This window comes from Haliotis rubra, unplaced genomic scaffold, assembly GCF_003918875.1.
Source record: "Haliotis rubra isolate DU_JTF1 unplaced genomic scaffold, ASM391887v1 Scf621, whole genome shotgun sequence".
NCBI lineage: Eukaryota > Metazoa > Mollusca > Gastropoda > Lepetellida > Haliotidae > Haliotis > Haliotis rubra.
The window spans coordinates 251,596-395,774 of NW_025767326.1; the positions used below are offsets into that span (position 1 = coordinate 251,596).

Below are 144,179 nucleotides of genomic sequence, written 5' to 3' on the forward strand. Positions count from 1 at the left end.
CTAGATATTCCACATGGCAATAAGTCTCAAATTCCACATATTCTAGTATCAGTACAATTCCATATGACAATTAGCTTGAAATTATAAGCATCTGATGGACTTTTGGCCTACTAGATACCATGTGAATAAGTCTCAAATATAGCTGCTTTTAGACATTCTAGTGTCAGTATATATACCACATGACATCAAGTCTGAAATAATTAGCATCTGTGGGAATCATTTTTGTCCTACTAGACATACCACATGACATCTAGTCACAGACCATGACTGCTTGCAGGGCCCATGCTAGTGTCAATAGATACTCCTCATGACGTTGAGTTTGAAATTATAAGCATCTCTTGGACTCATTCTTGTCCCACTAGATGTACCACATAACATCTAGTCCCAGAGAGTCACAAAGACACTTTGTGTGCTGGCGATTAGGTGCCTGACTCTGAGGGTGTGGGTTCGAATCCCGGATGGGACTCAACCCCCAAAAGTACTAGAATCTGTACTTTACTGAGAAAGTTTAATCCCAAATATAACATATGTTACATTTGACCACTTTCTAAAATGGCATTGTGTATTTCATGACGTGAAGGTGTGTGAGTTATTTCTGACGGCTTTACTGATCACCGACATTGAAGTTAATTTCAAGCATATTTCTTCCAAAAAAGGCAGATGTGTTTGTGTATATAAGTGTGATTATGAATATGAAGTTACAATCTATATTTTATCGTAATTTTAATCAACATCAGAGAAAGTGGAACATATTTTGAAAGATAAAACATTGAAAGAAGTCTCTTGTCAAATCTTCAGCTGTGATTGTTTTATTCATACATCACTTTTACACAACCTACCTCTTTTTATTGTTGAGTTTAGATAATGCGGAAAATTCATGCCATCAACATATAATTATTCCACTCATCAGAATTAGATACTGATCATATCACAGCTCATGTACTTCAGAGTGTATCTAACTTGTTAACCCCCGCCGCGCTTTTAGCGCGAAGTGGGGGATATAGTATTAGGCTCCGTCCGTCCGTCTGTACATATGAATTGGAATATCTTAAGAACCGTTGACTAGATTCTTTTCATATTTGGTACCTAGGTTCATCAAAGTATAAGAAAGGTCCAAATCAGGTTTGGTGACCTTGAGCTTCTTTTCAAGGTCACAAGGGGACTTTAACGTTTTACCTGCATGTTAAGCTATCTCAAGATCCGTTCACTGGATTTTATTCATATTCAATACCGAGCTTTATCTAGGGAAGGCGCAGGGCCCAGTCAATTGTGGTGACCTTCACTTAATTTTCAAGGTCACAGGGACACTTTGAAGAGTTCAGCATGTTAACCTGCATGTTATCTTTGTCAGCTCAAGATTCATTGAATTTTCTTCATATTCAATACCGAGCTTTATCTAGGGAAGGCGCAGGGCCCAGTCAATTGTGGTGACCTTCACTTAATTTTCAAGGTCACAGGGACACTTTGAAGAGTTCAGCATGTTAAATTGCATGTTAAGATAGTCATCAAGATATCGCAAAAAAATATTCACTGGATTTTCCAGGGTCACGAGAACACTTTGAAGATTTCAGCTTGTTAACCTGAATTGTCAGCAAGATATTTCAAAAACGGTTCACTGGATTTTCTTCATAGACTTTCAAGACTTCCCTTGAATGTTTTTCAATAAGCAATTTCTTTAGTACTATTTGTGCATATTTCATACACTATGACATTCATGTCAAGGTCAAAGTCAGTCTTGAAAATATGTGTGTGTTTGAACAACTAAAGAGCAAGATATCAAGAGAGGTTGACTGGTCATGTTTTTGTTGACATTTAACTTCATCTTAAACTTTCATTACTTTGTAAGTTTGATTTGATAATTTGCGGCGGGTGGCGGGGGATTATGTCACCTTAGTGACAATGCTTGTTTTGTTTGTTAGATACATTTTAAATTCTTGATTTTTAAGATCAAGTACATTTGTGTTTTGTGAAATGTATGAAATTCTGAAAAAGAATTGTCAGAGCAAATATATTTTGATGGAAATATTGGATATTCAATATATATTTTGAAGACCAAGTAGACTTGAACCCTGCTTATCCAGACACCAGATATCCAAACCTTGTCTACTGGATGATATTTATGTGAAACCAAATATATATGATATATAATGCTCTATCAGGAAATTCAGATCCGGATTGTGAATTTCAGTCACCAACTGTGCAAAATAATACCACAATGTCCCATTTACAATACGACCATGTTTGATATCGATGATGTTGTTTGGCAATTTATCGTCCCACATCCAAAAGTTGAGGTGCGATGTGTTAATATAATCATGTTATTACACATCAAAACATTCCTTACATAAAACGATATCCACTATCCAGGAATTCCAGTCAATGTAAGTACTATGCTTATGGTTTCCATGTTATATTTAGAAAGTAAATGTAACTGAAACAACAGTATTGGGATATATTATTTTGGATGTGATAGTGGTTTCTGTTACAATTTACTTCTATCGCGTTTCCTACAGGAAGTCAAAAGGGCAAGGTGAGAGAATTTCAAAGGGGGAACTCTTATTCCAAAAAGGGCATGCAGTGATAGATTTCCAAGTTTTATGTCAAATTATTCATGCATATGATTCTTAAAGGCCCAAAGAGCTATTATTTCATTTAACTTCAACATGAAATAGAAACTATAAACCACCAAGTGTTAATATCGTCAATTATTGTATTAAAAGAAGGGCAGGGCATCCAATAAAAAGGGCTGCGCCTTGCTAATACTGCCTAAGGGAACACTACTTCTACCATTGTCTAAATAGTCTATATGTTATATTATTGGGTATTGTTTAACTGAATCCCTGGTAGATCGGAGAAAAGCCATGCACAGCCAACTCCTATTTCAGGCTTAGTTTACAAGAAAATGCATCTGTTAAAAATTCTTGCATATAAGAGTGCCAAGATGGCAGGAAATAAAATTTAAATGATAAATCTTCATGTTTAGTGATGCTTTATATTTAGTTCCGAATGTTATCAATATCACCCGTTCTTTTCACCTAAATTCAATAGAGGAATACAATTTAGATTTTCAGTTTAGGCCAGACCAATTTTATTTCTTGTTTTACGGATTTTTTTCCTCAGAAAACCTAAAGGCAGGAGGGAAAAAAAATGAAAATAAAATCACGAGTCAAAGTAATACCAGTATTCCTTCTAATTATTAAAAGTATTTTACTTCTGGCAGTTTATGATGTGTACATGTATATGGGGCAAAACACAATCAAAAAATCTTTTTCTTGTAAGTTTACATTTTTGGCCAATAAAAACATTAGGATTTATTTTTTGAGCAGGGAAAATTATTTTTTAAATTTTTTTCTTATTCTTGAAAAAATATGACCGGCAGATCCGTAAAACAAGAACTAAACTTGGTCTGGCCTTACTTTACTTTGTATTTTATAACATAGGACTTTTGTTTATTGGTTTTAGTTTATTTTACCCTATGTAAAATTTGGGTTGAGAAGAAACTGATAAAAGATTCAGATCTTCGGAAAATGGTTTGTGGACAATATTCGAGAAAACGCATAGTCTGGATAAGCAAGGTTCAACTATATATAAGTTTTTAGGGATTTGAGAAATTCTATATATTGGCAAGTTCAAGTATATTATGGCTTGAAATTTTTAAGCATATTTGCTGTGAAATTCAAACTTGTTTGCATGATTGTGTGTATGTTAGCTGTTCAATCCATTGTGTGTTGGTCAGGCGGGTAAGGGATCAAAGATCTCAGATGTTCGGTGTATTTTATTGCATTTTTCATTTTGTTAATTTTCTTGCTTAAAACTCCACATCACAAGTGAAAAATAATTTAGTAAAAATAATTAAGGGAGGTAATCATGGTAACCCCATATTCTGTATTTGCCTGTTAGCCTCAAATATCCTCTTATATGAACTTCATAAAATCACAGTCTTGGATGTTGGTTAGTTGCCTTTTTGTTTTACGCAGCACTCAGCAATATTCCAGCTTTATGGTGGTGGTATGTAAATAATCGAGTCTGGATCAGACAATCCAGTGATCAAAAGCATGAGCATGAAACTACTCAACGGGGATACAACGAAACACATGTGATACATGTGATCTCACCTAGTCACATGAGTTTGTTCAATATTGTCTCTGTTCACCCAGCAGAAAAATGGGTACCCAGTGGATAATAAGTTATAAGTCATAATAAGTTGTATGCTTCTCTCGAGGGTAATACGGTCTGATGTACGCCTCTTTGTAGCAGTGTCACCCGAGCCGGCATTATTTTCATATGTCGTGTATATTGAGGTACAAAGACGTATCAGATAACCAGTATCAACGGTTGAAGAGTACGTTTCTGTTTGTCAGTACCATGATCATGTTTGTGTGTTTATTTTAAAGTAGTATGTCCAAGGCAAACATCACTTGTCTTGCTCCACATTATGCTGTCAGACTTTTTTATGACTTCAAATTGGTGTTGGGGACCGTTCATAATTTATGGCTGGTGCGTGCATGCGTGCGTGCGATATGATGATGATTTTAAGGGGCTGATGGTGGTCACCCATTTTGTTCTGGGGAGGTAGGGGGTCATCAATTTTGTACACATGTACTATGGGGGTGTCATTGATTTTATACATCACATGGGGAGGTGGGGGTGTCATTTACTTTGTACATACATTTTAGAGAGGGTCATGGACACATTGTACATGCTTCTCCTTAAAAATCATCATCACCCCTCTAGCCATTAATTATGTACAGTCCCTTATCTAGCAGTTTTAATCAAACACACTAGCACATTTTGAATTTGACCCTTGGTTGAAAGAACTGTCATTTATATCAAAGTTGGCTTAGAGTGCTGTTAGGTCTTTGAAGGCATTTAGAAGGGGTAAGGATAGACTCCGAAACGTGTCCTCATAACAAGTTGACATCCATAAAACTCTCTTCCTTACAGTGCTGTGGTTCTGTTTTTTATGTTCATAAGCATGTGCTTGTTTGCAATAACTAGGTTCTTTTAACCTCATGTCAAAGTGGTCATATTTTAATGATGAAATAAATACTGTAATTGAACAAGTGGTGTTTGTTTGTGTTATCCACACCAAGTACTTTCAGCAACCTTTTCACAGGCTTTATGGATGATCAACTTCTTTATTGCACAATAAAGAAGTTTATTACAACTGAGAAAAGTAACACACTTTTCTGGACAAAATATATGATATTTTACTTCATTTTGCAGGCTTCATATGACTTGTATTTATCAAAGGCCACACTTTGTTAATAAAATTTGCAGAATCAAGAAGCTTGTCACAATATTAAGTTGTGTTTTTTTTTTATTCCTTTCAACAAAACATATTTGTTGAGTACATGCAGTGTAAAATGAACACAAGGTCTATTTGAATTGCACGAGTGAGTGTGGTTTTACGCCACTTTCAGCAATATTCCAGTAATATTATGTAGGCGGCACCAGACATGGGCTTCATACATTGTAACCATCTGGAATGACAAGCGAACGCTTTAACCACTAGTCTACTCCACTGCCTCCGTGGTGTAGTGGTTAGAGTGTCCGCCCGGAGAGCGGAAGGTCGCGGGTTTGATCCCCGACCGCATCAACCAAAAGACGTTAAAATATGGTATGAGCCTGACCACCCGATCCCGTTAAACGCCTCTTATGACAAGCCTTTTGTGGAAAGCATGTGTTGCTGAAGACCTATTCTACCCCGGATCTTCACGGGTCTCGGGTGTGGATACTGATAAGCTAGGAGGATGTTACGTGTCTTGTCATCGCCTGGCTCTCCTGGCCTGTGGGCAGCTGTTATGAGTGAGTGCATGACTGACGAAGCAGGTGGGCGGGAGGTTGGAGTGAGTGAGTGAGTGATTTGTATGAATGGGTTGATCTGAGGGTGGGTGGTTTGGAGTGTCAGTAACTTTGTTGGTACAGTTCAATGAAAGACAGTTTTAGCCCAGTCATTTACTTCCTTAAAACTTTCAATTTCACTTCTTGAATATGATCAGCAAAATGCCCAAAAGACAATCTTTATTCTTGTAAAACACAAATACATGTCATTGAACTCAAAGTATTTAATCTTTGAATATTACGTCCTGGATCATTTTATTTCAACACACATAATTCTGGAAATTTCTTATCATAAACATTGTAAACAATTAATTGCTAGAAATAAACTAACTACTGTCAGTTAATGTTTAATTCCAACAATCAACAGAGTCCCACAAACTGTCTGATAGTCTGATGTCTTTAAAATCAGTCATCCAGAAAGTACTATCAATTTCTGGACAGTGTATAATCTCTGCATCATCGATCAGCTTTATGGTACATTTGCGCAAAACCCTCATCAACTCAGATGGCCCAGATGGACTGGTGTCCTTGTTACCCTTAGCAACCAAATCTCTAGCGGCAGCAGAGTTCCTATTTGGTGGAACTGGAAAAGGGATGCCAGTTTGCCTGGAGGAAGTCTTTGTGGGAGCTGCTCCTGTTCCTTCGGAAAGAGACTTTGTAACTGAGTAAGTGAGTGACTTGGTTCGAACCTTGTTGGCTGCAGTGGTTGTTGAAGAAATGCCAGAGACTGTCTTGGTAGACTTGTTGATTTGTTTACTGTCTTCAGTGATCTGAAAGTTGAGCTAGACATCAAACTTTGCTAAGGGTTAACACAGTCATCTTTTGTCAAAATGATGGTCCTTACCAAATATTGAGTGGCATGAATGGTTTATTTATTTAGGTAATATCAGTAAGATGGAGAGTGGGACAAATTCTCATTTATGCATGTAGAGTCCTTCCATTTTCCCATTAGAGGATACTCCTGTCAAAATGATATCTTATGTAGACGATATGACCATCTAAGATGGAAAGTGGGAAATGAATAGTAGAGTCCAGTACCGAAATTAAACAGGCAGAAGCTTCATGTTTAAATGCCACACAGTTTCCATGCAGATACAAAATTTTTTTATTTTTTTATAAAAATATGAAAAAGCAAAAGTTGATTAAGAATAAGCTTGTGCTTATAAGACAAGTATAGTGTAAGCAAAACTATTTATAAGTTTGAGAATTATGGCTGTTTGAGATTGAGTCCAAACTGTTTCCATGGAAAAAAGACAAAATACAATCTAGAAAGCTTTCAAAGCAGCAAAAGACACAAGTTGAACTGACAAGGTACACAACTGCATTTACAAAAACTGAATGGTTTTCAAGCTTTTGCTTGGAGTGAGTGAGTGAGTGTGTGAGTTTAGTTTTACACTGCTTTTAGCAATATTCCAGCAATATCACGGCGGGGTACACCAGAAATGGGCTTCACATATTGTACTTGTGTGGGGAATTGAATCGCCATGACGAGCAAATGCTTTAACCACTAGGCTATCCCACCACCCCATTTTGTTTGGAACAGGCAAGGGAAAACAAATGCCTATACATATGGCACATATGGTTAGTTTTGCTGAAATATGTAGCACATTTTATAAGTTATAACCTGGAAATGTACCTTACCCTCATTTCAGGCTAAATTAAAATTGTTTCAATGGCAACCAAATTTCAAAAGCAACATGCTTGATAAGTTCTTGAAAAATGCTTGTACAAAGTTTCATTGAAAAACATTTTACATTTTTGTGATATGTCTTAGGAGTACTATTTGAAAGGCAATGCTGATGCTCACACAATTGTCAATGGGGACTGACACCCAAACAATAAAACCAAATGTCTCCCCTCTTCTTTGGGAGACCGCCTCCGTGGTGTAGTGGTTAGAGCGTCCGCCCGGAGAGCGGAAGGTCGCGGGTTCGATCCCCGACCGCGTCATACCAAAAGACGTTAAAATATGGTACTTGTTGGTCCCTGTCTGGCGCTCGGCATTAATGGGTACAACAAGGACTGGTCGGCTCGGAGTCAGTATAATGTGTCTGAGTGGGGTATTCATGCTTCACTGCGGCATGGTATCTCAGTGGGCTAGCACTATAAAACCAGCTAGTCTGGGCTAGTACAAGCAGCCGCACATACACATACACACGCATGCACGTCGTCATATGAGCGAAATATTCTCAAGCACGACATAAAACCCAATTTCACCTCACCTCACCTCCTTTGGGGATAGGCATAATTCTGAATATATTGTACCTGGTAATGGATGAGCTTACAAGTTTTCCTTGAGACTTTGTTTGAGCTCTTACATCTTTCTGGCCTGTAACAAAAATATTAGAATTAATATCAATGAGAAAAGGTTAATTGGATATTAATTACTGTCTTCAAGTTTTATTCCAACTCATTTGCTGTATGTGGGATGTTGTACCTGACAGTTGTTCAGGATGCATCTTGTCCACTTAAAACACTTGGGTGCATCGTGCCCAGCTGGTGAGTGAGTTGGTGGGCGAGTTAGTGAGTTGGGTTTTATGCCCCTTTAGCAATCTTCTGCAATATCACAGCAGTGGACACCGGAAATGGGCTGCACACATTGTACCTATGTGGGGAATCAAACCTGGGTCTTGATGAGTGAATGCTTTAACCACTAGGCTAACCAAATGCCCCAAATGCAACAGGCCTTGATTTGAGAGAAATTGAAGAATTACCTGAAGATTCTGTGCTTTCTCTGACTACAAATGATGACAATGGCCGCCCCTTGTAAAGAACCTGAAAATGTATCAGTAGAGCTAAGTTCTTCAAGGTGATTCTTTGAAAGGAATGTCTACCATGCCTTTGATTTATTTATTCCAAGAATTCAAATCACATTATCAACCACTAATTTTAATATTGGCAGCCTGATTTTGCTGCTGCATCACTCATAACAAAGGCATAAATGTATTTAATTGTAAAGTCCCTGTTTTAAGTCTACTGCCTACTGACACACCATGTTATAACACTGCAGCCTTGTGTCTCACCCTATAATAACATTGCAGCCTTGTGTCTCACCCTGTTACATAATAACATTGCAAACCAAGTGACTCACCATGTTACAATACTGCAGTCTCGTGACTCACCCTGTTATTGGGTTACTCTACTGACTCACCCTGTTATAACATTGCAACCAAGTGACTCACCATGTTATTACACTGCAGCCTATTGACTCACCATATTGAAAGATTGCAGCCAAGTGACTCACCATGTTATAAGATTACAGCCAAGTGATTCACCATGTTGTAAGACTGTACCTAAGTGACACACCATGTTGTAAGGCTGCAGCCTAGTGATGCACCATGTTGTAAGACTGTACCTAAGTGACTCACATGTTGTGACTCACCATGTTGTAAAGACTGCAGCCTAGTGATTCACCATGTTGTAAGACTGTACCTAAGTGACTCACATGTTGTAAGGCTGCAGCCTAGTGATGCACCATGTTGTAAGACTGTACCTAAGTGACTCACATGTTGTAAGGCTGCAGCCTAGTGATGCACCATGTTGTAAGACTGTACCTAAGTGACTCACATGTTGTAAGGCTGCAGCCTAGTGATGCACCATGTGTAAGACTGCACCTAGTGACTCACCATGTTGTAAGACTGTACCTAAGTGACTCACCATGTTGTAAGACTGCAGCCTTAGTGACTACACCATGTTGTAAGACTGCAGCTAGTGACTCACCATGTTGTAAGACTGTACCTAAGTGACTCACCATGTTGTAAGGCTGCAGCCTAGTGATGCACCATGTTGTAAGACTATACCTAAGTGACTCACCATGTTGTAAGGCTGCAGCCTTGTGATGCACCATGTTGTAAGACTGTACCTAAGTGACTCACCATGTTGTAAGACTGCAGCCTAGTGATGCACCATGTTGTAAGACTATACCTAAGTGACTCACCATGTTGTAAGACTGCAGCCTAGTGATGCACCATGTTGTAAGACTGTACCTAAGTGACTCACCATGTTGTAAGGCTGCAGCCCAAGTGATGCACCATGTTGTAAGACTGCAAGGTAGTGACTCACCATGTTGTAAGACGACACCTAAGTGACTCACCATGTTGTAAGACTGCAGCTTGTTGACTGTGCCAGCTCCACTGACTGCCTGACACCAGGATGTGGGTGTACGGAACATCTCCCCTTCAGAACCAATGATGTGACCCTTCCTACTCAAAGTGGCTCGAAACACTTTGCCCTGAGGAGAATAATATATATATCACTGTGGAGAGAATCTGAAAGAGCTGAATTATACACACAATTCAGTTTCTGCAGACTCTTGACAACTTCAGGTTTCCTTGGGCTTGTTTTGGGTCTTGTTAACACCTCATTCAGCAATTTTTAAGCTATATGACAGCAGTCTGAAAATAATGGAGTCCAGGCCAGCCAATTCAATACCTTATAGCATGACATAGCTGGAAAATTGCTGAGTGTGATGTTAAGTCAAAATAGGAAACCAAACTGGATACATAGAGAATACTACACGAGGTCTCATTACATACGAATTATACGAAACGAGTGTCCTTCCTATGGTATCTGACCGAGCGAAAGCGAGGTCAGATAACATAGGAAGGTCACGAGTTTCGTATAATTCGTATGTAATGAGACCGAGTGTGGTATTTTATTTATTACCCACGTCTTACATGCATTTAAATTGACAAAATAGCGTATTTTTGTTATGTTTTTGGTTTCAAACCGAAACCGGTTTCATAAAGAGGTTGCGGAAGAGTTTTGTACTGTAGTACAATATTTGCATGACGTCACACTAATGACGTCACTGCCATGGTAACCGACGTCACGATGCATGTCAGTTGTAATCGCCTCGTACAGCCTCCTACAGTAAACTACTCCGTTGCACCTCGTTTCTTGGTTTCCAGTTGCTTCATTCGGCTAACATCACTGGTGGAAACATTGCGTTTATGTTTTTCGACGGATATAATGTCTCAGTTCAGCTCACAATTAAACAGCGACTCGGCAACGTTCGCAATGTTTACATTCCCACAATGCATTTAAGTTGTAGAATGAATGAATTCACGTGTTTGTTATGAATGAAAAAATAGTTACGTCAGAATGTGACCTAATTGAGAGGTCATCGGTTATCCAATCAAATCGTTAGAATTTCAGGTCAAGTCGTTACGACACAGGTCAACGCGATACGACACTCGTGTGACGTACGAGATTAATATGCAACTACCCATACGTTGACCACGTGGGTAATAAAGTCAATTACCACATCCTTACCTCTGCTCTGACTGACAAGACATCCTTGCCAGGAGTCAGCACCCCTTTCTCAACCAGGGTAGGGAGGTCAGCCATCTTGGATGTGGCAACAGGTTTTGGTGCAGAGGGGACTTGGGGCTGAAGCAGAATTATGTTTGACAGAAAAAGATTAGTAGAGTATATTATTTAAACTGAAATAATGGGAAATATAGAAAACATGATCAAGAATACTGATGTGGCAGTGGCATACAAAGAAAGGATTTGATTAATTTTTATTTACAAAGTATATAATTTCTTTAGTTTAATAGATTTATCATTTAAATAATGAGTGGTTGTGAAAAAAACATGAATTTAATTGTTTGTATTTCTGATTGTGGATTAGGTCCTGGTCAGTTGAATATGTTAAAACTAATAAATTGGAGTGAATACATCACACGTTTTATGAATAACGTCTTTTTATTCTTTATACATAAAACATGCCATGTATTCATGTTTGTCCAACGTCTAAATGCCTTTCAATATTCCATCAATATTCCATCAATATCATGGCAGGGGGACATCAACATTGCCTTCACAGATATTACCCATGAGGTGAATCGAACCCGGGCCATTTGGCATGACAAGAATTGCTTTAATAACTAGGCTATCTCACAGCCCCTCAAAAACATTTAACATACAGCAACGTACCTGCACAAACATAGGAGTCTGGGTGTCATCGTCCACATCCTTGACTTGAAGGTTTTCACTGAAGTCTTCTATCCTTCCAATTGGTATAGCAATGTAATTACTGGGAGCCTCTTCCTGAAGCAAGACTTTGTCCTTCCTTGATTGTTTCTCCCTGGCATCTCTCTCCGCCATCCTCCGCACCAGTTCCCGACAGGACACAGGGAACACGTCGCTACTGGCAACAGTTGACCCAGGTGAGAGGAACGTGGATGCTGGCAAGTTTTCAGACTGCAGTTTCTGAGGAGGAGTTGCGATATTCTTCAATGGACGAGGAGGAGGAGACATCAAAGACACATTTTTAACCTTTTTTGTGCCTTGTTCTGGAAGTGACAGACAAGTCACTTCCATCCGAGCGGAACAAACAGACCTGACATTTGAAGGGGACATCAAATTGGGTGTACTCCCTTCAGCTCCTACAGCTGATGAAAGTGTGCCACTGTTGCCATGGCTACTCAAAGATGGACCATTTACTTGTCCTGTTGTATTGTCATTGTTGATATTTCTATATTCTGGAATGATATCACGTGATTTATTCAAACTACCATCCTTGCTCTTCAGACTGATGGGAACTAGAGACCCATCTACTTCCTTGCTACAAGTCTGTTTCACAGATAGCACAAAGCCTTCCTTCTTGTCAGATGCAATCTTTGATTGGATAGATTCTCCCTCCGAGTTTCTGTTGCCTGCTTTCTGATGATAAGTCTCTCTCTCCTTCACTTCAGACTTTGTTGCATCAGATTCGGACTGACTGATACCTGGTTTGCATGGAGCCTGGCCACCTTCAACTGACTTTACAAACTGTTCTGCAGTACATGTCTTGATCTTCTTTGTTTCACATTCACTTCGACCTTCAAAACTAGGTGCGGATGAGTCCTCAGCTTTTCTCTTCATTTGGCTAACAGGACCAGATGAAGTGGCACTATTCCAGTTCATTTCACTAAGATCAGCACCTTTTTTCTTGTCCAATTTGTCATCCTCCTGCATGTTAACTGACACACCACCTTGCCAAGCAGTGTTGTCGTCAATGTGTATGGCAACCCTTCCATCATTTTGTGTGTTGATTCGTCCAGAAACTCTTCTGTCCATCCTTCTGTCAGTTTGTGCACCTATCCTCTCATCAACCTCACTGTCTGTCCTATCAGCATGTCTGTCTGTCTTTCTATCTGCCTGTGTGTCCATCCTTCCCTCAACCCCTCTGTTCCTCCTACCGCCACGTCCACTGTCCATTCGTTCCTCAACCTCACCGTCTATTCGTCCCTCAACCCTGCTGTCCATTTGTCCGTCAACTTCACTACCCATACTTCCATCAACCCGTCTAACCACCAGTCCCTCAACCTCACTGCCCATCCTTCCCTCAACCTCACTGTCCATCCTTCCCTCAACTCCTCTATCCATCGCATCCTCTTCCATCTCTATAGCTACCTTCTTCAGTCCCTTCTGGTCAGTTCCCCCTTCTGTCCACACCCATTCTTTCTTACCCTGCCTTACCCTGCCACCTATATGTCTGATGTCATGGTCAGGGCAGTCAGACTCATGGCTCAGTGCCTGTGTTGCAATAATCTCTTCAACCATCCTCCTGTCCCCCTCCAGTTCAGAGGAGCCCTGACTGAACAGGTCTTGTTGACTGTCTTCTATCTCACTTATCTGCGAAGCAGTCCTATCCACAGCCCCAGAACTATGAACACTTTTCACAAAAGCTTCTGTCTCCTTGATCTGTGAACATGGAGCAGGACAAAGGTCTGCTTTAGCCAGCAACTCATTATTGGTGGCAGTGATAACACTGTTATCTACAATACAAGTTGGATTTGATTTAGAAATAAGAATGCTATCACTAAAGTCAGTCTTTTGAGTCTGTTCCATATCATCTCTGTAGTACTGACTTAGAACATCCACATCATTATCCAAACATTCCTTCTTTCTGTCATGATAGCCTGTCACATTGCTTGTTCGGGCCTCAATAGCGCCGTATGTTCTGGAAACACCATTTTGATCCCTCTGGAACACCTTTGATGCATTATCTTTTCGAAAACTAGACTCAAACAAGGCAGATCCTCCATTTTCAGCTGCAGTGATGTCATGAAATCTGTCGACAATGTCAGTTTTGTAAATCGTAGGGACTGAAGAAGGCTTTTCTATAAATGGTCTTCTGCCATTGCCATCAGTTATGTCTGCGTGTACTGTTGACGCTTCTGCTGCTGGTCTTGAAGGAGGAAATGTGTTCACATTTCCATGTTTGTCTTTACTGGATTCTCCACCAGAACAGGAAGTTCCAGTTGCATCGATACCAGCAAGCACCTGCTTCAGTCTGAAGTTGAGCTGCTTATGTCTGTGCACCACCTGCAGCAGGTGCTTCTGTCTGTCTCCCAGCTCCTGCAGCTCCTTCTTCAGCTGCTTCTTGCTGGACTTGGACAGGCCCTTCACACCCACCCTCACAGACAGCCTTCCCCTCTCAGTCTTGTGCTGCTCATTTAGCTGTGCTACTGCTCCTTGTATTTGTTTCAGTTCTGTTGATATCTCCACTGCGAATACATAAATGTTTAGTTTTATTCTTTGATTCAGTAGTGTGACAGGTGCTCTCTACAATAAGCCAGGTTATTAAAAGTATTTAGAAAGAGTAGACTTGATGAGGATTTAAAGAGATTTTTGACGGCTAGAAATACATTTTCTTCTGTCGTGAGAAAAACCCCCGTTTGTATCAGGACAAGATAGTGACAATTCTGGACTCGTCCATTACAGTAGAGGAGGTTACCAAAGCAATAAATACCCTCAAGTGCTCTAAATCTGAGGGTGAGGATAAGTTAATTGCGGAATTTTTCAAGTTTTCTTCTGATATTCTTGTTCCGTATTTAACAGTTCTATTCAACATGATCTTTGATAATGGTGTGTTTCCTGCTCAGTGGTCGGTTGGTCTTATTGTTCCTATTCATAAAAAGGGAGATCGAGATTCAGTTTCAAATTATAGAGGAATTACTATTCTCAGTGTATTTAGCAAACTTTATATTGCAGTGATTAACGACAGACTTAAATTTTGGAGTGAAGCTTATGCTAAAATATCCGAGGCACAGGCAGGGTTTAGAACAGGATACTCAACCGTCGACAACATCTTTATTCTTCATTCTATTACACAGAGAATTCTATCGAAAAAGGGTAAGTTGTATGCTTTCTTCATCGACTTTTCGAAAGCATTTGATTTGGTAAATAGCGGCGACTCAGGTGGTGCAACAACGTAAGGATCACGGACTTTACAAAACTGGAGGCGAATCTGGTTTTCTGATGAATCACGTTTTTTGCAACGCCACGCGACGGAAGACAGCGCCTGTATAGGAGACGTCATAACGTTTTTTCGCCCATCTGCGTCCGACAGGTGGACAGATTTGGCGGAGAAAGCGTCATGGTTTGGGGAACCATCTCATACAACCAGAAATCAGACTTGGTGATCGTTCCAGGGAACCTGACAGCCCAACGTTACATCAACCACGTGTTAGAACTTCACCTTCTCCTGATTATTGACCAACAGACACAGATTTTTCAAGCGGGACAACGCCTCGCCTCATACTGCACACGTGCAACAATGAACTTTCTGCAGAATTCCAACGTCAATGTCTTGCCATGACCCTCTAAATCACCAGACCTCAACCCTATTGAACACCTGTAGGATACTCTGGATCGACGCCAGACGCCAACGTCAGCCGCGCGCCACAGACGCTGCAACAGCTCGCCGTTGCACTGCAGGAGGAGTGGAGAGCCATTCCCCAGGAAAGAATCCGGCGTCTTATCCGTTCTTGTCCAAGGAGATGCCGTGCAGTGATTGCAGCAGCGTGGTGCTCATCGACGATGATACTGAGAAAGACGCCCTGGTGACAAACTGGTGTCTGTGAGATGACTTTTGAAATGACAATTTTAAACATGCCCATCTGGGTTATTATTCTGCCAAATTTCAGACTTCTGTCTTAAATAATAAAATGCCGCGGTCGTCCTAAAACTTCAGGATCAAAATCTCTAAAATACAGGGGGTTGCGTTTCTTTTTGACAGAGTTTAGATCGAAATTATGGTTAGTTTTGCAACAGAAAGGATTAACACCCAAGATGTTAGGTTGCATCAAATCCATCTATAGTTGTGTTAAATCTTGCGTTAAAGTCAATAATTCTTTTGTACAGTTGTTCGACTGTAATATTGGAGTTCGTCAAGGATGTGTCTTGAGTCCCTTCTTGTTCTCCATTTTTATAAACGATTTAGCTGATAGTATTGAATCCTGTGTTATCTGGGCATACAGTTACATCCAGAATTAACTCAGTTGTTTCTCCTTCTATTTGCTGATGATGTCACTCTATTCTCTGACACCATCTATGGGCTACAAAAACGTATTAATGCCCTTGAACAGCATTGCAAGGAATACAAGCTATATGTCAATTTAGATAAATCTAAAATTGTTGTGTTTAGAAATGGTAGCATCCTTACTAAGCACGAAAAATGGTATCTAGGAGGTAAATTAATTGAGTGTGTTTCTTCATATAGATATTTGGGAATAGTATTTTCACAAACATTGTCATGGCATAAACATTTTGAGAGCTCTATTTTGCAATCTAAAAAGGCTTTGTTCAGTATTTTGAAAAGTTTATTAAAATTCGAGCACATGAAATGTGATGTCTTCTTCAGAATTTTTGACACTAAAGTAATGCCTATTTTGCTTTATGGTGCGGAAGTATGGGGTCTAGACTGTGATTGTAATTCATCCATTGAAACAGTGCATACCCTAGCTTGTAAATACTTACTCTGTGTTAAACTATGTACCCCTAACCACGTTGTACATGGCGAATTCGGGAGATACCCTATGTATATTTTTGCGTACAAACGCTGTATTATGTATTGGTACAAACTGTTAAATATGCCTTCTATACGTTTCCCTCATTCTCTTCCCACAGAGGTTACTCCTGTCATATCTTCCTACGTAGGAAGAGTGGGAAGAGAATGCTTTTCCCTAAGAAATGTTACAATTTATTACTGTTAGATGCTTCAAATGGTAAAATTAACTGGACATCAAAATTAAAAAATCTATTGTATACAATGGGTTTTGGATACGTATGGGAAAATCAATTTATTCCTAATATAAACCTTTTTTATTTCTGAATTCATATCTAGAGCCCAAAACACATATTTACAGGAATGGCATTCCTCGTTGTCTAGTGGCTCAAAAACTTACCTATATTTTCAATTTAAATTTATTTTTGGTGTTGAGCCATATCTCCATTGCATAACTATCAAGAAATTTCATATTGCCTTAGCGAGGTTCAGGTGTAGTTCACACCAACTGAATATAGAAACTGGTAGATATATAAAGAAACCAAAAAACTCAAGATTGTGTGAAATGTGTTCCTGCAATTATGTAGAAAATGAGTACCACTTTTTACTGATTTGTACTGTCTATGATGATCTACGTAAACGTTTTATCCCTGTCGATGTTTTCACCCATCCAACCTTGTGCAAATTTAATCGACTGATGAGTAATGCTACTCCTCTGGTTTTAAGAAATCTTGCCATGTTCATCTTCTATGCTAACAATCGTCATCGCTACAGCTTGAAGGCTGCCAATGTATAATGTTGTACCATGGGCCGATTGCCTACATTTACACGAATAAAGACTATATATATCATTGCTGAAAAAAACCCCATCAAGTCTGGGTGACAGAAATCAGTGATTCATATTCATTCGTATTTCTTTCAGTTCTATACCTCCACTGTGAATACATAAATGTTTAGTTTTATTTTTTAATTGAGTAGTGTGACAGGTGCTCTCTACAATAAGCCAGGAATATCATTTATAGGGGTGGGCGATAATACCGGTTAACCAGTATATTGCAATGCGAACTTCACAATACAATATATTGTGGTACACTTTTCGCGAAACCGGTTGACCCGATATGATCGGCAATTTCCGTGACCAAGATCAGTAATTTTCGTGATGTAGTTCAAAATACGATTAGCATTTTCCTTTATATTATTATGCATTAATCGTTTTGAGAATTTAAGAATAGTTTATTGGTCATGTAATTGCATTTGCGTGACTTTTAAACCACATAAATGAATAAAAAATAGATTGGTACTGGCACTTGTTGTAGGGATAAACAATTTGGAAACAATTTCAATTTATCTCTTGTACAATCACAGCTGAGTCCTGACAGTGGCCAGTGGCATTATTTCAAAAGAAAGGAAACAGTAATTTCATTACCTTAAACCATGTGTTACACTTTCACAATATATTGCAATACATATTGCAATATGGCAACACATATCACGATATATCGCAATATGAATATTTTGGCAATACCCAACCCTTGTCATTTTGTAAACATATCAGTCTCTCCGGGTTAAGTTATAATACACCTTTATATCATGCAAGATTATGACCTGATAAAAATGTTCATCATATTAGCAGCTTAATGATGAAGCCCATGCCGACAATATCTTATTCTCATCTATTTTGTAATCTTTTGCTTAGTTTCTACATTCAAATTTCCTTTCCAAATTTGTGGGCTAGGAACTTTCAGGCATAGCTAGCCTGACCTGCCAACAAAATTTGGAAACTATATTGCACACTGCTTATGACAAGCACAGGTTTCCCAGTTTGTAATCTGTAGAGCGATATGTGTGCATGGGGCTGAACGCATACTAGTTGCAGGATATCGAGATAAGTGAAAGACTATGTCATGAAGATATATACTTTGCATTGGCTTCTGATGTATTTTTTCTTCCAAATGAATTATTTCTGAACATTTATTTTCATGGGTGAGGTGAGGTGAGGTGAAATTGGGTTTAACGTCGTGCTGGAGAATATTTCGCTCATATGACGATGTGCATGCGTGTGTATGTGTATGTGCGGCTGCTTGTACTAGCCCAGACTTAAGCTGGTTTTATACTGCTAGCCCACTTAGATACCATGCCGCAGTGAAGCATGAATAGCCCACTCAGACACATTATACTGACTTCGAGCCGAACAGTCCTTGTTTTACCCATTAATGCTAAGCGCCAGGCAGGGACCAACAAGTACCATATTTTAACGTCTTTTGGTATGACGCGGCCGGAAAGTAAAACACAAAATAAACACATAAACTACCAAATTAGGCTTCAGATATTATATATTTGAGGATGATCCAAGTATTCAAGACCCCAATTCAATGGAGTAGTGATTGAGTAAAAATCGAGTCGGCCACATGCAGGCTCATTATGCTCTTATGCTTACAAGTAGTAACTTGGAAGAAAGGATGGGTAACAAACAAAACATAGTCACGATGAATCTTGGATTCAAACTCCCAACAATAGCATCCTGTCACGCTAAAGGGACACAACTATGCAGGGTGAACAGATTATCTTAGAAAATTGTTGTTAAAGATCTAGTGGATAACCATGGTAAGTTATGTTTTACCCATCAGTGAGCAATGATCTTGCCGTATCTGTAGGACTGAGAATTTTGGATGAAGTAAACCAGTGGTTTGAATCCATGATCAATGGCAACACACAATGACACATCACCAAGGTTACACAGTGTAACATCTGATCCAAATGTCAGTCATCTTTTATGACAAGGATGGGTATTTAGATAAATACTGATTGAAGTCAAAGGATATTTCAACTTACAGGCGCTAGATTTACTTGGTCTGTCTTGAAGAACTCTTTCCATGGCTTGATATCTTGCCATTAAGTTGAGTAACGTTTCCTTTTCATTGGTTTCCTGAAATTTTCATTGTCTTAAAGTCTTTTGAGTGGCATTTAGAAGTTGGTGTGATGACCCAGTCAACTGAAATTAGGTCAAAATATCAAGGTCATTGTCCTTAAAGTCAAGATAATATGTCAGATAAAAAAATAAGACAATTACAGTTAGAATGTATCGCTGCCTGTCTTGAAATTTAAAGCTGTGAAATGTTTTTGAACAAGTTTGGAAAAAATCATTTATAATGTCCTTATTAAAATAATTGTTTTGTTTCTTTAGAAATTGTAAGAACAATTTATGTCTAGGGGCCAAATATTACTCAATTAGGTAAGTGTTAGTTTTGTGACAACTTGGCCTCATACCTCTAGATCTGGAACTTATACATTACCCTCTTGTCTCCCACTGTTCCTGAAGAAGACTGTTTGTGATGATCCATGGATACATTTGCTGGAAACTGTGATTTATCAGATTTCTTGGTCTGCAGTCCTTGGGTTGACTTTGAGGATGACCAAGGACCAGATTCCATTTTTGCAGGGTCACAAGGATGAGGGGCAAGATGTACACTCTCACTTGGTCCTCCCATCACATCCTTCTGACTCAACATAGGAGGGCAAAATTTAGTTAGCTTTTGCTTTCCATTTTTGGATCTTGCAAGTAATTGTTTGTCTTGTGAGCGTTTTCCTATTTCTGGACCATTATTTGGACTATTTGCTACTTGTACGGACATGCTTGAAGTTTCCTGATTTGGGTAAAGTATTTTCTCTGAAGTTTCATTTTTATGTAATAGTTCATCGGGAGAAGAGATATTTTGGTGTTCTGGGAGGGATTCCAGCAACCTTTCTGGACCGGATCCTGATGGACCTATTCCAGATGATGTACTGGACATTTGGGTGAACTCCACAATGAAGTCTAGCAGTTGGGTAGATAGCTCTTCCTGAGTCAGTGGAGATACTGGCTGTTGATGGGTAGACAGGTCGACCTGTGACAGCTGGGATAAGGGCTGTTGATGGGTAGACAGGTCGACCTGTGACAGCTGGGATAAGGGCTGTTGATGGGTAGACAGGTCGAACTCTGGTAGCTGGGATATTGGATGTTGATAGGTGGACAGATCCTCAATAGTCATCTTTGGCATTGGTTCTAGGTGAGTAGAGAGGTCATCCTCATTCTTTGTGTGTTGTTGGAAAGACAGTTCCTCCTGTGTCAGCTGAGATGCTGAGTGTTCATTGGTGTACATCTTCTCCTGAGTTGGCGGAGACACAAGCTGTTCGTGGGCAGGCAGATCCTTCAAAGTCATCTGAGACACTGGGAGTTGATGGATTGATGGAGGCTGCTTCCAAACAGCAGTTTCAGTTAGTATTTGACCCTGCAAGTTTTCATCAATTTGAGTCTTGTCAATTCCATGTTGGTGTCCCAGTGTGATCTGCTGCAAGTCTTCTGAGTCAGATTACTGAGAGGGATCGCTTCACCTGTTGATGGTGTTATTACTTTGGGAGGAACAAACATGACTCGTGTTTCTCTATTAATAACAGAATAATTGGATTCTGGATCATCAACATCACTCTCAATTCGTCGAGGTGATGGTTTCACACATTTCTCACTCAATAGTAAATCAGAAAGCTGAGAACTTGAAGCAGACGCAGAATCCATTTTTTCAGACACACTGATTTCCAAGCACTCATTTGAACTATGCTGTGTTGGTACAGAGTCACCTTTTCTATGAAAATCTCCTACAGGTGGAATTTTTGGTCCACGCTGTGGCAGAGTTACTTTGCTTCGAAAGATCTCATCCAATATCTGTGTGTAATTAACTTCTGGGGCTTTTCTTTGATGCTTTCTGTCAGTTCGTTCTTCCAGCTTTGAGAGTCCAGGAGATTTTGTTGGAACACTGAAGGAATGAACCTGTTCATCGGCATATGTAACATTTTCTGTATTGTCCTGACTGAATGGGTGATTTGACTTATCAGAAGTCAACAGAGCAAGGGAATTAACTCTGTGGTTATTATCTTCAGAGTGTGTGATTTGGAGTTGTGTCCCTTGGTTTTGAGAGCCTCCCCTTGACGGTGAGCAGTGATGTGGACATCACAGACTCATTATCAGACATCCAGTCATCTTGCTGAGCATCCCCACTCTGAAAAACATTAGCAGTGAGTAAGCATCTTACAATAGTGCATTTGGCTCAAAAGCGGACAGATGAATTGCAATCTAACTCAAAAACTAATAAACATATAATACTCAATGAAACACTGATCATAATCAAAACATCAGACCAACTCTGTGATTTGTTTGCAGAATTTATGTCCTAAAATTAAAAAAGTTGTTTAACAAACTATCATTAAAATATTGACACAGTTCACTATTTGTTACGAGGGAGGAGTGCCGAGAAAGGGACAGCCAGGTGTTAGAGAAGCACGTGCACAAGTACCGACAAAGTTATTGATTCATTAATCTGTGCTGTGCTGTCTCCAGCCTTTCTTGCACACCCGGCTGTCCCTTTCTCTGCACTCCTCCCTCGTAACAAATAGTGAACTGTGTCAATATCTGAATGATAGTTTGTTTAACAACTTTTTTATTTTTAGGACATAAATTCTGCAAAAACCTCACAGAGTTGGTCTGATGTTTTCATTATGATCAGTGTTTCATTGAGTATTTTATGTTTATTATATTAGTTTTCGAGTTACATTGCAATTCATCGGTCAGCTTTTGAGCCAAACGGACCATAGATACATGTTGGAAGAAGATACCTTGCAGGCACATGGCACTGTTTCAATATGAACATTTGGTCAGGTTACTAATTTGTTGGCAAATTATTGTTTCAACACTGACTTTGGACTTTTGAAAATAGGTCCAAATATAACAATTTTCAACCATTAAAAGTAATCTGTAATTCAACATTTCATATTATCATAAATTCACTATAACTTTTAAATAACATATGCATTGTTTCAAACAGATATATTATGCTGATATTTTAACATCACTTCAAATTAAAAACTAAAAAAAAACACAACACTTTTTCATGGTTGGAGCATGACACTGATTCAACATTGTTTTGGCTTCTGGGTATCAATTTAAAGGCCAAATTTAAAGATATTTTAAAATAAATCTAGAAAACAAAAACAATACAAGATTTGAACTTATATTTTGTAAAATATATGTGGAGGTTCAAAACACTGTATGAATTCCAACCCTAAGGGGGTGGTGGGGTAGCCTAGTGGTTAAAGCATTTGCTCGTCACCCGGGTTCGATTCCCCACATGGGTACAATATGTGAACCGCATTTCTGGTGTCCCTCGCCATGGTATTGCTGGAATATTGCTAAAAGCGGCGTAAAACCATACTCACTCCAACCCTGAGGCAAACAAATTTCTTAACTATATTGTGAGAGTATTGAAGAGTGGCAGTTTGCGGCAATTTTTACGAAGCAGTGAAAGACAATAGATACTTGTACACTTATTTGTTCCTTGCACTGACTGCATCAGAAAGTATTAATACACTAAACAAGCTTGTCATGTAACTGAGTAATATTTTGAAGTGCCACATCAAATTAAGCCTGAACAATACTGTCTTCCATCTATAAAGAACATCTGTTTCATGGATCACAGGAAGCGAATTCCTGCATCCTGTACTCATAAAAATTGACAATGGATGCAAATGAAATTTATTAGCGCATCCACAGGGACGAAGAAAAGTCTAAATACTTTTGTAAAAATTCCAACCAAGTAACAATACGTTATCACTGAGTTTGCTACTTGCTGGGTTATGGTATCATTTGCAATTTAATTACTGTAACAAATAATGTGTTGATCATGATACACAATACAATAATGGTATCAAAAATAATATTTAAGTTTCTGGGACCCCCATTTTGTTGTCCAGGACCCCTGAAAATTCTAATCATGAGTCCCAGGGACCCTCAAATGCAGGACTCAAGGTAAATCCCTGCATGCATGTAACATATAGTAATAACTTACCAAGTTTTGAGTTCTGTTTTGACTGGGAATAATTGGTGAGCAATCTCCTGCAGAGTAGGACATAACAGCATATCACATGAAGCATAGATGATGATGATGATGATGATGATGATGATAATGATGATTATTTGACATATTTGACTCAAGAATTGTGTACATGATTTTGTAATTTTTTATTCACATGGGAATAAAATTATTTTCAGTACTGTGCAAGAGGCCTGAAGAGTTTGTGCTGACTTCATTAAAGACAGGGTACAGGCTGTGCTGATCATTGAAAGGAGTGGTCAAAATGATTTTGTCTTGCTTTGATATAACAAAACTCTTTGTTTCATGATTTTAGAGATTTTGATGGACCATGGCAGGTGGTGAGTGTTGGAATTATCTACATTATCTTTTTCAACCACTTCATTGAAGTTAAGGTCAATTTGGTTTTGTACACAGATCAAGAAAATAGAACGCTTAATACTACATGGTGAAGATTTAATGATACACCTGGAATCAACTGGTACAGCAGTAAGCCTTAGGTTTCCCCTGGTCATGTAGGGCACTGATTAGATGAGAATAAATAGCCCCTCTCATTTATGTCTTTGACAATGTTTCTTCATGTAATGAAGTTAATAATAGTAAATGTTTTGTCAAATTTTTAAATTGTGCATTGTACCTTTAATTCAACATCAACTGTCTTCAAACACAAACAAGGAATCATTTTAGAATCTGCAAATATCAAATTAATTATACGACAAATTACCTGATAGTTTATTATTTGTCCCTTTTTTATGGATTATGCCCTACAGCTGTGATGGAATAACATACCCACTTTCTGTGACAGCTTGGAGTTTGGTTCATTCTGGTTTATACATATAATCAATGAATCTTACAACAATTATGGGAGGTAACCCAGTACAGGGCTGTGCTACCTATACTCTTTGCCTATCACAGCCACACTGTCACACATATACATACTGAGAACCAACTGGAAACCTGATAAGTAAAATTCCAAGGGACTCGCCAAAATTGTTTACTTATCAGGTATTATTTTTATCCAAACCTATATAAAATCTGCAAAAATGACAACCATATGCATGTATATGTATGTATATGTATCAATGAACCACTTATCAGGGCTGGCTTCCTAACTGGAGACTGACACGCGCCCCTCATGTCGGATTATGTGGTGATCGCTAATTTAGTTATCCAGTCTCTTTTGTTAAGTAATTTAATTCCAGGGACTGTGAGAATACGTTTAGTTAAGCGGTATTGTTTACTTATCCAAGTTTAGTTAACAGGACTCTAATAGTCATAATTAATGAAGAAATTTGCGGGACCAAGGAAAAGTGTTTACTTATCAGGTCTGTTTAGTTAAAGCCGGTCTTTACTTAGGCGGTTTCCACTGTAATAGTATTTGTTCAGCCTTCAGAACCTGCTTTCTCTGACTGAGCATGTCATAGGTCATACCTTGGTTGGTGGGGCTGTGGAAGCACTCTCTTTTCCTTGGTAGAGATTTCATCAATCTTAAAGATAAAAACAACACAAAGTAAGGTCACTTGTCTTTGGGAAACTATTGCCGGGACTCCCAAATAGCCCATCAGGAATATCAGAGGTAACAATCCACATCCTATATTTTTCTTTATTGGTTGTTTGAGGTCTCACTCTTTAATATTCCAGCCATATATAAGGGTGGTTGTTAATAATTGAGTCTGGACCACACAAACCTGTGACTGACATCATGAGCATTGATCAACACAAATGGGTCATCCTCACGTCTTCACTAGGATGGTCCAAGACAAGTATAGTAGAAATTAGCAATAGTAGAAATTAGCAATTTTAAAGGGTTTTGCTATGTTGTAAAACTGAGGCTAGTGGACCAGAAATAACAGTTAACTTTCAGAATATGTTTTTACCTTTCACCCAAATGGAATCCAGCATTACTTAAAGTCACCCCCCAGACAGAAGAGCCACCAATATTCATTAAGTCAATATGTGCAATAAGTTTACTTAAGGTATAATATATAAACTGTATTTTTTAAAGTTCTGATAAATGGGTGGCAAACATTTTCTGTGATGCTCCCTGCATGCTGACCCGGGCTATTCCATCAACTGATTTTGCATTTTCTTGCCACTGATTCTATCTCACACAAAGGGACCTGTTCATAATTTATAGCTAGGGGTGTGATGATGATTTTTATGGAGAGGCATGTACAATAGTAAGTGATCCCCCTCCCAGAATGTCATGTACAATACCAATGACCACCCCCTAGTACAAAATTGTATGTGTACAAAATTGATGATCCCCAAACCTCCCCAGAATATAATGGGTGACACCCCACCCACCTCAAATCACCATCAACCCCACTAGCCATACATTATGCACGGTCCCGAACAGCTTACCCTTTCAGACCTGCCCACGCTGACGGCGATGTGACATCATCTGTTCCATGCGTTGTGTCACTGATGACAGAGACGTCGTCGGCCATGTAGTCGTCGCACGGGTCCCTTGTAGTTTCAGAGTCCGTCATAGTCTATCACTAGAGAATCAGTGCTTAACGAATAATGATCTTCAGTTTCAGTTGCCCAGTTGTTAACTCCTGAGAGACAAACATCAAGATAAAGAACGTTCGTTCAACTTGAAAGTGTGGCAAGTGTGATCCGGGAATATGTTGTGTTGTTGTCTTGATTCCCTTCCAGACCTACGTCCTGTCTTCTGTAAAGGGACATAACTCTAAATTCTACACAGAACAGCATTACTCGGACCGTAAATGTTTCTCTCGGTATACTGAAGATATGGTTGATCGGTTCAGATCTGTACAGACTACTTGGTTAATTTACTCAATTGTTCACTATTGTAAATGGGAAACGGGTGGCCCAGTTGTCTGGGGCTCGCTGTTCGCGGTGCAGAGTTGCCTCCCTTGTGGCGAAGTCGCCTGAGGCTCGCTGTTCGCGGTGCAGAGTTGCCTCCCTTTGTAGTCCAGTCGTCTGGGGCTGTTCGCGGTGCAGAGTTGCCTCCCTTGGGTATGATCATCCCGGTGGTCCGTGGGTTTTAAAAAGTGGGATGGATCTAACCACGTACTTGGCTTGATTGTCCTTCTCCAAGTTTTGAGCAACCGGCCTCATTTGTATATCAAGATCTAGACTGATATGACCTATTAATAATTTGCCCGCTAAATCTCTTGCATTAGATTCAATATTATATTCGTGGATTTTTGCCATGGGCAAGTTCACAATATATGCATGTTACAGTTAGCGCAACAGGCCATTGTTACCCGTTGGAAAATGTAACTATATGGGCAAGCCTGTTAAACAGGATGCATTTTTAATCAGGATGCATTTTTAATCGTGTCGAATTGACAACTGTCTGTGTGTCCGTCTGTCCGTCCGTTCTTGTAGCTTTTGCATTTTCTTTTTAAGGCCAATGGGGCTTTACACGAACGATCCCAGCTACTGAGAAGAATTGCTATTGATCATAGTTCGAATTGAAGTGATATGTACTGGAATATTTTGACGTTTGATCCAGCTACTGCTTTTTCGACACCACCCACGACACGACATGGCCCACGAACTAAAACATCGCATGAATCATCTTAGCTATGATTTCTGTAAAGTTTAACATGACTACCACGACCTTTCTTCAGAAAGTTATGAAATTTTCACTGTAATTGGGCTTAACATTGCAATGTTATGAATTTTATAATCAACCGTCAAAGGTTATAGTTTCACCAAAGTGAAAATGCAGCCCCAGAGATTAAGGTAGGCGGAAAACCTATGTTATGCCATACCGCACAGTACTTAGTATAGCCTGCCACCACGTTTCGTATACGGTCGCCTTGTAAAACAATTTCGAGCAAGATATTGATAGGCCACGGTAGGATTGTCCAAGTAACGTTTCTCCAACATGTATGTTATGACACTGAAAAAACACGCGTACCCATGTATGTATGTATGTATGTGTGTGTGTGTGTGTGTGTGCGTGCGTGCATGCATGCGTGCGCGCGTTTTAAAGCAAACAGCAGGCGCAGTGGGGTAGCCTAGTGGTTAAGGCGTTCGCTCGTCACGCCGAAAACCATGGATAGATAGATAGCGAGACAGATAGATAATTTATTAGAGTCGCACCTCGTACATACAAAATATATAATAGAAAGTAATGAAAATGCGATAAAATATGTACAAGCCATTCCATAGGAATTACGAGAGACTAAAAGGCAAAATAGAACCACTTTTAAAAGAATACAAACGTGTAAAATAAATTACACTGACACCTCATGTTTGTACTTCCACTCTTCCAGAGACATCCTCGATAATCTCCAGGGTATACGTTACGATCACTCTCCACTATACCCTGGATGTATCCACGGCTTGGGGCGATGATTTAATAACCTCCCTTGACTGGCTCCGCATTATCACAGTAGCCAATCAGCTAAGCCGCCGTTACAACCGAGCTTGCCAGTGTCAACAAGGATAGCGGTCGCAGTCGCGAAGGTTTGTTCGCAGCGCCACTCAGATTTTTTTGGAAATAATAAAGACAAATTGACAGATCTGAAACTTTAAAAGAATATATAACAGAACTCCTTCTGGTTCTTTCAGAGTACCTCTGCATCAATTGTGTTCCCAACATTAAACGGTTAGATAATTTAAGAAGCGAAAGTGAGTTGTGATTGGTACGCTCAACTTCCCAGCGTAGGCACCTGACTGGATTAAAAGCCAGCCAAGGGAGGTAATAAAATCATCACCCCAAGCCGTGGATGCATCCAGGGTATAGTGGAGAGTGATCGTAACGTATATCCTGGAGATTATCGAGGATGTTCCAGAGATAAAAAATGTAAAAACTATTAAAACAAACACCATCTACGTCTGCGGAAAATATTATAACATGTTTTGGCACATGAAAGAAAACAACTCTGTAAGGTTAAAAAGCACTGAGAACGTCCCTGCACCTGGTAAAAGATTAAAACCGTTCTACAAAAAGGGTTCTTCTAAGATCATCATGAAAAGGGCAGTGTAAATATACATGATGCTCACTTTCCACAGTGACTCCATTCTGACAAATGGAACATGTTCGCTCATCTACTGGTAGTCCTTCGTATCGGCCAGTCTCAAGTCGTATTGGCTTTACCCCACGTCTAAACTTTGCCACAACACTTCTGAATATTCCGGGTATACTGTCTCTGACACAATGTATAATTTCGAGGTTTTTCTTGATGGTCTTGTATGTCCCCAGCTTTCCCGTATTCTTGTTTATTCTTTCAGTCCACTCCGACTTGTGTTTTCTAAACAGGGTGTCCTCAATAGTCCGTATAGCTGTCACTGAAAGGGGGTCCGATTCGTAATCGCATGAACATTCATTAAGTAATTTATACACTTTAAAATTCCAGTGTTTACAACTTGGAGATGCACGTTTCTCTGACCAATTAAAAGTCTTTTTGTTGAGGCGTGATTCGTCAATAGTCATATATCTACGCCACTGTCTAACACAATCTTCTCTGTTACACTGACGGGTACCCATCCCAGTTCACCGAGCACCGCGTCAGTTGGTGTGTATCTGCCCTCTCCCAGGTAGAACCTGCACGCCCTGTTCTGTACTGCAATAACACATGAGTACTCTTGAAGTCCCAAGACAGCTGCTCCGTAAGTGATAACAGGTGACACTAAGTGAGGTGAGGTGAAATTGGGTTTAACGTCGTACTTGAGAATATTTCGCTCATATGACGACGTGCATGCGTGTGTATGTGTATGTGCTGCTGCTTGTACTAGCCCAGACTTAAGCTGGTTTTATAGTGCTAGCCCACTGAGATACCACGCCGCAGTGAAGCATGAATACCCCACTCAGACACATTATACTGACTCCGAGCCAACCAGTCCTTGTTGTACCCATTAATGCCGAGCGCCAGACAGGGACCAACAAGTACCATATTTTAACGTCTTTTGGTATGACGCGGTCGGGGATCGAACCCGCGACCTTCCGCTCTCCGGGCGGACGCTCTAACCACTACACCACGGAGGCGGTCAACACTAAGTTATCGTAGAGTTTATGGAACACTGTGAATCTTACATCACCAAGGGACTTGCATTTAGCTATGACTATTTGTGGACTGTGCAACCTACTTCGCGGTAACACTTAAACCTCAGAACTCGTTCAGCGTAGGTCCGAGGTAACGGTACTGTCTTGTCCACGGTTTCTAACTGCATATCACCACATTTAAAACATTCCGTGTGAAGCTCATTTCTGGTGTCCCCCGCCATGATATTGCTGGAATATTGCTAAAAGCGGCGTGATACTAAACTCACAACTCACACAGCAAACAGTAACAAATGATATAAATAGACTCTGTAACAACTCTGTAATAGACTCTGTAACAACTGACAAGAGCATATGCATCAGCAATACTGATTTACATTTCAATTACATTTCAAAGAAAACTTGACAAACTTAAGAAATACGTTAAGGTGTCCACAAAAATATTCTTTAATAATTCCCCATCGCGATTATAATAATGTTGGTAGTTCCTAAATAACTATTTTAAAATCCCTTAACTGAATTTATCAGACTGTAAAATAACAAAGAATCTCTCATTTGATGTAAAATGATCAAATCACAGACAATTCACCCTTTACTCAATAGCTCTATTGATACCAAACTTGAATAATTTATTTGAAAATGGCGTCACAATTCTATAAAAGGTAATCCGTTAGAATGTTATTGATTAAAACGAGCATGGGTTAAATTCTATTACAAGTTTTAAAGATAACTTAGTACTACAAATTATTAATAAATGTGAAACGATTACAAAATTGTCCATAAAAAGCAATTATTGCACCACTCAGGGACTGTGACAGCCAGAAACGAAATGAGCTTTCGTCTTCTTTTTTTTTTATCTCAAACAGGGCAAGTGCGGCTTTCGGCGTAGTTTTATCCCTGGCATTTGGTGTGAGGTGAAGTGAGTTGAGAATATTTCGCTCATATGTAAGGATGCAGTCAAATGTAGTTATGTTTTTAGGTTTGGTTACGACTCTCCCAGTAGTTTTAAGTTCATATTTTGATTGTAATGGTGAAGAAATGACAATTGCAAAGTTTGAATTGTCTCAAAATTTCGACTTGACTGCAATACGAAAACATGTTGTGTGCTCGACGATTTGCATTAGTAAATGTAAACATCATGGTGTCATCAATACAATTGTCACCTGCAACGACACCAACCTAGGACACAACAGCAGCCAGGCATCACGAAAAACGCAAAAACAGGAAACAGCGGCAGCCACGCCTCACAAAAATACGGAGAAACAGGACAGAGCGGCAGCCACGCATCACGGAAAGATGCAGAAACAGGACAGAGCGACAGCCACGCTTCACGGAAAGATGCAGAAACAGGACACAGCGGCAGCCACGCATCACGGAAATACGGAGAAACAGGACAGAGCGGCAGCCACGCTTCACGGAAAGATGCAGAAACAGGACACAGCGGCAGCCACGCATCACGGAAATACGGAGAAACAGGACAGAGCGGCAGCCACGCTTCACGGAAAGATGCAGAAACAGGACAGAGCGGCAGCCACGCATCACGGAAAGATGCAGAAACAGAAAACAGCGGCAGCCATGCCTCACTGAAAGACAAAGATGTATTACGCAGCGATGGCCACGCATCACGGAGAGACGCACTGGCAGGTCGCCAGCACGCAGACCGCAAGGACGCGCACGTAGGACGCACTGGTTCTAATGCAGGATCATCAAACATTCGGGAGAAGAAGAAGCGAAAAGGTAAGGCTATAACATATTTATCATGTTTTGGGGGCATCTCTTCGAAGCTTAATCTGATACGCCAATTTAATCTTGATCTTAGTGTACTGTGCATTTTTCATACCTCGTTTTTATCATGTACATCCCTCTGAAAAAAAGTTAGCCCTACTGTTTTGTTCTCAAAATAATATTTGTTATAAACAACCTTGCTAAATATATCCTTCTATAGCTAGCTAAGAAGAAACGTACGAAATATTTTGCTTCATGCTGTTCTTGTGTCCACATCTCTGTCTACAATTACCCGTCGTCATATGAGCGAAATATTCTCTAACACGACGTTAATTACTCAATTTCACGTCACCTCACCTCTGTTTACAATTACACCTCTGTTTCCCTTTCGTCACTTTTATGGCGCTTCATGTTATATCCTAACCCTTCTGATATGTTTGTGTATAATGGGCCGGTGGCCCCCTTACTGAATAAACACACACACACACACATCGACATCGTTAAAGGTTTATGTTTTTTCACGGGGTGGGGTGGGGTGGTGTGTGGTGTGGTGTGGTGTGGTGTGGTGTGGTGTGGTGTGGTGTGGTGTGTGTCCCACAAAGAATCATGTGGAATAATAATTGTAAGGAGGGGTTACAATAGTGCTGGGGAAGCTTGCTTTCTGCCAACAAGTCATACCCCAACATGTTACAATGATGCCATCTATGAAGAGGTCAGGCATTTAATATTTCAGATGACATTTGCTTTAATTTTTCACTTACTTTCTGATCTTTTTTAGACAGAGGTATATCAATGTATATTGTCACCAAATTTAGTGAGAGGAATACTGCGTATATTTACTTCTGTAATATGGGGGAGAGGGACGCCAGAAAATAGGTTTCACACATTGTACCCATGTGAGGAATCGAACCCGGGCCTTCGGCGTGACGAGCGAACGCTTTAGCCACTGGGCGTGACGAAGTGTTGTGGTGTACGGAAATGATAGACTAGCCGTTATTACTTTTGTTTCAGGCTGTTCAAGGTACAAAAAGAAGATGAAACTGAAGAAAGGAAAGAGAATCATTGGCTACAACGACAAAGAAATTCTGCATATAACATTAGAAGATTGTGAGCGATCATGTCTAAGCTTGAAAGAGTTTTTCTGTAAATCATTCGATTTTTGGAATGTATTTAACACCTGCATCCTTTCCAAACGCGCATTTCTGGATGTTCCGAAAGCTAACCGTGAACGTGGCCAAGGTCACTTATGGACACATGGCAAGAGAGTGTGTGTACGATAACACCCGGGCCATCTGTTGTATGGAAGAAATCGGCCGCTGGAACAGCTGTAGTGAGTGAGTGAGTTTAGTTTTACGCCGCTTTTAGCAATATTCCAATAATATCACAGTCTAAGTAAACTTAGGCTTAGTACTATTCGTTACACTGCTATACTGAGTCTAACAATACCTTGTAGACGGTCGCGTCAGCTAACCTTTTGGACTGACCAATCAGAACACAACTTACCAAATCGCGAAAGTTAACATTCGCACATACCGTTGAAGCTTTACCTAAAACACTCGAACGATTCCGAATGCTATTTGCCGCACGATCGCTTCCGAGTGATACACGCAATGAGTAAACAGTCGCTGAAAATAGCGTTTCTGTCAATATTAAAGGATGTCATCTTGCGAAAATATAAGCAAATAGTAACCATGTTATTAGAAACCCATAAGCGTATATACTGCAGGTCACATATCTGTGTTTTATGCGGATTTTCGTTTGGTGATAGATCAGTGTCAGCGACCAGGGAAGAGAAAATTCAAAAACCGTTTTGTAAGTCCCGCCGAACCCTAACAAGTAGTCGTTGTCTGATTGGTTAAATCCGTTCGGCCGTTTCGCGTTTGATTGGACGGTCACAGGTCGCTCAAAGGTTAGCTGACGCGACCTTCTACAAGGTTTTGTTAGACTCAGTATAGCAGTGTAACGAAAAATACTGAGCCTAAGTTTACTTAGACTGGATAATATCACGGCGGGGGACACCAGAAATGGGCCCACGTTGTACCCATGTGGGGAATCGAACCCGTGTCTTCGGATGGACGAGCAAACGCTTTAACCACTAGGCTACCCCACCGCCCCGGAACAGCTGTAAATGCATGGAGAGTTAAACATAATGTGTCACTGGGTTCTAGGAGTTTATGCCCAAATGTAGCATTTGGAAGGGATGTCGCGAACTGGATGCTTGACGTGTTAACATATTCCCAGGTGACCTAACAACAAAAAATTAATGTATGCTATTGTTTTGAAATTCGGATAAAGAAAAAACGGATTTAATCCCATTTCTCAACCAATCAAATTGTTACACACTCTCCTCCAATTCATTTTACCATGCAAAATATAATTTTTGTAATACATAATATATCATGTTAGAGGTAAAGAAACGAATGGGGAATTTTGTGGTATCGTTTCTTAATAAAGGATAATTCTGTCAAGCACCATTTTGTATGTGATATGTTACAAATGAACCAAGGATCCTCATTAAACCGTAAGACTCTTACATGTTAACTTCTTTTGTTATTTGCAAAAAACAACAACAATTGGTGCTCAAATCTTTGAAGGGCATTTAGAAGTGGAATGCATTAGACAGGCAAGATTTATGGATGTCAGCTTCTCTATTGTGAATAACACGACGTTTCATCAGGTGATACACTCCGAAACGTATTATGCACAATAGAGAAATTGACATCCATAAATCTTGCTTTTCTTAAACAATCGGTAGTGCTGTGTTAGTCACCTTTGTGACTGACTTATACACCTGATATCATTATTTAATATCTATTTTAATTGCTGTCTTGGGAATGGGAAACCAACACGAGGTCTGTAATAAGCATACTTGAACAGCACAAAAATGTTGAAACTCTCTAAAAAAATCAGAGGTGAGGTGAAAATGGGTTTAACGGCGTGCTTGAGAATATTTCGCTCATATGACGACGTGCATGCGTGTGTATGTGTATGTGCGGCTGCTTGTACTAGCCCAGACTAGTTTTATAGTGCTAGCCCACTGAGATACCATGCCGCAGGGAAGCATGAATACCCCACTCAGACACATTATACTGACTCCGAGCCGACCAGTCCTTGTTGTACCCATTGATGCCGAGAGCCAGGCAGGGACCAACAAGTACCATATTTTAACGCCTTTTGGTATGAGGCGGTCGGGGATCGAACCCGCAACCTTCCGCTCTCCGGGCGCACGCTCTAACCACTACACCACAGAGGCGGTCTTAAAAAAATCAGAAGAAACCCTCGTCAAATTGTGCGATTCCATCGACATCGCATACTTACAGACCGCCGCCATAGAGCAGGAATATTGCTGAGTGCGGCGAAAAACTAAACTCACTCACGCTCACTCATGAGGACGTGTTTTTGAATCACTAACAAAGTCAGGATACTACCTGTTTACGAAAGGTGATGGTATCCTGCCCCACTGTCCCCACAAATCATAAACACATGCAAAGGCTAGTCAGTGGTTCACCTGACACAATTCAGGTACGTATGGTAAGGGTGAAATAGGGTATTACTTCGGACATTATTTCTGTCACAAAAAGAGGGGCATTTACACCAAACACAGATGTGAATTATGTCACTTGTTTTCAGACTTGGCGGATGTTAAACCATTTAGATTGTTGGAATGGTGTAAATAAACACTTGAAAGAGTCAGTAACTCGGTAACATCAAATGTAAGTATTAATGTGTGTGTGTGTGTGTGTGTGTGTGTGTGTGTGTGTGTGTGTGTGTGTGTGTGTGTGATTTATATATATTGTGCACCTTGTGGTGCAAGCGTTCGCACGTCACCCCGAATACCCGGATTCGATTCCCCACATGGGCACAATGTGTGAATCCCATTTTCTTGTGTACCCCGCCGTGATACTGCTGGAATATTGGCGGCCAAAAACCATACTCACTGAAGTGAAAATTTAGGAATGTTTTTGCATCCTTTGTATCCAGTACGTGAATATTTCACATTTTCTAAATATTTTTGGTAAATAAGAGACATTACAAATTCATATCAGAATAAAAAAACCCAAATGTTTATGAAGATCTTAAATTGTTTTCTGTTAAAATATAATATCTGCAATTTTTTACCAAATCGATTGAGATAAAATTATGCTAGTACTTTAAAGTGTAAATCCGGTCGGTAGAATGTTCTCACATGGAATTTTAGATCATCTCTTTGTTTGAATTTTCTTTACTCTGAATAACAACGCAAATGTTCATTTTCTGATATTTGCATCTCGCCTTCAAAATTGCAGATTCGTGTCATAGAAGAGAGTTTTCGTGATGGTTATGTTATGTTACATGAAAAACATTTAGAGACAGGTTTTCATATCACGCTTCCTATGATCAGCGGCAATGAGAAATATTTAAGGAGTAGATAGGATTTCAACTTTGTTGTATACTTGTAGCATTTAGGTAAGAGAGTGAGTATGGTTTTACACTGCTTTAAGAAAAAAATTTCAGCAATAACACGGCGGGGACGCCTAAAATAGGCTTCACACATTGTAGCCATGTGGAGTCTTTGACGTGACATCCGTGAAGGTCCGGGTTAGAATGAACCTTCAGTAACCCATGCTTGTCGTAAGAGGCGACTAACGGGATCGGGTGGTCAGGCTCGCTGATTTGGTTGACACATGTCATCGGTTCCCAATTGCGCAGATCGATGCTCATGCTGTTGATCACTGGATTGTCTGGTCCACACTCGATTATTTACAGACCGCCGCTATATAGCTGGAATATTGCTGAGTGCGGCGTAAAACTAAACTCACTCACTTACTTTGACGTGACACACAAATGCTTTACCCGCTTTCCCTATAGCATTTAGGTCAGGAGACATATGACCTTTCAAGCGACTTAATGTTGCTGAATACCTTTAACACTTATGATTTGATTATGTTGAAGAATGGACATTTCTGGTCAAAAAGTGCCTACATATACTTTCTTCATAGTGGCTTATAATTATACTTAATTGCAACTCCTCAATGAAATGATTTTTGAAGTTTGGGATCATTGTCGGCACACTGTTGGTGGAAAGGAACAGTGTCCCCCATTTGCCATGAGAGGTATATATACTGAAAGGCAAAAGAAACGTCGTAATATTTAAGTATCAATGGAGTATTTGAACCTATTTTGTTAAATATACTCCGGAAGTCCAGCCGGTGGATAGTAATAGTCCCCTAATATGGCGCTTATATCCAGGCACATTGCCTCCTCACGGCGCTACCTACATTACTATCCCCGGTCATAACACTATTGTACTTTCGGATACTTTTCAACTCCCTGGGGACCAAACAGCCATGCAGCCTGTTTGTTGTATACCTGGGTATTGAGACAGAAAGTTTTTTAAATCATGTACCTGGGTGACCTAATTAAACACCTGCGTCACCTCATTATGCAGAGTATTAGACTCTTCTGGAACCTATGACCCCATAATGAAGGTCAGCCCCTGATCACGATGACGTAGAACGTTCTGGAACCTATGACTCATGACACAGGTGTGTGACCTCATCACGATGACGGAGAAAGTTCTGGAACCTATGACTCATGACACAGGTGTGTGACCTCATCACGATGACGGAGAAAGTTCTGGAACCTATGACTCATGACACAGGTGTGTGACCTCATCACGATGACGTAGAACGTTCTGGAACCTATGAACCACGGAGAATACGCGACACAGGTGTGACCTCATCACGATGACGGAGACTCATGACACAGGTGTGTGACCTCATCACGATGACGGAGAAAGTTCTGGAACCTATGACTCATGACACAGGTGTGTGACCTCATCACGATGACGGAGAACGTTCTGGAACCTATGACTCATGACACAGGTGTGTGACCTCATCACGATGACGGAGAAACGTTCTGGAACCTATGACTCATGACACAGGTGTGTGACCTCATCACGATGACGGAGAACGTTCTGGAACCTATGACTCATGACACAGGTGTGTGACCTCATTACGATGACGGAGAAAGTTCTGGAACCTATGACTCATGACACAGACCTCATCACGATGACGATGAGAGAAGTTCTGTGTGTGGACCTCATCACGATGACGGAGAACGTTCTGGAATCTATGACTCATGACACAGGTAGTTGACCTCATTATACAGAAACGTCTGGAATCTATGACCTCAGGTCACAGACCCTCATTACGCAGAATATTCTGGAAGGTATGATCCGGTTTAATCCGGTTTTATATAAGACTATAAAAGGATGCTTCAACTTTGAATACCATCACAACGCCATCTGACATTACCGAGTTCACATCGCATAATATGACGACACGAATTGGTTCAGACTGTGTCAAACTCTCTCCTACAAGGTACAATTTCACTGGAAATCCAACGTGTAAAGGAGAGTTGTTTTACATTTTAGCCTATTTACACCAATTGTTTTCATTCTCAAGGGCCTTCACAGTGCGTGCCTAAGTCTGAATTGAAATTCAGGTTGAATGAATTATCATAGCCATCGTTTCCAGTAACGACTCGCGACTGTAAAACCACTTAAAACCACGCATGTCCCATCACTGAACCGAATAGTCTTAGGCAGGGTGTAAGGGTTATCAATGGCCGTGCCCCATGAAAACGACGCGGGCCGGAACAGCGAATAGCCTCTAGCATTTAAATGTACCCGTAAATGGCCATATCACATAAACGGCGCATGCCTAAACGTTGAACTGAATAGCCCCCACAGGTTGTAAGATATCTATAAAGGAAAAACTAATTCTAAAATAACAAATGAATACTCAACAACTCTGTAACTTGTAAACATTCTGTTACACTCGTCTTGGTTGATCAAATAGGTAGGTAGTCAATGTATATGAATGGATCCCAGATTAAATGTAAGGAATCACATATCACATACAATGTTACCCCACCCTCTTTTATTTCCTTTTTTCCCACAAAACATGTCACAATTAAACATTTAAAATGTACAAAAAATATTCACATGTTTAACAAAAATATAACTAACAACGTTATTCACAAAACACAAATGTACTAAAGAAATTATTGATACTAATGATCTATACTGATAAACTAAACTAATAAACACAACACACACACACACACACACACACACACACACACACACAGGACCATGGCTCCTCAAACAAAGAAATTAAAAATTAAAAAAAGTTCACATGGTAAACATCATCTAAGCATTATTCCATTATTTCTTAACTGGTACTGAACATACAATATCAAAATATATGGGTTGTTTCAAAATTGATTTAAATCAGAATTTACAGGAATCAACATTTACTCAATAGGGCAACAAATTTAGGATGGGACATCAGCACAGAAGACAAGGACATCAACATAGAAGGTAAAAACAAAAACACAGACGGCAAAGACACCAAAACAGAGCGCAAGGACATCAGCACAGAACGCAAGGATACCAACACAGAAAGCAAGGACACCAAAAAAACAAAACGCAAGGACACCAACACGCAAAGACACCAACACAGAACTTGAGGACACAAACAGAGCAAACAATAATCCCATGCAAGATGTTAGGGCTCTGAGAAAGGACGCCTTTTAGAACTCAATGGTATCCACGATTACAGTGGAAGATATAAACGAAAAAGTAACAAATTCATCTTTGCATGTGTATATTGTTCTATAAAACAGATTAAAATAGTACACAGCAGAGAGGGTTCGGGTGATCCTGGCACAGTCAGGCTGGTAAGGCTCACCATCAGCTCAGGGCCTTTGCCCCTTCTTCACGCAACCCAGGCAGCGAATGGGATTTCGTTTAGGAAACGCTGCCTAGTCGAACCAACCAAGAACGGTAAACCCTACAGAAGGGTTATGCTCCCGGTAGATCAGGAGGTACCAAACCAAGAGCACCGAGAACAATGGGGAGCCTGACGACAGTGTACATGGGATGCAAGCAAGACATTTCAAAGGAGAGGTCCACATATTTAGCATGCTTTTCCTGAATTTTGCCAATCACGTTGCTGTCAAAACTTCAATGATAAGTAAATTCACCGGCTTTATTTATGGCGACTGGACAACCTACGAGTGCCAACACTTCCGATATGACGGCGGTCTGTAAATAATCGAGTCTGGACTACAGAACTCATTGATCAACAGCATGAACATCGATCTGCGCAATTGGGATACGATGACATGTGTCAACCAAGTCAGCGAGCCTGACCACCCGATCCCGTTAGTCGCCTCTTACGACAAGCATGGGTTGCTGCTGAAAACCAATTGTAACCCGGATGTTCCATACATATTGGTTCTGCAATACTAAAGCATTATAAATGCTCTAGCCGGTTTCTGATAATGCAGTAGATTATCCTGACACACACTAAGGACCATTTTGTTATTTCTATTAGTGCTGAGGCTTAATTATCTTAGCGGAGTCTGTAGAAGCTTTTTTTTATAATTTGATTTTCTTATCTCGGTGATAAGGCTAGTTGCTCAATAACCCACTTGAACTTCCCTTAACTGAATATTATCAGGCTGTAAAATTCAAATCTCTACTTTCATGTAAAAAACCCCAAACATTTCAATCTGTATTCAAGCTTCTTAATGATGCCAGGCTTGAAACATTTATGAAAAAATGACGTGAGAATTCCATAAACGGTACTACATGTGATTTTTAAAAATAGAAGTGCATGTCTAAAATTCTATTACACAATTTACAGATCAATTTGATTTGCCAAATTATTCATAAATTTAAAACTGTCATGGAACACCTTTGATAAGAAGCAGTCATCTCACAGTGTGCTTCACACAGTGCATATGCGTGGTTCTTGGATGACTTAAAACCCTGGGTTTTGTTGAGACCAGGCCATTAACGATGAAGGTAGCCATGTTATGTCTTGTCTCGACAGTCTCTATCGTATTGAGCGCAAACATTGATTGTAATGGCATTGCAATGTCCACTGAAAAACTCGACATGGCACGTAATTTTGACTTGACCTCAATACGTGAAGATGTTGTTTGCTCAACGATTTGCATTGGCGGATGTAAACCTCTCAGTGGCATCAATACTATTGTCACATGCAACGACAACAATGCAAGGCGTACTGGCACCAATAAAGAACTGAAGAAAACCCAAACAGAACGCAAGAGCTCCAAGACAGTAGGGAAGAACATCTACGCAGGACGAGAAGAAACCAAGACAGTAGGGAAGAAAATCCACGCAGGACGAGAGGGCAGCAGGACAGTTGGCAAGAACATCCATGCAGGACGAGAGGACGCCAGGACAGAAGGCAAGAACATCCATGCAGGACGAGAGGGCACCAGGACAGAAGGGAAGAACATCCACGCAGGACGAGAGGACACCAAGGCAGTTGGAAAGAACATCTACGCAGGACGAGGGGACACCAAGGCAGAAAGCAAGAACATCCACGCAGGACGAGAGGGCACCAGGACAGTTGGCAAGAACATCCACGTAGGACGAGAGGGCAGCAGGGCAGAAGGCAAGAACATCCATGCAGGACGACAGGACGCCAGGACAGAAGGCAAGAACATCCACGCAGGACGAGATGGCACCAAGGCAGAAGGTAAGAAAATCTACGCAGGACGAGAGGACACCAGGACAGAAGGCAAAAACATCCATGCAGGACGAGAGGGCAGCAGGACAGAAGGCAAGAACATCTACGCAGGACGAGAGGGCACCAAGGCAGAAGGCAAGAACATCCATGCAGGACGAGAGGGCAGCAGGACAGAAGGCAAGAACATCCGAGCAGGACGAGAGGGCACCAGGACAGTTGGCAAGAACATCCAGGCAGGGAGAGAGGGCAGAAGGACAGAAGGCAAGAACATCCATGCAGGACGAGAGGGCAGCAGGACAGAAGGCAAGAACATCCACGCAGGACGAGAGGGCAGCAGGACAGAGGGCAAGAACATCCACGCAGGACGAGAGGGCAGCAGGACAGAAGGCAAGAACATCCACGCAGGACGAGAGGGCAGCAGGACAGAAGGCAAGAACATCCACGTAGGACGAGAGGGCAGCAGGACAGAAGGCAAGAACATCCATGCAGGACGCAAAGACATTCAAATAAAGAAGAAACGAAAACGTAAGGCTGTAACAAACTATAAATGTATCTTTGCATCTTGAAAACAATGTCAAAATATGAAATATGTTGATATGCATGTAATAGATTGCTTTGATTGACGGTAAATATTTTCCCATTGCATGAGTCTCGATTCCCAACCCACCGCAAATGCTGCGTAATAATTGCTGCGATTTAATTATTTAACAAATTCGTAAAATACATAAATATAACTACTATATGATAATTTATGATACGATATCTGATAATCATTGATTTCTGTGAGAGAAAGTCTGAATGTAATTTTGGTATTGCTCGTTTAGAAAAACTCATGGAAGGGAATTAAAACGTGATGTACGATGATGCTTGGTCTTACATCTATGGCTGCTCTCTGAATAAGTTTTCTTCCTACTTGAAACTGTTTCACAGCTATATTGAACATGAAAATAACCTGATGGTTCACCGTAGTTATTAAGCAAAGATTTAATGAAAGATGCATTTGAAAAGATGTGATAATATGTATAAACTTAGATCTAAAAAATGGAATCACTCGAAGCTTCAGTCTTCCAAGGAAGTAGAATTTTCAGTAGTGTTCTAAATGAGATCTACTAAAACCCTCTCCACATTTATAAGAAATCCCTGCATAAGCACAGTCAGTTTATGATTCCGACTTAATCATGAGGATGTGTTTATGAACACTAACAAATAGGGATGATACAAGATTTTCGCGAAAATGTGATTGTTTCTTGTCCCACCATTGGGTCCCGTCACAAACACATGCAAAGGCAATTCAATGTTAATTTAAATGAAAATATGGAACATATGGTGCTTTCGATTTCTTTAATAGTCTTGGATGTCATACTTGTGATTAAACGCCACACCTGGAAATACCATTCCCATGTCTACCACAAAAGGCTTTGAAAGTTTCACTGAGGCTTTGGATGTTGTAATCTGATCAAACGACTTTGTCTTTGGCAAGAGGCGCTCTTAAAACATTTGACACAAAGACCATACCTGATTGTATTTCGTGAAATGCAACTCCAAAGACTTAAGCTGTTGGAATATTCCTCGACATCAAGGGGCAAATGACAGCTCAAACCGAAACATGAGTCTCATTAATCTATTCAGACAATGACCTACTTTTCAGCCGATCAGAATTTTCTCGTGTGAAAGTGAAAATAGACATTACAAATGAATTTTAGTTTTAAACTTTAATAACATCGTATTTCTATATTTTATGGCGAGGGGTAGGCAGCATGACCTTAACTAAGACGTCACAGACTGCCCCTGTTTGATGAGGTCGTAAAATGATTCACAATGCATCTGGCTCAATGGTTACACCAAACTTTCTTGCGGCAGAGCCTCGTTTTGAGATTTCCACGATTTCCAGGTTTCCGTTTGTCAGAGATCGCTGTACGACAGAGCAAGCTGCACCACGTGTTTGTAAGGATTAGAAGGAGCGTAGTGTTGCAATATACAAGTGCTTAGATGTTTCAAATAATACTGATTAACCTTTATGTATCCATTCAAATGAATTAGTCTCACAATTCTGGACTGGTTATTGTACTAAGTTGAGCAATAGGACTTAACCCAGTCAAAAGAAACGAGACTGTTGTATAATCAATGTTTTGACTTAGAAAGTTGAAGTCAGCTCTATAGACACAGTCATGTTTAGAGTGTTTTGTAAGAGATGTAACGAACGGCCAATCATCTGTATAATGCGTATAATGAACTATGGTTATTACAAACTAAAATCTGTGGTCCCTTTGAGTCCGTTACTGCCGCAGTTGCATGGGTGGATCCAGGAATTTTAAAGGGGGGTTGGGGGTTAAAACCCCCTTTGGCTCTGCCCACGCCCAAAAAAATTGTTCAATGTGGTCTTAAGTCACTTTCAAAAGGGGGGGGTTCGAAACCCCTGAAACCACGCGCCTGGACTAGACTCGATTATTCAGTGATCACCAGCACGAGCATCAATCTACGCAATTGGGTTACGATGACGTGTGTCAACCAAGTCAGCGAGCCTGACAACCCGGTCCCGTTAGTCGCCTCTTACGACAAGCATGGGTTGGTGAAGACCAATTCTAACCCTGATCTTCACGGGTACACTTGCTTTATTGGTTACGGTCAATTAATCCTTCAGTTAAAAGAATAGTTCACTTCAAAATTCAGTTTACGTTATGGATATATTCAAGTCTGAAACAAGTAAGATAATTCACGTCTTTTTGCTATTAATGCTTCTTTTCGTGGCAAACATAATGTCCGATGCAATTCCCTATTTTAACCTCTACCATACGAACCCTAATCTTGTCACAACTGCCGAGCCGTTGCGCGTGTTTGTGACGTTTGATAGTGATTTATAAACACATGCTCGTGATATATATAGTTGGAGTGAGTGAGCGAGTGAGTGAGTGAGTTAAGATTTACAGTCACAACGGCAATATTTCAGCCATATCGTGACGACAAAAAGTTTCAAATTCATCATAAATACATGAAAATTATAAAAACATATCAACGAAGGACAGTAAAACCAACTAGAATATCACAGTATCAAGAATTAAAACCAACATCTCTCCTTAAAACTGGATTTCAAATTAGGATAATACAATATAAAATCGGGCTATAGATCACCAACAACTGAAGGTAGATCACCATACTAGGGACCTTTGCATATATATTTGGAATTGCACTCTGGTCTTTACTTTTAGCAGAGATTTCCTATAGATGATGGACTGGTTTTGTCGGTTTTATTTACAAATATTGTAATGTAGGCGGCTTGATCGTAAGTTAAACACGTTCACAACATTCTGTGCTTTTGTTTCAGGCTGTTTGAAGTACGGCAAGAAGATAAAATTGATGAAAGGAAGAAAAATCAGCGGACACAACCACAAAGACATTTTGCACACAACCATTGAAGAATGTGAACGAATGTGTCTGAATCTGAAAGAGTTTTTCTGTAAATCCTTCGATTTTCGATATGTATTTAACACGTGTTCACTCTCCAAATACGGGTACTTTGATGTTCCGAAGTCCCGCAGAAAACATGGACAACCGCAGAGATGGACTCATGGCTTGAGAGTTTGTGTAGTGAGATAAATCTCGCGTCCTCTCTTCTGTGATGAAATGGAAATAATTGGTCTCCGCAATCCAAGGTACTGTAGTATTAAAAATATAAATACTGCCATATTTGCAGGCGTATTTGATAATTGGAAATGTCATTTGGCAGCGGTGGCGTCAGAGAGAAAATGGTACAAAATCTTTATAGTCAGCGTCCTGAATTGTGTCGTGATCCAACCCAATTTGATTTTTCCAACCAGTCACATGTTCCTTACTACTTTAGGTGTAACATGTTATCATGTATCGAAATAACATGGAAATCATTAATTTTTTGTCAAGATAGATCCAAGATAAATGTCACTGCATCATATACTATACTTGTATGTACGTGTGTATACGAGTATTATATTTTATTTTATTTTATTTTATTTTATTTTATTTTATTTTATTTTATTTTATTTTTATTTTATTTTATTTTATTTTATTTTATTTTATTTTATTTTATTTTATTTTATTTTATTTTATTTTATTTTATTTTATTTTATTTTATTTTATTTTATTTTATATATTTGACAATAACACGACTATTTAACCACATTGAGATCATCAATAAACCTTGTCTTCGGGTGAACTTCCTTTCCTTTTCTTGTCTTACTTTGACTTTGGATGCCTGAGTAGCAGAGACATTTCGATTTATATGCATCAAGAATCAGATCAGCGAGACGCGGGGCACAATTACCGAAATTTCATAACACGTAGCTTTAATTTTTTAGTGCAGATTTTTGTGGAGCTTCGGAGTATCAGGTTTTACGTTGTTAGGGCTGATGAGTGATTTGAGCGCATTCCTTCCCCCATTTACTGTGTTACTGTGATTCCAAAGATGAAACAATAACTGAATTTGGAATAAGTCCATAAATAAGTCGATGTGAAACCAGGCGCGTAGCAAACCATTTTATTCGTGTAAGCCCGATAGGTTGCAAAGGCTTATATTTAGATAGTATTGAGGGCTTGTCCAACTTTCATTTTCAAAATCATGTGTAAGCCCGGGCCTTTTTCTATTATGGTAGCTACGCCCCTGGAAACAAACAATAGAGATATATGATGTAATACAAAACTGTAGTCTAACGTACTACATTTACAAATCACTACATTGGATTAAACTGCAGTACCAAAGAGTGTGGTAGTAAAATTCAATGACAGTATAATAGATAGTAATAATTATGGTATTAAAGATAGTGATGTCAATATTCACATCGCAGCAACAGTGGTTAAGTTTCCAAAACAGCCCAAGGCTGAGTATTCAGGGTGAAACCGATCTCCACACAGCTGCTGGTGTTCTTGTAATGTGGGATGACAATGACAAGAGCACACCTCTTTTCTATATACACTGAGGGGCAAAAGAAACGATACCAAACTTTAATGGGGGACAAATTGGATTTGAACTCAGACTTTTTAGGTGGTTTGGAACAGAAAACCTTCGCACGAACGCAACTTAAACGGACCTGTGCCAAAATACATGCATTTGGAAATGGAAAGTCATGAAAAATGCATTTGACTGGCAATTTTTCATGCACGTGCAAAATGACGTGCATGGGTCGTATTGAGTATAAAAGCACATGGAAATGTTCGCCAGTATCAGATTGCAACGTTAACATCATCGACCATGCCAAGATTAACAGCAGAGCAAAGAGAACGGGCACTTGGTATGATCCAGCTTGGTGCGACCCACGACCATTTTGCCCGAATCTTCAACTGTATCCGTTTGACGATCACCAGGCTTATGGCACGTTACAGGCAAACAGGCAGAACGTCGGACAGACCCAGGAGTGGTAGGCCGCCCGTCACGACCGCCGCTGAAGACCGCTACCTACGTGTGTTACACTTACAGGTAACAGGTTCCTCACGGTGACGTCATCGGCAGAGACAGCGCTCGGCCATCGTGTCAGCAGACGAACGGTGTCTAGGAGGCTACGTTTGCACGACCTTCGCGCCTACCGACCCTTCCGTGGCATAGCACTGAGCCGTCAACATCGACGTGAACGTCTGAGATGGGCACGCCAAGTTGCAGGCTGGCAGAACAGGCAATGGGCTCGAGTACTCTTTACAGATGAGAGCAGGTTCCACCTTAACAGACCAGACGGCAGGATACGGGTACATCGACGCAGAGGTGAACGTACTGCACGTTGCTGCGTACAAGAAGTGGAGCCCTACGGCGGTGGCAGCGTCATGGTTTGGGGAGGCATAATTGGAGACAGAAAGACAGACTTGGTGATCGTAGACGGTAACTTGAATGGTCAAAGGTACATCGACCAGGTTCTCCGACCAGTCGTCTTGCCATTCCTGCAGCAGAACCCCCGAACTGTCTTCCAACACGACAATGCTCCATGCCATACAGCACAGCGCGTTAGGGGTTTCCTTAACGCTAACAACGTTCACGTCTTACCATGGCCAGCACGTTCCCCTGACCTCTCCCCCATTGAGCACCTTTGGGACCATCTTGGGAGGCAAATTCGCGCCAGACCACATCCGCCTGCCAACAGGAGAGCTCTTGCCAGAGCACTGCAAGACGAGTGGAACAGGATCCAACGTCCGGTGATCAGACGTCTGACGTCATCTGCCCGACGTCGAGTTCGAGCCTGTATCGATGCTGGAGGAGCACACACTCGATACTGACTCTAACTTGTGGTCAAATGTGCTCAAATGACTGTTTCAGTGGGACTGTGTAAACTTGTACGTGATCGAATACTGGACAATCGACCCCACCCTCTTTAATTGTTGAATATCTGTACCTTCTTTGGTTATGACTGTATGAATTTACGATATGTTGTAGTTGTTTGATTGTTCTGCAAATATAAATTGTCACCTTATGCTTATGACGTCTTGTTTTTTCTCACGTTGTGAAATTTACTTGGTATCGTTTCTTTTGCCCCTCAGTGTATATGTTCTAGACATTTCTCTAATTCTCTGGCTCAGAGTACACTTGAAAGTTCGGCAATATTCCTCCACTGCGTTTTAAGACAAACATTGTAATGTCTGAACGTCTCTACTGATCAAAGAGAGAGGGGTTATTTGTTCCACAAAGCTGGGCCGACAAACTGAAAAGACCTTTCACCAAATGTCTTGGTCCGGCTGACCACTGTCCGGCACATGTGTTGTTGTGGTGACCACAGATGACGTGTTGGTTGATATTCTTGCACAAGGTCTGAGAGATAAACTGGTGCCGTGTTGTGCAAGGCTTTGAACATCAGTACCAATATCTTGTACTGGATACGTTGTCGGATGGGTAACCCGTGGCATGTCATCAGAACAGGTGTTACATGCTCTGTCTTCTTTGTGCGTGTCACAGCTCGGGCAGCTGAGTTCTGGACACTCTGTAACTTGCTCAGAAGATATTCTGGAAGCCCCTGAAGAAGAGTATTGCAATAGTATGTCCTGCCTAGCCGATGGCACCCGACACAAACACATTAAAGAGCAAGTCATCTGTTCACCTGAAACATCACGGAAACACATGGTGCAGGTGAAGGTCGGGAGATGCATCGGACAAAATCTTTGTCACTAATGAGTCAGATTTGCAAAGGCCCTCCACATAAAGAAACTGATCAACAAGAAGAGGGATTGGGGATTGGCGGTGGAACTGTCGGTGGCCATTGGATGCCTACGTGATACCTACATGTCGCATACCCGGATGCTATTGATGAAGTCAAATTCAGTTGACATTAATTTTGCTGTAAATATTGACACATAAATTGTCATTAACCTTTAGAGATGTAACCATATCAAGGGTCATCACAAACACACCCAAAGGCAAGCAAATGCTCCAGGTATCATGCCCCAATGGACACTTGGCATTTGTTGCAAATTTCCTGAAGTAATTTCGTTTCTCAAACACCGCTTGTTTAAATTCAAGTTGCTGACTCTGCTTGATTCCTATGCGCATCTTACCCGTGAAGACCCGGGCGCATCTTACCCGTGAAGACCCGGAAAAATGTACAATACAGTCCAGATGCTTTAGGTTTGGGTTAGTTGGTTGGTCGGTCGGTTGTTCAACGCGGCACTCAACAATATTCCAGCTATATGGCGGCGGTCTGGACCAGACAATCCAGTGATCAACAGCATGAACATCGATCTACTCATTGGGATATTATGGCATGTGTCAACCAGGTCAGCGAGCCTGACCACCTGATCCCGTTAGTCGGCTCTTACGACAAGCATGGGTTACGGAAGACAAATTCTAACCGGGATCTTCACTTACGTGCGTGCGTGCGTGCGTGCGTGCGTGCGTGCGTGCGTGCGTGCGTGCGTGCGTGCGTGTATGTGTCTAGGTTTCAGTGAGTATTCGGTCGGTAAGATCTCCGAGTACATACTACTATTGCGTTATGGTGCGTCATCTGATCTTGCATGAGCAACAATCCACACAATCAAGGAGGATGACACACACTCATCTGCAGCCTGCTCATTCATTCTAAGTGCCACATCCTGGTGTTATTAGGACCAGGAGGTGCTAGGTATGTGTTGTGGCCGGATGTTTCTGTATTCATGCGAGTAAAGATAATACCGCCATCTGAGATGTCACGATCACAGCACATGGAGCCTGATTCAGATGTTCGTCACACAAAGGTCCGGGTTAGAATTGGACTTCAGTACCCCATGCTTGTCGTAAGATAACACCGTTATCAAGCAAGCTTGCGGTATCTTGCGGAAACAAACGCCACTCCCACTCTTGCTTGATATGAGTGCCAGAACCTACATCGAAAAGTCGCTTTCACTGTAATAAAGCAGTTGTTCATCCAACATTTATGTGCCTCTGTTTTTCACAAAAATGTTTAAAAAATATTTCTTTTAGCTTTTAGTGAAAACAATGAGTTTTGTGGATAAAATTTTCTGCGTAAAGCACACACACACACACATACACAGACCATTTCAAGAGTACCTCTGGTCTCTTGCTGGAATATTGCTAAAAGCGGCGTAAAACCATACTCACTCACTCACTCACTCACTCACCTATACATTGCAAAGGAAGTAGGTGATTTATGACAAGGTCGGATACGCTCAACATTTCGCGAAAACCTCGTGTAATCACGATTTGTGATTATGACGATTCAGAAACTTACGATCGGATCTGCTTTTAGCAGAGATCTTGTGAATATGGTGAGTGAGTGAGTTTAGTGTTACGCCCCTTTTAGCAATATTCCAGCAATATATAGGCGGGGGACAGCAGGAATGGGCTTGGCACGTTGTACCAATGTGGGGATTCGAAAACGGGTCTTTGGCGTGACGAGCGAACGCTTTAACCACAAGGCTACCCCACCACCCCCATGTAAATATTGAAAGTTAATATAAACAATGATGTACTCAAAAGAAACGTGACAGCCACATAATTAGTAAGAACTGTGTTGGGAGTCATTCTTTTCAGCTTTTTGTGTTGTACACACGACAATGGGATATTGCCTGTTAGAACATGGTCTTAGCGACGGACAATTTGGCCCGATGTCGTGACAAAAACATGAAACTGTGATGACCATGTTAAGTACAGTCAGCAGCCATGTTATGCAGGGATGTCATACTGGAAATGCGACGTGTTCAATGAGACGACAAATCCAGACGCACCTGAATGCTTTCAAAACCAGGTGTGTGGCTAAACTTGATACAACGAGAAAGTTTTTGTTTAATGTAATATCAAATTCTAAACGACATGTTACTTCAAAGTAAAAGCGTGGCCTTTTAAATTTTGTTGGTAGCCTTTCCGAAACTCTGTTTGTAACGGTCAACATCAATGATGTACACATTCTTGCAGAGCATACCTGTACCCTGGTGAGTCATGAAAGTTTTGTGTGAAATAGTTTGCAACAGCTAGACAAACATCTGTTTTCTTATAAGTCCTTAACTGTCACAATACAATGAAAGTAATCAAAACAAAGCATGACGCTATTCATTTCATGACAATGACACTCAACAGGGATATCAATTCATTAAAATCGTCTTTTGTTTATCAGCCTTACTTATGGATCAAGTAGAGCAGGCATCTGCCATTGACCAACACCTAGAAGAACTAAAACTGGGCGTTCTCAGTTTAGCCAATGCTAGATTTTCTCCTGTCCTGATCTCTGAAGAAACTCTGCATCAAACTATTCTCCATGTCTGCTAAATTCCCAGTCGCTACCTTTATAGCACACCATTTCACCTTCATCACATTATTTCTCTACCTGTTCCGGCCACTGAGGCCTCTCCCCACTCTTCTCAGCTATCATCTGTTCTTCTATACTTTGCTATCAGTGAAGATAAAGGGACGTTGGGATAGCCTAGTGGTTAAAGCGTTCGCTCTCCACGCCGAAGACCTGGGTTCAATTTTTCCACCTGGGTACAACGTGTGAAGCCCATTTCTTGTGTCCCCCTCCGTGATATTGCTGGAATGTTGCTAAAAAGCGACGTAAACCCCAACTCGCTCGCTCTTGCAAGTCTAACGCGATGACATTAAAGTTTAATTCGTTATGGAAGAGGTAAGATAATCAAATGGTTCAAGCTTTCATACGTCGCTCAGAGTTTGTTCGCCGCACTCAGCGCTATTCGACAAATATGGCGGCGGTCTAAAATAATCAAGTCTGGGCCAGACAAGTCTTTCTCCTGAATGGCCAAGATGTAATATTGCTGTGTGCGGCGTTAAACAACAAACCAACCAACCAAATGGACGGTTTGCAGTGATCCTTGAGGGCTTCCGTGACCATGTGTATATATAGAGCGTCTGCCCGGAGAATGTCAGATTTGGTCCCTGGCGGAAGCTCAACCGCTTGGCTGGGAGTAGATAAACTGTCTGACTGGGACAAAGCAATAGATCCGGTACGAATAAGGACTAGTAGTACACATAGACACAGAAGGACACAAACAACACACACACGTACGGACGCGTACATGCACTTAGGTGTACAGGTTGAATTTTTCTGGCGAGCACGCTGTTATTTACATTAGAAAATCTAACCTGATCAACACCGTCAAGGCAACAAGGTAGTTCTTGCCAAAACAGGCAAGGTCACGTGTCCAGTTTCTATTTTGAATAGATATTTTGAAGCAGCTTCCATTGATACTTCAAATCACTCCCATCTTTTCGGACCTATTTTCAGGTCACGACACGTTTGCCGTCTTATTTACAAAGACAAACCTCTTAGCTATACTACTGACTGACTGACTGAGTTTGGTTTTACGCCGCTTTTAGCAATATTCCAGCAACATCACGGCGGGGGACACCAGAAATGCTTAACACATACCCTAAACTCGGCGTGACGAGCCAACGCTTTAACCATTAGGTTACCCCACCGCCCCCTTAACTATACTAGAACTAGGGAAACTGCTGTATCTAACCTTAAAACCGTTTCTCAAGAAGGTAACTGGGGATTGCATTCATTTAGATCAGGAGGCTGCTAACTTCGGGGGTGCCCGATAGACTGTTCAAGAAACATGGGCGTTGGAAAACAGATACTGCAAAGAACAGGTACATTGAGGATTCTCTTAAGGCCAGATTGTCAGTTTCCCAAAACTTAGGAATTTAAACTTCCTACCCCTTCTCTTTGTAGTCTATAAATTGCTCAAATCCTATTACTGTCTTGGTGTTCTTAATTATTAGGTGTAGTTTAGACATATGTTTTTGCAACACTTTTACGTTCTACGTCATAAGATATGTCAAGGAACCGCCTGTTTTAGGCCAGCAAAATGATACTCTTTGAAATAGTACAGGATGAAGTTACAAACAAGACTTGCCCACATTCGGAGATGACAGAGTTTGACAGGACCCAACCAAACGGGATGTTTACATTGTTGATATCCGCCTCAGTTTTGACGGATAAGAGAATTATTTGTTGTTATTTGTTTTTGTCAGTAATTCAGCTATGTGCCGGCGTTCTATACACAATCCGATCTCGCCGGACAATCCAGTGATCGATATTGTGAGCATCGGCCCACGCCGACAGCATACGATGACATGCACAACTCCATCCAACTCCATCCATGAAGGACAGAACAGGGAACATTTTACCTGTTCTGACATAACAATGCCCCAAAATGTGAACCCGTGTAGATCTGGTTTAGAATTGATCTTCAGCAACCCAGGCTTGTCGTAACGGGATTGAGTGTGTGAATATTGCTTTTAGCAATGTGCCAGCAATATCATGGCGGGGGTCACAAATAGGCTTTACACATTGTACCCATGTGTGGAGGGGAATCGAACCCGGGTCTTCGGCGTGATGAGCGAACGCTTTAACCAAAACGCACCCTTACCTACATGCATATCCAAACTGTATATACAACTTAGGACTGATAATGTTTGTTTGTTTTTGTTGTTCAATGCCGTTATATGGTCTTCGTCAACCCATGCTTGTCGTAAGATCGGGTGGTCAGGTTCGCTGACTTGATTGAAACAGGTCATCGTATCGTATTCCAATTGCGTAGATCGATGCTCATGTTGTTGATAATTGGATTGTCTAGTCAAGACTCGATTATTTACAGACCGCCGCCACATGGCTGGTAAATTGCTGAGTCCAGCTCTACACAAGAAACAGACAAACCAAATCGGTCGTGTTGTCTTTCTCAGTAGAAATAGGAAAGATGTTGCCTTTCTCAATAGAAATAGGAAATATGTTTTCTTTCTTAATAGCAATAGGGAAGATGTTTTCTTCCTCAATAGAGACAGGAAAGATGTTTTCTTTCTTAATAGAAAAGGGAAAGAAGTTGTTGTCTTTCTTAATAGAAATAGGAAAGATGTTTCCTTTTAAAGAAATAGGAAAGACATTTTCTTTCTTAATAGAAATAGGAAAGAAGTTTTCTTTCTTAGTAGAAATAGGAAATATAAGCCCCTTTCAGTTATCCTTTCAAATATCCGTTATGTCCATTGTACGAGTTCAACTACCCCATAACCTCGCCAGGACCATGTGTTGTAATGAGGAACGAATAGGACTGCCCTTTTGTTATTGAAACATTAAGTGATTTACTGAGAGATTTCGCATGTAAATACTCTTCTATGCCGTGTTTAAACACCTCTCGCTACCTCAGTAGCTTGTAAGGTTAATATATTTCTGTGATAGCACGGATAATGGTACGATGACACAGTGATGCGGGTCAGACATTGTATTCACCTGATTCCCCAAATAGGTCGTTTTGCAAATAACGATGTCCAATTTCCTCTCTGAATAGATGGCGCTGGTGTCCAGTCATCTTTGGTGTCGGAGTTCCGCTATGTGTAGTTATGTTCCTTATGCGTACATGATCCGATGATGCTAGTCCCGCCCTGATTAGGAATCTTGGTTTGAAGCAGCGTAAACGAGAAGCTTGTGGGTTCCCCATTTCCATGACAGACGAATGTACCCAAGGGGGATGGGGACACGGGGGTTAGTCTTCGCTCTGCAGAGTTCACTCCCTTCAGACAAAAAACCTATGATAATAGGTTTGAATCCCAGGTTCATCCAATTAATGCTATATTAATATTCGTCCCAGAGACGTATATATGAAAGTTCTCAGAATTTTCATCAGAATAATGTTTAAAAATCTTGAGAGTAACTCTCGCAAACTTCTGAATATTTTACACATTTATAATTAATTCTAAGAACTTTTATAAACATACCCCAGGTATGTTTCATCGAAATGGTAATTTAAGACCAAACACTTTCATCACTTCGGCGATTCCCCCAACGCATAGCGTAAAAAGGAGAACTAAACAACCCTTAAAACGTGTTTTTCTCCGCTGCTTTGAACAATATTTACATCAGGCCATAGTTCGGAACAAAGGTCCGAAGCGTGATTTCACCCACACATTCTTAAAAATAAACGCATGTTACGTTGTTGTTTTTATACATGGATAATTGAAGTTATTTATGGAAACATATTCATTGTGCCTCCGTACAACCGGAAGTAGGACGTATTTCCTTATCACACAACATGTTTGTTTTCATGATTTGGGATACGGAACAGTAAGGAATGTGAATCAGATATTCCCTCTGACACACGCAAAGTGATTAAGCGCTGTTAACAGATCGCTAAGTGCATGAACGCTTTGGAGAATCGCATTAGGAAATGACTGTGAAACTAGTTTCGAATGGTCATTGTTATGTCATCATTATATATCAAAGCTCTTACAATTATTCCTGTCGACGCCCTATCCAGTCAGATTGAATTCCCCTCAGTAACAGCTACGAGCCTTTCAAACTGACCCGTGAAGATCCGGGTTAAAATTGATCTTCAGCAACTAATGCTTGTAAGAGGCGACTAACGGGATCCCAATCGCGTAGAACGATGCTATTGCCAATACAAACTGACCCGTGAAGTTCCGGATTACACTTGGTCTCCAGCAACCCATGCTTGTAAGAGGCGACTAACGGGATCCCAATCGCGTAGATCGATGCTCATGCTGTTGATCACTGGACTGTCTGGTCCAGACTCAATTATATTCAGACCGCCGCTAAACAGCTGGACATTTGCTGAGTGCGGTGTTAAACAACAAGCAAACAAACCAATATATATGAATGCAGCTAGATATTTCACATATGCGCATGCGTTACGGTAAATTTTGCTTTCAGATGATGCCGATTTAACTCATTAGATGTCCGTAAGTGAGTGAAGGTGAGAGTGAGTGAGTGAGTGAGGTCTTTTCACGGCTTTAAACAATATCTCTTATCTTGCCTCACACATAAATGTCGTTTTCTCTATTATTTTCAATATACCCCGCTTACAAGCGAGTAACATTTTCTATGTACCCCGCTGGGAATGCCGAACTCATTCGGTACTTCGTAGTAGTAATTCTTTATCTCGATTAACATTGAATCACGTATAATGTACTGAAATTACCGATGTTTTGCGAATGCAAATCGATGGAAAGGAGATAACAATAAATTTGTTTTTCTTGTCTGGTACTCTATACTATGATCCGATACCCGTCCTTCAAACAGTTCAAAATTACCATTGAGGTGTTCGGTAGGATAAATACGTTGTTCACTGGTCCCTCGGGTTGATCGAACGATATCCAAAGTTAGAAAACCTAAAGTAACGCGTGACTTTAAAACGTCACAGTAGACTTTCTGTAAATGTCACTAGTGTTTTCAAAACCCGTTTGTATATGTTGTATCCCATGTTATGTCGGTGATTTGTATGATCGAGTATCATCATAGCTTGTTGTTCATTATATCAATCACTGGATAGTCGAGTCATGATTTTAAGTGAGTGAGTTTACTTTTACGCCGCACTCAGCAATATTCCAGCTATTTTGCGGCGGTCTATAAATAATGGAATCTGGACCAGACAATCCAGTGATCGACAGCATAAGCATCGGTCTACGCAATTGGGATACGATGAAATTTGCCACCCAAGTCAGCGAGTCTGACCACCTGACCCCTATCGCCTCATACGACAAGCATGGGCTGCTGAAGATAAATTCTAACCCGGATTTTTCACGGGTCTCAAGATTTTAAACAAACAGTTGGAAGAGATGGGGTAAAGAGAGAAATCAAAGAAAGAAAGAAACAAACAAATAAACGACCATGCTTTGAAGTTCTCTTTAACGATATTCTCAGTAAGACATTTCTTGAATACAATGCCTTCTCGGCACAAACTGCGCATGTCACTTAATAATAAGGAAGAGAGTAGATTTCTTGCCAACTGCCATCTCTCTGTTGAAGCACGAACATCCGGTTGACCGTATATGACTTCCGGTTACACTAGTCACCGAGCAAACGCTGGCAGTTTACTCTGAAGCGTGAAGCTTTCACAATGGATTGTTCAACCCTTCTTCTGCTCTTGGTAATTTTTGGTTTTACGTTTATCAACTCTGCTCCAACGTTTGACAGTCGTCGCCTAGATGTTGATGTAAGCGTTTTTATCTTCTGTTTGTCATGGTAACCAGGATGCATGTCATGGGATTTTTTCTTTATGGTCGGTGTATTGTATGTGTGCATGCATTATGCATGATTGTGTGGAACAGTTATATTGTACAATTATATTGGTAACTGGTTCAGCAGTCTCGTGTAATCGTAGATTGTGAGTGAGTGAAGGTGAGAGTGAGTGAGTGAGGTCTTTTCACGGCTTTAAACAATAACTCTTATCTTGCCTCACACATAAATGTCGTTTTCTCTATTATTTTCAATATACCCCGCTTACAAGCGAGTAACATTTTCTATGTACCCCTCATTGGAATGCCGAACTCATTCGGTAACTTCGTAGTAGTAATTCTTTATCTCGATTAGCATTGAATCACGTATAATGTATTGAAATTACCGATGTTTTGCGAATGCAAATCGATGGAAAGGAGATAACAATAAATTTGTTTTTCTTGTCTGGTTTTCTATACTATGATCCGATACCTCGTCCTTCAAACAGTTCAAAATTACCATTGAGGTGTTCGGTAGGATAAATACGTTGTTCACTGGTCCCTCGGGTTGATGTACCCTCGATCAGCACATGTCCCCGTCGAGACCATAATGCTTATATATATAGCAAGTCTCGTCAGCTTGATGTCGGAAAAAGTCCGAAATAAGCAGGTCTTGGATATTTTCCACTTTTACGAAAACCTACGAGCAGAGGTATGGTGCTGTAAAACGAAGAGACATTAACGGGATTCGAACCCATGATCTTCTAAGGGACAACAACTCTGAACACTAACAGGGTCGACTCCAGACGACTGGCCCATCCATGCACTAATCACATCTTTAACTGTTGAGAACACAAAAACATTTTATTTTAGCATTGAAGCAGCAATTCTGCACTAAACACTAAACGCAAAAAGAAACGTTCCCTCCTACCTTTATGAATTACTAAAAACTATCAAAGATATGTTAGAGGTATTAGGTCACAAGAAAGCTGACAACACAGCTTTATGCAAATCACGAATTCATTTTCTCAAATACATTCCTATTTAGGTGAAATGCATATTTTTATGAAGAGTTAAATTGTAATATTTTCGTCCATGCCGAAATAAACCAAAACCAGTGATTTAGATGTCCAAAATAAAGGTTGAAATAATATTCTGCTTTGGGACAAAGATAAACCTATTAAAACAAGAAACAACTGTTGTAGAGTGTGTAAAATTGTAAAATCATCATTCCTATGATTTCAGTCTTTTAAAACATTTTCTGCTGATTTGCAGGAGTGAAAAGAAGTAAAACGTGTCTTTGATATTGTGAAAAAATGTTCAGGAATATCTAACATTATCTTAGTTAACATTTTTGTTTGCATACCATTTCCATTTTTGTTTTACACATAGCAATATCAGTCAGCCAAAACGCAGCAATATTCAAGCAGTATTTGTATCCATTTCACATGTAGAATGATTCTATAGGTTATGAAGAGAGCCTAGAATGCATGATATGATACACAAGTGCGAGAAATATGCCACGATTAACAACTGAAGAGAGAGAAAGAGCCATTGGGATGGTACAGATGGGGTCCACATACAATGCTGTTGTCAACGCCCTCGGATGCCACCCTATCAAGATTTAGTCAGGGCTTCAGACAGACTGAGGTCACCGTAGACAGACCAAGAAGTAGACGTCCACGCATCACAACGCCAGCTGGAGATAGGTACCTCCGTCATTAAAGGAAGGAGGGTAACGTTTCTTTTGGCGTTTGATAGACAAAAGATCGTGCTGAGGAATATTAAGTTCAACGGATGGCATCGAACGATATCCAAAGTTAGAAAACCTAAAGTCACGCGTGACTTTAAAACGTCACGATAGACTTTTGTAAATGTCAACAGTGTTTTTCAAAACCCGTTTGTATATGTTGTATCCCATGTTATGTCGGTGATTTGTATGATCGAGTATCATCATAGCTTGTTGTTCCTTATATCAATCACTGGATAGTCGAGTCAGCGATTTTAAGTGAGTGAGTTTACTTTTACGCCGCACTCAGCAATATTCCAGCTATTTTGCGGCGGTCTATAAATAATCGAATCTGACCAGACAATCCAGTGATCAACAGCATAAGCATCGGTCTACGCAATTGGGATACGATGACATATGTATGTATGTATGTATGTATGTATGTGTGTGTGTGTGTGTGTGTGTGTGTTGTGTTGTGTTGTGTTGTGTTGTGTTGTGTGTCTGTCTGTCTGTATTCATTCATTTATGCACGTATGAATGTTCGTATGTGTGTTTGTCTTGTGTGTGTATGGGTGTCTGTGTGCATGTGTGTCTGTGTGTATGTGTGTCGGTGTAGATATGTGTCTGTGTGTATGTGTCTTTACGTGTCCCAATTTATGTGTGTACCTGTGAGTATGTGTGGCTACTTCTGTTCTTTATGTTGTTGTCCCGATTTATGTGCATGTGTGTGTGCGTGCGTGCGTGCGCGTATGCGTATGTGTGCGACTGCACGTACTTGTCACGTACTGACGCTGGTCCTCTAGTGCCAGTCCTCCGAGATACACTGACCCAGTTTCACATGGATACCCCTTCCCGCTCGTCAGGCAAACACAATGCACCGTGGTTGGGAATTGTAAAACTACAACTTACGAACTATTTTGGTCACTTTGGTTTGTGTACCTACCGCTGTCATAGTACTGCTGTGTGGAGTCTTACTTACTGTTTTCTGTAAACCGTGTGATTGCTCTGTGCTACCGGTTCTGTTCTGATTACCTTAACTGCTCCCACTGATGTTCGGTGTTCCATTAATGTAATTTTCATAACTATTTCCCCTTACACGCAGTGGAGTCTGTTTGGTAGATAACCAATAGAAGTGTTGTATTTATATTTCCATGTATTATAACGACTTTTGGTAGAATCTAGATTAAGTGCTGTCCCATGTCCTTCAAAGGATTAGCGATGAGGAGGCGCTGTTATCTTATTCACTCACTTAACGGGGTCACACGGGACATTGTCCTCAAATGATTTCAGCCTCCATGTTATAGGTAGAATAACTGACTGACTGACTGACTGACTGAGTTTGGTTTTACGCCGCTTTTAGCAATATTCCAGCAACATCACGGCGGGGGACACCAGAAATGGGCTTCAAGGAAGAATAACTGCAGTGTAACAAAGAAAACTATGAAATCAACATTTTATGACCCCTTTCGTTATACTTCGTGTTGAAGTGTGAATATAATATGTTATACGTATTTGTTACAACGTAACTAATTGTTTTGGTATTCATATATGAGGCTGAGTTCCAGACTCGATGTTATAATTAGAAAAACTGCAGCTTTAACTATCGAAAATCAACGTTTTATGATCGCCGTCGTTATTCTTCTAATTTTAAACAAATTATGTTATATATATAAAATTATATAAAATAATTTCAAAAAGGTAACATTATTGTTTTGGTAATCATGTATGAGGTTGAATGCCAGACTCAATGTTATAGTGAGAAAAACTGCAGCTTTAACTACCGAAAATCAACGTTTTATGATCGCCTTCGTTAATAATATACTTTGTGTTAAAGTTTAAAGAAATTATGTTAGATATATGAACTTATGTTAAATAATTGTAATTATGTAACATTACAGTTTTGGCAATCGTGCATGAGGTTGAAATTTCATTCTGTCCTGTTTTGGAGTTATAAGCCTGTTATACCGCGCCAGGGATCGTGGTATCATTCCTTAATCAGATGTCGGTGGAGTTCTGGTGCCTTATTTCACACCCACCACAGGAAGTGTATCGAGCTAGGGAGCAGTCAACAATGCATATGTCGTCAGCAGCCATACACTGGGATTTCTTTCGTCAGACGGACTTGGGGAAGAATCGGGTCAGAATTGACCTTGTCTCCCACCGTTTGACTCTGGTTAATATTGATCTTCATGTCACCACCTGTGATCGGGGGCGTAGCTACCATTATAAAAAAAAAGGTCTTACACATGATTGTTGCTAGAAAGGCTGGGCAGCCCGCAATACTATCTAAATATAAAGCTTTGCAACCTGTCGGACTAACACGAAAACATTGGCTTGCTACGCGGATGGACTGGTCAAGGTCAGCACTGATCTTCTGTTCCCCGCGTTTGTCAACTTCAGATGCATGCTAGATTTGATCTTCAGCATCTCGTGTTGGCCACCCCCTGTGAACAGTAAGGGTTTGAATCGATCTCCAACACCCCAAAGTTGTCAACCCCCGTGAAGATTAGGATTATAATTGATCTTCAGCACCTCAATCTTGACAACACCCTCGAACATTAGGATATGCATTGATCTTCAGCACCCAACACTTGACAACCCACAAACATTAGGTTTAGTATTGATCTTCAGCACCCAACACTTGGCAACCCACAAACATTAGGTTTAGTATTAATCTTCAGCACCTAACGCTTGACAACCATCAAACATTAGGTTTAGTACTGATCTTCAGCACCCAACACTTGACAACCATCAAACATTAGGTTTAGTATTGATCTTCAGCACCCAACACTTGACAACCCACAAACGTTAGGTTTAGTACTGATCTTCAGCACCCAACACTTGGCAACCCACAAACATTAGGTTTAGTATTAATCTTCAGCACCTAACGCTTGGCAACCATCAAACATTAGGTTTAGTACTGATCTTCAGCACCCAACACTTGGCAACCCACAAACATTAGGTTTAGTATTAATCTTCAGCACCTAACGGCTTGACAACCATCAAACATTAGGGTTTAGTACTGATCTTCAGCGCAACACTTGGCAACCCACAAACATTAGGTTTAGTATTGATCTTCAGCACCCAAGGTTTAGCTTGACAACCCACAAACATTAGGTTTAGTACTGATCTTCAGCACCCAACACTTGACAACCATCAAACATTAGGTTTAGTATTGATCTTCAGCACCCAACGCCTTGACAACCCACAAACATTAGGTTTAGTATTGATCTTCAGCACCCAACACTTGACAACCCACAAACATTAGGGTTTAGTACTGATCTTCAGCACCCAACACTTGACAACCCACAAACATTAGGTTTAGTACTGATCTTCAGCACCCAACACTTGGCAACCCACAAACATTAGGTTTAGTATTGATCTTCAGCACCCAACAAACATTAGGTTTAGTTGATCTTCAGCACCCAACACTTGACAACCCACAAACATTAGGGTTTAGTATTGATCTTCAGCACCCAACACTTGGCAACCCACAAACATTAGGTTTAGTACTGATCTTCAGCACCCAACACTTGACAACCCACAAACATTAGGTTTAGTACTGATCTTCAGCAGCTTGACAACCCACAAACATTAGGTTTAGTACTGATCTTCAGCACCCAACCTTGACAACCCACAAACATTAGGTTTTAGTACTGATTGGCTTCAGTACTGATCTTCTTGACAACCCAACACTTGATCTTCAGCAACCCACCACAACATTAGGTTTTAGTACTGATCTTCAGCACCCAACTTGACAACCCACAAACATTAGGTTTTCAGCACCCAAGCAACCCACAAACTGATCTTCAGCACCCAACACTTGGCAACCCACAAACATTAGGTTTAGTATTGATCTTCAGCACCCAACACTTGACAACCCACAAACATTAGGTTTAGTACTGATCTTCAGCACCCAACACTTGACAACCCACAAACATTAGGTTTAGTATTGATCTTCAGCACCCAACACTTGGCAACCCACAAACATTAGGTTTAGTACTGATCTTCAGCACCCAACACTTGGCAACCCACAAACATTAGGTTTAGTATTGATCTTCAGCACCCAACACTTGACAACCCACAAACATTAGGTTTAGTATTGATCTTCAGCACCCAACACTTGACAACCCACAAACATTAGGTTTAGTACTGATCTTCAGCACCCAACACTTGACAACCCACAAACATTAGGTTTAGTATTGACCTTCAGCACCCAACACTTACAACCCACAAACATTAGGTTTAGTACTGATCTTCAGCACCCAACACTTGACAACCCACAAACATTAGGTTTAGTACTGATCTTCAGCACCCAACACTTGACAACCCACAAACATTAGGTTTAGTACTGATCTTCAGCACCCAACACTTGGCAACCCACAAACATTAGGTTTAGTATTGATCTTCAGCACCCAACACTTGGCAACCCACAAACATTAGGTTTTAGTATTGATCTCTTCAGCACGCAACACTTGACAACCCACAAACATTAGGTTTAGTACTGATCTTCAGCACCCAACACTTGACAACCCACAAACATTAGGTTTAGTATTGATCTTCAGCACCCAACACTTGGCAACCCACAAACATTAGGTTTAGTACTGATCTTCAGCACCCAACACTTGGCAACCCACAAACATTAGGTTTAGTATTGATCTTCAGCACCCAACACTTGACAACCCACAAACATTAGGTTTAGTACTGATCTTCAGCACCCAACACTTGGCAACCCACAAACATTAGGTTTAGTACTGATCTTCAGCACCCAACACTTGACAACCCACAAACATTAGGTTTAGTATTGATCTTCAGCACCCAACACTTGACAACCCACAAACATTAGGTTTAGTATTGATCTTCAGCACCCAACACTTGACAACCCACAAACATTAGGTTTAGTACTGATCTTCAGCACCCAACACTTGACAACCCACAAACATTAGGTTTAGTACTGATCTTCAGCACAACGCCCAACACTTGGCAACCCACAAACATTAGGTTTAGTACTGATCTTCAGCACCCAACACTTGGCAACCCACAAACATTAGGTTTAGTATTGATCTTCAGCACCCAACACTTGACAACCCACAAACATTAGGTTTAGTACTGATCTTCAGCACCCAACACTTGGCAACCCACAAACATTAGGTTTAGTACTGATCTTCAGCACCCAACACTTGACAACCCACAAACATTAGGTTTAGTATTGATCTTCAGCACCCAACACTTGACAACCCACAAACATTAGGTTTAGTATTGATCTTCAGCACCCAACACTTGGCAACCCACAAACATTAGGTTTAGTACTGATCTTCAGCACCCAACACTTGACAACCCACAAACATTAGGTTTAGTATTGATCTTCAGCACCCAACACTTGGCAACCCACAAACATTAGGTTTAGTACTGATCTTCAGCACCCAACACTTGACAACCCACAAACATTAGGTTTAGTACTGATCTTCAGCACCCAACACTTGGCAACCCACAAACATTAGGTTTAGTACTGATCTTCAGCACCCAACACTTGGCAACCCACAAACATTAGGTTTAGTATTGATCTTCAGCATACACGCGCGTATACATGAGCGCACGCAGTTGAGCACCATGAACAAACACTGACATGAGAACACACGGCCTCACTGTACGTCATGTATTTATATGTATGCATTTCTCACATATCACATGAATTAGTGTGTAAGGCGAAATTTAACCAAACCCATCTCCGCTCTAAGACAAAGCAGCTCAATGCGATTCTGCCCCATCTAAACAGTCCACGCACAGGAAATAATATTCATAGAAGTCACTCTGTATATGGAAAGTCTTGAAAATCCATCCTTGTACCCATATTCTACGAAAAAAGCAGTACGTGACGTCTTCAATTTATCTTCCTTTTGTTTAAAATAATACATTTCCTTGATCTTATGATACCGGTTATAAATCTTGTTCCTTATGAATCACGAAGTTCGATTTACATGATGCTTGAAATGAACACTTTCGTACTTGGATACACTCACAGAAGAACACCTGTTCATGAAAACGAGCGCCTGCTAACGCCGCTGTTTGATAGTGTTTCATAAACATCTGTTGATGATAACGAGCGCCTAGTAACACCACTGTTTGATAGTGTTTCATAAACACTTGTTCACGATAACGAGCGCCTAGTAACACCACTGTTTGATAGTGTTTCATAAACACCTGTTCATGATATACATACAAACGCCTGGTAACATCACTATTTAGTCACCCGTGAAGGTCCGGGTTAGAATTGATCTTCAGTAACCCATGCTTGTCGTATGAGGCGACTAACGGGATCGGGTGGTCAGGCTCGCTGACTTGGTTGACAATTGTCATCGGTTCCCAATTGCGCAGATCGATGCTCATGCTGTTGATCACTGGATTGTCTGGTCCAGACTCGATTATTTACGATTATTTACTCGACGCCATATAGCTGGGATATTGTTGAGTGCTACGTAAAACTAAACTTACTCACTCACTATTTAGTGATTCATCAACACCTGTTCATGATATATATATAAGAACGCTTGGTATTATTACCATTTGATAGTGTTTCATAAACACCTTTTCATGATATATATTAGTTAGAAACGTACAATGGAAAGGGTTTTGTCGCTTTCATACATTACTGTTCCATGCAACAGGGCATTCACATTTACAAATATACTTCCAGATATTCTTTCAGACTGTAAATTCCAACATATTGCCGTAAGTTTTTATTACCTTTATTTCGTTTCGTTTAAGGATATTTTTGTTTCAAGAACGGGTTGGACACAAGTTTAGAACGCCCACTTCTATAGATTTGTAGATCACAAACAAATGCTTTAAATGACAAATGAAAATTAGGAAAAACGCATGTACTTTAACTCTGCTCATTTGTAATGTTAGGCGATGGCTAGATTTGAGTACAATCACAAGCGGCCGAAGGGATGTTGTAAATCCAGATGGGATCCATGCAGGTAGCAAAAGTCCCCACGGTCCCTAGTTTGGTGATCTACCTTCAGTTACTGGCGATCTATAGCTTGTTTTTATTGTATTGTTCTAAATAGAAATACTTTTTGAGACAGATGGAATTCCTGTATATGTGATATTCTAGTGTGCTTTTTATAATGTAACTGTATTTATCATGAATTTATAACTTGTTTTAGTCACGATATGGCTAAAATACTGCCGATGTGACTATAACTTAATTGTAACTCACTCACTTGATCATCTTTATGCACGTGTGTACTTCACATGCTGATTTCGTGCGCATTATTCAGTGAAGCTGAATCTCTAACTAGCCTCAAGTCAATATTACCATTTTTTCCATCTTGCCCATACAGGAGTAGAGATTATACGTTACTGGTGGGACTTAATGTTAGATTTTGTCATATAAAATCTGAGACATGATCTCTTTGAAAATAGTGAATCAATTCATTTCTTTATTCTCAGAGCACCGCCACTTGGCACAACACTTGCATGACGCAACCCGCCTCGTTTTAGCGCGATTAATCACTACTGTCCGAAAACACGTCACGCCGGAAACCTATACACACGATACACACAGCAGAGTAACAAATACCTGATCGCAATAACTATTAGAATTAGTTCTTAATGATTCGATGAAATATTTCTTTTAAATAATGGAAATGTTTGCAGCTCATGCTGTTGATCACTGGATTGTCTGGTCCAGACTCGATTATTTACGATTATTTACTCGACGCCATATAGCTGGGATATTGTTGAGTGCTACGTAAAACTAAACTTACTCACTCACTATTTAGTGCTTCATCAACACCTGTTCATGATATATATATAAGAACGCTTGGTATTATTACCATTTGATAGTGTTTCATAAACACCTTTTCATGATATATATTAGTTAGAAACGTACAATGGAAAGGGTTTTGTCGCTTTCATACATTACTGTTCCATGCAACAGGGCATTCACATTTACAAATATACTTCCAGATATTCTTTCAGACTGTAAATTCCAACATATTGCCATACGTTTTTATTACCTTTATTTCGTTTCGTTTAAGGATATTTTTGTTTCAAGAACGGGTTGGACACAAGTTTAGAACGCCCACTTCTATAGATTTGTAGATCACAAACAAATGCTTTAAATGACAAATGAAAATTAGGAAAAACGCATGTACTTTAACTCTGCTCATTTGTAATGTTAGGCGATGGCTAGATTTGAGTACAATCACAAGCGGCCGAAGGGATGTTGTAAATCCAGATGGGATCCATGCAGGTAGCAAAAGTCCCCACGGTCCCTAGTATGGTGATCTACCTTCAGTTACTGGCGATCTATAGCTTGTTTTTTTATTGTATTGTTCTAAATAGAAATACTTTTTTTGAGACAGATGGAATTCCTGTATATGTGATATTCTAGTGTGCTTTTTATAATGTAACTGTATTTATCATGAATTTATAACTTGTTTTAGTCACGATATGGCTAAAATACTGCCGATGTGACTATAACTTAATTGTAACTCACTCACTTGATCATCTTTATGCACGTGTGTACTTCACATGCTGATTTCGTGCGCATTATTCAGTGAAGCTGAATCTCTAACTAGCCTCAAGTCAATATTACCATTTTTTCCATCTTGCCCATACAGGAGTAGAGATTATATGTTACTGGTGGGAGCTCAATGTTAGATTTTGTCATATAAAATCTGAGACATGATCTCTTTGAAAATAGTGAATCAATTCATTTCTTTATTCTCAGAGCACCGCCACTTGGCACAACACTTGCATGACGCAACCCGCCTCGTTATAGCGCGATTAATCACTACTGTCCGAAAACACGTCACGCCGGAAACCTATACACACGATACACACAGCAGAGTAACAAATACCTGATCGCAATTACATTTTAGAATTAGTTCTTAATGATTCGATGAAATATTTCTTTTAAATAATGGAAATGTTTGCAGCACATAAGCGTTTCTTGTTTGAGACGAGGCAATTCATAATGAGTAGATGGAAATACATTTAGATTAAGAATATACAAAGGTGTTATATCAAACAGATATTGCTGGCAAATATCGGTGAAGGGAAGGGTTTTATTCGCGTGGTATAGAATTCTACCCAGGAACAGTTTGGTTGATACACATCACAAATTCGAGTTTCCATCCAGCAAATTAGCTTGGGCTGACAATGAAATCCAAAGCACCAAATTAACTTAGATTATGTAAGGGTAGCGATTCCTGTTAAATGCAAACGCATCTTATCATTTCATGCTGACAGTTCATTAAAACATATTTGTGATAATGTCAAAATGTAAAAAAATATGAACGTGAGGTACATTGTGAAAACAAGCACGAGGAAAATGTATGAATGTTTTAAACGGATATTTACTCTTAATTTGTATGACACATATATTAGCAGGGATTTGTATCTAGAAACGTCTGTCCCAGTTTAAGACGTCTAAGATGCCACCTTCGAGATTATGACGACCACCTTGACGATGATGGTGATGTTGTTGTTGTTGATGATGATGATGATGATGATGATGATGATGATGATGATGATGATGGTGACTGGATGATTGTGCTGTTGTTACGAGTGATGATGATAATACAATCAAAAATCACTGGCATTGTAATTTGCATAAACATATTCGATTACGTCTTTGACGTGAAATAAACTCATTGATTATTATGTCAATATAAAATTCAACTGTAAAAGCACACATTCCATGTCCTCTGCGACCCTTGCAGACTGAGTACGGACCAAGTGGACGTATCGAGTAACCAGCGTGCACAGTACAGTGTTCAACATGCTACGAAATTAGAATGACCATTTTCATTAAAATGATATAAGTAGTACGAGGCACTTGTTAGCCCCAGGAAACAGAGGCACATATGTAGGTCTGTGACAGTACCATAGAACAGTCGGTTGACCGCGCCATGACCCACACAGGACCCGAGTACTCAGAGTGGGGACTATCCCTTCCGTACTTGACGGACAGTTATACTGAACTGTTAGCTCACTTCCGTACATTGGTCTGGCTTTACGACGCTTTGAACAGTATTTGGGTACGACACGGCGTGTTAGCTCAGTCAAGGAATAAACCCTGAAATTGAGCCGGTCTTTCATTTTACTTATTTGGTCCTTGACGTTTTACTTATTTGCTTTTTACGCGTTACCAATTTTGTCTTTGATGTTTTGCCTGTTTGTTATTTGACATTTCACCAATATATTTTCGACTGTTTACCAATTAGCTTTGACGTCTTATGAATTTAATTTTTTTACGTTTTACCATTTTAGTCTTTCATATGTTACCTATTTGTTATTTGGCGTTATACCAATCTGGTCTTTGACGTTTTACCAATTTCATTTTTAGTTCTTTTACTAACTTGGTCTCATTCTTCCTTCTATCTTGATGAAAAAGAGAGTTCTGACAAGCCAAATATCAGGTTACCTGGGACTAGACCCCATAGTCATACGTTTCTTGTCCCAAGGGGGGCAACTCTGCACAGCCAGCTTCGGCACTATCACCATAAGCCCATCCGTGCCCCATCCCCCTGCTTCCGTACATTCGTGTCATACAAAGCGAAACATGAGTCTCATTAACCTGATCAGACGATGACCTACTTTTCAGCCGATCCGAATTTTCTCGTGTGAAAGTGAAAAGAGACACCACAAACAACTATGGTTACACTGAATTCCAATTCCTTGTTTCATAAGAAAATGGTATTTACAAATGCATTTTAATTTTAAACTTTAATAACATCGTATTTCTATATTTTATGGTGAGGTGTAGGCAGCATGACCTTAACTAAGACGTCACAGACTGCCCCTGTTGGATGAGGTCGTAAAATGATTCACAATTCATCTGGGTCACTGGTTACACCTGTTATGTGTTTTTTGTGCTTATTCAGTGTAGTTCTGTAACGCACAATGTGATTGATATAATATCAAGCCCGTATAAGGGCGCCAAACTTTTCTAGCGGGAGAGACTCGTGAGATTTCCATGATTTCCAGGTTTCCGTTTGTCAGAGCTCGCTGTACGACAGAGCACGCTGCACGACGTGTTTGCAAGGATTAGAAGGAGCGTAGTGTTGCAATATACAAGTGCTTAGATGTATCAAATAATACTGATTAATAATTATGTGAGCGGATGATGAGCGATCGACGCCGTCTGTGGATGCTGAAACCTTACTTTTGGTTTCCCATTCGTCATGTGATGAAGATTAAAACCAGCAAACATCTCTCACGATGATGTCATTTTCTTGAATTTATTTATGATAGTAAGATGCCTGCTATGATATTTCAAACCAACTCTCTCTATGAACACAATCCTGACATGAGCTAAATTCAACAGTACGGGAGCAACAGCTTGTCGCGCTGTCTGTAGTCGAGACGACACTTCAAATGATTTTAAACACACTTTAACGTAATCCGTAAATAGGTAAAGCATATATCGTACAATTGTAAGGATATATAGCAATCTCTGATATCAGGACGCTTTGATATGATTCAAAAGCATTATATATTGAGATTAATTTGGATAAAGATATCAATGAATGGAATGAGTGAGTTAATATTCAACGTCACATCGGCAATATCTCAACCATATCGTGACGAAAACAATTTATACAATAAAAAGTGAAAACATTTTGAAGATTAAAACCTGTCGACGATGGACAGTAAAAATACTAGAAAGTCACAAGATATATATAAAACTAGCGATCAAAGCTAAAACATTCCAATCAAAGAAGACAATACAATATAAAACACGGGCCATAGATCGCCAATAACTGAAGGTAGATCACCATACTAGGAACCATGGGGACTTATATTACTTTTGCTACCTGCATGGAGCCTAGCTGGATTTACACCATCCCTTCAGCCGCTGGCGATTGTAGGATAATTTAGCCGAAATTTAAAAGAACAAACATACTACGTTTAAAAACTTGGTACGAGAAAATTTCACTTTGAAAGTGTTTGGGACTTACGTTCAATGAATGGATAAGTCACGCGGTGTATGTGTGACACATTTTCATATGCATATTTATGTTACAGGGATATCTTCGAACATACGGGTTCACCACTCAAGAAATCAAAAGCTCGGCTCACAAGGAATCAAGGAAGAAAGCAATTAAGTAAGAAAGGGTTTGTGCTTTACTTTTAAAGAAAAATCAGATTTAAAAAGGAAACTTGTGGTTCCGTGTTCAAATCCTTTTACGAGGTTTCAAAGAGTTTAGATACAAATGTGTGCAGCAAAGGAAGACACACCTCCTGTGGGAAATGTGTTTTTGTTGTTTATGTCGAAATGAATTTCCTGCCTTCATGTACAAGGTGTTTTTTTAGATTGGTAGCGAGGAGCCTTGATTTTATCGGGAAAGTATTTGTTCCCGAAAATTCTTGAAAACAACAATGCTTCATTCTGTTGAAATAAAATGAAACGATTGCGAAACAATTACGTGATAGTTTTAAGTGTTTCTGAGAATGAAATATTTAGGCTCATGTTTCCGATCAAAGAAAATACTTGGATCTACAACTGAAGCTGAGAAAATATGTAAATACGTAATCCCGGCCCCGTTTGAATAATGAAGCAAATGGCAAGTGCCTTACATCACTGGAGTTACTAATAATATAGAATAAGTAAAGTGTAGCCACAGATATATGCGTGATCGGAACATTGCTTAGTATGTATTTCTAAAGCTGCGTCGCATTTTTGTACAGATTGGTCAAATGTTTAGTAATTGCAAATATTACTGTGCTACAACCTCTTGAACCGATTCACGTGTGGAATCTTGCACGGAACTTCGAATAATTCGATAACTCCTTTACTCAATTTATTTTGCTTTAGAAATAAAGGTTTCCCAATTGTGACGTATATCGACATACACAGGAAATAAGTGTAAATGTGTTGCAATCTTGACTACTTTAGAAGTATCCCTTACAATTTAATATAAAAGTTTCTTCACGTTTTCATTCTTACTTTTTGCATCTAGTGGATAACACGTTTTCCGAGTGAGTGAGTGAGCGAGTGAGAGTGAGAGTTTATCAATATTTCAGAAATATCACTGCGGAGGGCTCAATATATGTGGGAATTCGAACCCGAACGTTTTAATCTGTAGACTTTACCACAGCCCTTACATTTGTCTTCAAAAGTGGAAAGTCGGTGGATCAGTTTCCTGACTGTGTCTTACCAACACACGTTAAAAATGGTACTTTTTGTTGCCCAGCCTGGCGAAAGGACGCTGAAATTTGTCGTGAACTTGGCATGAAGGGTATTAGAAAGAAAGGACTTGTCGGTTCGGAGTATAATGTGTGCATTTGGCATCCTGGTTTCTTTGTGTGTTTGTTTGTTGTTTAAAGCCACACAGTATTACTGTCATATGGCGGCGGTCTGTAAGTAATCGAGTCTGGATCAGACAATCCAGCGATCAACAGCATGAGCATCCATCAACGCAACACGATGACATGTCTCAAACAAGTCAGCGAGGCTGACCACCTAATCCCGTAAGTCGCCTCTTACGACAAGAATGGGTTACCTCTATCTTCACGGATACCTTGGGTGGTATGGTGGAATAGCAACGCACGGCTGTCATAAAAAGCCACAAACAAGCACGTCGCTATCTTGAGCGCGATTTCATACTTTGTGATGGATTATCATAATCTTTTGTCGTTGGCATATATGAACATGACTTTAAAAAGTACTCGTAATATCTTTTCAGATTATTTCAGAAATACTACGGGTTACAAAAGACGGGCTTGGTTGATGATGCAACGTACCGCCTTATGACGTCATCAAGATGCGGGGTACCCGATAACCCTGAAATCCTGGCCAGTTATGATGACTACACCAATGCAACAAAACCTCTTGCCTATAAACTGACAGGTACGTGTATATTTTGTAAACATTTCCTGTAACAGTTCCTCTCCTGTTACATGTATTACATCAATTTAATATACAAAATAATCATTGATTCCTTTGGAACCTACATAAGAATACATGGTATCGATGAGTGAGTGAGTTTAGGTTTACGCCGCTTTTAGCAATACTCCAGCAATATCACGGCGATGGACACCAGAAATGGGCTTCACACTTTGTACCCATGTAGAGAATCGAACCGGGGTCTTCTGCATGACGAGCGAACGCTTTAACCACTAGGCTACCACACCGTCCCCGGTAACGTTGACTCGTCGAACGTCCCCAGATCAGTGACGAAACTGATGTCCATTTGACTTGACAATTGACTAGCCTTTGCATGCGTTTAGGACGGTGCCACCTATGGGTAAAGTGAGTCTGTGATTATAGTTTTATGCCGCTTTTAGCAATATTCCAGCAATATCACGGCAGGGGACACCAGAGATGGTCTTTTCACACATTGTACCCATGTGGGGAATCGAACCCGGGTCTTCGGCGTGACAAGGGAACGCTTTAATCTTTAGACTACCCCGCCGTCCCCGATAGGTAAAGAATACTCTCATGTTTTCGCGAACATCATGACTATTGATAGCTAGTCATTGACACTAGCACAGTTGCACAATCGACTCTGCTTTAAGTGCTTACATGGACGTGGAAAGGGTTTCGTTGCTTGTATTTGATATCGAAGTCTGTTATAAGGGGCTCGTCTGACGCTAATAAACCATATGCTCAGTCAACCTTTACTTCACAATACGTGTATCAACGGGTCACAATGCTCAACACAATACTCGCAGTTTCAGTTTCAATTCACGTCATGTAAGTTTCATGTGGAAACAAATCTCGATTTAAAACAGTCAAACATCCACGTTAGACGCAAATGAACATATATAGTTCAGAAATCTTAGATCAGGATTCACAAGTATGAACTTTGTTAAGTGAAAGTTGCTACCGGGTTTCAACGTTATTGATTCTCGGTCCTTGATGAAAGGGAAACGAATTTTGACGACAGCGGTGATTTTATAAACAATAACAAACCAGCGATGAATATGTGATGTTCTTAGGCATGTGACCGATTAACTTGTAGGAAGAGATCGTTATGAAAACCATATATGTATACGCTGTATACTTCAAGGGGAGCTGAGAATGTAATTACACACCGATTTACGGGTAATCATATTCAGTATGGACCTGCCGTAGGGCAAAGATACATATTATTAGAATTTCAGCTATGATCGCAATTATAATCATGATGACAGTTTTAGTCCAATCAGCATGTAACTAGCTACGTTACAACCCCTACACATTGTAAAGTGTATGACGCAGTCCGTCACGTACCGGAAGTGGTATGGGTTGTTGTGAACGTGTAGTAGGTCAGGCGGTAACAGCACTAAGCTTCAACACCATGAGCAGCGAGCTACACTCACAGCTGAGTGAGTGAGTGAATATGATTTTACGCCGTTTTTAGCAATATACCTGTAATACCACGGCGGGGGCACCAGAAGTTGGCTTCACACGTTGTACCCATGTGTAGAGGGGAACCGAACCCGGGTCTTCGGCCTGACGAGCGAACGATTTAACCACTAGGCTACCCCCTGCCCCCTTACCTGTAGGCCCCTGCATGCATTTTCAAACTCTGTATGTAATTTATGATTGGTAATGTCTCCAGTTACCGGCCAGTCTCAAACCTGACCTTCATGTCCAACATTCTGGAGAGAGCTTTTGACCTTCAACTGGCAAAGCATCTTTATGAGAACAACCTGGTGAACAAGTTCCAGTCCGCCTATCGTCCGAACCATAGCACAGAGAGTGCTCTGCTCAGGGTTACGTATGATCTGCGGAGCTATGTGGACAAAGGTTCCATTGGATCTCTTATCCTGCTCGATCTGTCGGCAGCCTTTGATACTGTGGACCACGGTATAATTACAGTACGACTACGACAGGAAGTGGGTATATCAGGAATACCACTGTCATGGATACGCTCATATTTGAGCAACAGACGCCAGTCAGTTATGATTGGTGATACTAAATCTGAAAGTATCGCGCTACCCTGTGGGGTTCCCCAAGGATCTGTGCTAGGTCCAGTCCTGTTTGTGCTGTACACAAGTAGTCTCACCTCCAGCAACAGACAGTATGGGATGAACAACCATGCATATGCTGACGACACCCAGCTATATCAAGGTTTCAAAGCAAGCGAAGCAGTCGATGCACTTGCAAGAACTACTGATTGCACTAAATCAATAAAAACATGGATGACATCAAACAGATTAAAACTGAATGATGGAAAAACCGAGGCCTTACTCGTTGGACCCACACAGCGCATTCAACAGTTGAATATCACGTCAGTGGCTGTTGGAGACTCATTCTTCACATTCGCCGACAAAGCAAAGAACCTGGGTGTCATCTTTGATTCTCCCTTGTCAATGGAAGCCGAAGTTAATCAAGTGTGCCAAACCTGCTACTTCCATCTAAGAAGTATTGGTAATATTCGCCATCTTATTACCAAAGACGTAACAAAGACAGTAGTCCAACAACTCGTGATGTCCCGCATTGACTACAGCAACAGTCTGTTGTATAGTTTGAGTCAGGATCTGCTGAACAAACTCCAGAAGGTACAAAATAGGGCAGCTCGTATTGTGAGTCGTGCACCAAAAAGATGCCACATAACACCAGTATTGATGTCCCTACACTGCCTACCAATAGAAGTCCGGATCCACTTCAAGATCTTGTGTTTTGCCTACCACTGTTTGAATGGTACAGCACCGAGCTATCTATCGGAACTGATCTCACCATATCCACCTTCACGACGTCTAAGGTCTGAAAACCAATGCCTACTTGCAGTACCAAACTCAAGACTAAAATCCTACGGCAACAGATCGTTTCAAGTAGCAACACCTCCGTTATGGAACCCACCACCTCAGAACATTAAAGAATCCCCCACCCTTGAGACATTCAAAACCAACCTAAAAACCTTTCTCTTTAGAAAGTTCTATCCCCACGAACTATCTCCTCCCGTGAACTTCTCATCTGTCACTATTGTAGCGCCTTGAGCATGCACCTTTGTGGATGGAACCCAGCTTAATATAAATATACATTATTATTAATGTATGTTTGTTTGTTGTTAAATGCTGTTATATCGTCTTCACCTACCCATGCTTGTCGTAAGATCGGGTGGTCGGGTTCGCTGACTTGGTTGACACATATCATCGTATCCAAATTCCGCAGCTCGATGCTAATGTTGATCATTTGATTGTCTGATCTAGGCTCACACCATACAGTTGGAATATTGCTGAACGTGGCGTTAAACACGAGCATACACACATTCAATGAAACGTGAATGAGAGGTGTGACTTGCCTTTCAAACACGGAACAAGAACTTGAAAAAGTTAACCCATCCAATGGCAAAAAGATTAATCAAAAGCCACAATGACAGATAGGGCAGCTGTGAACTATAGAAAACAAGACGAAAAAACATGTGACTCACATATATGAAAAATGCATACTAATCTATTAGAAATATAAAATGTATCTAGAACATTCAAAACATTCAAAACAATAATAAGTGAAAATAAACAAAACAAACATAGCAAATCGAGAAAGCAACAAAACAAACCACCAAACCGCACCATCAAATAAACAAAGTCAACCACCCAGCCTGTCAAACTAGGTTTCTTACTGTGTTTGTGCAGCCGATAATGGGAACAGAATACGTCGTCATTCGTCATTGGTAACGAGTTTCACATCACCATTGAGTTTTGCTGCGGAAGATGACAATGAAGAGGGCACAAGTGGTTGACAGTTTCATACTGTCAGATCCTGGTCATTGAAACCCTACTTGAACGCGACACGCTTTGACTTATTTACCGATATTTAAACCCTGCATTTATCTTGTTTTGTGATATAGTTCCAGAATTCATAAACCCCAACTGTTATAATGATATACGCATGGAGATGCACAAAGTTAATATGTGTTCAAAAGCCCAGTGATGTTTGTTTGATGTTTAGCGCCACGCTTAGCCACAATCAAACTATGATGTCGGTCTTCAAATAATCGTGTCTTAACCAGATAATCCCGTGATTGACATTATGAGCATTGATGGTCGCGACTGGGATACGATGACAAGAATCAAGCAGGTTATTGAGTCTGACTCCCTTAATCCGACTGTCGCCCTTTACCACATTGGGTATACGACCAGGGCCTCCTTTCACAAAGCACTAAGGTGATCGTAAATCACTAAGGTAACCTTAGTGCAATGTTAAGGAATGGGAGTTAAGGTTAACTTTAGTAAAGGTTGCTTCGTGAACTCCCATTCTTTATCATTGCACTAAGGTTACTGTAGTGACTTACGATCACCTTATTTAGTGCTTTGTAAAAGGAGGCCCAGGGTGCCGTTGTATAAAGCGGTCTTAGCGCTACTCCCATTACCTTAACATGAGGTAGTCTTAGCGCTAAGGTTGTTTTCTACAACAGCACCCAGGGGCTCTTTTCGCGAAGCAACCTTTGGGAGCTTTAGGGAGCCCAATGTCTGTAAGATATCCTCACAACCTCAGTCCTGGCAGTCACATGTCCAAATAGGTCAAACCGGTCACGCTCCCTAGTGGTGTCTTTATCGTGTCTTTAGATCTTCAGGTAAAGATGTTTGGTAAATGATCTGATTTAAAGAGAATGTTACTTTCTCATCATATATCAACCAACAGTGTTGTGTGACACTCATTCACGTTCTATCCGACATTTAGGTCCCACATGGAAGGATTCCACTATTCGATGGGGAATTTCACAGTATACGAACCAGTTGCAGCGTGACTCACAGCGGTAAGTAAAGTTCTTGGTTGTCATGGTGATGATTGCCAGATACAAAGTTCTCCATCATTGTGGCCGTATCGTATTTATATTTGTAACGCCTAGAGTATATACCCACACTTATATCTCACACTTATACATTCAGATATATTGTGGGTAACATAATTAATATTCAAATAATATCTCCTACCTTATATTATATTGAGGGCGGTAGGGTAGCCTAGTGGTTAAAGCGTTGGCTCGTCACGCCGAAGACCCGGGTTAATCCCCACATGGGTACAATGTGTGAAGCCCATTTCTGGTGTCCCCCGCCGTGATGTTGCTGGAATATTGCTAAAAGCGGCGTAAAACCAAACTCAGTCAGTTATATTATATTGTAAATATAAATTGTACAGAGAATAACCTGGTCTGTCATACAGACCCTGAAACAATTATATCCAAGAAAGCCCATGCCACGTTAGAATATGTGAGAAGTCCAGAAAATGAAGAAAGTCTCTGTTCTCTTTTCATTATATTTTATGACCATAATTTAGGAACCGTTTTTTTCTGTAAAATATGTTAATTTCAGAGACCAGATATCGCTGTTAGCCTAAAACTAACCACTCGTGTATCTGCCGAAACAGATTCTACTCGGATTTAAAGGCAAAACAGTAGTAAAATATTTCTTCTTAAGGTGGCATTTAGAATTTGGGTATGATGAAGAGGTACAAATTTGAACTTCTTTATTGCAGTTGTGACATTTGAACTTCTTTATTACAATTGTGACATTTCGGTGTAGATACTAAAATATCACTTGCTTGATAACGGTGTTGGTATCTACACAGAAACCTCGCATCAACTGCATTAAAGAAAGTGTCAATCCTTAAATTTTGTTCCTCTCTCTTGTTCGTACTCTTTAGCAGTAAAATATATAAGAATAGATCGCTGAAAATCAGTTGTGGCACTAGGTCTTCGTCGTCTGCCCTGCCATAGCTGGGGCCAAATATACATTTATGAAAGATCAATCTCTATTAGGACGAAGACCACCTGGTGTTCAGAAGCATATGAAAGAAGAACGTCAATGTCCTTCCGCTGGATTGTGAAGACTGACTGACTGAGTTTTGTTTTACGTCGCTTTTAGCAATATTCCAGCAACATCATGGCGGGGGACACCAGAAATGGGCTTCACACATTGTACCCATGTGGGGATTCGAACCCGGGTCTTCGGCGTGACGAGCCAACGCTTTAACCACTAGGCTACCCCACCGCCCTGAATTGTGAAGAGAGTAACCTTAAGGTATAATACATAACATGCGCTTACTGTCAGATCATACTCTTATTACATGCTATGTTGCAGTGAATGTAATCCATTTTTCAGAAAGACATTGACCGATGCGTTTCAACGATGGCAAGCAGTGTCTGGTCTCAAATTTGTCTATGCAGATGAGAAACCCGATATTGACATCAGATTTGTGTCTCGGGACCATGGCGATGGGAGTGCATTTGACGGGAGAAGCAATAATTTGAAAGGTTAGCTTCAGATACACATTATACACTCTCGTGAAGATCCATGTCTTAAATTTGTTTGCTGCATAACACATCACTTCAATAACGCAATACTTCAATAACACATCACTTCAATAACGCGATACTTCATACCCATGAAGATCCGTAACACATGCTTGTAGTAAGAAGCGGCTAACGGGATCAGGTGGTCAGGGTCGCTGACTTGGTTGACACATGTCACTTATCCCAATTGCGTAGATCGATGGTCATGCTCTGGATCACTGGATTGTCTGGTCCAGACTCGATTATTTACAGATGGCTGTCATATAGCTGCAATATTGCTGAGTGCGGCTTTCAACATCAAACAAACATGTTGTGCATCGTTTGGTCTCTCGGGTCTGTATAAATCTTAGAATCTTGGTTCGAATCCTGTTTTGCACCGTTGTATTCCTAGTTTTGTCAACAACCTCTGACCTGCATCACTAGCAAACTGCCACATCAAAATTACACACATTGATAAATACTGCTCTTCTGTGGATTAAGTCTCATCTTTCTGACCGTACCATGTCCGTTAAAGTTGAAGATGAGCTTTCTGTTACATTCTTAAGTCAGTATGGTGTTCCTCAGGGTTCTGTTCTCGGGCCTATTCTATTTTCCGTATATATTCTGCCCATCGGAAATATTATCAAGAAACATTGTTCTTCTACGAAGCCTAGCCGTGCCGTCTCACTTTGCAGTTCCCAGCTGTGGAACTCTCTGCCATCTGAACTAAGAAACACCAAATCCAAAGACTTTCTCAAGTCTCTCCTTAAAACCCACCTCTTTCGCTCAGCATTCCACTAGACTTTCAGGATTGTGTGTATATATGTGCTTAGATTTGGTTTTAACTTTGTCATAGCGCCACTGAGCACCTGTCTATGGATACGAGGCGTTCAAGAAATCAATTATTATTATCATTGTTTGAAACGTGCAGTGTGAAACAAACCCGCTCGATAATGACACACATGCTACTGACCTAATAACAACATCACGTGTCATATCTCTGTTTATTAGGCAACGTGCTTGCCCACGCCTTTCCCCCCGGAGGTGCGGGATTGTCTGGAGACGCCCACTTTGACAACGATGAGCTGTGGACCACAGACATTGACAACAAAGACTGGGAAAGGAAGTACTTAGAGAAAGTTGCTGCACACGAGTTTGGCCATTCTCTTGGCTTACAGCACTCCAACATCGACGGGGCTCTCATGAGTGCCTACTACTCCGGCGCCATAAGAAAATACCAACTCTCCGATGACGACATTAATGCCATACAGTTTTTATACGGTGTGTATTTTGGGCTACTGCTACAAATAGATTTAATTGCCTCTTGATACACATTTTGATGTTATTTAAGCCACCGAATATGTTACAGATACTTCTATGTGTCAAGTTGTTACAGTGAACAATTGCTTTTGACACCTTAAGTTAAAATGTTGTTTACAGTTACTACTTAAAGGCACAATGTCACACCACACTTCTCTAAAAACATTATAATGCATTTCTCTCAATAATACTATCAGCCCTCAGGGAAGCTACTATATAATTTATTAAATAAATACGTATTTAGATTACAATATTAATTTCAAAAGTTCGAATGAATTAATGTAACGCTGCATTAAATCGACTCTTGCGCCCTCTACCGGCCGAACATTATTTCAAGCGAACCAATTAGAGTTATGTCCCATGGAGCGCTTTTACGAAAAATCTATGCACAACTTGTGATTGAACCCAGTTCGGCAAACACCGACAACACCGCATGTGACAGTTTCGATGTACGGAGCTGTTGTTTTCATTCCATATATGGCAAGTGTTCTCTGTTTCAGGCATGTGGTAAGTGATACTAAGTCTTTCATTGCATCAACAGGAAGCTAAAGTGAGTGCATATGGCCCAATATATAAGATATAGGCCAAAATATTCTCGAACATGTGTGACATTGTGCCTTTAATTAACTTAATTTGAAAATCAATCACAGACTTATTTTTGTGAATGTGGTCTCGTGGCTGTATGACTGAAGTAAAGATGATCCGACGTTTGATTTTAACTCACTCAAATCAATTACTACTGAATAAATTTAATATACAAACTTAAGGCCACATAAAAATAATGTCGTGTTTCTCATTACCGCCCGACCCTAAAATTTGGTCCGACCCTAATTCATTCTTTATGTTTTTGCACTTGTAAATTTCCGTGTATAAAGACGGCAGACTTCCGAAATCCATCTCAGCTTCCGGCATTCCAAGTTTTCGACTAACATTGTATCGAGAATCAGAAAAAGAGAATATTAGAAAATAAAGATAAAATCCACCCTAGCTAAAAGAAAAGTGATAAGAAACAAGACATTTATTTTATCTGGCCTAATTGATGGTGGCTAAAACGAAACTTACAAGAATTGAGTTTTCGATTGTGCTGTAATCGATATGAACGTCATAGACCACACGACACTCCATCATGACGCTTATATGAACACCTGTTCGTAATTTTGGCGACTGTTATATCAGATGGCTATTAAGTCACTAAACTTGTCGAGCCATGTGAGTGTATGACATGATTTGTTGACAATCTATATAAACTGACGCTCAAGAGAAAGTACACACCAGGTTCTTTGGTAAAATATTTTCTTTAAAACAGCATTAATATTTAAAAAGTGTTTTGATTCTGCCTTGTCACAAACATTGTGCAAGTGTTTCCAAAAACACCACAGATATTGTACCCAATTACAACATTGCTAGCAAAATATTTATATTGGAATAGTCCCAAAACACCAGGTGTATACTTTCTTATGTACGTCAGTATATCATTCCCTCACAGCTCCGCGAAAGGATTTCCTCTTACCACAAAGTCTAAACTTTCGACACAAACGAAAACCAGCTAATTCCGCAAAATATTTCTGCATCAAAAATACATTCTGACATATATTTACGGAAGAAACAAAATCTTGCAGAAATTTCTCTAGTAAAAACATTTAGCCAAGAAATTCGGCAGAAATGCGTTTTGTGGGGAAATAGTTATTAGTCTAGTTTGGGACTAAAATCAGACCAATTCATCTCACCCACACCTTTCCGGTGACACAATTCTGTTCTGGACTTCTGGCCATTCCAAAGTTGTCCGAAGTTGTTTTACACTTACTTTACCCAGCAGATTACGTCACAAAACGCACCGGCTATCTTATAACCCTATCGGTAGGTGTTTGGATTGAGCTTGAGTTTGAGAGTGTTCATTTATGTCTGTTCTAGGCAAACCTTCAGGATGGTTTCCCACTCTAGGAGGATTCGTTCCAACACAGGCTCCGTCAGTTCCAACGTGTAACAACCTGTTCCAGGCCGTGGTTTGGGGTATGTCTGACATTATGGACTGAGTGTTGTGTAATGTCGTTACCATTACATTTATAGTCCGTTTGGCTCAAAAGCGGACCGATGAATTGCAATTTAACTCGAAAACTAATAAACATATAATACTCAATGAAACACTGATCATAATCAAAACATCAGACCAACTTTGTGATTTTTTGGAGAATTTATGTCCTAAAAATTAAAAACGTTGTTTAACAAACTATCATTAAAATATTGACACAGTTCACCATTTGTTACGAGAACAGCCAGGTGTGCGACAAAGGATGGAGACGGCACAGCACAGATACATGAATCAATAACTTTGTCGGCACTTGTGCACGTGCCTCGCGTACACCTGGCTGTCCCTTTCTCTGCACTCCTCCCTCGTAACAAATAGTGAACTTTGTCAACATTTTAATGATAGTTAATTAAACAACTTTTTTAATTTTAGGACATAACTTCTGCAAGAAACTCTCAAATATAGGCTGATGTTTTGATTATGATCAGCGTTTCATTCAGTATTATATGTTTATTCGTTTTCGACTTCGATTGCAATTCATCGGTCCGCTTTTGAGTCATACTATCGCTTAAAGGAGGATAAGATATATAGATGACAACCTTCTTTACAAATTACAAACAGGTGCGATGTTTCGGTGTTAAATGGAACACTGTTATCAAGTAAGTGATATCCAGTCTGGCTGAAAGGCATCAAAACAATTATGAGTTGGTGTATTTTCCAGTGTATGGGAATAAGGTGTGTTTACAGCGGATTTGAGAGGGCTGTTCAGTACAAAGTCTGTAAGATCTTAGGTAGCAAGTCCTAACAGGTCCAGTTACCGTATCCTTCCATAGTACTCCAACTTCGGAAAGCTGCTCAAAGAAGTGCAAGCTTAATGTGTGAGGAGCGACTGACGTATGGATATCTGACCTGTTTACCTTTTTCGTTAAATGCACGGACATTTTGTAGACAAACGAATATTCATAATCATAAATGATCCGACAACAGAGCTCATCTCTTATGACTCGAACAGATCTTAAGGATCTAGTAGTATGCCTCCATTGTCACTCTTCTGTATGCCTACATTGACACTTTTTTGTATGCCTCCATTCTCACGCTTCTGTATGCCGCCAATCCCACTCTTTTGGTATTCATCCAATGGAACTCTTTTGTATGCCTCCGTTGTCACTTTTGTATGCCTCCATTATCACGCTTCTTTATCCCTACGTTGTCACCCTTCTGTATGCCCCTGTTCTCACACTTCTATATGCCTACGTTGTGACTCTTTTGTATGCCTCCATTCTCACGCTTTTCTATCCCTCCGTTGTCACGCTTCTGTATGCCTTGTTGTCACACATCTGCATGCCTCCATGGTAACGCTTTTGTATGTATCCGTTGCCACGCTTCTGTATGTCTCCGTTGTGACACATCTGTATGTCTCCGTTGTCATGCTTCTATATGCCTCCATTCCCACTCTAATGGTATTCATCCAATGGGTCTCTTTTATTATACTTGCATTTTCACTCTTTTGTATGCCACTCGTTACTCTCATGGTATACCTCAATTGTCACTCTTTTGATCTGCATCTATTGTTACGATCTATGTCCTCTTTTACTGTCATGGATACCTCCAATGTGACAGTAATTGAAATACCCTTTCACACAGGCACTGATAGACAGGCATATGGGATCTACATGGACCAAGCATATGCAATGAACGACGACAAGTATGCTAAGAGTATCCCCAAGAGGCTTCAGAATGTGTTCCCAGGAGCCCCAGTGGAGGTGGACTTTGCCTTCACTATGAACAAAAATGCACGGACTGTTACCTACATGTTTATGGGTAAGTTGTACATTCAGAAACCTTTTCCAGTCTAAGTAAACCTAGGCTCAGTATTATTCGTTACACTGCTATATGCTGAGTCTAACAAAACCTAGTAGAAGGTCGCGTCAGCTAACCTGTTGGACTGACCAATCAGAACACAGCTTACCGAATCGCGGAAGTTAACATTCGCGCATACCGTTTGAACCTTTACCTAAAAAACTCGAAGGATTCCGAATGCTGTTTTCCGCACGATTGCTTCCGAGTGATACACATGGAGTACGCAATGAGTAAACAGTCGCTGAAAATAGCGTTTATGTCAATATTCAAGGATGTCATCTTGCGAAAATATAAGCTATTAGTAACCATGTCATTAGAAACCCATAAGCGTATATATAGCAGGTTAAAATATCTGTGTTTCATGCGGATTTCCGTTTGTTGATAGATCAGTGTCAGCGACCAGGGAAGAGAAATCCAAAAACCGTTTTGTAAGTCCCCACCCTAACAAGTAGTCGTTGTCTGATTGGTTAAACCGTTCGGCCGTCTCGCGTTTGATTGGACGGTCATAGGTCGCTCAAAGGTTAGCTGACGCGACCTTCTACTAGGTTTTGTTAGACTCAGTATAGCAGTGTAACGAATAATACTGAGCCTAATCTTACTTAGACTGGAACCTTTTCCTTCTTATCAGAATATGTAATCGTGGCCGCGTCGTACCTGAAGACGTTGTAGTGAGTGAGTGAGTGAGTGAGTTTAATTTTACGCCGCTTTTAGCAATATTCCAGCAATATCACAGCGGGGGACACAAAAAATGGGCTTCACAACACTGTACCCCAGTGGGGAATCGAACCCGGATTTTCGGCGTGACGAGCGAACGCTTTAACCACTAGGCCACCCCACCACCCCTGAAGACGTTGTAAGGAGAGGATAACAGGGGCCAGTTCCACAAAGCGACCATAACACTACGACCGTCTACGCTTATGTTTAAGTATGGCGGTTAAGATCCTCTTAACAACAAGAGTATAGAAATACTCTTACCCTTGCCCATCAAGGTCAGCTTAATCTTTCTTTCTGTATTTATGAAAAACGCCACATCCTATCGATTCCAGGTTTTCTAATTACATATACGATATCAGAGACCATATTATATGGTCTCTGATGATATTTATACCATTACACTGAAACTTTAAGTCTTTGCCTTTCATATCCTTCAAGTCTAGTGGTGGTCGGGTAGCCTAGTGGATAAAGTGGTCGCTCGTCACGCCGAAGACCCGGGTTCGATTCCCCACATGGGTACAATATGTGAAGCCCATTCCTGGTGTCCCCGCCGTGATATTGCAGTAATATTGTTAAAAGCGGCGTAACACTAAACTCACTCGCTCACCATATTCACAAGATCTCTGCTAAATGCAGATTCGATCTTACGAGCTTGCTCGCTCCTTCAAGTCTAACGTTTAATCCGTTATGGAACAGGTAAGATAATCAAATGGTTCAAGCTTTCATACGTTAAACAGAGTTTGTTCGTCGCACTCAGCACTATATCAGATATATGGCGGCGGTCTGTAAATAATCAAGTCTGGACCATACAATCCGGTGATCATCAGCATGAGCATCGATCTACGGAATTGGGATACGATGACATGTGTCAATTTGAGTCACACTGCATCACCAAAATTAAACCAAACAAATAAAAATACAATACCATTATGTACAATGCATTTACTTTTGTTTCAGGCCCAAACGTTTGGCGGTTTACTGGCTATACCCTGGACAAGGATTACCCAGTGGGTTTTGATGTCAGTAAACTGCCCGAACCACCCATCTCAGCAGTAGTGGGCAATGAAAGAGGCCGCGAGACAATATTTATGTTTGGGGTGAGGTCATAGCTCTGCACCTTAGCATTCTCGGCGTTGTATCTTAAAATAATAATAATAATAATGGATATTTTTAATGGATATTTTAGCGCGCCATTTTCCACCCACTGATACATGCTCAAGGCGCTACATAAAAGCATACATGCAATGCATACAGAGGGTAAAATAGTAAAATAAGTATACATTGAAATTGATGACAGAAAGATTGATTTTAGGGATAGGCTTTGGAAAAAAAGAAAGTCTTCAACTTAATTTTGAAAGTTTCTAATGTGGGAGACTGCTTTATGTGGAGAGGAAGAGAATTCCTCAGAGTAGGACCAGCGTACTGGAAAGACCTCTTGCCAAAGGAAGAAAGGAGAACTTTGGGAATGGAGAGAAGACATTGGTCTTGAGATCTGAGAGTTCCGGTAGGGGAGTACACAGTGAGAAGTTCAGAGAGATATAAAGGAGCTTGATTATGCAAACATTTATACACAATGCAAAGAAGTTTGAAGTCAATCCGGAACTTGATTGGAAGCCAGTGTAATGATGAGAGTACAGGGGTGATATGGTCTCGTTTAGTGTAATTATGAAAATGAACCAAGACCCATTTGCTGGTATTGTTTTTAATTATGTATGAACTGATTATGTCTAGCGTTCATGAAGAGTTGTCATTCTTGACCAGCTTGTCCCTTGTTTCAGCCAGCAATTAATTTGGTGATGTTTTATCTAGCTAGCATGATAACAGCATCGTTGTATTATGGGTACATATTACTAATAATCCTCTCTTTCCGAAAGATGTTCTGTCGTTTTAAGCCCGTTATTTTATAGTAAATTAGTTGCCGCGAATCTATCCAGGACATGACATAGTTTCCGCCTCATGAGGATGAGAAACACCTAAATATCAGTTAATGCAGCAAGAGTTGTCTCCCCTTTCAGCGATCAAAATGGTGGATTTGGGACGAGAGCCGGGACAACGTGGTGCATGGTTTGGAGTATGAAGGTTTCTGGCCTCACAACCCGTCAAAATATCCTCTAGTCACAAAATATATTGACGGCGACGTCTATTTCATACACAACGATAAGTACGTTATCATGGTTATTGTCTGTCTGCTTCTTTCATGTCTGGTTTAATAGCCCTACTTATGGCACATAAAGACGCTGCTCAAATTAACTCTTTATTGTATGTGACAGCGTGGCTGGAACATTGCTGAGTTCGGTGTGAAAGAACAAACAATTAAACAATTCAATCAATTCACTTAAACAGTTGAAAGTTTGTGAGATACGCTGTACAAAAAACATTATTTATGGTGAAGTTTGAGCGCAAAATTGAACACAAATATCCCAAAATTATGCATGATCCCTAACTTTATTTGTTCAGTATATGTGATGAAGGAGGAAGATGTAATGCGGAACGGCGTTGCACACAACAAAGATGATGTTCAAGTTTTCATAAAATGTTCTCGAACGTTTTGACGGTTATCCGCTTGCAATTATCTGACACGCATGAATACTGAATACAACGAAATATAACGGCCCCAATCGACATTAACTCAACATTACACGAGTTGTTTGATAACATGTATAGAAGACCAATGTGAATTACATTTTGGGGGCGGGTGGTGGGTGCGTTGGTGTAATGGTCCTGTTATATAGTCCAGGTGGTCACCTTTCACATAACTTGCCCCAAGTAGATCACCGGTTTTGTATAATTTGTGCGACAATCCTTAAATGCGCAATGGTCTCATTTCAGTCACGTGAGACTGAACGACCAACGAACTGTCAAAAAAGGTTACCCAAAGAAGGGGGTACCCGAATGGATATACCAGTCCTGTCCGAACACGTGAGTTAACCTGTCATCATCATCATCATCATCATCATCATCATCATCACCATCATAAAAAGGATGTACTTTGTTTTTGTACTTACAGTATTCTAACATAGCCAGCATCTGACTCTGACATAACCGTCGGGGACGGTGGGGTAGCCTAGTGGTTAAAGCGTTCACTCGTCACGCCGAAGACCCGGGTTCAATTCCCAACTTGGGTAGAATTTGTAATGCCCATTTCAGGTGTGCCAACGCCGTGATATTGCTGGAATACTGCCAAAAGCGGCATAAAACCCATCCTCGATAATCTCCAGGGTATACGTTACGATCACTCTCCACTATACCCTGGATGCACCCGCATTCTCACAGTAGCCAATCAGCTAAGCCGCCGTTACATCCGAGCTTGCCAGGGTCAACAAAGATAGCGGTCGCAGTCGCGAAGGTTTGTTCGCAGTACCACTCAGAGTTTTGGAGAAATACAAGACAAATTGACAGATCTGAAACTTTCAAACAATATGTAAAAGAACTCCTTCTACCTCTTTCAGAGTACCTCTGCATCAATTGTGTTGCCACGTTTAAACGGTTAGATAATTTAAGAAGCGAAAGTGAATTGTGATTGGTTCGCTCAACTTCCCAGCGTAGACACCTGATTGGGTAAAAAGTCAGCCAAGGGAGGTAATAAAATCACTTGGCCAAGCCGAGGATGCATCCAGGGTATAGTGGAGAGTGATCGTAACGTATACCCTGGAGATTATCGAAGATGCATAAAACCCATCTCACTCATCTTACCGTCCAAAAGAAAAACAATATATAAGTACGTGGGCATGAATTCTGCTTGTTAATGTCTGTGCTAAATCCCCACTATGGTGTACCAACGTATTCACATAATCGTATGATTAACACTATGGCACTTCTCATTTCCAGGGCAAGGACATTAGGAACAACGGACTATTTCTGCTCCATGCTATGCGCCCTGGTACTCCTGTGTACAACTATATGGAGGCAGTAATCATTTGCAGTGCATTTGACTCTTTGCTCAAGGTGTTATATTTCTCTCAGGACCAATCAAAACATTACGTGGAACTTCCGTAATCAGTTACACCCGGGAATTAAACTGCACTCGGTACTTTGATATTTTGGGTGCTGAACTTGGACTTTATGGAAAAACATATATTATCCCCAAAATTGTTTAAAAAAATATACTGAAAACTCGAGTGTAACGAAAATTCAGACTGCTGGAACAAAAGATATTTTCTATCACAAAAATAATACATTGTTGCAAGGGTTTTTTAGAAAACATTTATGGTTTTAGTTTTAATTAAAACCTGGTTTTGAAGCTGTGGCTGAAAGCATTCCACCTTCACGTGCCACGAGACACTTTCAAGAGTCTCACACAAACTAGTTAAAAAGGATTTACATATTATTTGAACATGAAATATGCTGTCAATGTATATATAGGCAGTAGAAAGTCTGAAGTATGAATCTATATTTATTTTTGCGATAGCATTAATAGAACTAAAATATGAGACTGATATTTATGCAATACCTAATTATTTGTATATACATAAAACATGTATATGTAATTACATATTAATATATGAGCATGTATATATGTTCAGACGCAGACAATACATATAAGTGCTCTGTAAGTTTGTAAAAAAGTTTTTCACATTTTGTAAATATCTATCTGAAGAAAAATGATTGGAAAAGATACTTCTGTGAATGATCGTATTTATGCAATGAATGGAAGAAATAGGACATGTATATACACGAAGACTTGTAGTTGTAATATCTTGCCTTGCCTCCCACAGCCGTGACCATGTTAATGCTATATGTTCGATAGAGATGTGATCTGGGCCCGTTTTACGAAGCTCTCGTAAGCCTAAGATCTCGTAACATTTCTCGTAGTATTCGTACCTCCTACAGTGTACATAGGAGGTACGAATGCTACGAGAAAAGTTACGAGATCTTAGGATTACGAGAGCTTTGTGAAACTGGGCCCTAGCCTGTACCTGTATACACTTCACGTAATAACGGCGAGCCTAATTTTTCCCCTTATAAATGTATACATGAATTTAGTTTTTATACATACCAATACTAATAACTCATAATTGTAATATCTTTTAATTTCAAACGGAATTATATGTGATCATAATTATAATAATAATAATAATAAAAATAGATAAACTATTGATAAGAATAGTTGAATTGAACAAGACGTTATCAAATTTCAGCTGTGCAAAACTTCATACTCTGGTTGATTTTTTAATTAAATCCTTGGGGAATTGATTAAACCCAGATCTGTTTGTTTGTTTGTTGTTTAACGTGACATTCAGAATATCCCAGCTATATGGCGGTGGTCTTTAAATAATCGTGTCTGGAGCTGACAATCCAGTGATCAACATCATGAGCATCGTCAATCTACGCAATTGGGATACGATGACATGTGTCAACCAAGTCAGCGAGTCTTATCACCTGATCCCGCTAGTCGCCTCTTACGACAAGCCTGGGTTGCTGGAAGATCAATTCTAACCCGGATCTTCACGGGTTCCAGATCTGTAAGAACTGACAAATTAATACATTATGTTGGTGCTTGAAGCAGCCGTACAATATTCACTTTCTTTCACCTCGTCTCCGCGAATGACACAATTTCTACAACGGATGGTCTCTCAGGCTGGAAGCAGTGGTATTGCAAGTTCCCATGAGCTCATAAGTGGTCGTCCAGCTTATGTTGCCGGTGGCTTATAGCACGTGTTTTAAATCATTGAAAATAATATAGTTATGTAAACACATGTCCGACATATAGCTGGGATATTGCTAATTCCGGCGTAAAGGACAACACAATAAATGTTTGCATCTGCGCCTAAAAAGAGTCGTAATCGTAATGAACAGTCTCGTTGATATAACAAACCCAATGATGAGGTGAGATGAAATGGGGTTTAACGTCGCACTTAAGAATATTTCTCTCATATGACGACGTGCATGCGTGTGTGTGTGTGTGTGTGTGTGTGTGTGTGTGTGGCTGCTTGTATTAGCCCAGACTTAAGCTGGTTTTATAGTGCTAGCTCACTGAGATACCATGCCGCAGTGAAGCATGAATATCCAACTCAGACACATTATACTGACTCCGAGCCGACCAGTCCTTGTTGTACCCATTAATGCCGAGCGCCAGGCAGGGACCAACAAGTACCATAGTTTAACGTCTTTTGGTATGACGCGGCCGGGGTTCGAACCCGCGACCTTCTGCTCTCCGGGCGGAAACTCCAACCACTACATCATGGAGGCGGTCCCCAATGATGAACGGTGCATAGTATATTTCAGGAAAAGATCTTTCTCTATCATGACGTCATTTCCGGAGATTCGAAAATACTCTAGCAGCTTGATGATATCGGACACTAAGGAAATACCATAGTTACTCTCTTGCTGATAAAATGGAGTTGTCTGACGTTGCCGAGGTCGGATTGTAATCAGTGACTTATCGTTATTTAAATGCATGCAAACAGGCTCAAAGCTTGTACATTGTATTAATCTCCTACACGAGGCAGTACCTAATATTGATGTAACATCCAATAAAGAAACCACTCGTTATCAATGTTTATCGTACACAAAAAAAAACTACAGGGAGAATAAACACAGCATTACAACCCCTGGTGGTTTATCCTACCTGTTTTATTGTACTAGGCCACGAGTCGTTGATTTCTTCAATGACACATTACAGCAAACATATATATTTATGATGAAATCTACTTGCCTAGATAATGGAAGCGTGATTAATGTGTATCGACCAATATGTAAGCAGGTTTCACTTTAATATGAGTCGTATTTTGTTGTTTGAAAAGGCAATATATCTTGCCTCTTGCTGCTTAAAACGTACTTTCCTCTGCCTGGCGCTTGGCATTAATGGGTACAACAAGGACTGATCGGCTCGGAGTCAGTATAATGTGTCTGAGTGGGGTATTCATGCTTCACTGCGGCATGGTATCTCAGTGAGCTAGCACTATATAACCAGCTGAAGTCTGGGCTAGTACAAGCAGCCGCACATACACATACACACGCCTGCACGTCATCATATGAATAAAATATTCTTAAGTACGACGTTAAACTCCAATTCAACTCATCGCACCTAAAAGGTCCTTTCAAGATATCCTTTAACTTTGAAAAAGGCGAAAAGAACGTCATTCCTCTTCTTTGTTACAACAAATAAAGAAAAACAAACACCTTGTATCTCGTCTCAAGCGTCTAACGACGCACACATTTAACCAACGCCTAGTATGTTAGGCAAACAGAATCAGAAATGCTCGTACTTACATAAACCATTCTTCAGTAACCCATACTTGTCAGAAGAGGCGACAAATGGGATCGAGTTGTCTGGTTAAGCTGATGCACGCCATCATCTTCCAATTTCGTAGTTTAATGCTCATGATGTCGGTCACTGGATTGTCGGGTCCAAACTCGATTATTAACAGACCGTTGTCATGGCTGAAACATTGCTGTGCTATTAAAAGCTGACGTCCATAAATGTTTCTCTTTCATGTGTATCATTCAATGATTTGAACTTGTGTCATCCGTCACAAGGTGTTAATTTGTGAATTTGGATTCTTTCTTGTCATTTGAGCTAATGTCTATTGAAACGGTAGCTGTGACCTCTTTGCGCTTCTGGTGCACCCGTGCGTATATCTCCACTCCCGTATACAGTGCCATCGCCACGGCTAACAAAGCCAACACACATATAAGTTTTGTCTTCAAACACAGAAAGTTGCTCAGCACAAATGTGAGTGTGAATCCTATGGCTTTCCAGGTGTGGTAGTTGGCAAAGGCTGGCCCCTTCTTCTCCGGGAACAGAATGGCTATCAGAGCTGTAGGAACAGAAAATAAGGTCGAAATGAGTGTGTGCTTAACATTACTATCAACAGTACTAAACTAATGCTATATCGTTGGCAGGATAGAAACATGCGTTTGACTCCATTTTGATATGACGTTACGTCCGAAATGGTTGGTTGATTGGTTGTTTGGTAGTTCAACACCGCACTCAGCAATATTCCAGTTCTATTGCCGCGATTTGTAAATAATCGAGTCCCGACCAGACAATCACGTGATCAACAGCATGGACATAGATCTACGTAACTGGGACACGATGACATGTGTCAACCAAGTCAGCGAGCCTGACCACCGATCCCGTTAGTCGCCTCTTTCAACAAGCATGGGCTATTGAAGACCATTTCTAACCCGGATGATCACGGGTCGACTTCATTTTGATATGGCGTTACGTCCAAAATGACGGCATATAAATACATGACGTCATTCCAGATATTATGTTATATTGATGGGATGCCGTTCTGTTTCTGGCTTTGTCCTGCGTACCATCCTTTGGTCACATTAAATGTAATGGGTCGACCATTTTGGGGCAAAATGAGGGTGCTTGTTTGACTTACAGTATCGTGATAAACTATCATAATAAACGCGAAAAAACCCTTTCCACATCCATAAGAAACCTCTGCTAAACGTTTAGTCGACTGTACAATTCTGACTATGTCATAAGTATGTATTACAGCTGTACGATGTGGTTTGTAAAAATTAAATGGTCGAAAGAGAGCACATACACATGCAATATGTGTATTATAATTATAATTAAGTTAGTGAGTTTGGGTCAATGCCGCTTGAGAACAGATGAAAGTCTGAGATGTTTACCACTTTTATGCAAACCCAGATGACACGTATGGTTGCTCTAATGCCAGAAACTCAGATTTGGCCGACGTTCATACATTTCTAAAATGCTCAGGGGCGCCAATATGCACAGTCATCCCGTGTCCTCTTAACTGAAGAATTTATCATTAAAAATAACTTTAACAGACCGAAGAGATAACACCATGACTTTTGAAGGTTCTTACAGTTGGATTGTGTTTGCCATATTCCTTCTCCGACGGCCCACACAATGGGGATGACAAAGATGTACTTGGTGTCGTCGCTTGTCGGCGTCCATAAATACAGTGTTACAAACACTCCAGCGTGTAAAGCAGCAGCAGTGAAGAACAGGATGTAACGTCCAATGTGCTTCGCAATACGACTGAAGATGAAGGCACAGGAAGCAGTGGTTGCCCCGTACGTCGTCATGACGAAACCAACCATGTGTATTCCGATAGGACAGCTGACGAAGGACTGCAATAGAACATGTGGTGATCATTGGTATTGATTCACTGGTGTCCTCCCATTACGCAGGCAGCCAGTTCGCAGACACCTTAAAACAACAACATTTACGGTTCAGTGAACAGATTATGTACTACCTGTTACCTACACATTATAATGGAAAAGTCCAAATAAAAACACAGGAACAAACTGAAGCTATATTATTTATTTTGAAAGATGGACGAAAACACAGTAATTTGAATTTTTATTGCTGCAATATAAAAAACAGTTTATTTTCATAAACATTTCGGTTTAACCTTCTAGTCTAACGGGATCATCATATTGAAAACATTAGCTTAGCTATTAGAAATTGCGACACTGTTGTATCATATAAATCAAATAAAGACAAATGTGAACCTAAATATTATTCATATGGAATAAAGAAGTTATATGTTTTGCACACAATATTAAGATATATGACGAGTGCACGTAATTACGATTTATATAGAATAAATATTTAAAATATGACGCATCATGTGAATGTGGCCATGGATGTGAGAATGTTTTTCATTACTTCCTTGAATGTCCTTTGTATACTACTCAAAGACATAAAGTGTTAAAATCTGTAGAAAGTATTGTTAAATTAGAACACTGATTGGTATTAACCGTATCTTACGTGGCAATGCAGATGTCTCATTTACTGCAAATCAGAATGTTTTCAAATATGTACATATCTATATTTCTCCAACAAAACGTTTTCCCAGTTAACTTCTGTTGTACATATGCTATTATAGGGAAGGGTCTTTTCTATCAATAAACACAATCAAACCTCTCAGTGGCAAACCTGTTTTTATATTCGATAGCAATTGATAGTAAAATCAATTTTGAGAAGAGAAATCATTTATCATTTAATCACAACAAAGTTCTATTTACCCACAATCAAACTTCTCAGTAACAAACCTGTTTCAGGCTCACCCTGCTCTTCTCACTAGACAGTGGACTGTTCCATTATACCTGTAGGTGTTACCCTAGTTAACCTTCTAGCTCAGTGTCTATCAAATGGGTGTCTGTCAACTGGGAGATTGCAAACCGTTTCAATACAAGAAACATTAAACCGCGTGTATGCGATAAGCAGTATGGTGTTTAATACAGTGAATAGGTTATCTCCCAATTGACAGTCCTTTTATTTGGACTATTCCATAATAATGTGCAGGTAACAGGTAGTACATAATATGTTCACTGAACCTTAAATGTTGTTGTTTTAAGGTGTCTGCAAACTGGCTGTCTGCGTAATGGGAGGATACCATTGAAACTACCTATTGCATTAATACTACCTATGGTGTTAATTCCGCCTATTTCATACTGATTATTGCATACATATTGGCAGTAGTATCCATACTATTGCAGAACATCACCCTATTGCATAGTAACTGTTCATTGCATTCATACTGCCTTTTACGTACATACTACCTCCTGCACATCTACTACCCATTATGTTCATTCTGCTTATTGCAGTTATACTGCTAATTGCTATAATTTGCTGTTGCATGGGTATTGGGCGTTGATTTCTTGGGGATTTGTACAAAAGAAACATTGCAGAAGTATCGTTGCAGTTTCTTTTATATTATGAGTGAGCGTGTGTGCGCGTGCGTGCGTGCGATTGATTGACCGAGTGACTGTTGTGAATCCAGCAACACGAGAGACACAAGTGAGTGAGTTATGACGTTTAGCCACATTGGCAATATTTCAGCCATGTCGTGCTAAACACAAGTTAAATATTCATCATATGATTCGAAACCTGTCGACAAAGGACAGTAAAAACAATTAGAATATCACCGATATAAATGTAAAAGTAGCTTGTAACCCTACCATTGAAGACAATACAATATCAAAACATGTTATGAATCGCCAACAATATATTATTGAAGGTTGGCCACCGGCCTGGGAACACGAGCAACACAAAGAATGTACTTATGTGTCGTGATGAGTTAGTGAGGTTTACTTTTACGCCGCTTTTAGCAATATTCCAGCAATATAACCACAGGGGACACCAGAAATGGGCTTCACACAATGTACCCATGTGGGGAATCGAACCTCAGCAATGGCAAATAAACAATGGTTAAAGAACCAATAACCTACCCTTGTATAGTCTGACCATAATATGGCTTGCTCCACCGTCATGAACATAATAAGAGGAACAAGGAATATCAGCTTGGTGGTTCCTAACGTTAAGAAGAAGGAACTGAGAGATTGCTTCAAGGTGCCGTTGCTGCTCCAACAACTGTTCGGTACAGGGGGTAAGAAGACGACTGTGATGATCAAAGCAATAACACCACATGCAAGACAGACTCCAAGAAAAATGTACACCAGGCTCATCTCTGGAGTAGCTATGTCCGTTCCGTTGGCTACTCCAGGACAATAGTCAGAACCACAAACAGCTTCTCCCGTGACATTGCTGTAGGTTCCTGATTGTAGGATAAGTGACGACACAAGGTTGCCTGGAATCTGGCTGATTTCAAAGACGGTGAAGAACAGTCCGTTCAGTTTACTGAGGACATCGTACGGGGCTGCTCCTGTAGACTTGGCAAGGGAGTAAGAACAGACTGATAAGTAGAGACTCTGACTTGTCCAGAGAAACCCGGTGATGGATCCCAGGAGAATTGAAGAAGGAATGAGGGTGTAAAACGACGGATAGAAGTTCGAGCCTGTATACAGGAGGTAGATCACCCAACAAAAGATTATAGTCCTTTTGATTCCTATTATCCGTATTACAGCCGGAGCCATGATTCCAGAAAATATAATGCATGCATACAGAACGCTCAAAGAAATGATTCCAAGATCTTCAGCTTCGTTGAGACTGCTCTGTAGGTTCTGAATGGCCATATAAGCTGTATATCCTGCAAAGTAAGAAACTGCAAGCACAGCACTACTTCTGGTTTCCTTCCCTTCAAAGGCATATGTCTTCGGTTCCTCCTTTTTCTCCATTTTGATGACGTTTATTCCACCAGTTAGCTTTAACAATGCCTGTTGGGTAGTACTGCTCTCATAGTGTACTTATAAAGTAAAAGGCCTCCAGTATAAGGGAATGTATCCTGTCACGGACGTTGCTATGCATGGCAATGACAAAGCATATGAAAGAGAAATACAAACTGTATGTGCCGCATTCTCTTATCTGACATACTTTGATTACTAGTGCTTTAACATATGTCTGACCTATGAGTAGGCACATGAAAATACACTTAACAGCTATCCATCTTCATCTCAGGTTGATCCAAGTTAATGCCCACAGTTGGGATTCTATGTATGAAAAGGCTCCGACTGTCTTATGCTTGTAGTGATAGGCGACTGGACCATCGGGCGGATAGATACGTTCACTTTGTTGATTGGGTGACATCGTAACCGATGGCTTGAGATATTGCTCACAGGATTAATCACTGATATGTCAGGACAAAACCCCTTTTAAATCGGAGCCTTTGAAGACTGATCCAACTGCGTCAAACTACATCAAACCGTAGCCACACCTCACTTACCCTACATTACTTGGTGAATGACTGAATATGGTTATACGCCGCTTGCAATATTGAATCATAGATTGTAGTACTTTCACGTTAAACATTTCTTGGACAAGAAGGTATGACGTGAGCATCAGCGTCATAGGCCGCCGATGACTTTGGTTGAACTTGGTCAGGCGCTGCAAGAAGAGTGGGACATACTCCATCAAACCGCCATTGCGAGACTCATACACATGAGTATGCTCTATCAAATTAATGAATGGTTTGAAATATCGTGTCTGCAATACGAACTACTGATCCACTTCTTTGAGATCATATATGTGAATAATAAAGTCAAAGAATAAGCTGTCTCGTTTGTCAGAAATCAATCCGTGCATCTCTGAAATTCAGTGACGACTGAAAGCCAATGGCAGACCAACCCCCCACAACTAAAGAAGACCCGTCAGGCACAGTTTACCACATGAAGTGTGACTGGTAACTCGTACATTGGCGAAACCTCAAGACCCCTCCCTGTAAGGATCAAAGAACACCAAACCTCTGTGACTCCAAATCCGCCATCTCTGACCACACCCATGCTCTCCCAGACCACAACATCATTGGAACAGCATCAATGTACTCACCAGCAATCACACCCACTACAAGATCCGAAAGCTACTAGAAGCCATTCACATCAAGAGACTCCAACCGGCCATAAACAGAGACCAAGGATATTACATCCCCACTGCCTACAACCAACTCATCACCAAGCAATCTTAATCCTATTATTCTCCTGTCTTTCATATCATTGGCTTCCTCCTAATAATCTCCCCATATGAATACCCAATGCAATTAAGAAAGTGGTCAAATGTAATATATGTTGTATTTGGGCTTACACTTTCTTCATAAAGTACAGATTCTAGTACTTTTGTTGGGTTGAGTCCCATCCGGGATTCGAACCCAGACCCTCAGAGTCAGCCGCCTAAACCGCTCAGCCTCCACGGCTTCCACCAAAATGGAAGTCGGACAACTGGTAGTGTATACTGCGGACTTTGTGTACCCGTCTGATAAGTGTAAATTGGCACGGCTCCCACGGCCGAAAGTTACGAATACACAATGCCATTTAGAAAGTGGTCAAATGTAACATATGTTATATTTATATTACACCGACCATTGTCACTGGCTTCTACATGTAAATCCCTCGTCACACAGTGTTACTGTACATCCCAGTTAACTTCTTGTTGTTGTAGACGACCTGTTAACAGTACGACGGCTGCATCCCATTCTTTCCTTCTCTCTCTCTCATTTCTCTCTCTCTCTCTCTCTCTCTCTCTCTCTCTCGAATGGATGGGTTTCTCTCTCTCTCTCTCTCTCTCTTGACTCAGTATATATATATATATATCTGTAACCCTATTTTTACCTGACTCATACTTGCTTCACACCGAATCTGTATCGAAACGTCGCATCATCTGAATAAAGAAGTTGTTCATCCACAAAGTTTGTCCTTATTTGATTCACCAACTTCTGAACATGCCACTCAAAGAAGGTATTCTTTACATCGTAATTAGCTCGTAAATAAATTATATTTTGCACCTTAGTCTTCAAGTTGTCTATCAATTTCAAAGGCTGAATAAAAAGACCCTCTAACATTAAATATATAGATTCTGCACATGTGTTTTTTTTGCAGGAGGTCATAATCGCATAAGTCTGCCCCACCGTTTGCACAACAGCCTCTTTCGCGGTCATGGCTGGCTGCATTCGTTCTCGGTCAGCATTTTCCTAATGAAAATGTTCATATTGTAAGAGTAATAAAGGGGCTGACATTTACGAGAACGACGGTATTCATATATTGGATAGAAGAAAACTTATAAAAGGTTCTGCCTATTTGTATTACTGAATCGTAAAGATTTACAAAAAATCAATTCTGAATAACTTTCTGTATTCATATTGATTTCAGAAAGTATTTAAGGAATTGGTTTCAATCAATATATATATACGTGTGAACAGACAAGTACATTATGAAAGTGTTTTAAGCGACCGTATAATCTCAGTTTCACTTCGTCTATGTGAGTGAGTGAGTTAATATATAACGTCACATCGGCAATATCTCAGCCATATCGTGACGAAAACAATTTATACTAGAAAAAGTGAAAACGTTTTGAAGATTAAAACCTGCCGACGATGGACAGTAAAAATACCAGAGAATCACAGATATGAATATAAAACTAGCGAGCAAAGCTAAAACATTCCAATTAAAGAAGACAATACAATATAAAACACGGGTTATAGATCGCCAACAACTGAAGGTAGATCACCATACTAGGAACCATGGTGACTTCGTCTATGTAATTGAGACTGATTGTCTGTGTTGTTCCGCCGTTCCTTCTTCACATACCATTGCTCCTGTGTACCAGTAAAAGGCCACTTATATAGCGTTGAACTCTACACAGCAAGGGCATACCCAGGACGCATACAACATGATGACATTATTAACCCTGATAGTCGCTAGAAGGTTAATAGTCACATTATAAGTTGTTCACTGGTCTCGAGGCTCGGGGAACATAAACAAACATCGAGGGTACATCAACCCATGGGCCCAGAGGGACCAGTGAACAACGTATATATCTTACCGAACACCTTAATGTTAATTTTGAATTGTTTGAAGCACGGGTACAAATCTTTTTGTAGCCATCGCAATATTTTGCTGACAAGAAAAACAGATTTAGAGTTATCTCCCTTCCATCGATTTGCATTCGCAAAACATCGGTAATTTCCGTACATCATACGATTCAATGTTATTCGAGATAAAGAATTACTACCACGAAGTACCAAATGAGTTGCCATTGACAGCGGGGTACATTGAAATGTTACTCGCTTGTAAGCGGGTTACATTGAAAATAATAGAAGAGCGATCAGCCAATCAGAAAGCGACATTTATGTGTGAGGTAAGATAGGACTTCTTGACCAACATTTCTTAACTTCAAGTGACTTATGGTCTGGCCTCAATGTTCAAGACTACACACCGCCACAAGACAAGATTCCAAGTATACAGTTACCTGGAAATATCTGCCATTTGGTTGGTTTTATGTGGTAGGACGTGGAGTTGTGCTCATCACACAGGACATAAATCAAGAGATGGTTTGGCAAAGTTGGCATTGTAGAGTTGTTGGAACGCTTGGACGCTTTATGTTTCTGGGGCCTTGGGCCCATGCTGAAGCACGTTACATATGCTTCCAAAGATAAATGACTTTGCTCGAAAAATATGCTTCTGTTCACCAAGTGTAAATGGGTACCCGGTAGGATGAGATGCTAATGCAAATATTAAATTTCTAGCACCTCACCTGCAGCCTTGTTGTACACTGCCCAAGAAACCGATGAAACTCGGGCGGTCATTGTTCTATTGATCACAAGTGAAAACATTACACAACAGTCCCGTTTCCCTTGACTGGGTCCCGTCCTATTGCGCAACTTAGTACAATAACCAGTCCAGAATTTTGAGACCAATTCATGTAACTGGATACATAATTATTAATCAGTATTATTTGATACATCTAAGCACTTGTATATTGCAACACTACGCTCCTTCTAATCCTTGCAAACACACGTCGCAGCGAGCTCTGTCGTACAGCGAGCTCTGACAAAGGGAAACCTAGAAATCGTGGAAATCTCAAAACGAGGCTCTGCCGAAAGAAACGTTTGGCGGATAGGTACGGACTTATCAATCACATTGTGCGTTACAGAATAAGCGCAAACAACACATAACAGGTGTAACCAGTGAGCCAGATGCATTGTGAATCATTTTACGACCTCATCAACCAGGGGCAGTCTGTGACGTCTTAGTTAAGGTCATGCTGCCTACACCTCACCATAAAATATAGAAATACGATGTTACTAAAGTTTAAAATTAAAATGCATTTGTAAATACCATTTTCTTATGAAACAAGGAATTGGAATCCAGTGTAACCATAGTTATTTGTTATGTCTATTTTCACTTTCACACGAGAAAATTCGGATCGTCTGAAAAGTAGGTCATTTTCTTAATAGGTTAATGAGACTCATGTTTCGGTTTGCGTATCGATGTAGCTGTGAGCACACTTTAGAGTGTCGGGCGGTGGGGTAGCCTAGTGGGTAAAACGTTGGCTCGTCACGCCGAAGACCCGGGTTCGATTCTCCACATGGGTACAATGTGTGAAGCCCATTTCTGGTGTCCCCCGCCATGATGTTGCTCGATATTGCTAAAAGCGGCGTAAAACCAAGCTCACTCACTCACTTTAGATTGTAGATTCGTCACGTTATAAATACATCTGCATTACACGTATGTGCGTATGACGAGATTGAACTTCAGGACCGAATTATCTCAGGTAAACAATTGACTAGACTTTGCTTATGTTTATGACGGGTGCCACCAATGGGGCAGGATACGCTGACCTTTTCGCGAACATCTGGTATCATCACTATTCCATGGTGATTCATAAACACATGCTCTGTCATCGTATCGCATGGTGACAATCACTGGATTGTCTGGTCCAGACTCGATTCGTTTACAAAAGCACCGTGCAGCTGTAATACTGCTGAATATATATCGTCACGTTATAAATATATCTGCAGTATACGTATGTACGTATGACGAGATTATTTCCTACAGCCTTCTGCCACAACGGCCCCGTAATCCGAATAAGTCAAACAACATTGCTAGCGACCGTATTACTATCCTATTCGGACAATCCTCAGAATATCAACCTCTAAACAATTACGTAAAGTTACATGGATCTTACCACTGGTACCACTAACGAGCGAGTGAGTAGAAATGTACGTAGCTTTTTTAGCAATATTCCAACAATATCACGGTGGGAGACTCTTGAAATGGGCTCCACACATTGTACACATGTGGGGAATCGAACACAGGTCTTCGGCGTCACAAGCGAACGCTTTAACCACTTAGCTACCCCACCGCCACAGGTGCCACTAGCGAATAAATCACTTCATTCCAAAGCTTTCCAACTTTTTCAACGGATACAAAAACCAAACAAACTAAACAAATCCCAAACAATAAAACACACAAAACCGTGCCTTTATTCTGTAGAAGGTCCAGTATACAGACAGATATAATATTTACATAGGCAAGCAAAGACTGCTCAACCAAGAACATATTTCACATTAGGAATTTACTATTCTAGGAAGCCATTAATATTCCGTTCAAATGCATGTTTGGGATGGCCCCACTCCATAGTAACGCAGAGTTGGCATGATCACGTTTCAAGATGTATCAGCTAGATCCCTGCCCCAGTCCGAAATGTCTCACCCCGTTTAGGATGTAACGAATATTCTAGATCTCAGCCGACCTTTATACCAAAGTCACTTAGAGCTCTTGGTGTATAGATATGGCGCAGGATGCTCACTTGTTCACGAAGGCATCTTTTATTCTTGAAATTATTATTTTATGCTGTTTCAAGAGCCATGCATAGATCCCGTTTGAACTTAGATTTTAAACGTTCCTAAACATTTATAAAGTACTTAAAATCAGACCCTTACATCATTATAGCGTATGGAGCAGAACTCTGTACTGGACACGGCATGTTCATGAAAGAGACTCAACATAAAGTAGGTTATTAGACCAAGATCGAGTCCTATCGATGACCCCCTGCTGGAACTACCGTGCCAGTGTTGCCAAGCTACTGTTCTTGACGTTCCTATATATCTAGCTACTGCCGTGTAAACAGATGTCACTTGACAGGTATCTAGGTTAATTTATTTTGTGTCCTGAAGCCGGCAAGAAACTTTCTAAACATCCTATATGGTTAAAGTAGCTACAGAAACATCCACACACAAGCTTAAATTCGGGATAAAAACCGAGAAACACCACGGTAATTACTTCTGTCAACGCGTACATGTGTGTCGTTGGGGAACCAGGTCATCAGGAATACGTTGACGAAGACGAGGGATAGATTGAGTTCAAACTTCTTTAGATGCTTACACAAGACATGACATAAATAGAGATTATTAACCTCGTGTGTGTCCGTATCATTAATATTATATATTAGGAATAAAATTGTATTATGCGAGCCTTAGGCGAGCATAATATATATCTTTTATTCCTAATATATTATATTAATGATACGGACACACACGAGGCTAATAATCTCTTTATGTAAAACCTTGGAGTCAACTTTGTGTGCAGACTATTTCAGTGTTGTCACAACCCCTAGTGTACAGTACACAACCCTGTGCACTTAAAAGAACCCACGAATCCGTTGGTATATGACCAGATGGTGGCCACAAGAATACGTGCAAACACCTAGTTGCGGGTACAGCAACGTGCAGTGAAGTTGGACAACTCGGTGCGCCTAGTGGCTGCAAGAGTTGTATACTCCCCAGGGAGTTGAGATTGATAATACGATGTGCCGTTGAGATTGACATCCAACGATCGAGGGAAAAATACCAGCGCCTTGAGCATGCACTAGTTGCCTGGATATGTGCGCTATATAAATATCCTATAATAATAATAATAATAATCTTCTTAAAATTACTCTTTAAAAAAGAAGCAAATCGTACGTGAATTTATATATGAAGAGAATCGAGCATTTGCGTAAGAATACTTAGCGGTACACCAAGGTGAATGTCGTTAATGACGGCGGCATATGGTTGTGACTAGTCGATAATAGAGTGCAAACATAACTCATGCCTAAAATAAGATCTTTCTGACTAGAAAGAACAACAAAATCAGGCAGGGTGGTTTTGGTAGTGTTTTCAATTCTCATGGCGGGTATAATCACCTAATTTCAGTTTCTGATACCTGGCGGAATCGATTCGTCGTCTTTTTTATTGTGATCGATAGATCGAATCCGTGGTTGGTACCTTTCTCAGACGATTGCCTGTCACTCGTGCCTCATAATCCGTACCTTCAACTTGAACGAAGTTCTCCGTTTTATGTTTTCCAAAGTCAATTACTTCAGTAACGACTCCAGAACCTCTGTCATCAATTGTAACGGAATCACCAATTTTGAAAATGGGGGCAGCCATGTTTGTTTACAAACTCGTCCACGCAATGTAACATCACTGTAACGACAACGTCATCAATGAAATGTTAACGTTTTAGGATTCGCATGGCATGTATGGAGTTTTGAGAAAGTAGGACGTGGATTGACGTAATTTGCATAGTTATCAGATTTGGATAGCAAGTTTATCAGATTGCTTTATTGCACCGATAACACCCTCCATTAGATGATAAACAAGTATACATGAGTGAGGTGAGCGGAGTTCCAGCTCAACTCCAGGGCGTTTCCTACGAGAGGCATTATCCTGCTCGCGGTCGTCCCTACACAGTCGGAACACCGGACTGGTGACAATATTGATATGAACAAATATACTGAAAGGCAAAAGAAACGTCGTAATACTGGAAATGACACAAGTATCAATGGAGCATTTGAACCTATTTTTTCTTAAAATATACACCGGAAGTCGTGTTTGAGGAAAACATGAATCGTGGTCGTACATATTTAGATTTTGGGCACTAATTACAAGACAGATGATGCCGAGGAATCGGTGATAGAAAAGGTGATAGAAAAACACACTTAAGTTTTAAAATAAATTAAAACACATTCAATTAAACAATATGTATTTTATTGGTGACTAACTCCGCACAACAGCACTCCTGAAAATATTTATACTTGGAAAACATTGTGAAGTTTGGATTGCTCACCAGGAACATGATTTTATTGTCATCGCAATTTCACGTTTCTGACAAGACTGACTGACTGACTGAATTTGGGTTTACGCCGCTTTTAGCAATATTCCAGCAACATCACGGCGGGGGACACCAGAAATGGGCTTCACACATAGTACCCATGTGGGGATTCGAACCCGGGTCTTCGGCGTGACGAGCCAACGCTTTAACCACTAGGCTACTCCACCGCCCCTTTCTGACAAGAATGGCTAATAGTCACAGATGACTGTTTGTGAAAAAGGGATTCATTTTTCTTGTATTTAATCTGTCATATGGTGTTAATTTGTGTATTTAGATTCTTTTGTGCCATTTGACATAATTTCTAATGAAGTGGTAGCTTTGCTCTCTTTGCGCTTCTGGTGCACTCGTGAGTAAATCTCCACGCCTGCGTACATGACCATCGCCACGACTAACAAAGCCAACACACATATAAGTTTTGTCTTCAAACACAGAAAGTTGCTGACAACAAATGTGATCGTGATTCCTATGGCTTTCCAGGTGTGGAAGTTAGCGAAGGCTGGTTCCTTCTTCTCCGGGAACAACATGGCTATCAGAGCTGAAATAGAAGTAAGACTAGCATGAGTTTTGGTATTACACTGTTCAGAACAGTTTCACATGCTTACAGCAATAAAAGTATCCATAAAGATCCGGATGCGAATTCAGCAACCCATTCTTGATAGAATAGATGACTAACGGGATCGGGTGGTCAAGGTGGCTGACTTGGTTGACACATGCCATCGGTTCCCAATTGCGCAGATCGATGCTCATGCTGTTGATCACTGGATTGTCTTGTCCAGACTCGATTATTTACAGACCGCGGCCATATAGCTGGAATATTGCTGAGTGTGGCGTTAAAAATAAACAAACAAACTAACAAACAGATCTGGGTTTAATAAATTGCCCAAGGATTTAATAAAAAATCAACCAGAGTATGAAGTTTTGCACAGCTGAAATTCGATAATATCATAACCTTTCTTCAATGCAACTATTCTTGTAAATAGTTTATCTATATATTATAAGTTGATTTTAAACATTATTATGATCACTTATAATTCCGTTTAAAATTAAAGATATACCAATTATGAACTATAAGTATTATAGCAACTAAAGTCATGTAGACATTTAAAAGGTTAGGAAATAAAAGGTTCGCTGTTATTAAGTGTATACAGGTATATACAGGAATAATAGAGAAACATTAATAGACTCCAGGGCCTAGATTTTCGAAGCTCTCATAACTAAGACAGGTCGTAAGAAGTCAACAGTTAAGATAATCTTAGAGCGACCATAAGAGATACACTAAGCCGGACATGATGGCAAATGCTACTTCATACTGTTACAATGTCATTTTTATCGTTTGAAAATAATGAGATCACTGATTGTAAAAGGTTCTTACAGTTTGACTGTGTCTCCCATATTCCTTCTCCGATGGCCCATACGATGGGAATGACGAAGATGTACTTGGTGTCGTCGCTTGTCGGCGTCCATAAATAGAGCGTTACAAACACCCCACCTTGTAACACAGCAGCTGCGAAGAACAGGATGTAACGTCCAATGTACTTCGCTATACGACTGAAGATGAAGGCACAGGAAGCAGTGGTTGCCCCGTACGTCGCCATGACGAAACCAACCATGTGTATTCCGATAGGACAGCTGACGAAGGACTGCAACAGAAAGCGTGATGAGTATTGTAGTCAAGTCAAGTCAAGTGTGCTTATTCACGAAAGGGACAGCCAGGTGTTCGATAAGCACCTCCACAGACAAAGTTATTTATTCATTGACCTGTGCTGTGCCGTCTGCTGTATACCTCGTGACAAACAGTGAACTGTGTCAATATTTACATTGATAGATTGTTAAACAACTTTTATTTTAGGGAAAAAAATTCTGCAAAAACCTCACAGAGTTGGTCTGATGTTTTGATTATGATCAGCGTTTCATTGAGTATTTTATGTTTATTCGTTTTCGAGTTAGATTGCCATTCATCGGTCCGCTTTTGAGCCAAACGGACTATAGATACATACTAGCATACCTTTCCTTAGATTCATACTGCTTACTGCATAATTACTGTTGCGTATCTGAGTCCCATTGCTTACATTTTGCCTGTTGTTTTTATTCAGCAAATGGACTACTTGCCTTCGTCCTGACTATTGAGTGAGTGAGTGAGTGAGTTTAGTTTTACGCCACACTCAGTAATATTCCAGCTATATGGCAGCGGTCTGTAAATAATCGAGTTTGGACCAGACAATCCAGTGATCAACAGCATGAGCATCGATCTGCGCAATTGGGAACCGATGACATGTGTCAACCAAGTCATGTGAGACTGACCATTCGATCCCGTTAGTCGCCTCTTACGACAAGCAGAGTCGCCTTTTGTGGCAAGCATGGGTTGCTGAAGACCTATTCTACCCCGGATCTTCACGGGTCTCCAGACTATTGTATTTTGTTCTCTTATTGTATACATACTGCCCACTGAGTGCATTCTTCAAACAGGCTGCATGTTGCATAAATGTCACTTTGTACAGCTAAAGATGACGTAAATAGGAAGAAAAAGTTAATAGAATCATATCAACAGTATTGTCCAATTATATAGAGTGGATGAGTTTTGACTCAGCGATTGGGACCAGGGCCTTTGGGGTGACGAATTAACATTTAAACAATGCCTATGACACATTTTCTAACACTTACACCTGATGTGGGTGACTGCATGTTGATAAACAGCTTGATGAATTGTTTGTCCACGGAAAGATACATAGGTCATCTGCCCTTACATAGAGCAACAAATACTAGATCTCACATTTATATGATATCTTCTTCAAGACATGACAAATCTTATTATAATACAATCGTCAAAGAACCAATAACCTACCCTTGTGTAGTCTGACCATAATATGGCTTGCTCCACCGCTTGGAACATTATGAATGGAACAAGGAATATCAGCTTGCTGGTGAATAATGTTTCAAAGAATGAACTCAGGGACTGCTTCAAGCTGACATTGCTGCTCCAGTCACTTTTTGGTAACGGTGGTAAGAAGACGATTGTGATGATCAAAGCAATAACATCACATGCGAGGCAGACTCCAAGAAAAATGTACACCAGGCTCATCTCTGGAGTAGCTATGTCCGTTCCGTTGGCTACTCCAGGACAATAGTCAGATCCACAAACGGCTTCTCCTGTGACATTGCTGTAGGTTCCTGATCGTAGGATAAGTGACGACACAAGGTTGCCTGGAATTTGGGTGCTCTCAAACACGGTGAAGAACAGTCCGTTCAGTTTACTGAGGACATCGTACGGGGCTGCTCCTGTAGACTTGGCAAGGGAGTAAGAACAGACTGAAATGTAAATACTTTGACTTGTCCACAGAAAACCAGAGATGGCCCCGAGGAGAACTGAAGAAGGAATGAGGGTAGAGAAGGCCGGATAGAAGTTCGAGCTTGTATACAGGAGGTGGATCACCCAAGACAAGATTAAAGACATTTTGATTCCCATGAATCGAATTACAGCTGGGGCCATGATTCCAGAAAATATAATGCATGCATACAGCACGCTCAAAGAAATGATTCCAAGATCTGCCGCTTCGTTGAGGCTGCTCTGTAGGTTCTGAATGGCCATGTAAGCAGCAAACGCCGAAAAGAAAGCAGCAGCAAGCACAGCACTACTTCTGGTTTCCTTCCCTTCAAAGGCATATGTCTTCAGTTCCTCCTCTTTCTCCATTTTGTAGTAGTTTATTCCAGCAGTACAGTTTATCAATACCTTTTATGTGGAAATCTTATACTGCGACTGTGGGTTGGACCCAAAAGTTTGGAAAAGGTGGAGAAGTTTAGATTTGCCAGTATGCTTGTATTATAACACAGCATGTCTCCTCATTGAAATAAACTGCTCTTACGGTGTACTTGTGAAGTAAACGCTTTCCAGTATAATGGAATGTGTCCGATCACGGACGTTGCTAAGCTTGGCAATGACAAAGCATATGAAAGAGAAGTACTTGCTGCATTCTCTTATCTGACATACTTTTATTACTAGTGGTTTAATATATGTGTGACCTCAATGTATAGGTACATAGAAGCACAATTCAGGTACATCTTTTAGCAGCTACTCACCTTCATATCAGTTTGATCCAAGGTGATCATATGCCCATATGTTCCATCCTATGTTTGTTGACCAGAGAAGTATTGGTCTTCATCAACCCATGCTTGTTGTAAAAGGGGACTAACGTGATCGGGTGATCAGGCTCGCTGACTTGGTTGACACATGTCATCGTATCCCTATTGTGTAGATCGATGTTCATGCTGTTGATCACTGAATTGATTCCATTATTTACAGATCACCGCCATATAACTGGAATATTGCTGAGTGCGGCGTTGAACAACAAACCACCCAACCAATTAACCTATGCCTGTAGTGATAGGCGACCAAAACATCGGTGGATAGATACGTTAACTTGGTTGGTTGGGCGGTCTTGGGACATTGCTTATAGGAAAAATCGCTGTTAGTGACTATTTCGGATAATCGGAGCCTTTGAAGACTCACCCACATGTGTCAAACTACACCAACACCTACCTCACTTACCCTTGCATTACTTGGTGAGTGAGTGAATGTGAATTTACGCCTCGACTTCAAGACTTGTATCCGGGAAGCGGTGTCAGACGTGTATGTTGTTGCACACAGGAACAACGATAATGTAAGTCTCTTTGGACTAATTTGATGACCCTTCCCCCTCCTCCACTTTTTGCATTTGAGAAAATATACAATCTTCATATAAAGTAGGGGATCATGAAACAAGTCCAAGCATTAATACAAAGATAGGTGTTGACAACATACATCTCATGTTAGAAATTTATGTCTGTAAAACATATCACCAAAACATATGCTAAAGCGTGCACGTGGTAGTGCCACACACGTGCGCAGAATGTTAATCATGATTTTGACACAATCAAGGACGGACGATTCATCTCTGTGCACCATAGTGCCTCTCAATGTTTCTGTTTCTGCTTATGCAGTTGTGATTTACATGACTTCATTCATTGTGTCAACAGTAGGCGTGTGGTGGCTGCAATGGGCGTGCTGGACACCTACTGTGGTCAATGCGTCCTCCAGATGCGCATCACCCACATAATATCATGGCCAGCACCACTGAACATTTTTAGACACAAAAGGTGTGTCATAGGCCGCCGACGTCTTTGGCTGAACTTGGCCAAGCTCTGCAAGAAGAGTGGGACAGAGTAGTAGAAAAGGTTTCGTGTTTCCGCTCTTCTATCTATATGTTATCTATAGATTATATATTTATAAATATGATTGTGGTGCATGCGATTTGTTTTTCTTGTCCGTAGGTCTGTTGATTATATGCAGCTTGGATAGATTGGGCCAACGTTAATGCAAATATACTGAGAGAAACAAATAAAGGAACACAGGGAAATTCAAGTGTTCCTTGATATTTTCCATTTTTCATCACCAGCTTTGAATAGTGCTGTGGGAGGAAATCAGAGAAATAATAAAGGAACACTGTCAGACAGTGGTGTTCCCTTATTTGATTCCCTCGACATTTCGCGAGTAACAAGCTGATTTTGCACGAAAATCATGTCTATCAACTGCGAAGGTTGAAACAGGCTGGAATATGTGTATATAGATTCTGCATATCTGGTCTTACTGGAAAAAAAGTTTTCCAAAATTGCATGCTTGATCGCTCAAGTCTGCCCCAAGTTTGCAACCCATTCTTTATCACAGTCGTGGTTGGCTGTAGACGTTCTCGACAAAGCAAATCTTTTTAAGCCATGAACATTCAACTATCCAGAACATAACAATGATCACTTTTACGCTGTAGTTTCGTTTGTATGACTTGAGTTAAAGGATTTATAAATTTTTTTATATACTCTTCTTTCTTTTAACAACGGAAATGTGACTAAGGTCATGTATATCACAACCCGAACTCACTATTCGATGTGAAAACGACATGGGACATACACTATATGCTATTTCTGAAATTACTGTTTTGTCTGTTTTTTCATACTTTGATAAAACGTTGTCGTAAGACTCTGTTTAAAAAAAAAAAAATGATATGCATACAAAATGAATCACCCATCGTACTTACTGCGTATGTTTTATGGTATCGTGAGCTGATATCTATGATAACAATAGTTTTCGGGTTTTCATGGAATGCATATCTTTTGCAATATGCTTTGGTCAGTTCTGGGGACGTAGAGCAAGTGTGAACCCCTACATCTTTGAACCTGTAACATTGACCGAAATACCCAGCTCAATCCCCATTTTAAAAAAAAATGTATTTTCTGAAAATCCCTTCATCCTTTTGCTCCCTTAAAATAGCACTGCAAAGATGAATCAACATCCCACAGACTTGCTTGGGCGGTGGGGTAGCTAAGTGGGTAAAGCTATCGCTCGTCACGCCGAAGGTTCGATTCCACACAGGGATACAATGTGTGAAGCCTATTTCTGGTTTCCCCGCCGTGATATTGCTGGAATATTGCGAAACGGCGTAAAACCATACTCACTCACCCACTCCGCAGACTTGCTAAAGTCATTCACTTCCTAAAGTCATTCATAACTTTTCAGCGCCTTTCACCATTCGTTTGGGTTGTCACGTACACAGACCTCAAAATACAGTTTTTTTATGGTAAGATTTTGACACTGATATTATTTCATTGCAGTCGTGATGCACTTCACAATATCTGCAAAAAGGAGGGTTTTTCTATACATCCTCCTTTAGCCTGTGAATGCATCACGACTGCAATGAAATAATATCAGTGTCAAAAGCAAGAGAACTGTGCCATTTTCAAATCACAACAATATATTTTGTCAATGCTGTCAGTATGCAAAGTAACATAAAGTTCCTTCATGTATCCATATATATGTGTACCATAATATACTCCCGATCAAAAGTTTAGCCTCACTAGTGTAAATGTAGCCACTTACTTCAGTCAACAGATCTAAACTAGATTTTGCAAAATATTCTATACAGTTTAAGGGTACTGTTTACACATGAACTGATGTATTGTAAGACAAATTCGTAACGTTAACAAAACTTTACACCAAAACGCAGCTGTTCACATGCACGATATTTGCACATGCTTTTCAGCAATTTGATGCATGATCCTCGTGCAATTCATCTGCATAAGGTTTGCAGTTGGTTCCCCTAAGTTTGTGGAGAAATTCATCTTCGATGTAACCACATATATATGCATAACATATAGTGAGTAACATATAGTATAGATTATGCAATCGTTAAATTTGTATATATGAAGCATATACAAGACATTATGAAATCTATATATCTTTAGAAACAAAAGTAACAGGTGGGTTGGTGCTTTTATGTAATGTTTAGAGCGAGCGTTTTTCACATTTGTAACTCTCTTTGTTCAAGGAGAATGAAAAGTGAAACAGATGATAATGTTAAGGTAATGAATGGAAAATAATCAGTAAAAATGTGAATGCTTTGTATATGTGTCTGATACTGAAATGCCATCATACCGTATAATACGTATTTGGTTTGAGTATAGTGTTTAGAATATCATTATATATTATCAATATCATTATTTTAACAAAGTTAAAACAAAGTACTCATTTAAAAACATTATAATACGTATATACACTAATGAAGGGTGAATCTCATGTTTTTTCAAAATGTTTTAAAATTCGTACCAGAATTAAGTTGCCCCACAACGTGTTAAACATCATTCATAGTGGATAAAAGTTCATTTGGAATATTGTAATCACAATCATGTTTACAATCAACTTACAAAAAGTACCATTTATGGTATCATTAAATCGCAAAGATTTTAATAAAATTTCAATTCGATAAAACTTCTGTGTTCACATTGATTTTTATAAAATCTCTAAGTGAGTGAGTATGGTTTTATGCCGCTTTTAGCAATATTCCAGCAATATCACGGCGATGGATACCAGAAATGGGCTTCACACATTGTGCCCATGTGAGGAATCGAACCCGGGTCCTCGGCGTGACGAGCGAACACTTTAATCACTGGGCTACCCCATCGCCACATAAACTCTCTTAGGAATTTATTCCAACTAATATATGTGTTGAATTATTATTGACACCTGCCCATGTTAGACTACTTGGAAATGAGAAAGCTGTTAAATTGGCAAAAGGGCAAAGGTTTGATGAATCAGAACAGGATGAGACAATAATATCTTCTCCCGCTGAAATATGCACCGTCAAAGAGGTCCATGCTCAAACAAACTGCCTCATGGGTCTCACCCTTAAAGGACACCATCTCTATGCCATCGAGTCTTTTGTTACTAAATTACACTTCACTCGAAACAATCTTTTAGGTTCTTTCAGCCAGATTTCGTCTTGGGCATTGTGGTCTTCGTGCATATCTCAGTATTATTGATAAAGATATTTCTGCGAATTGTACAGTACACTTTCAGCTTGATAACGATATACGAATCTGCATCGAAAGGTCGCTCTAGGCAATAAATCAAGAACTTTTTATCAGTAAAGATGTATGTTTCATTAACCAACTTCTACAATGCCAATCAAACAGTTAGAATTATACAATCTGTAATCAGTTAGATAATGTGGCGCTTTGCTTACTGTACTGCACAAAGAATTTAAATCAACGTAAAGCAAGAGTTGAATCTCTTACAGCTCTCAATATTGACCTCTCAATGGCTGGACTACAAAGAACATCGTTCGCCATGAAGCTCAAGATGTAATACTTAAGCATGTGACAGCTTTGCTACTTTATAAACGTTTAGAAACTTAGCAAACCTTTGTGATGGGCAAGGTGTAAATGGGCCCAGTTGCTCCAACACCTATTAAACTTTTAATGATCAATCAATCAATCAATCATCGTGAGTGAACAAACGAGTACATTATGTATTGAAGCAACCGTATAATGTTCGCTTACTTCCACTCTGTAAATGAGACAATTTCAAGAACGGATTGTATCTCTTCTTTCGTACCGCAATCAACAATAACCATGCCACTTGTATGACGCTGAACTCCAAGCGCATACATCAACATAAGGGACATTATCACCCATGTTAACCCCAGCTGCATATCAGTTGCGTGAAGGCTAATAGTCATAGGAGTTTATGTACCAGGTACCCATTCACTGCTGGGTGAACAGAGTCAATTTTGAACAAACTCACTTGCCTAAGGTGAGACCAGATGTGCCACATGTGTTTCGTTGTGGGGCAGGATTGATGCCCTGGAAAATTTTAGGAGTCACCCATCCAATGACTCTCCGTAGCCAATGAACTTCAGAACCGAATTATCTCAGGTAAACAATTGACTAGACTTTGCTTATGTTTATGACGGGTGCCACCGATGGGGCAGGATACGCTGACCTTTTCGGGAACATCTGGTATCATCACTATTCCATAGTGATTCATATCTATATATATCGTCACGTTATAAATATACTGAGTCAAAAAAGAAACTTCACATTCTTTCTTCAGGGCACTATAAAAGAACAAGAGATGGTAAGATGGTTAAATTGTTATTATTTCATTGCTGAGATCTGTGTGACGACTCGATACACTGACAGTGCCATAATCAGTTCCATTAGGCTACACCGCCGTTCCAAAACATGGGTATACAGAATGTCAAGTCACAAGAATAAAAATGCGAGCTTTCTCAGTTCAATATCGTGTATGGCCGCCCCGCGCATTCACCACTACCAAACACCGTCTCCTCATCGACTGCCTGATGCTTGTGAACACGTGGTTGGGGATTCTGCGCCATTGCTCTTGCAAGGCAGCGCCAAGTTCCTGCAAATTCTGAGGTTGGTTCCTAAGACCACGAAGCCTTCTCCCAAGTGCATCCCAAACGTGCTCTATTGGATTAAGGTCAGGGGACCTCGATGGCCAGTCCATGACGTTGATTCCAGCGTTTTGAAGGAAATTTCGTGTCAACATCGCGGTATGCGGCCGAGCATTATCATGCTGGAACTGTAGACCTGGGCCATGAGCCGCCATGAAAGGAACGAGTTCAGGGGTGAGCACCTGGTCGCGGTAAGCAGCAGCTGTGAGGTTTCCACGGATGACCAGAAGTCGGGAACGGTTGTTCCCACAGAAAGTACCCACACCATGCAACTTCCGCCCCGAATCTGTCGACTTCCTGTACACAACATTGGGCATACCGTTCACGACGTCGTCTCCAGACTCTATGCCTGCCGTCCGCGAATCTGAGGGTAAACCTGGATTCATCGCTAAAGACGACTCGATTCCAGTCTCTCTGGGTCCATCGGAGGTGACGTTGGGCCCACAGCAGACGTTGACGTTGATGAAACGGCGTCAATATTATTACGATATGGACGTCGAGAATGGAGATTGGCAGCCCGCAACCGATTTCGAATGGTCTGTGAGGACAGTCGACCTCTAAACATCTCAGCCCTGGTTCGTGTAGCCGGCGAAATCTGTCACGTAGGTGACGTAGGACGATTTGACGGTCTTCTGCTCGTGACGTCACGTGGACGACCCGACCTTGGGCGATCAGAAGTGGTGCCAGTTTGTTGTAGACGACCTCGCAAGTCATACACAGTACGACGGCTGCATCCCATTGCTCTTGCGACGTCAATAACTGATCTTACCGCTTGCAACATGCCAACGGCACGTTCACGTTGCACATTTGACAATCGTGGCATTTCAAAGTACCGTTAGAACTGTGGTTTAAAAGTGTTTTCAATTCTTGAGGCCAATGCAAACACGTGCATATGAAGAAAACTTCGATGCGAAGATCACGTGATCGACTGCACGTGCAAAACCTGATTTGGCACTAACGTCATTTGCACGACGAATGGATGGGTTTGAGTGGGTTTTGCTAACGTTTTTCTAGAGTCGATAAAGATAGGGATCAAATTACCATTTCGGATACATAGATGTATCATCAGAGAAAAATTATTCATTATTTTTCAAATTACAGTTTTTGTGAAGTTTCTTTTCCACGGCTTGACCCCATAATTATATTACCTCCCTTTACTTGCTCCGCATTCTCACAGTAGCCAATCGGTTGAGCCGCCGTTACATCCGAGTTTGCCAGTGTCAACAAAGATAGCGGTCGCAGTCGTGAAGGTTTGTTCGCAGTGCCACTCAGAATTTTGGTGAAATAATACAGACACATTGACAGATCTGAAACTGACAAAATATATGAAACAACTCCTTCTACCTCTTTCAGAGTACCTCTGCATCAATTGTGCTGCTAAGTTTAAACGGTTAGATAATTTAAGAAGCGAAAGTGAGTTGTGATTGGTTCGCTCAACTTCCCAGCGTAGACACCTGATTGGATAAAAAGCCGGCCAAAGGAGGTAATATAATTATGGGGCCAAGCCGTGGATGCATCCAGGGTATAGTGGAGAGTGATCGTAACGTATACCCTGGAGAGTATCGAGGATGGGGTATAGCAAGCAAAGACATTGAAACACCAAGTCACACTCTCTGACGCCTTCTTTAATAATATATCTGGATCTTAACATTTGTGCCTCTAATGAGTGTGAGAGAGGTTTTACGCCGCTTTTAGCAATATTCCAGCAATATCACGGCGGTGGACACCAGAAATGGGCTTTCCACATTGTAGCCATGTGGGGAATCCAACCCGGATTTTCGACGTGATGAGCGAACGCTTTACCACTAGGCTACCCCACCGCCCTTCATTCCAAAGCTTTTCCCCATTTCTGGTGTCCCCCGCCTATTGCTGGAATATTGCTAAAAGCGGCGTAACACCATATTCAGTCAGTCAGTCAGTCCAAAGCTTTTCAGTTAATCCAAAGGATAAAAAACCCCAAACAAACTTAACAAATAAACAATAAAACACACAAAATTGTGCCTTTATTCGACATAAAGCCCCAAATACAGAGTTAATATTTACGCGCATATATTTACAACATGAAAAACCAGGCAAACAAACCAACCAAACCAAACCAAACGAAATGTTTCCCATTCAACTATTCTAAGAAATCCATTCCGCTCATGGGCATTATGGAATTAAAGTTAATGTCCTTGTTTGGGATGGCCCCTGGTCCAAGGAGACAATGTGTTTGGGATGGCCCCTTTGTACAAGGACCCAATGTGTTTGGGATGGCCCCTGGTCCAAGGAGACAATGTGTTTGGGATGGCCCCTGGTCCAAGGAGACAATGTGTTTGGGATGGCCCCTTTGTACAAGGAGACAATGTGTTTGGGATGGCCCCTGGTCCAAGGAGACAATGTGTTTGGGATGGCCCCTGGTCCAAGGAGACAATGTGTTGGGGATGGCCCCTGGTCCAAGGAGACAATGTGTTTGGGATGGCCCCTGGTCCAAGGAGACAATGTGTTTGGGATGGCCCCAAGGCGACAATGTGTTTGGGATGGCCCAAGGAGACAATGTGTTTGGGATGGCCCTGGTCCAAGGAGACAATGATGGCCCTGGTCCAAGGAGACAATGTGTTTGGGATGGCCCCTGGTCCAAGGAGACAATGCGTTTGGGATGGCCCCTGGTCCAAGGAGACAATGTGTTGGGGATGGTCCATGGTCCAAGGCGACAATGTGCAGAGTAGGCATGATCACGTTTCAGAGATATCAGCCTGGTCCCTGCTCAAGTCGTAAACGTCTCCTCCACTTCCACTTACTGCTGCCGGGGAGGTAGGGTAGCCTAGTGGTTAAGGCGTTCGCCCGCCACGCCGAAGGTCTGGGTTCGATTCCACACATGGTTACAATACGTGAAGGCCATTTCTGGTGTCCCCCGCCGTGATACTGCTGGAATATTGCTAAGCGGCGTAAAACCAGACTCACTCACTCGTTCATGGAATAATTATTTTATGCTGTTTCATATGACTAATACGCCTGCATATATCCTGTTTGAATTTAGGTTTTAAACGTTCCTAAACCTTTAGTTAGTACTTTAAATCAGACCTTAACATCATTGTAGCGTATGTATCATAACTCATTACACGACACGACATGCTTATGAACGACACTATTTACAAACATAAAGTAGGCAAGTGGACCAAGGCTGACTTCTGCCGATGTGGATGATGATCCCCTGCTGGAGCTCGAGTGCCAGAGTTGCCAAGCGACTTTCTCTTGACGTTCTCATTTATCTGGCTACCGGGTCACTTCACGCGTATCCAGGTACTCGTAAAGTTATTTATTTTGTGTTCTGTCAACAGCAAGAAAGTTTCAAAACATCTTTTATCTTCACAGAGAGCAACAGAAACATTAAGCCACATGTTTCGTTTCTGAAGAGTGAGTGAGTGAGTTTTACGAACGTGTCAGCAATATCAGCGATAGACACCAGAAATGGTCACAAAGAAGAACCGTGAAACACCATGCTCATTATTTCAAGATTAGTGCGTAACTTAAACTTTGAACCATGTGCGTAAGTAGGATAAATGGTACTTCTTAGGATTCCTGGAGACTATTTCAAGACAGATGATGTCCAATCGCACAATGGTTACAATGGCTGTTGACACAAATTTCTAATGGTAATTGAAGGGGTTCACAACGAATCTGAAAGTGACTGAAAAAACTCACTTATGTCATGAAATACATTAAAACACATTGAGTAAGAAATCTCAAACATTTGTGCACAAATTTAAAACGCCAACGCCAAAGAATTTTCGATTATCAGCCGAAACAATTCCATTGGGCATTAAAGACACAACAGTTGTGAATAGGTCACTGGAAATCAGTGATGTCCAAACGGTAATTCATCACTTGCTTGATAACGGTGTTAGTACCTTCACCGAAAGGTCGCACTCATTGCAATAAAGAAGTTGACTATCCATAGAACGTGGTTTTCCTTCATCTATACAACTTCTAAAATGCCTCTCAAAGAAGGTAATTCACAAGTAATATATATCTTATTGGTTAGGCGGCATAGTAGCATTCCTGAACTGAATATTTGGAAACTCACAGTTAACCTGAATGGATTTCTTATAAGGAACATGTCATCGCAAATTTTACGTTGCTTCTCTGAACAGGTAGCGCACACACAGCTAGCTAGCTGTTTGTGAACCAGATTGGTCTAAACGAAGTAGAACAAGGGGTGTTGATACTTCACTCATTTTCTTGTACTTTATCTGGCATATGGTGTTAATTTCTGTATTTAGATTCTTTTGTGCCATTTGAGATAATTTCTAGTGAAGTTGTATTTTTGCCCTCTTTGCGCTTCTGGTGCACTCGTGAATAAATCTCCACGCCTGCGTACATGACCATCGCCACGGCTAATAAAGCCAAGACACAGATAAGTTTTGTCTTCAAACACATAAAGTTGCTGACAACAAATGTGATCGTGAATCCTATGGCTTTCCAGGTGTGGAAGTTAGCGAAGGCTGGTTCCTTCTTCTCCGGGAACAGCAGGGCTATCAGAGCTGGAAATAGAAGCAAGGCGAGCATGAGTTTGGGTATAACATTAATTAAAACAGTTCTAAACATGCTTGTCGTAAGGGCGACGAACGAGATCGGGTGGTCAGGCTCGCTGACTTGGTTGACACATGTCAACGTATCCTAACTGCGTAGATCGATGCTCATGCTGTTGATATTGCTAAATGCGACGTTAAACAACAACACAGCCCCCCAAACCCCACCCAAAAAACAAAACAAAACAAAACAAAGAAAACAGAACGCCCCCCAAAAGCACAAAACAAAACAAAACAAAAACAATAACACCCCCCCCAAAAAATAAAATAAAAAAATAAAAAATAAATAAATAAAAACATTACACTATAAATATCAGTTGACACTATGATTTGATGTCATAGACACGTAGCATTCCAAACATTACGCCTTTCTGATGTGGGGCGGTGGGGTAGCCTAGTGGTTAAAGCATTCGCTCGTCACGCTGAAGATCCTGGTTCGATTCTACACATGGGTACAATGCGTGAAGCCCATTTCTGGTGTCTCCGCCCTGATATTACTGGAATGTTGCTAAAAGCGGCATAAAACTAAACCCACTCACTCACTCATTCATACTGACGTGATGCCATCGACAATAAATACAGTTTCTTTTTTGTGCTCAGGGCATTGCCAACCTTAGGCGTTCAGAAATAATGTGATCACTGATTGTAAACGGTTCTTACAGTTTGACTGTGTCTCCCATATTCCTTCCCCGATGGCCCATACGATGGGAATGACGAAGATGTACTTGGTGTCGTCGCTTGTCGGCGTCCATAAGTAGAGCGTTACAAACACCCCACCTTGTAACACAGCAGCTGCGAAGAACAGGATGTAACGTCCAATGTACTTCGCTATACGACTGAAGATGAAGGCACAGGAAGCAGTGGTTGCCCCGTACGTCGCCATGACGAAACCAACCATGTGTATTCCGATGGGACAGCTGACGTAGGACTGCAATAGAAAGTGTATTTATACATTGTTAAATCATACTGCCTATTAGATACATACAACGTGTAGCATACCCTTTCTCATGCCTACTGAATAAATACTGCCTACTGCAATAATACTGTCTGATGCTTACGTGTTGCCTATTATTTTGATTCTGCTGTTGCGAACGGACTTGTTGCATCCGTTCTGACTAAAGCATTCATTTCCGTTATTGTATAAATTTTGCCGACTGAATGCATTCTGCCTGTTGTATACATCTATGCAGGACCTTTGGCATGACAACCTAATGTCTGAATCCCTGTTTGCAAAACATTTTCTTAAACTTACATCATGTGTTAGTGAGTGTTAATACCTACTGAGATACAATGCTCCCTTTATCCGCCATAAGTCATTTTCTCCACGTAGAAGACACAGAGAATTAAACTTTTTTACAATTAAAGGATCTACAATTTATAAAATATCTTCCTCCATATATGACAAATCTCATTATGCCACAATTGTTAAAGCACCAATAACCTACCCTTGTGTAGTCTGACCATAATATGCCTTGCTCCACCGCTTGGAACATTATGAATGGAACAAGGAATATCAGCTTGCTGGTGAATAATGTTACAAAGAATGAACTCAGGGATTGCTTCAAGCTGACATTGCTGCTCCAGTCACTTTTTGGTAACGGTGGTAAGAAGACGATTGTGATGATCAAAGCAATAACACCACATGCAAGACAGACTCCAAGAAAAATGTACACCAGGCTCTTCTCTGGAGTAGCTATGTCCGTTCCGTTGGCTACTCCAGGACAATAGTCGGAACCACAAACAGCTTCTCCCGTGACATTGCTGTAGGTTCCTGATCGTAGGATAAGGGACGACACAAGGTTGCCTGGAATTTGGGTGGTCTCATAAATGGTGAAGAACAGTCCATTCAATTTACTGAGGACATCGTACGGTTCTGCTCCTGTAGACTTGGCAAGGGAGTAAGAACAGACTGAAATGTATATACTCTGACTCGTCCACAGAAAACCAGAGATGGCCCCGAGGAGAATTGAAGAAGGTATGAGGGTGTAAAATGCCGGATAGAAGTTCGAGCTTGTATACAGGAGGTGGATCACCCAAGACAAGATTAAAGTCATTTTGATTCCCATGAATCGAATTACAGCCGGGGCCATGATTCCAGAAAATATAATGCATGCATACAGAACGCTCAAAGAAATGATTCCAAGGTCTGCCGCTTCGTTGAGACTGCTCTGCAGGTTCTGAATGGCCACGTAAGCAGAAAATGCTGCAAAGAAAGCTGCTGAAAGCACAGCACTACTTCTGGTTTCCTTTCCTTCAAAGGCATATGTCTTCGGTTCCTCCTTTTTCTCCATTTCAAGTTTTGTCAATAAGCTGTATCAATGCCAGTTGGACGGTAATTCAATAGGACTGTTTAGGACTTAAAGGACTTCAATATCCAAAGGTTTTCAGCCCAGCATTACTTTCGAAGTTTCAAAACAAAACTGTAGTTTCTTAAGGAACAACCCCAACTGTTTGAATCGACTCAAAAGCCAGGTCTAAAAACACATATGGTGTCAGTGGGCGGGTCTTTAGTTTCGGAAGATTTCATTTTGTTCGCAGGGGGGTTGTAACGTTTAGAACTGGAAACCCGCCAGTATCATATCAACAAAAGCATAGGTATACATCATCGGAACCCCCATTGGAATGAACTGCTCTGCTGTTGGTGTAATTTATTACAAAGGGAAAGGTCAGACGTATGTTTATCAGTGTACTGGGAATTTGGGTGGTCACTGACGTTGCTAAGAATGACAATGACAAAGCAGAACGACGAACAAACTGTTCCTCTCAGCGTTGTGTTCACAATAACACAATGCGCTTATCTAAATCACTTTAAATACTATGTTCTCTATGTGATTACAGTGTTTTTGACCTCAATGATTGGACATATTGATATAGGCTCAAGGTATTTGTGTCGGCAGCTATTCGTCTCACTTGTGTAACCTTTCATCTTCTTGTTGACCAAGTTGACCAGATTCCATGTTGGGATTCCTCGTGAGACTTCGGTCCCCAGCAACATGTACTTCTCAACTGAGGCGACTACAAGCACAGGGTGGTTAGAAATGGTGAAGGGGGTCTTTGCGTCATCAACATATGCAATGACTAGTCCGTAGTTCACCCGAAAGAAATTGAGAACGTATGGCACAAACAGGATTTTGAATCAGATATCATTTTTGTCACTGATGCATCAAATTTTGAAATGTCGTCCCTTTGGATGCCATAAAATCCTTTGGAGGCTTTACTGAGGCCTTGAATGTTGTAACCTTGATCAAACAACTTCTGGGCAAGAGTAGTATGAGGCTCTTAGAAATCTAGGTAACAAGAATATGCTCGATTGTACTTCAAAATGTGTAAAATGTAAACATCGAAAGCTGGAGCTGCTGGAAATGGTTTTATCTCTAAAGTATACATAAATCCTATCAATAAGGAAGTCCAGCATTTCACATATTAGTCTCACAATAAACTTCAAATGCTTTCTTTTGACAAATTGTCCTGAACCTCTGAAGATAGATACGATAGATAAGTATATCTTTGTTCTCCAGATTTTCTTTACGTTTGTCATGTGTGCCATGTTGAGAAATCAAATGTTTTTGAAAGTATGTAAAAAGTCGAGCAAACTCAGATATTTGAGAATCAACATGGTAATAATTCCGATTGCCTCAAATAGTTTAAGTGAATATACAGAAAGCAATTCCTTGATAGTATTTAGGATTATGTTTCTTCTTTGTGACAGGGGTTAGGTGAAGTGGTACATTTGCTGGACCCTGCAATATATCTCTCTTAGCGTGGATTTGTGTGTAGCTATGGAATCCAGTACAAAAGACGAATGGACATGTCTTCAGGTTGTAGGCAAGCCACATGTTCATGTGACATTATTTGATATGTCACTTATTCCAAGATCAATCAATTTATGTAATGATGTTTACAAATCCTGGTTTTGTTATTTGTGAGCTTGTCAGCGGGAACAAACTATATACAAACTATACTAGATTATACTATCCAGACTTTGGACGACAGCTGGCTGGGACAGAATGGGTCAATTCCAATTCTGTTTCTTTGCATTTTACCAACGACGACATCACGCACTGAAATAACTCACTCTGAAAGACCTTCTACAGATTCTTCTTCTCCTTTGGCTTTCGACAACATAAAAACAAGGTGCCTGTTCCCGATTGTTTGGTCCATATTTGAATAGCTGACGAATGTTCTTGTCAACAATGGAGAACTCATCTGTGCTTATATGTCCTGGTTTGTAGCAAAACATTGAGTCTTGGAAACCACGTAAAGTTGAATTTACATCCTGATCTGCACAGTTAATCTTCTTTTACACGTTACTATAATTGAAGAACATGGACAAAAGTGTATTATTGTTATAGTAAAATGAATTGTTTTTGTATTTCCTGAGGTCTGAAATATTTTGGCACATTTTCGGAAACTAAATTTTGTCTCACAATGTTACTTGTTTGCAAAATAAAATTCAGGAACTTGCGACCTTTGTCTGAATGAAAGCAATATCAAACACTCAACACTCCATTCGACATTGTGGTATTTCTGCCTGTAGATCCGCCCAATAGCAAAGGTTGGTGGAATCGTTCTCTTTAAGCTCCTAGAGTTTAGTCATGTTCTTACTTTGTGCAATCCCAATGGTTCCTGATTAAGAGGCAACAACCCTTCCAAATGAATGTTGTCATTTGGCTTTCGCCCTTTCTTGTGATCATGGCTGCGTTGACACCCTTAGGATGGTGTACAATCAATACACTGACATTGTCTGTTCTCCTGTTAAAAAGACTGCCAATGTCTATGGCCTTGCTGCACATACGAGTCGAATCCAATGATATTTGACTGACATTCTGTAAGGTCGACTGCAGTTAAGGCTATCAGAATGGTGGTATATTTTCTTATGTCCTAATTTTCATCCATAGGATGGAATGGTTTTCAGAAATAAGATGTTGGCAGACACAAATGGACATCTATTGATGCCTGGTCTATGCTGGCTGACTTGTTTCTATAGTTTCTGTTGTTTCTCCAACATGAATCATAATAATAATGTTTATACGTTTTGCAATTTGTTTGTGTTATATGAAGTTAGAAATACTGCAAAGAAAGTAATCCTGTTCTGTTCACGTTATTCATAGATGTTTGGAATTTAGAAATGGCAGTTTGAGAGTTTTTGCCACACATGAAATTGAAGATGTGTTTCCTCTATTGTTCGTTCTCTAATCGGTTACTGTCTAATGTAGAGTTCCAAAGCAAATTTAGAAAAATCCAATTCATTACTCTTTCGGAACGGTTTATTTTAAACGTTGAGAAAAGTGAATTTATTCCAGTAAATAAGTTACAGCTGTCACATATTACAGTATATTGGTACAGTATTTTCATCGAGATAGCCGGGGCGTTTGCAACTCTCGCTTCAAGTTGAACGGCTGTTTCCAGTTTATAACTTACTGAAAGTCGATCCCTCCCTTCTATTTAAGATAATTGTAAGATTGTGTGAAAGAAAAATAATGGCTGTATTATCATAAGGAGTTTCTGTCTGTAGATGAAGTATATACAAAGTACAAAGTCTACTCTTAAGACGCTTGGATACATGTCAGTGAGGTGAGGTGAGGTGAGGTGAGGTGAGGTGAGGTGAGGTGAGGTGAGGTGAGGTGAGGTGAGGTGAGGTGAGGTGAGGTGAGGTGAGGTGAAATGAAATGGGGTGTAACGTCGTACTGAAGAATATTTCGCTCATATGACGACGTTCATGCGTGTGTATGTGGCTGCTTGTACTAGTCCAGATTTAAGCTGGTTTTATAGTGCCAGCTCACTGGGATACAATGCCGCAGTTAAGCATGAATACCCAACTCAAACACATTATACTGACTCCGAGCCGACCAGTCCTTGTTGAACCCATTAATGCCGAGCGCTAGGCAAGGGATCAACGCAGGCACGTGTCAGAGAAGTACATAAGTACGTGATCTGGACTACCAGTTGTCCTACCTTCATTTTGTGGAAGCCGCGGTGGTTGTGTTGGTTAGTGACTTTGTGTGCTGGAGATTAGGTGCCTTACTGAGAGAGTGGTTCGAATCCCAGGCCGTACTCAACCTAAGACAGATTACTAGATTCTGCACTTTACTGAGAAAGTGTAATCTCCAATTAGCATGCTACATTGCTGGTTGAATATGTCTAAGATTACTCTCCAACTCGTTTAGAGATATGGGTACACAGTCGGTTTGTGTTAAGTGTTTAGTAGTTGTGTCAGTTATTGGTGTAGGCTTCTCTGTATGCAGGGGCGATCTCCAAAACAGTAATTACAAAATACTGTTGACGTCATATGTAATGGGAAAGTATCGGGAATGCGTATGTTATATCAAGCGCTTTTCTTTAGCTTGGAGCGTTGGGGTAGCCTAGTGGTTAAAACCTTCGCTCGTCATGCCGAGGACCCAGGTTCGAATCCTCACCAGGGAAAAATGTGTGAAGCAAAGATTTTGTGTTTATGTGTATCAGTACGTTTTCTCAAAGGAGAAAAATAAAATCCTCCGTTCCAAGACTGGCACAATAGATCGTCGTGAAGAAGTGATTTACGATAATTGTAATTGGTTGTTGAATACAGAAAATTATGCCACGGAATTGCTTAACCGCAGAGATCGCTTGTGCATATTTCTAAAATTCGTTTACATTCACATAAAATAAAGAATATATTTAATACTGACCAGGCTAGCTTTTCTCGAAACGTTCGTAGCCCTCCTAACGAACTGCTTAAGCCCATGCTTAACACATTGGCTACGATAAAAGTTAATAATTCTTAGGGCTACGAACGTTTCGAGAATAAGGGCCCTGCTTTGTATGCTCAAAGTGTAATGTGAACCTTCTAGAAGTACAGTTTTACCTGGTATTAATTTCATCATACTATATATAAGAACGTGAAAGAGCAACTTATCTCAACTTATTTCTGCATCTTTCTGAGAATAATTTCTGCGATTAAAACGATATCACGAACATTCAAAATCTCAGTACTGTTTTTTTAAAAGACACTTGCCGATTTATAGAATAAGTATTAAATAAACATTCTTTGTTAGTGTGCGCCAAAATAAATGTTATAATCATGTGCTCTTTGCCTCGAGGCCTTTTCTCGAAATTAAAGCTTGTTACTGTTACTTGCCTTAACAACTAACATGATTAGAAACCAAGTGAGTGAGTGAGTTAAGTTTTACGCCGCTTTTAGCAATATTCCAGCAATATCACGGCGGGGGACACCAGACATGAGCTTCACATATTGGACACATGTGGGGAATTGAACCCGGGTCTTCGGCGTGACGAGCGAACGCTTTAACCACTGGGTTACCCCGCCGCCCCGATTAGAAACCAAGAATGGTGATACGAATATGAACAGAAATCCGAATACGCATACAAAACAATGTAATTAAACCAAACAATAGCACAGGACATTTTTATTCAAGGCAATTCGCTTACCGAAAAGTAAATAGAGGCTTTAATATTGTTACATTTAAGTCAATATAGAATGGCCCTGAGGTAAATATGTCAAACAACAACCACTGTCACTAGTTTGGAGATATAATTGATGTAGCGAATGTCGTATAACGTCGCCTTCAGCAATAGTCCAACTGCCATGCTGGCCTGTATAACTCGGTCTTCATGTCAGGGTCAGGCTATCCTGTGTACTAGGGCAGTTGTGAGCAAATATCCTCGCCGCTTGGGTATAAGGACACACGTGCAGTCCAGTATATATTTACAACCCGATCCACCTTTTTGTCAATCTTTACAAGCATGGGATACTTCTGACTTGTTCTGCCATAGAATACCCAAGTGGCAATGTTGTCATTCAAGCCGTACTGTTAATTCCATGACAGCTGACTTCATCTCTGTCCTACTTTAGTCAACTGTCTCCTTAGACAAGAGATAGGGCCCCCTAGGGCTGGATAATAACATATGTGATGGTTGTGAGGGCTCAGATAAAGTTCCAGATGAATAATGTTCGAGAAAACCATAATCGATATACAGAGGAGACTTCATATATACTGGTTAATTATTTCACATTCGATCCTGCTATGTGTGTACATACCAGATCATGTAGCATTTTATAGTAAACGATCCATCATTTGATATTTGGGGCACCGGAGAACAATGTATTATAATAAATAATTTACTTATTTTCACTTGTTATGGTGCTTGTCCACAGTAATGTAAACTAGTGCTCAAAAGAAACTATACACTGCAAACTATTACACAAAACTCACAAAAATAGACATGAAGTGATAAAACCATACCGAGCCATGTCACTTACACACATACCCATCCTTTTCGGGAACAAACGACGAAACAAGCTTACGAATCGACAAAACGTCGCAAAAATGATGTAACACGAAATACACGTGCATACTGACGACATAAAAAAGCTCCGCGACACGTGCGCAACACAGTAGTAAAAAGAACACACAAATATGCCACGTTTGATACAAACCGAAAGAGAGAGAACTGTCGCGATAACCCAACAAGGAACTAACCACACCGTCATTGCCAGAACCTTCGGCAGCACACGAGCAACTGTCATCAGACTGATGCAACGACTAAGACAAACAGGCACTACGTCAGACAGGCCTAGTAGTGATCGACTACGTGTGACAACGCACTGTGATGATCGCCACATTCGGACAATTCATCTGAGAAATCGTTTTGTAACGGCGACGTCAACGGCAGCGATGGCACTAGGACACCGTATCAGTTGACATACAGTGTACCGGCGACTAAGAGAACATGGCATTCGAGCACGTCGACCCTACCGCGGGGTGCATCTGACTCTTCAAAACCGACGTCGTCGATTGACATGGGCCAGGCGAGTTCGACGTTGGCTGATGCGTGATTGGCGTCATGTGATGTTTACCGACGAGGGTAGGTTTTGCCTGTACAGTAATGACGGCCGAGCTCGTGTTTACAGACGGGTAGTGGACGTTTAGCGTCGAATTGCGTTCAGCAAGTCCGCCCGTTTGGAGCCGATAGCGTGATGGTGTGGGGAGGGATCTGCGGCGATCTCCAAACGAGACTTGTGGTTATTCATGGTAACCTGAATGCTCAAAGATACAGGGATGAAGTTTTGCGACCAGTATCCAGCAAGAACCACGTGTCATTTTACACCAACACAATAATACAAGTCCTCATACAGCAAGACTGACAAACGACTTTCTGCATGATGCTAACATCGTTGTTTTGCCGTGGCCAACATGGTCTCCAGACATGAATCCGATAGAACACTTATGTGCATTGTGGGAATGTAAATATTGCGAACGTTGCCGAATCGCTGTTTAATTGTGAGTGTAACCGAGACATTATATCCGTCGAGAAACATAAACGTAATGTTTCAACCAGTGATGTTAGCCGAGTGAAGCAACTGCAAACCAAGAAACGGGGTGCTACGGAGTAGTTTAATGTAGGAGGCTGTACAAGGCTACAACAACTGACATGCTTTCTCTTGGTCAGATACCATAGGAAGGACACTCGTTTCGTATAATTCGTATGTAATGACACCTCGTGTAGAATTCTCTATGTATGAAATGAAATGAAGCGCCCGATGGAAGCTGTTTCGTCATGTAATCAAGACATGGCACTCTTTAGCACTCTTTTGGCACTCTTGTCATTTTATATCTTATTATATTTCGCAGTGACATTTCAAGGACACTTATATTCAATGACTTGTACTCGCCTGAAGGGGGAAACTGAAGTTATAAGGACGTTTTGGACATTTTTTTGTCCTCCATTTTGTTTTCTGGTTTAGTGACGTCACTTCCGTGAGATCTTCTGGTATAAATCTCCACTCCAGTGTACATTGTCATAGCAACCACTAGCAGGGTCATCACAAATATCAGCTTGGTCTTCAAACACAGAAAGTTACTCAGTATAAACGTTAGTGTGAATCCAATGGCTTTCCATGTGTGGAAGTTGGCAAATGCGGGCTCTTTTTTCTCGGGAAACAGGAGGGCAATGAGAGCTAGAAAAGAATTAGAAATATGGAAATATTAAACAATGCATGCTTCGTGAAGAAAGCTTATCTAATGACATTACGTAGTAAATTGGGAGAAGTTTTCATCATAGTATTACTGCACAGAGAAGACTATGTAAAACTGTTCGTGATCATTGTTTACCATTTTTGTTAACAAGTGAATAGTTGAATGGCCTTTGCATGTGTTTATGTCTGATACCACTGGTAGGACACGATTCTTTCACCTTGTTATCAACACTAGCTATTTGATAGTGTCACTTCTTTGAATGGCATTTTAGAAGTTGCGAAGTATAATACTGACATATTTATGGATAACAACTTCTATTATTTAGTTTCGGTACAGATTCTTCTACCGTTGTCTGGCTGTAACAAACCGTCGCAATCACAAAATACCAGAAGTTGATATCCATAAATGTGTCAGTATTGATTTGACAGTAATGCATTAAAACATGCTACAGTCGGAATCCTACAATCGATCCTGTCCTTGGCACCGGTTTCTTGTGGATATTGAGAGGTTTAATATTCATGGTTATATTTTCCACAACATAGACATGGCTTGTACTCGCCGGAAGGGGCAAACTGAAGTTATAAGGACGTTTTGGGTTCTTTCTTGTCACCCATTTTGATAGCATGCATTTTAATTAAACGTTTATATACTTACAGTTGGATTGTGTTTGCCAGATGCTTTCGCCAAGACCCCATGCAACCGGAATCAAGAAGAGATAAGTTGAGTCCTCGCTTGTTGGCGTCCAAATGTACAGGACTATAAACACCCCACCTTGTAGAATAGCAGCAGTGAAGAACAGAATGTAACGTCCAATGTACTTCGCAAAACGACTGAATATAAACGCAAAGGAGGCAGTGGCTGCACCATATGTTGCCATGATGAAGCCAACCATGTGTATTCCGGTAGTACAGCTGACATACGACTGCAAAGAAAAGGGGAAACTTCATCACACACATTTTGAACTGGACAGCTCGAATTGAACGTCAAGCAGCGTTGGCAGGATTTCAGCAAAGAATCATGTACAATGCCACATGGAGGTTTTGCCCTTATATCTTTCCGTTATGATACACATACTATATTTGGAATAGAGATGTTCCTGTATGCATTTCATAATTGAGTTTCTTCTTTCTTACGAAGGATCATTGCGTGAGTGGGCGGGTTTCACTGAGTGAAGCGGCGCGTGAATGAATCATTTGGATTAACGTTTTGAAAACTCTAGCATGGGATCATCTAGCAACTTATGAGGCCGAAAGGGTTTTGTGGCCAACTGAAGCGCCTGGTGAGCGAATACAGATGATACTTGTTAAGACTGAATGTGCAATATGAATAAACATTTCCGGATTTTGACATATCTTGTTCTCATTCTCCCTAGCAATTTGTATTGAGAAAAGAGAACAAAATATATAGAGACTATTAACTAGTGTGTTTCCGTATCATTAATATCATATATTAGCAATAAAATTGTATTGTGAGAGCCTTTATACCATATAATGTCATTCTTAACATTACTCCTAAAAAAAGAAGCAAATGGTACGTGAATTTATATGAAGAGAATCGAGCACGCGTAAGAATACTTAGCGGTTCACCAAGGTGAAGGTCGTTCATGACGGCCGCATATGGTTGTGACTAGTCGCTAATGCAGTGCAAACACAACTCATGCATAAAATAAGATCTTTCTGTCTGAAAAGTAACAACAAAATCGGGCAGAGTTTTCTTGGCAGTGTTTCTATTTTCATTGCGGGTAATCACTTCATCAATTTCAGTTTTTGATACCTGTCGGAATCAATTCGTCGTCTCTGTATTGTGATCGACAGATCGAAATCCCTGTAGCTTTCTGAGACGATCGCCTTTCACTCGTGCCTCATAATCCGTACCTTTAATTTGAACGAAGTACTCAGTTTCATGTTTTCCAAAGTCAATTACTGCAGTAACGACTCCTGAATCTCTGTCATCAATTTTACAGAATCACCAATTTTGAGAATGGAGGCAGCCATGTTCTGTTTACAAACTCGTCCACACAATGTAAATTCGCGACGACGTCATCAATGAAATGTTAAACGTTTTAAGATTCGCATGACGTATATGGAGTTTTGAGAAAGTAGTTATCAGATTTGGATACCAAGTTTATCATCTTTCTTTATTGCACTGACAACACCCTCCATTAGATGATAAGTCAAAATATCTGTTCATATACGTCCCAATATCTGGGCTTCTGAACTCTAAAGTTTCACCTTTTAAAGAATGTTACTGTTATGCAATTAGCTACACTCGAAATGGACCAGAAACCCCCAGAAATGAACAAGTCATGTAAAAGGCTGAACGACCGAACGATTTTAAACTGCAGCCTATACTTCTCCATGTACGAAACATGCAACAACCTTAAAAAACAAATTCAGACGAGCTATAAATATTACATAACACAACATCCAATGAACCAATCACCTACCCTCGTGTAGTCTCCCCATAGAATGGCCTGTTCCACGGCCTGGAACATGATGAAAGGAACCAGGAATATCAACTTGCTCTTGAAGAGGGTGACAAAGAAGGAACTGAGAGACTGCTTCAAGCTGGCGTTGCTGCTCCAGTTACTTTTAGGCAGAGGAGGAAGGAAGAACACCGTGACGACCAAAGCAATAACATCACATCCAAGGTAGATACCAAGCAGAGTGTACACAACGCTCGACTCAGGGGTGGCTATTTCACTTCCATTTGCAGCCAGTGGGCAATACTCGGACCACACACAGCTCCCTCCGTCACATTACTGTAGGTTCCTGTTTGTAGAATCAGTGACGAAACGAGGTTTCCTGTTATCTGTGTCGTTTCAAACACCGTGAAGAACAGACCGTTCAACTTGCTGAGAACATCGTATTCAGTTTTACCTGTAGACTTGGCTAGGGAGAAGGCACACACTGAGATGTAGATGCTCTGACCAGTCCACATGAAGCCCGATATGGCACCAAGGAGGATGGATGAAGGAATCAATGTGTAGAATGTTGGGTAAAAGTTCGAGCCTGTGTATAGGATGTGACAAACCCATGACAGGATCAGGGACTTTTTCACTCCAAGAGATTTAATCACAGCTGGAGCTAAGATTCCAGAAAATATTATACATGCGTACAGCACGCTCAGGGAAATGATGCCAAGATCTTCTGCCTGATTCAAGCTGCTCTGGAGATTCTGGATTGCCATATAGGCTGTGAATGCTGCGAAGAATGCAACTGACAGAACAACCGAACCCCTGGTTTCTTTCCCCTCAAAGGACGAAGCCTGTTTTCCATCTTCTTTACTCATGATTCTCTCTGTATCTGGAATCCTGGAGAACAGAAAAAGGATTTTACTCCTGCACAAAACCCGATCTGCCGTATGGATGGAGGCTTGGTCGATGTCAGTCCTTTATGTTTCCAGTATGTGTGCTCAAAACGGTAATTTATGCTTGTAGTCAGATGTACATATCCTTCAGAACCTCTAGGACTATATATCCACATGGATACTCCTTAAACGATCAAAGTTGATATTTATATGGTGCTTGAAGCTGCCATGTCAAGCAATGACTAGGCATATGTACGATGATGAATGAGAGCATCAAGTCAATATATATGTTGAATTAACGAGAACTTGTCTGATTTTTATCTAAGGGTTAACACTTCAGTTCCAACAACAGGTAACTGACTCCAGTATACAGGAGAATGGTATGACCTGCACTCTGCAAGGGAGAATAAAGAACCGTAAGATTTAATTGTGGGTAACTGAGTGGATCATGTCAGCACTGATCACATTATATTGTCTGTAATAAATAATCGCCCTACTCCATAGATCTAAATTCCACTTCAACCAGCGTGCTAAAAGTCATTAGGGGAATGAATACCCACGTATTTATCAGCCGGGATGCCTTTTGGTATAAATCTCATTTAATGCCGAAGATGTAAGTAGGCATAAACTTCAGTTTAAATCGGCACTAGCAACGACGAAGCCATGAAAAGTTCTACCTACAGAACACTTTATATCTACTGCTGTTATACTCGGACAGCAGTGTTGAGTTTGTCAGGAAAAGAATATTATTAAAGGAATGTATATTCTGTTACAAAAAGGATGCATATTTTCACAAATAGAATCCGACTGCATCTGTGGTCTACAAAATAGAGCATCTTCCAGACAAAGTCGGCGATTCAATGTTCGGCCGCACAACACATGGTCAGTGTATGTCGCTTAGTAATGTAAAGATCTTGAACGCGACACAAGAACCTAATTTTCCTCAACTCACAAAAAACAAAAACAAAACATAGCGAATCTCAGTAGCAAATTCACAAATAGGCTGTATAAGAGCAATGTAAACATGCATTTCAATGTATCTTATCAGTGTCTCTCACACACACACACACACACACACACACACACACACACACACACACACACACACACACACACACACACACACACAACAAACAAACACACACACAGACGCACACATACACGCACACACACGCACACACGCGATATAACTTTATGTTCTTTTTAAAATTGTATGTGTGTGTATATATAATTAGTGCACATGTACATCATCATATCCCTGTGTTTCAAACACAAACGATAACCCGATGTTCAATACTTGACCTTTATTATTCATTATATATATTATAATAACCTGTGATTCGTTTTTGTTCTGTACCATTCTCCTTTTACATCTCCCATTTCATCAGTTGTTTATTACATACCAATCTTATTCAATCTTTTTCCACTATTCCACCACAAATAACCACACATACCTTGACAGAACCTTCCACAGGTGTTGTTGCTTGATCTAACGGTAAACCCGAAAGCACAGAAAACCGGTCTGTGCCAGTGTGTCATGCGAGGATATGCTTCATAGGAAGACACGTTTTATTACCAACTGTGTATGCATCAAAGGAATATGTCACTATACACAGATCTATGTATTTGTCACTTCCTGTACTTCTTCCTACGTCATATGTCACATTCATTTCACGACAGTACACAAGGCGTACACCTGTCTTTGCTATTACCCTTGGGAATTAGCCGTGTATCAAAGAATATCTGGCTTTCAATGAAAGAACCTTAATCAACCGCAGAATATAATTTAACTAAATGATGGACAGAAGTAAAAATAAATTGTTATGTTTAAAAGATGTTAAGTTAAATTAAAAAATCCAACATTTTAAATCATGTAAGTGAGTGTGTGAATGACGTCGAATCTTGGATTCCAGCGAGTACAGGTTCCCGGAACGTCTCAGTGAGTGAGTGAGTGAGTTCAGTTTTACGCCGCTTTTAACAATATTCCAGCAATATCACGGCGGGGGACACCAGAAATGGGCTTCACACATAGTACCCATGTGGGGAATCGAACCCGGGTCTTCGGCGTGACGAGCGAACGCTTTAACCACTAGGCTACCCCACCGCCCTCGGAACGTCTCAGCCACGCCATTGCATGATAGGGTACATAATAAGTAGTTTAATAAAAAGTAGATTGATAAATTACGTAATCAGTAATTGAATTATTAATGAATCCAACTCCAGATTAACTCAATAAGATATCCTCTGTTCTCGTCGTTCTCTCCATTCCTCATTATCTGTGTGTCTCTCCTTCATCCTTTCTTCATTCGCGCGACTACCTGTGAAGATAATAATAATAATAAATGCATATTTATAATGCGCCCCTTCCACACCCTAAGGCATGCTCAAAGCGCTACAGAATATTTACACTGGAGTATTTACAGATGAAGTTATACATAATATACTGAGAAAATGTGGGTTTTAAGTCTGGACTTAAACATGTCAATTGTGTCAGAGCTTTTAAGGGCACATGGGAGAGAGTTCCAAAGTACAGGCGCAGAGTAAGTGAATGATCGGTGTCCAAATGATTTCAGTTTATAGGATGGGATGACCAGTAGATTTTGTGTGTTTGAGCGCAAGTTGCGTGCGGGGACATACGGATGTAGGAGTTCAGACAAGTAGGAGGGAGCCAAACCATGGAGGCACTTGTATGTCAGACAGAGGATCTTAAAGTCAATTCTGGCCCTAACTGGTAGCCAATGCAGTTCTTTCAACACCGGTGTTATATGGGAACGTTTAGAAGTCTTGCTGATGTTGCGGGTTAGAATAGGTCTTCAGCATCCCATGCTTGTTGTAAGAGGTGACTAAGGGGATCGGGTTGTTAGGCTCACTGACGTTGATTGCCACATGTCACCGTATCCCCCAGTTGTGTAGATCTAAAAAGATCATGTTGTTGACTAACGGGACGGGTTGTTAGGACTGACGTGATTCATGTGTATCCCAGACTCATGTTGTTGATTCTTATCCAGACAGACCACCGCCATATAGATGGGACATTGCTGAGTGCGGGGTTAAACAACCAACAAACAAAGAAGGATCTTTACGGTTTTATGAGTTTCTGTTAGTTATCTGCATTTAAATTTAATCAAAGCGTACACTAGCTTTAAGTTTTGATCAAGCTTTGATCACATCTTACCAACAACGCCTGGTGTTGTCACTTGGTAATCATCATGATTGATGTCTAAAACAAATCATTCGCATATTAATATACCACTTCGATATTGATTTTTATTGTGTGTCGAGACGGTGGGCTGGCCTGATGGTTAAAGCGTTCGCTCGTCACGCCGAAGACCCGGGTTCGATTCCCCACATGGGTACAATGTGTGAAGCACATTTCTGGTGTCCCCCGCTGTGATATTGCTGGAATATTGCTGAAAGCGGCGTAAAACCAAACTCACTGACCCACTCACTTTTTTGTGTCACTCCAGAACCCTGCTCGGAGTTTAACATATTCTATGATCATGACTTTGCAGACAGGGACGACAACACAGAACTGATTTGAAGACAATCGCTCGCCCTTGAATGAAGTGTAGTTGAGACCCCTAACCACGAGTGTCACAATCCACGACCTGGTAAAGTAAGTCCACATGTAGCCTGTCATGGTACTGCCCCATCCAGACTTACCTTGCACACACACACCCTAGGTAAATAACCTGGTGTTAGGCAGTGATAACGTCCGTCCATAAATCATTAACCAAAGTACATAGTCCTAAGAGTTACATTTGCATACTCTGCATCTGAGGGTTTTGATCTATGTAGCCAGCCAATGGTAAGTGATAGTGGGTGATTGAGTAGCTAACGCCACTTTTAGCAAGTCATTTCCCGGCGATATCACAAAGGTGAGAAACTACGATCTACTACTGCATGTCAAGAGGAATCGAACCCGGGCTCTCAGCTCGTGGGGCGGTGGGGTAGCCTAGTGGTTAAAGCGTTCGCTCGTCACGCCGAAGACCCGGGGACCCCACATGGGTACAATGTGTGAAGCCCAGTTCTGGTGTCCCCCGCCCTGATATTGCTGGAATATTGCTAAAAGCGGCGTTAAACCATACTCCTTCCCTCACTCACTCTTAGCTCGGCGAGCGAAAAGTGTAGCCACGAGACTACACCTATGTATTACGACCCGTGTGTTACGACCTAAATTAAAATAACGTAATTAAACGCAATTAACGAAAAAATGGTACAATACTACTGTTAAACTGTGATGAATCGTAATGCCACACTCTCGTAAATTGTAATAACTGTATTGTGGTGTTGTTGGTTTGTTGTGTAACGCCGCAGTCGGCAATAGTCTGGACCAGACAATCCAGTGATCAAGAAACATTAAAGGCACAACGACACACCAGATTTCTCTACAAAAATATAATGCATTTTTCTAAATAATACTAACTATAAGCCCTCAGGGAAGCTACCATATAATGTATTCTCACCAAAATTAGGTATTTAGATTACAATATTCAATCGAAAAGTTCGAATGAATTAATGCAACGTTGCATTATATCGACTCTTGCGTCCTCTACCGGCCGAACATTATTTTAAGCGAACCCCATAGAGTTATGTCCCTTGGAGCGTTCTTTACGAATATTCTACGCACAATGTGTGATTGAAACCAGTTCGTGAAACACCGACAACACCGCGTGCGACAGTTTTCGATGTACGGAGCAATTGTTTACATTCCATATATGGCAAGTGTTATCTGTTTGGAAGCTGTTCGCCTCGAAGTTTCAATTATCGATTTCAGGCGTAATGGATAACAAGACATGTATTGCATCAATAGGAAGCTAAAGTGAGAGCATATAAAGAAATAGGTCAAAATAGTGTTGAAAATGTGTGACAATGTGCCTTTAAGATCGATATATACAACTGAGATACGATGACATGTGTCAACCAAGTCAGCGAGTCTGACCACCCGATCCCGTTAGTCGCCTCTTCGACAAGCATGGGTTACTGGAGTCAATTCTAACCCGGACTTCACGGTTCTGTATTGTGGTAAAATTGTAGTGAAATATACTATATTCGGAATCGCACAATGACTTTTTGGCGGATACTATGGATTAAAGAAAGGACTTCGTTATTTCTGCAGTCATCTGTAATGTAATATCAGGTCCCACATCGTGACCTCGTTGACTCCATAACTACAAACCCCTCTCACACTGAAGGCTTGCTTATCGGTAGGGCGGCTTTACAGTATCTTGAACATATATCTTGTGTTGCATACATTGAAGGTATGCCCACTTAGAAGAGGTGAAGGTGAAATTGGTTTTAACGTCGTGCTTGAGAATATTTCGCTCATATGACGACGTGCATGCGTGTGTATGTGTATGTGCGGCTGCTTGTACTAGCCCAGACTGAAGCTGGTTTTATAGTGCTAGCCCACTGAGATACCATGCCGCAGTGAAGCATGAATACCCCACTCAGACACATTATACTGACTCCGAGCCGACCAGTCCTTGTTGTACCCATTAATGCCGAGCGCCAGACAGGGACCAACAAGTACCATATTTTAACGTCTTTTGGTATGACGCGGTCGTGGATCGAACCCGCGACCTTCCGCTCCCCGGGCGGATGCTCTAACCACTACACTACGGAGGCGGTCCCAACATAGAAGAGGAGTTCACAGGTCATGTAAAACTATGGAAAGGTTTATGGGACGCTTTCGTATTATTGTGATTATGGACTTTGTGTGTGCGCAAAGTCGTGAGACCTCTGACGAAAATGTCAAAATCTCGCGTTTTATTTTCTATTTTAATTTAAAAATGTCTATTTCTTCAAAAGTAAAGGCGAACATCGACTGTGTCATAAACAGTGTTCCATACTGAACGCTCGGTAAATTATCATTGTTAACTCGTGTCGCTCTCTCGATGATAGATTGTGGAGACACTTGATCTCGGCTTATATCTTAAGTCAATACCCAGATATGTATGTCATACACTGTCCTAACTTTAACAACAGGAGTTGCAGTATAGATGTTTCACTGTTGTTTTAATGTATACAGTTATTTCACTCCCTTAAGTGTTTTACATATTTTATGAAACGAACTGTAGAAAGGATGAGGGAAATGAATGACCGTTGTTCCCTCTAATGTTTAATTTATAGACTTTGCAACAATTGCATTGACATTCTGTCGAAGTATTTAAATACATGACAATTCGGTATTCTTTATACATTTGTAATTTCTGGCCATATTTAACGAAAAAGCCAATATTTTAAAATTTAAAATAGAACTAAACTACGTAATGCGCATTCCGGTTTAGAACACAAGCTGGTAAGACGCGACTATCTGGATCAGGTATTCAAGCTTATTGACTATAATGACTCGATGCGTTGCTCGTTATATCAGTCACTGGTTCGTGTTATTTAGGCACTGTTATATGCAGGGCGACGCGATGCACCTGGAGTAAAGGAACACGGATTGGTGTGTGTTTGGACTAAATATTAGGTTCAAATAATTACATCCACAATATTAAAGAATATTTCAAGAATATTTCAAGAATGTTACAAATATTGGCAAATGAGTATCAGTGCCTAACTGTGATTCTTTAACTATTTAGTGTGCAGGTATGAAATTCAGTTTATACATTTATAATGAGCGAATATTGTCATATCAAACTGGAGTTTATAGGACATTGAATTTTAAAGGTTATCGTCGATGATTTGATACCACTTGTCTAGATAGATATGAAAGGTTTTATCAGAATTCAAAATACAGAACACGTATTTCATGGCTTATAAATCATCCGTAGAGGTATCAAGTGGTGTCGTGGCATATTATTAGTGATCTGTTTGCATGATTTTCGCAACTATTTCCCTGTTGCGTTAATTGGAATATGCGTGAAATATAGTCGAGAATGACTATTCCCTGGTGTTTGTCATGGTTATCTCCCAATTGACAGACACCCATTTGACAGACACCCAATTGACAGACACTGAACTAGAAGCTTTATTAGGGTAATACCTACGGGTATAATGGAACAGTCCACTGTCTAGTGAGTAGAGCAGGGTGAGCCTGAAACAGGTTCGTTACTGAGAAGTTTGATTGTGGGTAAATAGAACTTTGTTGTGATTAAATGATAAATGATTTCTCTTCTCAAAATCGATTTTACTATCAATTACTATCGAATATAAAAACAGGTTTGTCACTGAGAGGTTTGATTGTGTTTATTGATAAAATTTTATTCGTTTTATTAATCCCAATAATAGCATATGTACAACAGAAGTTAACTGAGAAAACGTTTTGTTGGAGAGATATAGATATGTACATATTTGAAAACATTCTGATTTGCAGTAAATGAGACACCTGCATTGCCATGTAAGATACGATTAATACCAATCAGTGTTCTAATTTTAACAATACTTTCTAAAGATTGTAACAGTTTATGTCTTTGAGTAGTATACAATGGACATTCAAGGAAGTAATGAAAAACATTCTCACATCCATGGCCACATTCACATGATGCGTCATATTTTAAATATTTATTCTAAATATATCGGAATTAAGTGCACTCGTCATATATCTTAATATTGTGTGCAAAACATATAACTTCTTTATTCCATATGAATAATATTTAGGTTCACATTTGTCTTTATTTGATTTATATGATACAACAGTGTCGCAATTTCTAATAGCTAAGCTAATGTTTTCAATATGATGATGCCGACTCCCGTCAGACTAGAAGGTTAAACCGAAATGTTTATGAAAATAAACTGTTTTTATATTGCAGCAATAAAAATTCAAATCACTGTCTTTTCGTCCATCTTTCAAAATAAATAATATAGCTTCAGTTTGTTCCTGTGTTTTTATTTGGACTATTCCATTATAATGTGTAGGTAACAGGTAGTAGATGATCTGTTCACCGAACCATAAATGTTGTTGTTTTAAGAACTGTCTGTCTGCGTAAAGGGGACACCTTTGGCATTATGGAAATGTAGCATGCAGTGTTTTAATGGTGAGTTAAAATTTAAAGGACTTTGGCAGCATTTCAGCCATATCGTGATTCAGTGTTTTAAGTTGTAACATGTTTTCAAGTCAATTCTCTGTATATGTGTTGCTGTCTTTCAATTCTTTTCGCTGAGCAGATTTTAAGTCCATATCGTAGTCCCGATCTGCGAGTAGGACCTCCTATCAGTACCACAAGGGACCCGTGAGGATCCGGGTTAGAACTGGTTTTCAGCAACCCAAGTTTGTACGAAGGCGACAAGCAGGATCGGGTAATGGGTTGTCTGGTCCAGACTCGATTGTTTACAGATCGTTGCTATACAGCTGGAATATTGCTGAGTGCGGCGTTAAACTAAAACAAACAAAACATTACCCAAAGAGCCAATATCGGCGTAGTTATTTGTATTAATTAATGATTGAACGTATATTTATATTGTTTTCATGTTGTTTTGTCTAGTTCGTACCAACTGTTCTATTGCTTTAATTGTTTGCGAGGCAGCCAGTAACAACGCTTTGCTGCAACTACGTAAAGCCATGGTGCATTGTTAAAGAAGCTGTTGTTGACGTAACTGCAACAACGATTATCTGACAGGATGTCTATACTAGTGACACCTACGTTGTCTTAGAAAATAGTTATGGGTAATAGAAGTATAACACCACAGAACAGGCGGATCCAGAGGGGGCGCAGGGGCGCACCCCTCTTTTGTCCTGAAAGTTTGTTCAATGACCATTGAACTCGGGTTAAAATGAAGTGTGCACCCTCCTTTTCTCAATAGTGCGAACCCCTTCCTGAAAGTGAAAAGTTGACCCGTCACTGCACAGAAAGCCCTTGAAATTCTCTGAAGTTGGGGACATTGAACTATCTCAGTAGTGGTTAAATCAGGACATATCAGATGAATTCTCCATTGTTGACAAGAACATTCGTCAGCTATTCCGGACCGAACAATCGGGAACAGGCACCTATTAGTTGAGATTACTCTATATTGGGGACATTTAGGGGCGGCTCAGTGGTTAAAGCGTTGGCTCGTCACGCCGAAGACCGGGTTCGATTCCCCGCATGGGTTCAATGTGTGAAGCCCAATTCTGGTGCCCCCGCCATGATTTTGGGGAATACTGGTTAAAGCGACGTAAAACCCATCTCACTCTCGCCAAGGTTCTGAGTTCACGTCAGTAATTCACTCAGAACAGACACACAATAATACCTCGTACCCTGAAGGTACATATTGTCTGGTTATCCATACTTGATCCATTAATCAGGGCGGCAGCATGACACAAGGGACATAAACACAGTTACCAGGTCATTGCTATCACGAGTGGTTAACGCCAAGTCATGCTGATGTTGTGGGATACATGCTACAGGTCGCTTCATAAATCAACTTTATCACGAGCGGGCAAAGGATGTCAGTGGGCAGTTATTGCGTTTTCCCTTCAAGTCGAACTGGGCCATATAGGTAGCACGAAGTCTGTAGTTGATATGAAGCTGCGAGCGGATGATAATATAGTTAAGGTCATGTTGTCAAGGATAAGGCGTTCTTATCAATTTCGCAAATATATTCCGATTAGTAAGGGTTCACTTTTCCCGAGCAGCAGCGTCATGAAATGACTCGATTATTCTCAGAATATTGCGGCGCCGAAAACAAACAAACAAACAAACAAAAAAACAAACAAACAAACAAACAAACAAAAATATTGTGAAAAGATTCAATACGCTTAATCCAGATACCAACACTGATCGTTGGGTACATCATTCCCATGGTATATATATTTGCTCTATGATCTTGCGAAGACAGCGCGTAAATTATCCAGAGTGACCACCCGCCACTTTCACCGCCCCTTATTACAAGCGCATACCCCAGCCCGGTCGGTCATATATATCTAATCTGGGTTGAATGTCCGAGAAAGCAAAGGTGAAATTGACCCTTCGTTGCTCTTTATCAGCCTGTACATGTGTATGTTGGTGTATATATACTACCCATCAAAAGTTTAGACTCACTAGTGTAAAAACTGGGCTTCACACGTCTAGCTATGTGAGGATGTCCTGTAATTAATCGTGTCGAGAAACCAATGACTGTATTATGAGAAATGATCCAAGTTGCGATCAATGAAATCTGTTCATCAGATCATTTTAGTCGACGTTTACAATCATAGGTCGTTAGGGGCCTTGTTTTAACCTTTGACACATATGCCAGATAGGTGTATATGTACCTACTGTCAGTAACATTGCCCTTTATCAGGCTGTACAGGTTGTTGGGCGGGATAGGACTTCACAATCGGTGATTTATATTCATTTCTATGTTGCATGAGGTGTACAATTGGCCCGTGCGTGAACGATGACGTTGCAGTCTCTCACGCCGACGGGGTACGGTGTCACGTTATCAACCACGTCAATTCTGACCACCAAATCAACAGAGTCCCCCTTCTGATCGGCAGGGGCGGTGGGATTGCCTAATGGCTTAAACGTCCTCTCGTAACGATGAAGACCTCGGTTCGATTCCACACATGGGTACAATGTGTGAACCCGTTTCTGGCCGTGATATTGCTGGAATATTGCTAAAAGGTCATCACTTCCAGAATAGGAATGTGGTCATCGTCTCCCCAACCCCTACTACAACACGTGGTCATAATAAAACAAAGCTCCATAGGACAGCTAACAAAAACTGCTACAGCAGTCAGAATGTTTCGAAAACCGTTTGACAAATCGTCCACTTTCACAATGTGATGTTCAGAGTTGTGTCCCTTAGGTATTTCAGGATATTATGATAACAGACACGATTACAGGTTTGTAGTGATGATGATCCTATGTAGATCGGCACTACATACAGTCGAGCACCGTTGTGTCGAACTCTGATAACTCGATATCTCGGTTGTCTCGATATAACATCTCGGTCCCGGCAAAATCGTTCATAATTTATCATTATTCCAGCTCTTTCAACTCGATACGGATGTCTCGATAATTCGGATATCCCGATATAATTTCTTTGTTCCAACAAGCAAAATTACCCTTTTAACTCGATATTTGCAAAGAAACTTGATATTCACCTACCTTATATGGGCAAGTATCCCTCTGAACTGAGGTGTTTCCACACGTTTACACACGGTGCGGCATGAATCAAAGGATTTCACAAAAGTGGTAAACTGGTCAAATGTCCGCTTTGGATTGTAGTTATTAGAATTTGTGTGCATTTGCACTGACGCAATACATTGTAGGGGACACAGAAATTTGTCTTCCCACGTTGAACCCATATAGAGAATCAAACCCGGGCTGTCGGTGTGACAAACGAACGCTTTCGCCACAAGACTATCCCACCTCCTTTCGATTATTATAGGAACAGAATACAGGAATACACATCATGAAGCGGGTATAAAACTCACACATTTATCAATTGTACACATAAATAAAATGAGTATTTACACTGTACAAAATTGTTCTTTTCAACCTGTTTTCGGACAGCTCTTGTCTACATGACCATAATTAGAAGCAGGTGGTTGGGCCTCTGTTAGTATCGGAATATTTTCCTCTGAAACTGCTTTTGATGAACGTCCAGAGTTGATGTCGCCAGTCACTGAATGGCTTCTTTCATGTACCTTCCAATAAATCTCAACAGCGGTATATAACACCATCCCTACGGTAAGCAGTGACAACACAAATATAAGCTTTGCCCTCAGACAAACAAATTCACTGAGTACAAAAGTAATTGTAAATCCAATAGCTTTCCACGTGACAAAGTTGGCAAAGGCTGGTTCCTTGTTGTCGGGGAACAGCAGAGCAATGAGTGCTGAAAAGAAGAAACACCAAAATAATTAATTTCATTGTTTTATTATATTTGAAATTTTACTTACAGTCCATAGATAAATATTTAATAAGTTCATCCACTACTACTACTACTACTACTACTACTACTACTACTACTACTACTACTACTACTACTACTACTGATACTACTACTACTACTACTACTGCTACTACTACTACTACTACTACTAGTAGTCCAGCCACCCATTATGATTTACTACTACTGCTGCTACTAGAATTGGTCTTCAGTAACCCTATACTTGTCGTAAGGCGACTAGCGGTATCGGTGACCAGGCTCACTGATGTATGTCATCGTGACCCAGTGACGTAGGTCGATACTTATAATGTCAATCATTGAGTATTTACAGACTGCTGAGTGAGGCGTTACACAACAAACAATAGATAGTCCTGAGCTGGCAGCTTTTCTCTGTTTGGTAATGAAAGATGAAAATTAATGTCTACCCCTGACATTAGG

General features: G+C 40.5%; 5 protein-coding genes across 5 annotated transcripts; 1 reads left to right on the plus strand and 4 right to left on the minus strand.

Moving 5' to 3' along the window:
* Nucleotides 1-6,007: 6,007 nt before the first annotated feature.
* On the minus strand, nt 6,008-19,537 carry LOC124256262. Its single transcript, XM_046690229.1, has 7 exons — nt 19,454-19,537; nt 11,782-14,339; nt 11,116-11,232; nt 9,935-10,072; nt 8,556-8,616; nt 8,107-8,170; nt 6,008-6,614 (listed from the first exon to the last, which is right to left on the minus strand). Exons 1-7 carry the CDS (start codon nt 19,512-19,514, stop codon nt 6,341-6,343), a joined length of 3,273 nt encoding a protein of 1,090 aa, XP_046546185.1. The 5' UTR covers nt 19,515-19,537; the 3' UTR covers nt 6,008-6,340.
* Nucleotides 19,538-21,531: 1,994 nt separating this feature from the next.
* Nucleotides 21,532-26,186, minus strand: LOC124256253. The gene is made up of 4 exons (XM_046690218.1): nt 25,885-26,186; nt 24,952-25,007; nt 23,497-23,543; nt 21,532-21,654 (listed from the first exon to the last, which is right to left on the minus strand). Exons 1-4 carry the CDS (start codon nt 26,010-26,012, stop codon nt 21,532-21,534), a joined length of 354 nt encoding a protein of 117 aa, XP_046546174.1. The 5' UTR covers nt 26,013-26,186.
* A 29,841-nt stretch (nt 26,187-56,027) lies between these two features.
* On the plus strand, nt 56,028-89,251 carry LOC124256263 (stromelysin-1-like). The gene is made up of 12 exons (XM_046690230.1): nt 56,028-56,175; nt 69,948-70,027; nt 71,609-71,772; nt 76,537-76,612; nt 77,958-78,109; nt 79,139-79,408; nt 81,359-81,457; nt 83,118-83,294; nt 85,005-85,144; nt 86,063-86,208; nt 86,877-86,966; nt 87,876-89,251. Exons 1-12 carry the CDS (start codon nt 56,080-56,082, stop codon nt 87,958-87,960), a joined length of 1,575 nt encoding a protein of 524 aa, XP_046546186.1. The 5' UTR covers nt 56,028-56,079; the 3' UTR covers nt 87,961-89,251.
* Nucleotides 89,252-104,263: 15,012 nt separating this feature from the next.
* LOC124256264 (protein unc-93 homolog A-like) lies at nt 104,264-108,151 on the minus strand. Its single transcript, XM_046690231.1, has 3 exons — nt 107,149-108,151; nt 105,679-105,946; nt 104,264-104,841 (listed from the first exon to the last, which is right to left on the minus strand). The coding sequence occupies exons 1-3, from the start codon at nt 107,992-107,994 to the stop codon at nt 104,564-104,566; spliced, it is 1,392 nt and encodes a 463-aa protein (XP_046546187.1). The 5' UTR covers nt 107,995-108,151; the 3' UTR covers nt 104,264-104,563.
* Nucleotides 108,152-118,327: 10,176 nt separating this feature from the next.
* LOC124256254 (protein unc-93 homolog A-like) lies at nt 118,328-120,944 on the minus strand. Its single transcript, XM_046690219.1, has 3 exons — nt 120,099-120,944; nt 119,314-119,581; nt 118,328-118,605 (listed from the first exon to the last, which is right to left on the minus strand). Exons 1-3 carry the CDS (start codon nt 120,942-120,944, stop codon nt 118,328-118,330), a joined length of 1,392 nt encoding a protein of 463 aa, XP_046546175.1.
* Nucleotides 120,945-144,179: the final 23,235 nt, after the last annotated feature.

Bases quoted from the DNA above. Each gene is read 5' to 3' on its own strand.
- LOC124256262 (XM_046690229.1), bottom strand. From the start codon at position 19,514: ATGGCAAGATATCAAGCCATGGAAAGAGTTCTTCAAGACAGACCAAGT. The intron at 10,073-11,115 runs GTAAGGATGTGG...TATTCTCCTCAG, and splicing joins TCTTGTCAGTCAGAGCAGAG to GGCAAAGTGTTTCGAGCCAC. The intron at 8,617-9,934 runs GTGAGTCACTTA...ATACATTTTCAG, and splicing joins AGCTGCAGTCTTACAACATG to GTTCTTTACAAGGGGCGGCC.
- LOC124256253 (XM_046690218.1), bottom strand. From the start codon at position 26,012: ATGACGGACTCTGAAACTACAAGGGACCCGTGCGACGACTACATGGCC. The intron at 23,544-24,951 runs GTATGACCTATG...CCTACTCTGCAG, and splicing joins CCACAGCCCCACCAACCAAG to GAGATTGCTCACCAATTATT. The intron at 21,655-23,496 runs GTAAGTTATTAC...AATGTTTTTCAG, and splicing joins AAAACAGAACTCAAAACTTG to AGTGGGGATGCTCAGCAAGA.
- LOC124256263 (XM_046690230.1), top strand. From the start codon at position 56,080: ATGGATTGTTCAACCCTTCTTCTGCTCTTGGTAATTTTTGGTTTTACG. The intron at 76,613-77,957 runs GTAAGTAAAGTT...TCCATTTTTCAG, and splicing joins TTGCAGCGTGACTCACAGCG to AAAGACATTGACCGATGCGT. The intron at 79,409-81,358 runs GTGTGTATTTTG...TGTCTGTTCTAG, and splicing joins TGCCATACAGTTTTTATACG to GCAAACCTTCAGGATGGTTT.
- LOC124256264 (XM_046690231.1), bottom strand. From the start codon at position 107,994: ATGGAGAAAGAGGAGGAACTGAAGACATATGCCTTTGAAGGGAAGGAA. The intron at 105,947-107,148 runs GTAGGTTATTGG...TTTCTGTTGCAG, and splicing joins TATGGTCAGACTACACAAGG to TCCTTCGTCAGCTGTCCTAT. The intron at 104,842-105,678 runs GTAAGAACCTTT...CTTCTATTTCAG, and splicing joins ATGGGAGACACAGTCAAACT to CTCTGATAGCCATGTTGTTC.
- LOC124256254 (XM_046690219.1), bottom strand. From the start codon at position 120,944: ATGGAGAAAAAGGAGGAACCGAAGACATATGCCTTTGAAGGAAAGGAA. The intron at 119,582-120,098 runs GTAGGTTATTGG...TTTCTATTGCAG, and splicing joins TATGGTCAGACTACACAAGG to TCCTACGTCAGCTGTCCCAT. The intron at 118,606-119,313 runs GTAAGAACCGTT...TTCTATTTCCAG, and splicing joins ATGGGAGACACAGTCAAACT to CTCTGATAGCCCTGCTGTTC.